Below are 144,179 nucleotides of genomic sequence, written 5' to 3' on the forward strand. Positions count from 1 at the left end.
CGGACGCTTAACCGACTGAGCCACCCAGGCGCCCCAAACATATTTTTTAAAAAGCAACTTAGTAGAAAACAAGGCCATCCTAGGAATGTTGTCAAAGTCTCTAGTCAGCTTTTGACTGATATATGAAGTTACAGATAATAAAGAAGACCTCCCCCACCAGGTGTAAGACTAAACCAGCAGCTTCTGGGCCCCGGTCTCCAGTGTTCAGAAAGACACATTGGCTTAAAGACAGAGACTGGAGACATTGTAGCCCCCGGGGCCTCTGTAAATGATGCCTCCCAGTCACCAGTGGACAGACACATGGTGTCGGGCATTTGTCCTTGGGCCCTCCCTTATCCTGAGATTCACAAGCAAGATCTCTGTGAGGGGAACAGCCCATACTTCTGTGGGAGGATGGATGTAATACTTTCCAGGGCACAGCCTGGATGAATGATGCCAAACTTTCCAAGTACAGACAAGTCAACCACAGTTGACCCAAGCAGTACTCAGGGCTCTGGCCATCCCCAATTGGTCCCCCATCAATGACCAGCAACAATTGAGGCCAGAGGTACAGGAATTCCTTGACATTTGGAGAACTGGCCTAAGAGTCAAGGTTGGTACTGGTGAGAGCAAGTGTTGCTCAAACACCTAGGCCAAATCCTGCATGAAGCCATGATCAGGAGTCCAGGTGCCTACAAGAGGAGTAAAGGGGTTCAGGTCCTTACTGAGCTCTTGGGAGCTTTCCACCACCAGGGTCACTGGTTCTGATAATAAGTCTTTCAGGAGCACCTTGGACATGTTCAACATGGCAGTCCCTGTAGACATCGGCCACATGGCCCAGATAGACAGGCAGCAGCTCGGCCTTGCTGCAGCCCTTGAGGGGGTACACAGCGCCCTGTGCCACTGAGCAACTTGCTGAGAAGGCCAGGCCCTATGGCGTGTGGGTGGGGACCACCACCATGGCGGGCGCCTGTGCGCAGCTCAGCCACGGAGGCCCAAAACACCTTGGTCCAGCGGGCAAGGCCACACTCCCGGGGAGCCACAACAGCCAGGCCCTTGGCACTGGCAGAGTGGGGCTCAGAATGCAGAGGAGCTGGCTGCTGTGGACAAAGCCCCCGCCCCCGCCCCCATCCCTCATTCAACCTGGTGCTGGCAGCCACCACGGCTCTCAGTGCCTGCAAATCTCCTGGACTTAACTCATGATTAGGTTTTAGGGGTGAGGCAGAGGGAGGAGTCAAGGATGATGGCCAGGTTTCTGATGTGGGTCAATGAGTCAGTCATGGTGATAGTAACAGGGCTAGAGTTATAGGAGGAGAGGCTGGTTGGAAGAAGATACTGAGTTGAGTTGTAGATGTGGTGAATTTGACGTACCATTTAGGATGCTCTTGGCTGCAAGTAACAACGAAACAAAACAAAACGAAACAAAATAAAAACCCATGCAAACAATAAGGGACTGTATTGTTTAACATAGTTGGAAGCCCCTTTCCCTGATAAGATTCAATCAGCTGGTCGTTAAGGACCCAGGCTCTACTCCTGTTGGATTTCACCTATCCCTCATGGTTGCAGTTGGTTTTCCTGACTCTGACTGACTCCAAGTCACAGCAGTATCGAGAAGGAGAAAAGAAGCCATCATTCATGTGTCTGTTTGAGAGAAAACTTTTCCTAGACATTCCCAGCAATCTGCCCTGTCTGGGTCACATGCCCACTCCTTAAGCAATCACGGGCTTCAGCCAATCGTCCAGAAAGGATTGGCAGCTGAGGAGTCATCCAACACCACGAGCAACAGCCCTACAAGGTGACCGTGGCATATGCAAATGGAGTTAGCTTAGAAACAGTTGGAAACAAGGAACAAAGGACAGATTTGGGGTGAAAGCACCATAGAGGTGCTATGAGGAAAGCTGTCCCCTGCGGAGACAGGGGCAGAGAGAAGAACAGGGGCCAAACACACAACTCCAAAGAACACCTCTATCTAAGGGGTATCCGAGGAAGAAAAACTGCATTGTAATGGTTGACAACTTGACTCTGGATTCAGACAGACCTAGGTGGGAATTCCATTCCTGCTGCTTATAAGCCATTGACCTACAAGGGGGTCAGTGAAGATCCCTGCATTACGCAGAGCCTTACCTTCCTTGTCTGAAAAAGGGAACCCATAAGTCCCACCTCCCAGGGCTGCTGTGAAGCGTCGATAAGAAAATGCACACAAAGCCTCCGCACGACCTCAGCCCATGGCAGCCGCTCCTAGCCATTGGTGAAAAAGAACAGCCTAGAGAGTATCTGAAAAGTGAAGGGGGAAGCTGGTGAATAACCAGGATGAGATGGAGTCATTGAAGGCACGGGGGGAGAGGATTTCAAGGAGGAAAGAGTGGGCAATTATGTCATCTGCTGAAGAGAGGTCAGGTCAGAAGTGGACTGAAAACTGCCCTTTGGATTTAGCAATTAGAAGGTCACTGGTACCCTTGACAAGAGCACTCTCAGTGGAGTGCTGGGGTTGGGAGCCAGGAAGCAGGGGGTCAGCAGTGAAGACCAGAATTCAAGTCGCCTGGCTACCAACCGACAGCAGCGTGCTTTGCACGATGCCAGGAGCTGCTTGGTGTTGAAAACTCCCGTTTTCAGTCATGCCTCAAAAATACTCATTCGGAGAGCAGTAAACAGTAGGATTCCACAATCTGTGAACGAAACGGCCCCTCTTCATCATTTTTAATTCTTTTTTGTGGATAAAGCGAAGGTGGTTGTTTCCTTTCATTAGAAATATGTTGCATCCTTTTCGAGGATTTGTGTTTACATTACCATTTTATTGCTATATGGTTCTTTTTTATATAACATATTTTGGAACCATAAAAACAAACAAACACAACAAACAAAACCCAAACAACATATGTGCTTTGCATTAAATTCAGAAAGTTCAAACCCCTCACTCTGTGCACGTTTTCGAGGCAAAGTGTGGGACTAGGAAAACCCTTCAAGAAACACGCAATGTGACAAATCCTCCTTTAAGAAATGATAGCAGTTGCTTTTGAGACCAATTTGGTCACACGGATCCTGTTTGTCAGGGCTGTCATTAAAAGCCTAATATTTTTCCCATTGCAGAATGTCTCCCAGTGACTCAAACGTGGGCAGAGGCTAAGCACGGTCAATTTCGTGACCTCCCTCGTGCTACCCACTCCCCCCCCCCCGACCCCGCCCTGGCTATCTCAACTCCCCAGTGGATGATCTCTTATCCCTAGCAACAACTGGAGCTGCTACTGTTTCTCGACTCTGGCGAGGAAAGTGGGCTTAGGGCCAAGTCTACTGGCCAGGGCTCCCCTTGGAAGATGCTAGAAGAGCACTCCACATTCTCTCACCATCAGTGACCCAAGTTCCTCACCTCTGCCGAACATCTGGATTGCAACACACAGAGTTCAAAGGGCCAGCATGTGTGTCTGCACCTGGCCTCGCTGTTGAAACAGAGCTGACCTCAAACCAAACACGCGGCCTCTCTGCTGTTATTTATGCGGAGGGTCGGATGCCAGATATAAATATTAACTTCGGCATCTTCTCCCCACAGGACTTTGTGATTAAAGGATGCACGTAAACAAACCATCTACCGGGCAGAAAAAGCAACTCTACTCTTCTCGGCGTATTGAACCCTTCTCAAAAGAAAGCTGATCCCCTTTCCTACCGTTGTGAATGTGTGTTGGTTTACTTTAATAATATCACGGCTCCTTCCCGCCATGGGGCTCCCCGTAGCCTCTTGCATTTGAAGCCATCAGGTGGTGGGCCTGCTGCAGACATGGTGCATCCCATCCCCAGGAGAGGCTTGCGAGCGAGCACCATATGTTATTAAGACCTCCCAGAACTGGTTGCCATCGTTGGGAGCACAGTCAAGGAAGAGAGAGGCAAGAAGTGGCCGTGTAGCAGACGTGGGTCCTCGGTGCCCGGCAGCTCTGAGCCATCCCCCCCCCTTTGAAGTCGGCTAAGGAAGATGGATGAGTATGTGGGGGGGCAGGTATGGCTGACAGCAGCCAGGGGTAGAACAGGTGTAGTAGTTTAAGGAAAATGTAGCTCATGAGATTCCCGGGCACAGGAATGGACCTAGTTTTTCTGTTTCTAGAAAGAGGCTGGAAGATACAGAGAGCATGATTTAATTTCCACCAACATGTATTAGCAAATTATGATACCCAGTGTAGTAATGCTGGGGGACAAGGGCACGCACAAAATACTACGGAGTTAAAAGGGGAAAACACCCTCTCCACTTGACAGGGAAACTAATAAAATTTTCACAGAGAAAGAAGCATTTGAATGAATGACTGAGTCATTCCTTCATTCAACAAATGCTTATTGAGCCCCATCATGTGCCAGCACCATCCTGGGGGCTATACAGGTGACAGGCAAGATCACTCCCATCCGCGAGCCCACTCTTTCGTGAAGCTAGACTGCATGCCTACTGAGTGCCCAGCCCTGGGAGACGCCCTCTGGGAGATTAACATTCTGTTGAAACAGATGAGTCACTTCAAAATTGTGCCATGGGTGTTATGCTCAGAGCAGGACAGAAAGCCACGGGATGACAAGAAGGGGACTGGGTTAATCCAATGGTTTGCAACCCGGGGCAGGGGCAATTCTGTCCCCCAGGGAAAATGTCACAGTGTCTGGACACATTTGTGGTTGTAAAAACTGGGGGAGGCAGGTGCCGCTGGCGTCTAGCAGGGAGAGGCCAGCCATGCTGCCAGACACCCTACGATGCCCAGGGCAACCTCTACAGCAGATGATGAACCAACCCGAAATGTCATCAGGGCCAAGGTTGAGGAACTCTGGCCTAGTACTAGACTCAGGGAATGCTTTGGGGAAGTGCAGTTTGGGTTGAGAACTAGTGGGTGCTAGAAGTTCAAAATGCTGGGCATAGGAGTCCAGCATGGAATCAGAGGACATCGTGAAGAGAAAGAGAAGTCCCCAGGAGCTCCAGCGGAGAATGCAGGGAAGGTGGAGGGGATACAAAACACAAAATCCAGTCTGTTTCCAGAGGGACTAGAAGGTCTTCTGTGCCATGTTATGAAGTGCAGACTTTATCTGGAGGGCATGATGGCTAATACAACCTGCCCCCCACCTCCTCCCCCACACATCTACTCCGTTGGAAAATTTTAAATCCCGTGACACGATTCCGTTGGTTTTTAGAAAATCCCTTCTAACAGCAATGCAGGTGATTGCGGGGGAGTGGGGGGGGGGGGAGATTGGAGGCACGTGAGAGACTTTTGCAATACAGAAGTGATGGCTGGAGGCCATGGCAGGGAACATGGGGGGAAGCTGCAACAGACTCCTGAGAATAGAGGAATTTTTATGCTTGATGATTGATTGGGTGTTGCAAAAGAAGGAATTCCTTAGGATGACTGAGGTTTCTAGCTGAGGGCCAGTGTGAGCGGTGAGGTGTGTGACAGAGGAGAAGTCATTTGTAGGGGACAGAGTTCAGTTTACAGATACGGTGTTGATGGTCCCGTGGGGACATCCAAGCGGACACATCCTGTTCACAGAGAGAAAAGCAGATCTGTGTTGGGGAAAGACGTGCCCTGGAGACATGGACGTGGGGATCACAAAGGCCCACCGGTGGTAACCAAAGTCTTGAACGTGGAGAAGGCACCTCCTGGTGCTGGTGAGAGACGAGAGGCCACCAGGGCAGAATGCCGGGCTTCATACAGAGTCGAAGGGCAGAAAGAGAAGGAACCACAGAAGGCGGACCAGAGACATGGAAAGAGTAGTGACACACACCAAGAGAGGGACTCACTTTAAGAATAAGAAAGTGGTCAAGCTGTCTAATGCAGCAGAAGTTAAGCAGGATGTGAAATTAGATGGAGCTATTCAACATGTCAATCAAGAGGTCATTGGTGACCTTTTCAAGAGCAGTTTCACTACAATGGTGGGTGAGGAATTTATTTAAAAACACTTGATTACTCAAATCAAGAGGAAGAAAATGGGAACCGAATGTCTTTATATCTGGGCAGAATTTGAATAGCGGTCATTCTGCCGGCTTGGCAAACAGAAAAGGAGTAAAACAGTTAGGCAGAAAACCGGATTAACAATAGGCTCAATCATAAAAACAGTTATTGTATACCAAAAAGACGTTTAGAGGCGAACAGCCTCAGAGTCGACTTGGCAGCTTAGTGATGTCTTTCTGCCCTGTCATTCTCATGCTAGTTACCACATGGTCACAAAATGGCAGCTGCAGGCTCCAAGCATTACATCCCCACGTGACAGTACCTAAAGCAAGAAGGAAGATGCCAGGGACCAAACTGAGGCTCACCTCACACTCCCCTCTCCTTTTGTTGGGAGACTTTCCCTTATATCTTATCACATGCCTCCTCTTAGACCAATTAAGATAGAGGTAAATGGGACTGCCAGAAGTAGCTCGCACGAATCATCGTTCTTCCCCTGGGGCTAGGCACATGGCTGCTTGAACAGAATTGGTGTTCTGTTCACAAGGAAGAAGGGGGACTGGCAGTTGGGGTGACAACCTGTCGTGTCGGCCATAGGAAACTATCCTTTCACAGGGTGAGGGGAGCCCATCAGAGACCTTACAGCATCGGACAAGCCCTTGGGATGCTTCGAAAAGAATGACTAGCTGTTACAGTTAATATTCAGAGCTGAGATGTTATTATAATATCCACTACATATAGGGGCGCCTGCGTGACTCCGTTGATTAAGGGTCTGACTCTTGATTTTGGCTCAGGTCATGATCTCACGATTCGTGAGTTCGAGCCCCACATTGGGCTCTGAGCTGACAGTGTGGAACATGCTTGGGATTCTTTCTCTCCCTCTTTCTCTGTTCCTCCCCCACTTGTGCTCTCTCTCTCTCAAAATAAATAAACTTATCCACCACATATTCACTATCAACCCTAGGCAGAAGGCTGATTGTTCCACAGGTCGTATACGCTCAGCAACATCAAGATGTAGGTAATAATTGGATGATGATGCTGGCAATGAAGTATGCTTATTGAGGGCTTACTATGTGCCAGGTACTTTATATTCATTACCTTAATCTTCAAAACACAAGTGAGATGGATAGATGCTATTCATATGTCCGTTTTCTTTTTAAATTATTTTTACATTTATTAATTTTTGAGAGACAGAGAGAGACAGAGCATGAGTAGGAGAGGGGCAGAAAGAGAGGTAGACACAGAACCCTCATCAGGCTCCAGGCTCTGAGCTGCCAGCAGTGAGCCCAATGTGAGGCTCGAACTCATGAACTGTGAGATCATGACCTGAGCCGAAGTCTGACGTTTAACCAACTGAGCCATTTTATAGAGGTGAAAACTGAGGCGTGTAGAGGTTCAATAACTTGCCTGGTGTCCTTCAGCTAGTAGCAGCCGACCCAGGACCACCCCATCCCAAAGTCAGTGCATGCGCTGATGACACTCTACTACCGCCTTTGATAAAAAGAAGCCACTGGGAAGTTATGTTACACCCGGGAGTGGAAGCAATTGTTTGTGAGGATGGAAAAATGTGCTGCGATGAGCTTTCTCTCCTTTACCAGTGTCCTGAGTTTCCAGCCTTTCATTTTCCCACACAACTTTGCAACAAAAGCACATCCAGCAGACAGCCCATTCCCTTCCAGCTTTGCCCCCTCGTTAACAAGCTCACTGATCTTACGCTGCTCCTCTGGAAACTGAAGACTGAGGTGGGTAGGCGTGCTCAAGGGCTAAGACTAGGTACACATCATGGTAACCAGAACTTCTTCCTGGTGGGCACAGTGTCGTGGATGAGATTTGGGGAGGAGGATTAAAATCTGAGGTCATTCTGGGGCGCCTGGGTGGCTCAGTCGGTTGAGCGGCCGACTTCGGCTCAGGTCACGATCTCGCGGTCCGTGAGTTCAAGCCCCGCGTCAGGCTCTGGGCTGATGGCTCAGAGCCTGGAGCCTGCTTCCGATTCTGTGTCTCCCTCTCTCTCTGCCCCTCCCCCATTCATGCTCTGTCTCTCTCTGTCTCAAAAAAAAAATAAATAAATGTTAAAAAAAATTAAATAAATAAATAAATAAATAAATAAAATCTGAGGTCATTCATATGGAATAAAAGGGGACCTCCAATCAAGAAAGGACAGAAACTCTTGTGTGTTCAACAGGGTTTCAGGAAGAATTTGGGTTCACGTCTTGAGATGAGCAACAAACGGGAGCTGATGTTGCTGACTATGTTCTCTGCTCCGTGCCCAGCCTTCCACGTGTATTATCTCAGGGAACCTCACCATGAGGTTAGAGAAGAAACTTTTATTGTCTCTATTTTATAGATGAGGGAAAGGAGGTTCGGAGCATTAAGCAATTTGCTTAGGGTTCTACAATGAGTGAGCGGCAAAGATGAGATTGAACCCACCCAGAGCTGTCCCTGCAGACTGATCACGTGTAACCACTACGCGTTACTCCCTGCAGACCCCCTAGGTACTGCTGTGAATACACAGCTCCACGGAGGAAGGGGTTCTTGGGACTCACCAGCTTTCTGTTTCCTTAAAATCCTATCTCTGTTCCAAATACATTCCAAAGGGCATAAATTTCAGGATGAGTTCCCATACAGAATTTAAATCATGGAAGCATGTTGGGAAGGCATTTTAACAGAACTACAAATAAAAGTAAAGAGGCCCTAAATACTATACAACCCCTTAGCTAGGCCTATAGTGCCCTAAGGGTGGGGTGAAGGGGCTTTGCGTTTTCTCACCCAGTCCTAAGACAAGCCGGCCTTTCTCAGGGTTAACATAGGCACCTGCTCTTGACTGGGATTTTACGGGGTTGTTTTGCTAACCAGGTTCCAGTTTCTTCCCCCACCGCTCCCAAGACCACTAAGATCGCTCCTTGGGATTTGGATCAGGGCTGTGTGTAGAGAGACCAGCTGGGAACAGGCAAGAAGACCCTACCCACCCACTGACAGGTGGAAACGCAGTTCCAGGCACCAATGTCAACCCCTCTCTCCTTCGAAAATGATGAACAGAATTTGGATTCCTCTTGCCAGTACATACACCAGAGGTATGATCCAGAAATGGCATTAACACAAGTCATAGTCAAAACTTAAAACTTAAAGCAGGGGAAATCTGAAACAATGTTATGCCCATCCAGTGCTCCCATAGGTGCCCTAAGATGTGCATTAGAACATGGCACGTCTTCTTCTGGGCAGTACAAGCTGGTGCCAGTGTACAAGATGTAGTGGGTCGAGGGTGGCCTGAATTTGAGCCCTCACTATGCAAAGCACAATAAAAAATGGCAGCACTGACCCAGGTCCTGTCTCAGCTTCCCAGAATGTTTTCCAGTGTTCAAAAGCAGAAAGCTCGTGGACACATTCTCACCCAGCTTAAAGGGAGAGAAGGAACCTGAGAACTCTTTTCTTGTTGAAATACTTAAATCCTGCAGCTCAGCCTGGAAAGACTCAATTAAGAGGAGTTGTTGGAAAACCTCAGAACCATGAAAGGCCCAAGGCCATGTTCAAAAAGCTTTCAGAAACTCTTAGCATGGAACAATTTTGTTTAGTTCACAAAATTGGCATTGACCCAACACCTCTCCTCTTAGCTTCATCTCTCAGCCTCCTTCCCAACTCCTCATGGCAGGGGAGGAAGGAAAATAGAAAGCTTCGGAGGGTAGCCTCTAGATTTAGGTTTAGAATTGGCCATAGCACTTTAGAGCTGTGTGACCCTGAGCAAGTTACTAAACTTCTCTGAACAATTTTCTCACAGGGTTATCATAGCAGATAAGTAGGTTAGCGATGCATACGGTACTTTGTATTATGCTTGCCCCTTGGAAACTGAAGAATACATAATAGTTATTATTAACCCAAGCAATGCTGGAAGAAAGAACTCAGGAGGGTTCAGCCCATCTGACACCTCTTTTTGTTTTCATGCCTCATCCCCACATGGGTTGGGGCCAGCATGGTAAAAGAAGTTCCAGTAGGTACAACTGGAAGTAGGCATGACCAACTTTATCTTTTTTTTTTTTTTTTTTTTTTTTTTTTTTTTTTTTTTTACGTATCGAGCATCTATAGATGAGGCACTGGCCTAAGAATGGTGGTGAAGATAAGGATTAAAAAAAAATCCTCTGCCCTTAAAGAATGTGCAGATTGGCAGGAAAAGAAGTGATAAAGGGGTATCTGCCATTTTCAGTTCAGGAAAAACTTTTGGAGGTGTCTGTCACTTATTTCCTCCCTGCTCCATTCATCACCTGGGGGGGCCAGCCCTTCCTTCATATCTTGTGACACCTGACCCATCCTGGGTACAGCTCATTGCACCAGAGCTAGTCACGTGACCACACCCCGGTGAATCAAATTGTTTTCCTAGGAATTTAAAATGGAGTGGATTCAAATTCAGACTCAGGATGAAGTTAATCACGGTGATGGGTACAAATAGCAAAAGTGACATAAACTCAGGGCTGCTGGAATTCTCAGCCTTGGGCACACCAGTGGATAAGCATAGAATTATCCACACCAGTGGATAAGCAGTGAATAAGCAGGAAAACTGATGTGAGGCCAGGTAGCTGTAGCCAGACATGAGAGAGAGAAAGAGATGGAAGGGGTAGCCTTTTATGTTCCTAATGGCTTTTCACTTCTGACGAGGCGCAGCTATACTTTCTTCAATGGGGCTTCGTGAGTCTTCTCTTCTGGTACACCCCTTTTTACTCGAGCAGTTGATGCCCCCCGGTTCCACAGAAAAGCTCAGTGTGTGGGACCCACTGCCTGGAGATAAGAAGCTGCCAAAGCCCGCTCAGATACGATTCTTTTAATCAAAATAACTGCCTCTTGAAAGCCTGATTAAATTAACCATTTGGTTTTAATCCAAACAACTGTTTGGCAATTGATCCCATTTGAACAGATCCAGGGAAACAGGAGTAGCATCTCCTTTTACTCAGAGCACCATGATGTTATGTGACGGTACACCACTATGAAGAGTTCCCTGAAAAATGCATACTTCTGGGGAAACAACATTCCAAATTTGTAGATGAAAAAGAAGTGCAATTAACGTTATTTTAGGCTCTTGTAGGCTTATCTTGTGATTTCTAAGGGGAGGCAACCACTTATTTTCAAGTCTTGGCCTTTTAGACGTGTACTTATTTCCACGGCAGACTTAAGGGACAACTTATGCCCACACCACCCGTTGTATAGAAGGCAGGGTCAGCTGGTCAACGATCCAAACACAGTGCCCATGCAAAAGTTTTTTTTTTTTTTTTTAATGTTTATTTATTTTTGAGAGAAACAGAGACAGAATGCAAGTGGGTTAGGGGCAGAGAAAGAGGGAGACACAGAATCCAAAGCAGGCTCCGGTCTCTGAGCTGTCAGCACAGAGCCCGACGCAGGGCTTGAACTCACAAGCTGTGAGATCATGACCTGAGCTGAAGTCGTATGCTCAACTGACTGAGCCACCCGGGTGCCCACAAAAGCACAAAGGCAATTCCTTGTATCCAAGCATCCTTTCTGAATATCCTGGGCTTGCCGGTACATTAGCAACATTATTTTGCCATCACTGAAGCCTCTAAGATTTAATTCAGGGAAGTCTATGAAAGGGGTACTGCATTTGAGGAATATGTATATTGCCTGTACATCAATTGGCATCTTGGGACCGCTCTGGGGCACCGAGGTCAAAGTTTAGTGATGCATGGAGTTGTCCTCCTAATGGTAAGTATTGATCAGTAGCCTCAGAAAAAAAAACAGCACGCACTCAGTCTTTCCCCAGCCAGACGCCAGGCTCCCGAAAAAGGAGTGTCTTTCCCAGAGAGCCTTGGAAAACGATGCACTGAACACTCGAGCCTGCAATACATTCACTAAGAGTGAATGACTGCTTCAGCAGGATAAGTGGAAAATGATAAATAACACTGTGCACCATCTGCATAGCTATGATACCTGGTAGGAAGGGGCTCAAAAGCAATACATGCCATATATGCATAAATATGTTCGTTTTCCATGGCTGCCATAACAAATTACCCCAAATTTTGTAACCAAAAATAATACAGATTTATTATCGCACACCTCTGTAGACCCGAAATTCCAGTTGGCTGGATTGGTTTCTCTGCTCTGGGTTTCACAAGGCCAACATCAAGCTGTCAGCAAGGCTGCATTCCTTGCTGGAGACTTCAGGATAAATCACTTCCAAGCTCATTCAAGTTGGGGTTGAATTCAGTTCCTTACAGATGTAAAGTTGAGGTCCCTGTTGCCTTGCCAGCTGTCAGCTGGGTGCTAGTCTTTGCCCCTAGAGGCTGCCCACATTGACTCTTGGGCTTTACACATTGCCCCTTCACCAGTGGTGGGATCCCTCTCTTACTTGGAATCTCTCCAGCTTCTGCCTCTGCCAAATTTCTCCCACCTCTGGCCAGAGAAAGTTCTCTGCCTTTAAGGGTTCGTGCGATTCGATTGGGCTCACTTGGATCACCCAGGATAATCTATATTAAAGTTTGTAATCTTAGGGTGCCTGGCTGGCTCAGCCGGTTAAGCGTGCAACTCTTGATTTCGGCCCATGTTGTGGGATTGAGCCCTCCTGGGATCAAGCCCTGCTGGGATCGAACCCTGTGTCAGGCTCTGTGCTAGGCACGGGACCTGCTTAAGATTCTCTCTTTCCCTCCCTTCTGCCCCTCCCCTGTTTTCACTCCCACATTCACTCTTGAAAGAAAGGAAGATAGGAAGGAAGGAAGGATGGAAGGAAGACAGAAAGTTACATGGGCAAAGTCCCTCTTGCCATGGGACATAATGTATTCACACATTCCAGAGATTAGGATGTGACCATTTTGGAGGGCCCATTATTTGATCTACCAAAAAATATACATATAATTTTATACCTTGAAAAGCAGGATTGCAGCCAGTGCCCTGGTGTGGTCTGCACTGTGGCACCGCAATCTGACTAACTGAGCAAAATGTAACTGATGGTGTATTAGTTACCTACTGTCGCATAGCAAATTACCCCAGAAGTTCGCAGTTTAAAACAAATCATCTTTATGCCACAACTTCAGTGTGTCAAAAATCAGGTGCGGCTCAGCTGAGTGCTTCTACCCCAAAGTCTCTCGTGAGGCTGCAGTCAAGCTGCTTGTGACGGCTACGGTTTTATCTGAAGGCTCAACTGGGGAAGGGTCAAGGATCCACTTCCAAGTATATTCACATGTTGGCAGGAATCAGAAGACTCAAGTCCGAATTCACCCAGGTATTACTGGCAGAACGCTGCTCCTCACCTCATGGGTCTCTCCATAGGCTGCCTGAGTGTCCCCCCAACATGACAGTTGGGGATCTGAAAGATAGCCTGGGCTGGAGGGCAACGGAGAGGGGGCATACCAAGAGAGAGCCTGCAATGGAAGCCAAATTTTTTTTTTTTTTACCATCTTAACCATTTCTACGTGTGTAGTTTGATAGTGTTGAATATATTCACATTGTGCATCAGATCTCCAGAACTTTTCCATCTTGCAAAACCAGCACTCTCTCTTCACTGAACGACTCCCCATTCCCCTCTACTCCTGCCAACCACTATTCTACTTTCTGTCTCTATGAATTTGACTTCTCTAGGTGCCTCACCTTGGTGGAACCATATGGTATTTGTCCTTTGGTGACTGGGTCATTTCACTAAGTATACTGCCTTCCAGTTCATCCATGTTGTAGTATGTAATAGGATGTCCTTCTTTTTTAAGACCGAATAATATCCCATCATACGCATTATACCACATTTTCTTTATCCATTCATTTGTCAGTAGGCATTTGAGTTGTTTTCACCCCTTTGCTATTGTGAAGAGTGCTGTTGTGAACATGGGTATGCAAATATCTCTTCAAGATGCTGCTTTCAGTTTTTTGGGTATAGACTCAACAGTTGGATTGCTGGATCAGATGGTACTTCTATTTTTTTTTTAAATTTTTTAAAATGTATATTTATTTTTGAGAGAGAGAGACAGAGTGAGGTGGGGAGGGGCAGTGAGAGAAGGAGACACAGAATCCGAAGCAGGCTCCAGGCTCTGAGCTGTCAACACAGAGCCTGACGTGGGGCTCAAACTCACGAACTTCGAGATCATGACTTGAGCCGCAGTTGGACGCTTAATCGACTAAGCCATCCAGGTGCCCTGGTAATTCTATTTTTAATTTGTGAGGACCCTCCATACCGTGTTCGGCTGCACGTGTTCAATTTCTCCACATCCTCACCATCACATGTTATTTTCCATTGTTTCGTTTTGTTTTGTTTCATGGTGGCCATCCTAATAGGTGTGAGGTGATATCTCACTGTGGTTTGGATTTGCATTTCCCTACTGATGAGTGACACTGAGTATCTTTCACACACTAGTGGCCATTTGTATACATTCTTTGGATGGAAGCCACAATCTTTTAAAAACCTAATATTGAAAGTATTATGCATCACTTCCATTGTATTCTGTTCATTAGAAGGGAGTCAATGAGCCCCGTCCACACTCAAGAGGAGCAGACTACTAGGAGGCAGGGATCACAAGGATAATCCTAGGGCCTGCCAACCTCAGATGGAGTGTCAAGAGTCTGTGCAGAAGGACGACTCAGGCCTTCAGTGTACCAAGGAGCTTTTCCTAAACTTCCCTTGTGTTAAGAATCACTTGAAGCATTTATTAAAATCAGATTCTTAGGATCTTCCCTAGAGGTGCTAACTCAGTGGATCTGAGGAAGGATCTTAGATCTTGGGAATCTGCTTTTTTAAACACTGCCCAGGTTTTTGTCTTTGTTTCTTTTTTCCCTTTTCCTTTCTTTTTTTTTTTTTTAAGACTATTTTTTTAAGTAATCTCTACACCCAACGTGGGGCTTGAACTCACAGCCCCGAGATCAAGAGCTGTGTGCTCTATTGACTGAGCCAGCCAGGCACCCTCGTTTCTCTTTTTAAAGATAGAATTCACATGCCATAAAATCCACCCTTTTAAAGTATACAATTCACGATTTTTAATATATTCGCACAGTTGTGCAACCATCACCACTTTCTGAGAACATTTCATCACCCCTTAAAGAAACTCCCATCCATCAGCACTCACTCTGCATTCCTCTCTCCCTCTGAACCCCTGACAACCACTGATCAACTTTCTGTCTCCATGGATTGGCCTATTCTGGACATTTCACATTAATGGAATTGTATACTACGTGGCCTCTTGTATCTGACTTCTTTCACTTAGGATAATGTTTTCAAGGCTCATCCACTGTGGCAGCAAATATCAGTATTTCACTTCTTTTTATGGCTGAGTATTATTGCATTGCATGGCTACATCTCATTTTATCCATTCATTTGTTGATGGACTGAGGAGATGCTTATCATAAAGGAAGCCTGAGAAAGGCTGCAAACTAAGTTTTACAGGGAGATCGAAAGTAGTTCAGATGCCTTAGGAGCTTGTAAAAATGCAGGTTTCTGGGCCCAACCCAAATCTCCTTATTACAATTAGGGACAGGCCCAGGAATCTGTATTTTTTCTTAAGTAAGCTTTAGGGCCAACGTGGGGCTTGAACTCACAACCCCAAGATCAGGAGTCACACGCTCCACCGTCTGAGCCAGCCGGGCACCCCAGTACCTGTATTTAAATAAGCATCCCAGAAAGATTCTTTTGCACAGTGAAACTCAGACTTAGAGGAGAAGTGAGGTGAGGTAGGTAGCAGGAAAAGAAGACAATTATTCTAAGAACTTTATTCCCAAGCAGCACCTTTTTAACCATTAAAAAAAAATTTTTTTTAACGTTTATTTATTTTTGAGACAGAGAGAGACAGAACATGAACAGGGGAGGAGCAGAGAGAGAGGGAGACACAGAATCTGAAACGGGCTCCAGGCTCTGAGCTGTCAGCACAGAGCCCGACACGGGGCTCGAACTCACGGACCGTGAGATCATGACCTGAGCCGAAGTCGGACGCTTAACCGACCAAGCCACCCAGGTGCCCCTAACCATTTTTTTAAAGGTAATGTGATAGGATGGCAATTCGACACTTAGCAATATGACTCTAACAAAAAGACCTGGGCAGAAGCCATATGAACACAGGATCTTGAGACATTTGTGGGAGGTAGTCAAAGATGACACTTCTTATTGTGGGTTTCCTATGTTTATCCCTCTGCAGACCCAGCCCTCTGGCCAGGCCCTGTGCCCAGACCAGCTTCTTCTGATAGTGGAATTTAACCAACTAGGTCTAATGTCATAGATTCATAAAGCGGAGAAGAACTAAAGAGCTTATCTTGTCCAATGGCTCACAAACACAGCTGATTTTCCAGTTTTAGGATTCTTTCAAAAATCCTGTTTTCCGAAAAACAAAAAAACAAAAAATCCTGTTTTCCAACACTGCCCACTGCCCCCCCACCCCATATACACACACTCCAGAAGCTTCAACTGGTAGCTCTGGGGCCTTGAAATCTGTGGTTTTGCAAAGCTCTCCAGGTGAATCTGATGGTCAGCCAGATTCCATAACCACTGGTCCAACACCCTCGTTTTTGACAGCAGGAAACTGACCCAACATCAGACAACTTCAGGAAAGAACATTACCTAGAACTGAGGTCTCCTAGATCCTCATCAGTATTCTTTGAAACCCATGCCGTCGAAATGTCTAATTACTGGAGCAAAAACCATGGAATTTGGTTTTTGACACTGGGGTACAAGCCTGTACACAAATATACTGTCAGGACTGAGGTCAGTCCTGGGTGCTGTGTTGGCTGGCCCGTGTTAAATGGTAAGAGAATAAAGGATGAACCAAATTGTCATTACCAAGTTAATACTGCTTGGAATCAGCCATTAGTATTTCAATTTGGGGGGTAGCTCCCGGTGGTTTGACCATCATTAAGATTTAGGAATTACAAAATTTGGACTTTAGCCGTATCATAAATATGGATAAAATGCTCGCTCACATTTATTTCCCGTAAACCTGGAAATAACAACTTTCCAGCTCAGTGGTTCTCCAATCTCACTGTGTATGAGAATCACCTGGGAGTGTTTAAAAATGTCCTATTGCCCAGCCCTGACTGTCCAGAGCTCAAGAAATAGAATCAAGGGCCAAGCCCGGTCATTCATTCATTCGTTCATTTACTTATTTATATCTTTTCAGGCTTATGTATCTCTGAAATGAAGCTCCTAACTAAAGCTCCCCCAAGTTATTCTGATGCATAGCCAGGGCTCACACCCACTCTTCTTGTAGCCACGTAAGTGTCTAATAAAATGAGAATAATTAGAAAACTTTTAAGTTTCCCGTTATATTCTGAGAAACATTTTCACCCTGAACGGGCTCGTGAAGGATCACGTTCCGGGATCCCTGGGAATTCTAATCAGTAACATTTGTGCCCTGCTTTATAATTTACTAAGCGCTTTCACACACATGTCGCCACCCGGTTATGATTATTTATTAAGTGTCTATCATGCCTTTTCTGCTAGAAGTTCAAGGTGGTGGATTCTCCTGCCCATTCTTAAAAGAATTCCATTGATGAGGCTTTTCTTTTTAGAATTTTAAATAAGGCAGAGGAAAAAAATGTCAGAAAACGGGGCAGAAATCTCCCTGGAAAATTGTGCTTTATGTAATGACACCAGGACTCCTTGCACATTATATTCGGAGATTGGGCTAAATTCAGCCTCAGAGGTTCACAGACCCTCGGGGTTGAAGTACTGATGAGAAAGGAAATGGGGAAAATGTGAGCTCTAAACCAGAACTTTTCAGATTCTAAACTGCATGTGAATCACCTGGGATCTTGTTAAAATGCAGATTCTGTTTCACCCGGTCTCCTATGGATTTGAGATTGCGCATTTTTAACAAGCTTCCAGGTGACACCCGTGCTGCTGGTCTGCAGATTACATGTTGAATGTAAAGAGTCTAGAATTAGGGACAGGCAGAGGGAAAGAGGTCGGGAGATTTGTCCCCCAGCCCTATTCCCCCAGGTTCTGCGACAAATTTAGATTTCACATTCATAAAATGGGGCCGGGGGATTGGTCTAGATCAGAGATAAATAAATACTTATCCCTTATGACCAGTCTCCCAGATGTCGTGGAAAGACAGAAGATCCTGGAGACAGAATGGGCATGATTTCTAGTCCTACAGCCCAGAAAATGCAGGTGGTATCTTCAAGAAGCACGTAGTTAATTTAAGTTGTCACATATTGCAAACCATGACCCCCATAACTCTTTCACACGGATGTGATTGTCAAAGCAATTGGGTTCAGAGTTCGTCCAGGTATGGTTAAGTTTTGATGGGGAAAGAAGTGGCCGTAGTGAGAAAGCCTGATGTACCAAAAGCCCCTTTGAAGAGAAAGACGCAAAAAGGGAGGGAAGGAGTCCAGCAGGAGATCGGCAGGGGAGCCACAGGGAACACACTTAACCCTCTCCCTAGTGTCCTGGCCCTTGTATTATCATCTGGAGCCTTGATCTTCCTAGGATTTCTACTTCAGCTCCTAAACCTGGACTCCTACCATGGACGGGACCTCTCTGGCCCATCCCAAGCAGAAGAACAAAGACCCCTACGGGAGAGCCTGCCCACATTCTCCATTAGAACCCTGGAGGTTCAGTTGGTTAAATGACTTTGGCCCAGGTCATGATCTCACGGTTCTTGAGTTCAAGCCCCGCGTTGGGCTCTGTGCTGACACCTTGGAGCCTGGAGCCTGTTTCGGATTCTGTGTCTCCCTCTCCTTCTGCCCTTGCCCTGCTCAGCTCTGTCTCTCTCTCTCTCTCTCTCTCTCTCTCTCAAAAATAAAATTAAACATTAAAAAAAATTAAAAGAGAACCCAGTATCCTTTCCAACCTTGATTAGTCCTGTCTAGTGCTGGGAGTGTGCTCCTGGGACTCCTGGATGCACCTCTCTGCCTCACTGCCTGGAGTTAGGCTATAGCATCTCCTAATCTCACAGGGAGATGATTTTTATACCAATTGAATAGAGACACTACTCAGTGGGCAGCCGTCCATGGGCAGAATTTATCAATGCTCTCCTCATGCAAATACCTTGGGGATTACATGGCTGGCACTGCTTTTAGACTTTCAAGGTTAAGGAAGATATTCCCAGCGGGAAGAATATATATGCTTCAGAGACAGACAATGTGCCAAAGCACTGCCCTAGCCACTTTAACTTTTATCTCATTTAAGCACTGCAATACTGCAAATTTAATGTTGTTGTTCCCACTTCACAGATGAGGAAACTGAGGTTCACAGAGGTCAACAAAACTCCCGCAGCTCACAGAGCTGAAAAGTAGATGACCTGCCATCTGATTCCTGGTTCATCAGACTGCAAGCCTGGGGCTCATAACCCCTCACCTCACTGCCTCCTAGACACTGGACTTGAAGGGAAAAATCTTTGGAAGCTGAGAATGAGTGAGAATGATGAGGTAGAGTCAATTTCCTTCTGTCTTCCTAATTTGGAACAAAACAGGTGCCCAGGGCATTGGAACACTTCTTACAGTTCATGGAAGAAAGGATGTGGCTCTTCTGTTTCCAGGTGCTGGCAACCTCATTTTAGAGGTCCTGAGTTACAAACAGATGACATAGAGAGGGTGCCTGGGACTTTGACTACCCCCTTGAGTCGGGTCTAGGTCCTTGTACATAAAAGGAGGGATGCCCTTAGCAACTATCTTGTGCATACCCCCAAACTCTGCGATCAGTTCAAACATGTTTTGAGTACTACAACCTGCCAGACAGTGAGACGGGCGCTGAGAGGTAGATGCGGGTGAGCAAGGCCGATGAGCCCCCCTCTGTGGGACTGGCCTTCTGGCTGGAGGAGGGGCGGGGCAGACGGTCACAAATAAGACACTTCATGTGCAAGGAAAATGACAAAAGGGGACGTCGCCCTGTCCTGGGGCCTGAGGGACCCCATCTCTCAGCAGCAGCCCCATTGGACTGAATTAAACTTAATCAACCCTCCCTTGCCTACGGGGAGCTTGAACCAAACTAGAAGGCAAGCCGCTTTTGTCACTTGCAGAACCACTGTCTACGAAGTTGTAATAAATTCCCTACCAACTTGGCTAGCCACTGATGTGCCAAGCGCTCTCTTGGGCCCGGCAGAGAAGGGCCAGGCACGCACACACGTGTGCACACAAGCACACACCCACGCTCATGCACACGCACACCGCCTGCTGCACTCATTACTTTCCCATTCCACGTCCTTCCTCCTCTCGGGTGAAGCCCGAGGATGGGATTTCTTTCACAGCTTGCCCTGGAGATGCCGTTAATGCAATGTATTTTAAAACCATTTCCTTTGTTCTTAGGGGAACACACTAAGATATTAACGGTGGTAGATTTGGGTGGGTGGAATTATGGGGGGGGATGCCTTTTCTTCTTCCTTTTTTTAAAGTTATTTTTATTTTGTAGTTTTTTCACAATGGGCATGAATCACCTGTGTAATAAGTTTTCTTAAAGAAAGAAAGAGGACATCTCTTACACTACAATTGCTTTCTAATTTGCCTAGAATTTGCCCTGGAAGATAATGAGGCACGTGGCATGTTTAAGGCTTGTTGGCACTGTGTGGTGTGATAGCAAGGACCCTGGACTAGGCACTACAACACGCAAGTTCAATTCCCAGCCTTCCAGAACTTTCTCACTTTGAGACACTGGGCAAGTCATTTAACTTCTCTGAGCCTTCATTTCCTCATTTGCGCCATGGAGCAGTAATAGCTCCCAGAAGATGAAATTGATCCAGTAATGTCAAGTGGGATCATTATTATTATTATTCATGTAACTGAAAATCAGCCAATTTCACACTCACGTAGGAAAGAAGAGAAAAGCCATGATTCTGGGAAGTGTAGCCTGGTCAGTCTCAGCTGGTATCAGGGTGGGGGGAGTGGGAGGATGGGAGGATGGGAGCCAGCACCGAATGGTCTCCTGTGAGTCTCACGGACCCGTATTCATGCCTTTGGATGGTCCTCTCCCCCAGGGAGTACAGCTGACCCGTGCAACCAGTAGGACATTGCAGAAGCGACAGCATGTGACTCTGAGGCTGGCTCATAAAAGGTATTATGATTCTGCCTTACTCCCTCTTGGACCACTCATTCGGAGGGAAACGGGAAACTAGCTATCGTGGCATGATGACACTCAAGTGGGGTCGTTGGGGCGAGGAACTGAGACCTCCTATAAACTGCCATGCGCCATCTTGCCAGCCACGTGAGCGGGCCATCTTGGAAACAGAGGCTCTCAGCCCCGCCGACATCTTGACTGTAACTTCTTGAGCAACCCCGGACCACAACCACCCAGCTAAGCCACTCCCTATTTCCTGACCCACTGAAACTGTGTGAGAGAATAAAAGTTGACTGTTACTTAATACTATCAAATTGTGGGGAGATCTGTGACGCAGCCACAGACGATCAAGCCTTCAGCGGGCAGCTACCTAGGAAGGCTAGGGACCTGCACGCATGGCTTCAGGAGGAGTAATTCATTCCGAGCCCATTTAACTTCCTTCCATGATGAAGTGACCCCGTGTGTGGATAGAGGGGGTGTGGGCAGTAAGTGTATCTCTCTGGTCTCAGGAGGGCTTTTAATTTGATACCACATGCCACTCTCATCAACACGCGGGGAGGCAGGGTCTTAGTGGTGGTTCATTGATTTGGCCTCAGGAGAATGGATGCAAGAACTAATTCAAGACTTGAGCGAGGGAAAGGAATATACTAATAGCAATACAAATATCAGTAATAATAGTAATACTCTTGACTACTACTCATTTTAACACTGCTGATACTTGTCATCAAAACACCTCCCCATTGGAGAGCCCAGGTTCTTCAGAATTCAGTAATTATACTTTCCTTTGATAAACAAAATCGTTTCAGCCCCCACTGCAGTGCTTTGACAAGTCTCCTTCAGAAACTCCACAGATTTCCAGAACGGTCTGCCTTGTCTGATCAGTGGGGGCTGCGGCCTTGGTCTGTACTGCTCCCCAGTCCTTCTCCATCACCCTCTGCTCTTGAGGCTCCATCCCTGGTCTCCCGCTCTGTACCTGCTGGACCAGCTCACTTCCTCCATGCCTCAAAGCCTTATGAACACAAGGTGGGGTCCTAAAAGTTTGTGGATAATGAGAGGGATATTACAGCCCGGCACAGGGGATTGATTAAAATGGAATCTACAGCAGCTTGGTCCATGAGCTTCTTGGTGATGGCCGTGACAGGGGTTCCCGTCACTCTGTGCACACTCTTGCTGACTGCTGCTTTCCTGAGCCACGTCCATTTTTCTCTGGACCCCCTCAATCTCCCTTCCTCCCATTCCCAGCCACCCCTCGCTTCCTTCTCACAGGCTTGCTGCCCCCACCTCCAAAAAAACCTGTCACCTGTTCTGCAGACAAGCTTCCTCTGTGTGATGTTTTCCCACCAGGGTGGTATAGACATGGTTAAACACCCGGGTTGTGACGCAGGACAAGATGGCCCCTGCTGGACTCCCAGTTCTGCATTTTCCCTTCAAATCCTTCCTATCCCTGTTTTACAGGTGACAAAACTGACTTCCAGGGGGATTAGGTTTTGTGCAAGGACCAGGGTGAATAAAAAAGATCTGGGACAATTCCCAGGCCTCTTCCAGGCAGAGGGAGAACTAGGTTGGAGATCGTTAGTTGAGGGCACCTGCAAAAGCTAAATTGAGGCTGCCTGAAGCTTAGGAGGAAGGAAATGTATGTAGAGTTAGTTCCTAGAGGGCTTATAAATAGGACCATTGCTCATGAGTCCTGAAAAGTCCCAGGGCCAGCCTTCCCGAGGAGAGGGAAGGGGGCGGGGTCACATGCCCTCCTGAGGTCATTTCTAGCTTAATGATTCAGGCGGCAAAATCCCAGTGTGGGTTTGGCTCTCCTGAATGTACTTTCATTTTGCATTATGATTTGCCACTCGAGCTGATGAGAACCAAATTGATGTCATTTCCCTCCCAATAAGCTCTTGACCAGAAAACATCTATTTCTCCATCTAACAGGGATTTTTTTTTCCCCACCCAGTTTCTACAAAATCATGTTGCCTTAATATTTGCCTTCTTTTTTAAAGATAGCATTTGTCAGGGCTTCTCATCTGGTTATAAAAGTCATGTGTGTTCACTGCAAAAGAATCTGTAAGGCATAGCACGCTAAACGAAAAAAATAAAAATTATACATACTGTCACACCCATAGACAAACATTAAAAACTGTAGTGTGTTTTATGTTTTCTTCCAGTCTTTTCCTCGTGGGTAGGATAATTTTTTTCACCCTAATTGGATCAAATGCCTTTAAAAAAATTTTTTTAAGTTTTTATTTATTTATTTTGAGAGAGACGGAGACAGCGCAAGCAGGGAAGGGGCACAGAGAAAGGGAGAGAGAGAATCCCAAGCAGGCTCCACACTGTCAGTGCACAGGCTGGCACGGGGCTCAAGCTCACAAAACCAGGAGATCATAACCTGAGCAGAAACAAGAGTCGGATGCTTACCCGACTGAGCCACACAGGCACCCTTGGATCAACTGCCTTTTTTCAAGACTTCTATTAAAAGTGGGGAAGGGGGGCACCTGGGTGGTTCAGCTGGGTAAGCGTGTGACTTCGGCTCAGGTCATGATCTCACGGTTTATGGGTTCAAGCCCCGCGTCGGGCTCTGTGCTGACAGCTCAGAGCCTGGAGCCTGCTTCAGATTCTGCGTCTCCCTCTCTCTCTGCCCCTCCCCTGCTCGCACTCTGTGTCTCTCTCACTCAAAAATAAAAATAAAACATTAAACAAATTAAAAATAAAAATAAATAAGCTTTAAAAAAAAGTAGGGGAGGGAAGGATTATACCTTCTGGCTTTAGGGGAAAATGAGTGTTAATAAATAGCTTACATTTATTAAGTACTGACAACGATCCAGGCACTTTATATGCATTGCCTTAATGCATGTAAGTACTTTATATGAATTGCCTAACTGAATCCTCACAACAATCCACTGAGGAAGATGCTAATACCGTGCCCACGTTACAGATGAGGAAACTAAGGCTCCAAGAACCTTAAGTAACGTGCCCAAGAATAGCTAGTTCATGGCACGGCTGGGATGGTAGATTTTTTTGCCTCTACAGCCTGGGAATATTAACCTTTATAGTACATAGAGAGTTTAATCTCTTTTTTAGCAATAACCGCCACAACCGGAAAGGCCATAATGGAAATACTGGCGTGCTTCTTGTTTAACTGGGAATATTTTAATGGAACCACAATACATTGATGGAACAAAGAGCATGCTCCCTGCTGACCTTTCATCACACTTTGCTCTTAAACCGTAGAGGGAGAAAGGAGATCCAAGGGAAAGGTCAGAAGTTTATTAGCTAGTGCTGCTACAAGCTTACACAGGCTTTCCTATAAGCTGTTGCTATTTTAGTATTTGATGGCTGTCTAACATGTCCCTGGGCACGGGGGCAGCTGACACATGCCAGGGCTCAGTGCACATGCTGTGAAGTGACTGCTCATTCTTGCTAATGGCCATCCATTGAGCACCGACTGGGTTTCTCTCAGGCACAGTGCTAGGCATGGACTCCAAATGGCGATCTGTAAAACCAGCCACCGTAGGTGCAGCCAAAGTGGTGAAGCGGTATTATAATTATCACCACCCTGCCACCTATCCCCCCGCCCCCCCCCCGTCAGGAAATGAAACACTGTTTCAAAATAATAGCTCAAAATGTTATATTGGTTAAATAGCATATCTGTTAGGGTGCTTTGATTGCAAGCAACAGAAACTGACTCTGGCTGGTCTAGGCAAAAAAGAGGATATCTTGGAAGCATAGCGGAGAGTGCACTAGAGCAAAGGGAAGGCTAAAGACTCAGGCGTGGAGCCATCAGGCACCCAGCATCTCCAGAAGGTTCTTGGCAGCAGAAAGTGCTCAAAAATCTCACCCAGCTGCCTTGGCTGGAAAGAGAACACTCCAACTGTTCTCTGTTTTGGGCCTGAATCCATGATTCAGATTTCAGAGCCGGAGCCCTCATTGGGCTCACTGGCAGTCACGTGCCAGGGAGGGATGGGCACCTGGCTAACCATTCCGTCAGACAAAAATGGAGAGCTATTAGCAGAAGACAGGCTAGAGGCTGGGCAGCTGACAAACAATGAATACCCTTGAATTTCTTGAGAATGAGGAGGGTCAGCTACAGAGGCTATGGTAACACCTATTTAAAAAACAAAAAAACAAAAGCCTTTTCTATCCATTTCTCTCACATGCTGAAGCTGCTCTAATCTCTCCAGTTACGCGCAGACCTCCCAGATATCCAGCCCCGTGTACCCTTGCCGGGCGAAATGCGATCTGAACACCAGCAGCAACTTCGTCACCCGGGAGCATGTTAGAAATGCAGAGTCTCAGATCTACTGAATCAGAATTTGCAAGATTTTAGATCAGAATTTTAGATCAGAATTTAGCAAGATCCCCAGGTGGTTCTGATGCAGGCTAAGATTGGGACGCACTGGTACATGCATTTTCCTCTCCCTCTCCCCCCCTTCTTTCTTTATTATAGATCAACCTAGTTTCTCACCAACCTAAAACAATACCACCTCTTCGGCAAGAGGGACGACGTGGGCTGTCAACTACAAGCTTGCCTCTGATAGAGTGACAGAGACGAAATGAGAACATATGCATGCTAATAATTTTTGTCCTGTCAACAAAAGGACCAAACAGACACAGTCTGTGACCTTGGAGTGCACGTGTTCTAAGAGGGAGGAGCCGGCCAGGCAGTCCAAACAGATACTGAGGGCTTCCAAAGGCCATGGCACGGTTCTCAGGGCTGAGCTGGCTTCGGCACAGCCTGATCTAGTGAGGATCCCGGGGACAAAGGGACAGAATGGGAACTTAAGTTTTACTGGGCTGGACAGATACATTGGAGGTCCGGCGGTACTTTGCGTGCCCTCCCAAATGCCACGCTGAGATACAGAACTGTGGCTGGCTTGTCTTCTACTCAAAGAGAGCGAACGGGGAGTGGGTCCCAAAGAATCACAGGGTGGGGCGTGCACGGGCCTCTAAAACGTTGTTCTGAATGTTGAGTTTTAAAAGCTCTGGAGTTCAGGTACTGCTTTGTGGCCTCTCATCATGCTGGTCTTCACACCATGCAAATAAAACAGGCACGAGATTTCCCCCAAAGTTAGCAATCTTCTGTGAGTCATTTCGCAGGAACTTGGTGGCAGCCACTTGGCTGAAAGCAGCTGTGAGAAGGAATGTCCAGGCGGAGTGGCCGCAGCCACGGGTGTGGTTGTGAGTGTGGCTGGGGCCTGGAGACGGGCTGTGGGTGTGATCACAAACAGGGGCGTGGCAGTGGGCGTGTCCGGGCCGGGGCATGCTGTGGGCGTGGCTATCGGGCTCAAGAGGTTAACCCCGGGAGACCCTGCTGGCTGGCCTCATCTCAGGAATCGCAGGGACTTGAAAAACTGGGCTCTTGGTCCCCCAGAGCAGGTAGAACTCTAGGCAGAATCAAAGTAGAACTGAGCTAAGGATGGACACAGGCCCTGAGGGGGGGGGGGGGGGGGGGGGGGGGCGGGCAGCAAAAATCAGAGAAGAGGTCCCAGTCACATACCTTGGTGCTTTCTGGGTCCTCTGGTGAGAGTGGGGTTTGGCATGCAAATGACCTGAAACCACCCGGACTCCTTTCTACAGGATATGTGCATTCAGGAAGCCCAAGCTGACAATGTCTGTGGCAGAGAGCCTGATGTTAAGGTTGCCCCTCCCGTGCATGGGGCAGCAGTATTCTGCACCAGGATCCTAAGCCCCCTCTCATCATCCAGATCCCTCAGGATGCATGAAGGGACCTACACTATCCCACCCTCTTTTTCATCTTCTGTCTTCTTCAGGTCTCCCAGCCCACGGGGAATCTTGTCCCTTTCACCAGGAAGAAATAGCACCCGTTTCCCCTCTCCCCCTATTGCCACTCCCTCCCCGCCATCCCCCCATCCTCCCCCCACCACTGTGGCGCACCGACCCTGTGAGCTGTCACCAGACCAGGGTTTCCCCTCCACCCCGCAAACAACAAAGCTAGTAATTCCGTTTAGGCTCAGCTAGAACACGCTATGGTGGCGTCCGGTGAGTTAATGGTTGCAAAAGCTTTAGAAAAAGACACTCTCCTGCTCCTAGAGAGTATGATTTACATTTCTTTGACATTCTCCACTTTCAAAAGCCACTTGCAAATGCCAGTACTTCCAAGTTTTATCTCTGATACTTGTACCTATAAGGAAAGGCACCTCTCATAAGAAAAAAAAAATCCCTTTAAACCATGGCACTTTACGAAGGAAGAACGGAAAATGCAAAAAGTAATAGTGATGAAATAAACAAGCAAATTGGTTTGTGGAGTAGCCCCAGCCACAAGTTCACATCTTTCTAAGAGCTCCTCAGACACCGATGGTTAAGGTTTACTGAATACTTACTTGCCGCCAGAAATTCTTCTAAGCACTTTACCTATGTTATCTCAGGTGATACTTGTAGTAAATCTAAGCCAGTGCTCCTCAAAGGGGAGTTATATTGCTTTCCCCCTCAACCCTTAGACATATTTGGCAATGTCTAGATACACTTTTGCCTGTCACAACTTTAGGGGAGGGTGTTGTTACTGGCATCTAGTGGGTCACACATCCCATGATGCTCAGGACAGCCCCACCACAAAGAATTAACTGGCCCAAAATGTCAATAGTGCTGAGGCTGAAAACCCCTGCTGTAAGAGATAGGGGAATCATCAGTCAACCCATTTTACAGATGAGGAAACAAGTACAGAGAGGTACTTCCAGATACTTAGGTTTATGATCAAACATAATTGGCAAAATGAATGCAAACAAGGGATTGAGAAAAAGTTTGCCAATATTTGAGATGAACTAAGAGAGGGAGGAAATGGGAAATCGTTCGCTTTGCACCTGTCCTGTGATTTTCTTTGTCAGGGTGATGTGAATCCATGGATCCCACTGAACTGATACGCTGAAATCGTTCACACGCAGGTTGAGCTGCCCAAGAAGACACTTTGGGTGAGGGAAGGGACTGCTTTCCAAACTCACTGCTCGCTTCCCTCATTACTATCAGACTGTTTTCCAGGTTCACAGCTGCACTTCTCATTCTCTTCTCAATCTGCAGCCTCTACTCTCACCTTGTTAGGTCCATTTGTGATTGCTCAGGGCAGAGGCGATGGAGAGAGGCATCTGCCCTCCTGACCCGGCACATTCTCACACTAGACAGCCTGCATCTACCTGGGGATTGTGGTGGACAGGGTAGGGGGCCAGCTGTCTCCAGGTCTCTCCTGGGTAAAACCTCAGAATCATCGCAAATGTTAGCTGATGGCCTATCAAGGAACAAGGCCAAATGGAACTAAAAAGAGGGTAAGAGCCTTCCATACGGAGTATGATGAAAAAATGCTCATGATATTTGCAGTGCAAAAGTCAGGTCGGGGGCACCTGGCTGGCTCAGTCAGTAGAGCACACTGCTCTTAATCTTGGGGTCATGAGTTTGAGCCTTACACTGGGCACAGAACCTACTTAAAAAAATTTTTTAAAAAAGCCAAGTACAAAATTGAATGTACATTGATGACGACTTGTTAAAACACTTTGTATTTTTGGATGTTCCATTTTCTAAATGAATATGTATAACATTTATCAGAAATAAATAATACTTTGACAAGAATTTTTTCAAAAATGTCCACAGAAAGGCATGAATAAAAATGTTCATGGCAGATTTTGTGTGTGATAACTAAAATGGAAACGAACCAAATGAAGTGTAGAAAGGCAAGATAAATTGAGGGTATTTTGCTACAACAGAATACGACATAGCAACGAAAAAGAACATCCACGGCTCCATGGATGAGTATCGGAGACGGGATGTTAAACAAAGGAAATCAGAACACATGAACACACGCTGTAGAATCTGATTTATAGGAAATTCAAAAATAGGCAAAATTCATCTGTGGTGATGACTATTGACAGGGAAGGGGCACAGGACAGTCTTGCAGGGACAGGTAGCTGGAAAGGAAGGTCTGTGTGCTCTCCCCTTTCTCACCCAGAACCACTGGGCTGGCTCTATATTTGCATAAGCCACTCAGCAAAACAAAAGCCCTGGAGGTGACAAGAATCTGCTCCCTTACAAGGCAGTGTAGCCACAATTTATTCAAGCCTGCTGATAAATTCAGTGTATTCAAGCTCAAGCCTAATGTTGCCTTGAGGTCTTACCCAACAACCCTAAACCCATATTACCCCCCTCCCCGCCCCCCACCACACACGCTGCCAGAGGAGTTCCTATCATTACAACTGTATTGGGGATCCTATTTCACCAACACTTTGCCTGTGTATTTTAGTTTCCCACTTGAAACTATATTTTCTTGCCGCTTCCCAGCTCCAGGGCTGAGCCAGGAGCTTTAGTGCCCTAGGGAAAAAGAAAGATCAAAGAATAAAGAGACCATTGATCAGCATTAGTCTCCAAACTGAGGTTCTTGACCTCTGCAGAGAGACAATGGCCGTGAAAGCAGGCTTTTTGGTGGGGAAAAGGGATTTCTCAACCACACAGTTCTGCTCTAATAAAGCCAGGCTGAAGGTTCTAGAGAGGACTGCCTAGCCAGAGTGCTTCCACACAACCCAGGGGCCTTGATCCCCACTGCTCTTGGAGCAGCCTGGTTAGGATCTTGGTGGTTGGGATTCCTGCCGCACCCCCCACCCCCCAACCGGCTTAATCCTGCAAAACAGCCCGCTAGGGTACCAGGTCTCCTCCAGGTCACCCGGTGGGCCATATACATATTCTTTTCTAGAGGTGATACCAGAGGAAAAAGGTAGACAGGTGCCACCCCAGATCACGGAGTTTTATCATTCCCAGATATGCCCCAGACCTATTCATGCCACTCTGGGAAGATGGCAGGCAGGAAAGGAAAAGCTGAAGGCCACCGATAAGGTCAGATGCCTCTAGGGAGAGGAGATTTAGAAACACCTAGAAAATAAGGGGGGGGGGGGGTGGTGTGAGAACATCAGGCTAAGTGCCTCACATCCCAGGGCAGGGTAGAAGGAAGTCTGCCACCCCTGGGGGACCTGCCTCTGGCTTAACGCCCTGTGTCCCTCAGCCCAGGAGCAATGGTGTGCAGGTGGTAGCAGGAGGGTGTAGAGGAGTCTGAGGAAGATACCCTGGGCCCCTGGAGCCTGTTCGGGGCATGCAGGGGGCCCAGAATTTCCATGGTAATGGCAAAGCTGGCCTGTAATCGGGAGCAGCAAGCTGCCACAGGCAAAGAATGCGAAGCCAGGAGCACATAACCTGGACGCTGGGTGCTGGCCAGGGTCTGTCCTGGCCCACAGAACGCCTTTGTGCTAACTAGCAAAAGCCTCCTTCTTCTGACAGACACAGCCTTACGGGCTCATAGCTTGGTTAGCAAAGCAGTGGCTACATTTCAAACCCTTGGTGGGTGCGCTTGTGTAGGAGGGAAAGCCACACCCATGAGAGATGGCTCTAGTTTCAGAACACTGCCACAAAAAGCTAGGCAGATAGCCCTTCAACCATCCCCCAGTCCAGGTATTCGCTCAGACCAATCATTCTAAAGGAAACCTTGTGAGGCTCTTGGTTCCCAGTCCACTTCCTACCTATCCCCCATATGCCCAGGTTCCGTCTTAAATGGCGAGGAGGAGGGTTTCCAATCATGGGGATGGAAAGACAAGGCTCAGAACCCTGGCCGCATTCTCTCCCCTGCTCAGCCGGGTGCTGACGGAACAATCTCACAAACTGTTTAAATTATCTGGCATAGGGGCGCCTGGGTGGCTCAGTAGGTTAAGTGTCCGACTTCAGCTCAGGTCACGATCTCCAGGTTCATGAGTTTGAGCCCTGCGTCAGGCTCTGTGCTGATGGCTCAGAGCCTGGAGCCTCTTTCAGATTCTGTGTCTCCCTCTCTCTCTCTCTGCCCTCCCCCACTCATGCTCTGTCTCTCAAAAATAAATAAACGTTAAAAAAATTTTTTTTAATTAAAAAAATCATATTTCGTCCCCTCACTATCTAGCTGGGTGGAGATAGGCAAGGAAAAAGACCTATTACAGAAAGATAAAGAAGTTACATTTTCTTTGTACCTCCAAGCATCCGACAAGCAAAACTGTAACCATGCTAAGCAATATTCTCGCCTTTGTTATCTTTCTGGGAGAGGCATTGGCGCCTCTCACAGATAGGGTGAATGGATGTTATAGTCTGCCCTAGAGCCATCTTGGATTTTGCTGATTCCCATGATCATTATTAATAGCACCCCCTTCACTCTCAGAAGTGTCTCAGTATGGACTATAAATTATATGGTCACTTACTAATAAAGGCACAACACATGTCAGGCCTGGCTGATCTATCCTTCCTTCACAAGAATGCCACATAAGAAGGACAGGCATGGTGACTGGGCTTGGAGAAAGGGAGATCCCTCCAGGCTGGAGAATCCAGGCAGGATGAATTTGACCTGAGCCTTGAGAGAGTGAATTTAGAGGGCAAAGGAGTAAGCCTTATACATAGACGGGTGAATGTATAAATTACCTACTGCTGCATCACGGATTACTATAAAACCTAGCAGCTTAAAACAAACAATGAATCTTAGCTTGCACAGTTCTGTGGATCAGGAATTTGAAAGTGACTTAGCTGGGTGGTTGTGGCTCAGGCTGTAGCCAAGATACAGGCTGGGGCTGTAGTCATGTGAAGGTTTGACTGGGGCTAGAAGATCAGCTTCCACGATGGTTCACTCATATGTCTGTGGGCTGGAGTTCCCCACCATGTGGCCCTCCCCCATAGCAAGAGTTCCAAGAGAGAGCAAAGCAGAAACTGCAATGACTTCCGTGACTTTGCTTCTACGCCACGCTCCATCCTTTCTGCAGTATCTCATTGATTACCTAAGCCAGCCCTGTACAAACGTGTGACCACCAAGAGGTGAGGATCACTGAGGGTTAGCTCAGACTATGGCTGCGATACAGACTATGCGCTAAGTCACAGAGGCAGAAATAGGGAGCATCTGCTCAGAACATTAGTGATGGGGCAGTTGTCCGGAAGTTACTGACTTCCCACTATATTCAACACCAAACAGCGCTCTCCAGCCAAAGTCCAGCAATCCAACCTTGGAGAGTATTGATCTACCAACATGTGTGAGGAAATGGGAATTTGGATTCCCCTTATCCATAGCTGAAATCTAGAGCAAAGCACTAAGAAACATTTTAGTTTTGTTAGAACGAGAACACACTCTATGTAAAGCACATTGTGGTCCTATACAGGAGTTGAAGATGACTGCTTTTTAAAAGTACACTCCTGGGGGGGGTGGGGGGTGGGAGGGGAAGCCACATTGGAAAACAATCTTTGAAAATTCATTTTTCTTTTTACTTATGGACATTTTTCCCATTAAAAAAAATGATGTAGTGCTTGTGTAATTTTTAAAAGATTAAAAAGCATGAAAAATATGCTCTGCACAGGGCTACAATCATTCTCCCCCGAAATATGTTACTCTCCTGAAATAAAGGAGAATGAGTTTCCAGGAGTCTGCACTGAGCAATGAAATGCAGCAAAGGGGGAATCCACCGTGGTTACTGGCTGCTGGCTCTGGCTAGGTCAGCATTTTAAGCAGGTTAAGGTAAGGCCTGGGCATTTGCGTTTTGGAGTTGCAATTGATTTTTGTTTTACTCTGTGATCCTAGAAATACTAGCCCTTTTCTAGATTTTTCTCCATTCTTAGCTAATGTGTGACATGTCTTATATCCTTGTTTTAAAATGCTTTACTACTTGAAATTGGCTTGGATGTCCTTTTACAGAATAGTTTCTCCATGCTCAATGTTTATTTATTTAACAATTATTTTTTGGCAATTCCCTAGGGATATCATGATGCCATGGCAGACACAGCCCAGCAGCCCACATGGACCTTCCAGCCTGGGGGGCAAGTAAGTGAAGGGAATACTGCCTTGTGATTTCATTTACAGAAGATGGGCCTGAAGGGAAAACCAGCTATCTGTAAATCTTACGGGGTGGGGGTGGGGGGTGTTAGAATTAACTGGAAGGAAGCCAGGATGGAGATATTAGATTAGCATATAAACACCATATAAGTCTAGCAAATAGCTACATAATCCCTGGCATCATTTACATCTTATGTGTCTCTATGGTTTCCCTCTGTTTTTCTTTCCTCAATTTCTACTGCAAACACATAATGAAACAATTTGAGTTATTAGAAATACATCATTCTGGAGGCTCCTGGGTGGCTCAGTTGGGTGAGCATCCGACTTCGGCTCAGGTCATGATCTTGAGGTTCATCAGTTCCAGCCCTGCCTTGGGATCTGTGATGACAGCTCGGAGCCTGGAGCCTGCATCTGATTCTGTCTCTCCCTCTCTCTGTCCCTCCCCCACTCCCACTCTGTCTCTCTTTCTCTCTCTCTCTCAAAAATAAAGAAACACTAAGAAAAAAATTTTGAGGGTCGCCTGGGTGGCTCAGTTGTTTGAGCGTCTGACTCAGTTTTGGCTCAGGTCATGACCTCATGGTTTCATGATTTCAAGCCACGTATCTGGCTCTGTGCTGACAGTGGGGAGCCTGCTTGGGATTCTCTCTCTCTCTCTGCCCCTCCCCTACTCATGCTATCTCTGTCTCTCTCAAAAAAATACATAAACGTGGGGCGCCTGGGTGGCTCAGTCGGTTAAGCGTCTGACTTCGGCTCAGGTCACGATCTCGCGGTCTGTGAGTTCGAGCCCCGCATCGGGCTCTGGGCTGGTGGCTCAGAGCCTGGAGCCTGCTTCCAATTCTGTGTCTCCCTCTCTCTCTGCCCCTCCCCCGTTCATGCTCTGTCTCTCTCTGTCTCAAAAATAAATAAAATGTTAAAAAAAAAAATACATAAACTTAAGAAAATGTTTTGAAAACAATTTTTTTAAATAATAAAAGAGTACATCATTCTGCATGTTGAAAAACAACCCACACATGTCCTGGGTGCTTACTGTGTGCCAGGCACAGAGCTGGTGGCCTCACTTACATTATCTCAAGTAAGTCACACAACAACCCTAGCTGTGGGGTAAGTTCTGTTTTTATTCCCATTTCACAGATGGGGAAACTGCCAGCTCTGCAAGGTCAGCACACACTTTCAAAGTCACCTTGTTACTAAATGGCAGAATAGGGATTCAAACCCTCGTGGGCCAGAAATTCTTATCCCCCACAGTGATGGTGCCAGTTCTAACTTTTGGCTTCAGTTGCTTCAGGAGTCTGTCTTGACATCACCCAGAAAAGAACTTTAGTCGTAGCTCCTATGAACTGAAACGGCAAACTGAAAAAGAGGAAAGAAAACAGCTTGAAACCTGTTTCAGACCCTGCATGAGGCAAGGAACAGAGTCAGCGGAAATGAGAAGCCAGCTGGATTCAGCGACTCCTCAAGTAAGGGGGGCCATGTGAACTAACTTAATTGGATGATTATTTCAATTATCTAATTAAGAAAGATTACAGCTGAACAAAGACAGAGAGGGCCTCCAAGGTGATAAAAAAAAAAAAAAAAGTTGATTAGCTGGGTTGGCCCTTGGCAACCCTGGGAGGTGGAAGGGACTCCCCGTTGGACGCCATGGCCCTTGGGACAATTAGCCACAGAGAACCCCTCCTTTCTTCCCCCATTCCTCCCCAGCTGAGAGCTGTCTTCCACTTTACTGCCTGAGACTCAAGTGGTCAAGTAGCCGGCATTCTCCTCCCTTCCTTCTTTCTTCTTCCTTTTCCCTGCCGATTTGTTTTGTACTGGTTTAGTAAACAAAAACAGTATAGATTATCCTGTATAGTTTAGGACAGAGGTTATAGTCTGGTTACTACTATCCATCCCCCAGTTCCGCTTCCCCATGTATGGCCCGCGCACTTAAAACAAATTAGGGGTGACTGGGTGGCTCAGTAGGTTGAGTGTCGAGCTCTTGCTTTCAGCTTAGGTCGTGATCTTACGATTTGTGGGTTTGGGCCCTGTGTAGGGCTCTGCACTGGGAGCACGGAGCCTGCTTGGGATTCTGTCTCTCCCTCTCTCTCTGCTCCTCCCCCACTCACATGCATGCGTGCACATGCACTCTCTCTCAAAATAAATAAATAAATTTTAAAAAAATTAAATTATTCATCAATATTTAAAAGTCGAGGATTTCACATAAAAGTCCAGATCTCTGGCTTTATTTGAACAAATCAGATCTGACAACACTGGGTCCACCTTCTCGGAGGCCAGGTTCGAAATATTTAACACCGTGTGTATGTGTTGGTGCTGTCTTATCAGAACAGACGCCAGGCATAAGCCACCCAGATGCCATAACCACGAACACTGGTGGGAAGGTGGGGGTCTGCCCTCTCAGACCAGCCATGTTCTCCAGCTCCCAGGGCCTCTTTCAGTCCTATCGTCTCCTTGACATTGAGGTGAAGGTCATCTGCCATTTATCGTACCTGCTTGACCCACTTATAGTAAAGAGGGAAGAGACTCTTCCCTTAGCTTGACCTTTGTCTCTCAGTTATATCATCAGCCTGGCCCAAGTTGGCTTGTTTTAGGGAGCCTGTGGCTTTTATTCTTTAATTTAACAAATATTGGTTGAAAGACTTCATTATGCAACACGATAGAGCAGAGAGAGCTATTAAGAACTAGGCCAGAGAGCCAACAGTTCTGGACTCAAATCCTGCCTCAATCATTTGCTAATTATGTAACCCTGCTTCATTTCCTGATTTTGAAAGGAAGAATTTAGAACTTGTCTAAATACCTGAATTTTCAAAACACCTGTTTCACTGCTACAGCTGTGAGCTTTACTGTGAGGACTCAATGGGAAGAAATAACAAAGGACCTAGCACGGTGCTAGGTAAGCACAAAATGGCAGCCAGTTTAGGGGAAGAGCACTAGCTGTCATGATGGTGCATCTATGATATAATAGGCACTGTGCTATGCACCCACGTGTGTTATTTGTTTCAGTCCTCATGAGCTCCCTTCTAAGGTGAATAACATTATCTCCATCTTATGGAAGAGGACTCTGTCCATCAGACATTGGATTCTCTCCTTCAGGACCCAAGCATGGTGGGGAAAGAGAAGATGTGCACACAAAATACATAAGGTGGTTAAAAGATAAAAGTATCCTACCAAACAGGGGGCAGGGGAGTATAAATTCACCTAGCAGATGAGAAGAAAGATTACTTATTGCTGGGAAATAAATTATACTAGAATAGTGCTTCTCAAATTTTAATGTGTATACAAATTACCTGGAGATCTTGTGAAGAGGGAATACAGATTCTGAGTCACAGTCTAGAGAAGGACCAAGATTTGGGGTTTCAAACAAGGCCCAAGATGATGCTTTCCTGTCGGTCCATGGACTACACTTTGAAAAACAAGTTAGTTGTGGCCAAGGTATTGGCGACCAGTCATATTTCCCCATTTCTCTAGCTACAGTGAGTGGCTAAGACACAGGCATGGGGACCAAACTTGGCCAATTATAGTATTTCCTAGGAATATACATGACTGTTGGGGGAGAGAAGTCCTGTGCTTCTCTTATGGTCATTAAGCCGGAATGAAGAAACCCTGGGTTGCCTCTGGCTGGGCTAACCCATACTGTATAGAGAAGTGTCTTTTTTTTTTTTTTTTTGAGAGAGTGAGAGAGAATGCACACATACACAAGCAGGGGAGAGAGAGAGAGAGAGAGAGAGAGAGAGAGAGAGAGAGAGAGGCAGACAGAGGATCCAAAGCGGGATCTGTGCTGACAGCAAAGAGCTCAATACAGGGCTTGCACTCATGAACTATGAGATCATGACCTGAGCCAAGGTTGGACACTTAACCAACTCAGGTGTCCTGAGAAAGTGTCTTTGTGGAGGGAGAGAATGATCCCATCAGAGTGAAGTCACAAAAGAGAAACCAACAGAGAGACGATGAGAAAAAGAATCCTGATGACATCATTTGACAACATGGCATCTCTAAAGCTAGTCTCTGGTTTTCCCAAGTAAAGGACCAATAATTCTCTCTCTCTCTCTCTCTCTCTCTCTCTCTCTCTCTCTCTCTCCCTTTCTCACCAGTGAACTGGATTTTCATCACTTCCAACTCGAAAAGTCCTGGGTAAATATTAGTGTTAAATTAAATATTAGTATTAATTACTGTAGCATATTAGTTACCTAGTATAGCTTAACGATTACCCCAAAATGTAATAGCTTAGGGTAATAATAAAAATGCAGCATCTCCCACAGTTTCTGTGCGACAGGAGTTGGAGAGAAACTTGACTATGTGGTTCTCACCTGCCATCCATCTCCCATGAGGTTGCAGTTAAGATTTCCTCCCGGGCTAATGTCATCTGAAGGCTTGACTGGGACTAGAAGTCAACTTCCAAGGTGGCTCAATCATATGGCTGGCAAGTTGGTACTGGTTGTTGGTGACAGGCCCCAGTTCTTCCCCAGCAGACCTCCCTTTCAGTGTCCTTGAAACCTGGTGGCTGGACATAGACAGAAACAGAGAGAACCAGGAAAAAATATATTCTTTTTATGACCCAACCTCAGGAATCACACAGTGTCACTTTTTCACATTCTATTCATCAGAAGTGAGTCCCCATATGGCTGGTTAATTATAGAACCAGGATCTGGATTCTTGTTCTGGCTTTGCCACCAATAGACTGTGTGGCCCTGGGCAGGTCACTCCATGTCTCTGAGTCTTGGTTTCCTTATCTGGCAAATGAGGCGGCTGGATATGACCCATTTAGTCTTAAAATCCTTCAGTGTCTATACCAAAGACACAGAAGGCCATGTATATCCTAGCAGGAGCCTAATTATCTTTGTCTTCTGTTGGGCTTCCTATCTTTTGAAAAACAACTCTTGGACATAAAAAACCAAGACGTCTTTCAACCATGAATGTAACTTGCCTCATATCGCAAGCCCTGAACCTCACGAACCAGGACTTGTTTCAACTAGTCACCTTATTACACAAACGTGACCATGTAAGAGCCAGAGGAACATGCGAGTTTTAGCCAGGGCCATTGGGGAATAATTACCACCACACTGTTGCTTAATGAAGTCAAGCTTCAGGTGGTGGAGATTACAGGCCAGAATAAAGGATGAGCAGGCACATGACAACCCGGTTTGTGAAGTATTGGGAAGGAAGGGAGACCCTACTACCGTTAATAATAACAGTGATAATGATAATGCCTTTAATTGAGTGATTATGGATGGCAGGAACTGTGCTAAACATGCCTTTTTATCTCTTTTTGCCCATAACAACTTCATGAAGAAGGAAATATTAGCACCATTTTATGGGTGAAGAAATACACATTAAGAAGAGTAGGATGAATTGTACAAATCCACACAGCTAATAAGGGGTGGAAATGGTATTAAACCTGGGCCCACTAGATTTATAAGACTGTGCCCTCTATCATTATCCTTAACTGCTTGTTTCTTGTGGGTGGCCAAATAGACTCTCAAAACCCAAAGAAAAGTCTTAAGAACAGGTCTGATTTTGTTGTTGTTGTTGCCATTTTCAATTTCTTTTTTATCATAAACTTTGGCTCTCTACATTTTAAAGGAAGATTAAAATCTAAGAGTTACTCATTAGTATAAAAAAACCGTGAGGTCCCCCACAGTGTGATTCTCTATCTGACCAAGGTAATTAAATAGACTCAGCCTTAAGTCCATCTACTTAAAATATTCAATCAAGGGAAGCCTAAGGTGGTGCCATGAACCAGGTAGGTGATGCCAAAGCAGCAGGTGACTCTAGAAAGGAAAGGAGAATTAATCAGAAGAGTCAAGGTCAGATGGGTAGCCAGGATATTATAAAGAAGGGAGGCATGGGGCCCCTGGGTGGCTCAGTCGGTTGGGTGGCCGACTCTTGATTTCGACTCAGGTCATGATCTCATGGTTCATGGCTTCCAGCCCCATGTCCGGCTTCGCTCTGTGCTGTCAGTGAGAAGCCTGCTTGGGATTCTCTCTCTCTCTCTCTCTCTCTCTCTCCCTCTCTGCTCCTCTCCCACTCATGCACATTCTCTCCCTTTCCCTCTCAAAATAAATAAGTAAACTTAAAAAAAAATAAAAAAGAAGGGAGGCACTTGAGGGGCCAATGTTGGCAAATATAAGGTCCTGGATCCAGACTCAGCTGAGGTGTCAAGAGCTGGGTGAGTAGCTGGGACCCTATTATACCCAAGTCAGCACAGAAACCCCCAGTAGAAGTTGGAATGAATAAGTGCCAGGGGACAGGGCAAGCAGAAATCAGGTTGAAGGCTAGAAATCAGGAAGGAATGTCACTATATACTAACTAATTTGGATGTAAATTTTAAAAAGTAAAAAAATTTTTAAAAATCAGGAGGGAAGCAAAATCAAGAGTAGGACAAAGCAGTCAGAAGAGACAGGCAAGGAAATGCCAGGCCCATGGACAGGAAAAACCAACTGATGAGGACCCTGAAGACACAGTTTCGTCATCGACAGAGAACTTGGCAAAAGGACAAAGAAAAACTTGCAATTCTGTTCACGGTGTGTTAGTTTGTTTGGACCAGCCCTCCTCTGGAAAACAAGAAAACTTGCTGAATAAATTGAGTATCTTACAAGCACTTAAGAGTTCATGATACAGTAAGAAACCAGCAGGCCAAAACTGAAGGGAAAACAGGACCCTAAAGAGATAAGGGGAGCACAGAAGTCACTTGTGAACCAAGAGCATTAGCTGATTCCAGCAATGTGAACTTTTGTTTTGATGGTCTTGGGGGGAAAAGGAGGCAGAAATCAAAAGGGCAGGCTAATTAGAGACCCTCTCTATAATAAAAGAGACCTGTCCCCCCTCTCCCCCCACCCCCCACCCCACCATGGCCCTATACACTCAGGGAAGAGGTGAACCAGAAGTAACCTATGCTTTGTGGATTTGCAGCCAGAAGCCAGTGTCTGGTGTTCTGGGAAACCTCAAGCCTCAAACCTGGTTTAAGGTGATCCCCAAACACCTGACAAATTCAGACACACATCCTCTCTGGAGGAAGGTACCTTTACCTAAGACTTCAAATTACTCCTACAATTATTCTTTAGGTACAATGAACAGCATATAATCAAAGATAACCAGGGATAAAAAGAATAAGTCTCTATGAAGAACAAGCAGAAATAGCAGCCAGCAGAAATAATCCTGCAATGAGGTTATAGAGTAGAGTTATCAGGAACATCTTATAAAGTAGGCATGCATAATATATTTACAGAAATAAAAGACAAGGTCAAAGATAGCTACATGGGACAGGAAAGTATCAAGTCACCCACTAGATTTGACAAGAACCAAATAGAACCTCCAGCAATTAAAAAAAAAAAGCAAACTAACATTAAAAAACTCTCTATTTTAGAGACAAAACTATATTCCATTAAGGATACTTCTTAGAAACAAGTCTGAGACATGGTAATAGAATGATTTGGGGTGGCAAGAAAGGAAGCACCCAATTAAATGTGGTTTATGTGATAAAGAATATTCACTATCTTATATAACAAGAAATCCAGTGTTTGGGCTGTACTAGGGTTATTTCTGTACAGAAACAGTGTCATCTAGGACCCTGCGTCTTTGCAGCCTTCCATGTCATAAACTTCAACGTGGTGGCCTTTGTCTTAGACATGTCTCCTCATGATGGCAAGATGGCTGCAACAGCTCCAACTATCATGTCTCTGTGTTACCACATTCTAAAGCAGAAATAAAAGAGATTTTCCCCTGTGCACCTCTCCTTTATCAAGGAGAAAAGACCCTCCCAGAAGCAACACCACCAGAGTCTCCTTGATGTCTAACTGGTCAGGCATAGATCACATGCTCTAGCTGCAAGCAAACTGGGAAAGTGAGTTGCATTTTCAGCCTTTGAAGCAGGAGGTAGATTCTGCAGCTTTGGAGAAGAGGAGGGAACTGCTGCAAGCTCGGCAGTTTTGACTCTATGTAGGACCACAAAGAAGGGAGATATGGTGATGGAGAGAAGAGGAGGATTCTAAAAGTGAAGCAGTCTGTCTTCAGGAGCACCGAATTCCCCTTTGTATACCATTTTCCTTCTTTTGGACTCTTTCCCATACATTATGCCCTTCTCTAATCCATTCTCCCAAGATACCGGAAGCCCTTTTCTTTCTTTCTTTTTATTCCTGATGAAAGAGGGTCTTAAAAGGAATTCATCCAGTAGTTTAAATTAGTTTTCTGTATTACCACTTCCGTAAGAAGCACCAAGAAAAGAGCTCAAAGGAATCAGTACCACAGTGGTATTCCAGACACCGTTGGAATGGTGAAGGGTAGAGAGCAAGATAAGAAGGATTTGGAGACAGTGAGGTGAGGGAGTCACCATCTAGTGACTTGGGAATCATGCTCATACGCAGCCTATGAGTCACTTGACTAGCCTAACAGAAAGCTGAGGTACCACTGTGGCCACGAAGCCAGGAGCTCCAGCCTTCAAGTCCAAAGCCTGCACTGTCAGTCCTGCTTAGAAGCTGGAGGCTTGAGGGGAGGTACTGCCTCCCTTGACCCCATTTTATTCATCGGGAAAACAACAAAAGTTGACCCAGCAACCTTTAAAGACCCTTTTGTTCTAATGCAGTACCCAAACCAAAATCAAAATCAAAATCAAAAAGTAATAACAGTTACAAAAGAGGATTCAAAAGAAACTTAAACACCTGCTGTTGGGCTTCCCTCCTTACAGATCTGCTTCTGAGCTTTGGCTTTATTCCCGCCCCCCTCCCGCCCCCCTACCCCAGGAGAGAGGAGGGAGGGGAAGGGTGGAATCTTAGAAGGACAGGGAGCCTCTACCCAGAAATCCAGACTTTCATCATTTCACTTCGGCAGAGGGAAGGGAGAGGGTCTCTCTTCCAAGAGGCATTTATACACAAAATCCTAAGAAGGAGCCCTGCCTCGTTCGGATGTCCCTATTTTACTGGCCACTGAAGGAAGGGGGAGGTGGCAGGTGATGGATATTTCTATGATTGGCACCTCCACCAAAACAACAGGAAATAGGATCTGCTATTCCTGTAATTTTCTTTGGAAAGACAAAAGAAACGAAGAAAAAGGGAGAAAAGATGTCTGCATGGTATAATTTGCCCCACGTATAAGACCCAGAGAAGTCAAGCACGTTGTCCAAAACACACAGCAAGTAACTGTTGCTGCTAGATGCATCCTCAGATCTTTTGTGCCTTCCGTGCGCAGTCTCCTTCCCCTGTGTCTCAGTTCATCTCCGTAATCACAAAACTGTCTTCTTTCTTTACTATATATGAAAATTCTCTGTCGTCATTATCTACTAAACTAGATCAAGAGGTAACTTTTATTCATTTGTAGGTCACCTCCTGTTACTGGAAAACTGCCCCAATTTAACCAGTGATGTGCTCAACAAGGCATGGGAGGGGGCACTCACAGACAGGGGGCCGGGCAGTCACTGGGCAGGTAGCAACAACAACCTCGATTCACGCCCTGCTATTGAGGAGAGATGACAGGACAGAGAGGGAAACGGGGAGGGGGTTTCCAACAGCCATCATGGTCTTGGGTTCTCATAAACTACTCCGTTGTCCGGGAAGTTGAGAAGCATGATAATGAATGGTGATTTTTTTTTTAATGTTTATTTATTTTTGAGAGAGAGAGAGAGAGAACGTGAGCCGGGGAGGGGGAGGGGAAGAGAGAGGGGGGACAGAGAATCTGAAGTGGGCTCCGCTCTGTCAGCACGAAGACTGAGGTGGGGCTCGAACTCATGAACCATGAGATCATCACCTGAGCTGAAGTCGGATGCTCAACCAACCGAGCCACCTAGGCACCCAGAAAGGTGGGTTTTCAACAAAGACATTCTCCAACCTGATGATTCACATGGGGGAGGAGGCACTTACATGTAATGGGCAGAAAATCTGCTAATTGTGCAGGAGATACAGAACTTTTTACCGTCACAGGAGACGTCAGAAGCAGAGGGCACATCCCAGCTGCTCCTTGTAAAAGCATCCAAACGCCTTCTGTTATTAACCGACATCTATTGAACCCACCTGTCTCCAGTCTCGAAAATCGCCCCTGCTTGTGCTCAGTGTTCCCAGTGCTAGTCAGGGCCTCTTGCCTTTATCCACCAGGTCAGCTTTAGAATTGGTCCCTTCTGGTGACAAGCGGGAAAATTCCAGCAAGGAGGAAAGAGTGGTAGGAGAAGAGGAACGGGTCCAGTGGAAAGAGAATAGTCCTACTGTTAGCCCAGAATGTCCTGTCGTTGGTCCAGATTTAGTGGAAAACAGGGGATTTGAAAGGTTTTATTAACCAGGTTGCTTCTGCATCTCTGAGTGAGCAGGGGACATTTTAGCATGTCTCAGCCAGGACTGGGAGACTTCAAGTAGCCTTAGAATTGGGGTATAAGCATGTGTGTGTGTGCGCGTGCACGTATGCACGGGTGTGATGGAGACCAGAAGGTGGACCAGACTTCACTTTTCAATAACAATCAGTTAATAATTCCCCAGTCACGCTGTCTGCCCTTGACCAGTGACACCTCAGGATACTGAGGATGGATCTCAAAGAGGAACATTTCCTGAGCTCTTATGTTATAGCAGACAATGTGATTTCACTGCCCGTGGTGACCCATACCTTGATCCTCAGCAGACTTGAGGGGACCCTAAAGCAGGGGGAAGGTCAGCCTGGCTCCTCAGGGCCTCATTACTTGGGGCTACCAGAACAGTCCAGTACCTTGCTTCACCCCAAAGAGCTCCTTCCTTGATATCAAAGTCAAATCCAAAATTCCAGATCTGGAACAGAAAATGAGCACAGCCCCCTGAGCCTGAAGGCACAAGACCAGCAGCCAGGAATCATAGGAGCCTTTCACTTGACTCAGCCCTCTTGTCATCTACCACAGGATGACCCTGTCCACACGCCTGCCCTTTCAGCAGCCAGCTTTTGCTTGCACACTTCCCTTAATGAGAAGCTCACTACCTCGCTTAGCCAATCAATTTTCACACATCTCCAACTATACCTTCCTAAAGGGTTTTCTGCGACAAACCAATCCCCACGGGCTCCCTAGAGTCAAGAAACGACTGGTAAATACATCTGGAAAGAGCTGTTTGTGATAATACCTGCTTAGTGATCTATACCACAGCAATATATTCAGGGCTCTAAAAAAATACAGCCGTTGAGAAACTTGTTTAATTTTGCTTCACTGAAAATCTCTCAAATTTATTTTACTACACAACACGTCCTTCAGGAATCTACAACCTTCCCACAAGAACCCTGTATCTCGGAAGTGCTGGGTCAGCAAGCTTCCCCTGGGGTTGGAATCTCTCTTTCCCAGGGTTCCATCAACTGGCTTCATTGCTAAGCTCTGGGGGTGTGGAGAACAAGCCTGGCCCCTCTACAGATTCGAATAACAAAGGTCTAACTCTTACCAAGCACTTGGGGGGGGGGGGGCAGACACTGTGCTGAGTGCTTTTCATAGGTTATGCCACAGCCCCTGTTTAACGGATGGAGAAACTGAGGCTTGGAAGGGTGAAGCGGGGTCACACAGCTAGAAGGTGGCAGGGCTGGAAAGCAAACCCAGCACCACACACGATAGTTAGAAAAACACCTGGGGGAACATTTGGCACGTGGTAAGCCTTCAGCGAATGTTATCTGCGTTACCTTGCTGTTACTATTATTGTCATTATCTGACTGAAGAGGAAGTACTCCTCACGATGCCTTGTGCCTTGCTGGAACCTTCTGTTCTCCGCATTAAACGTTTTTGACGTCCTGAATGTTTTCCCTTGTTCGTCTGACGGCTCTCTCCCACCACTTCTGCACCCAAAGTAGGAAGGACGGAGCACCGAGGCTGGGAAGCCTTTCCTAGCTGAAAGCAATCTTCCATTTGCTGTTGCCACAGAACCATTTTCTCTGTCTGTCAAATCCTCTGAAATATGGTGGAAATAAATCCTTCAGGAAGACCAGTGAAGGAGAGCAGAGGGAGCTGGGGAGAAGCCGTAGGGAAGATGATCATCTATCTCCTAGACCAGGGGTCAGCAAACTACAGACCACAGGCTGGATCCGGCCAGCCCCCTGCTTTTTGTACCTAAGGCTTTATTGAAACACGGCTATGCTCATTCATAGATGTATCAGCTACAGCTGCTTTCTGCACCACAAAAGAGTTGAGGAGTTAGGAGAGAGACCTAAAATATTTACTAGGAGGTTCTTTACATAAAAAGCTGGCCCACTCCTGCTTTATCTTGTGGGGAGGAGAAAGGTAGGCTGGAAAGGTTTTTGATGAGCCAGGTGTCTGCCTTTCCTTATGTTCCAGATGCTCTTGGAAAAGCCAGCTGGGAGCTGCTTGGGCCCAGAACACTACAGCTTAAAAGAACTTGCAAGTAAGAAAGGTACAGCTCTCCACCGAGGTTAGCCTTGAAACCTATTCATGAAGGATCAGGGACAAGATAGGTGGATGTGGAGTCCTCTGAAGGCCACCGTATCACTCCAAGGCTAGGGATGTTGGCTGTCCATGGATCAGGGTATTGGCCTATCTGAAGACAGATGCGTCGGCCAAGTGGGGTTTGGTCAGCTCTGTTCACTTAGAGGAGCGAGGTTAATGCTGGCAGGACTCCATTCAGGCATTGCTCCAGGTTAGGGGAGGCCCCCAACGGGTGGAGTATCTCAAGTGGCAAAGCCGCTTATGACACGTTGTGGGCGATCTTAGCCTAATGCTCTCGAACACTCGATTCACCCAAATAACACCCTTGTTTCAACTCCATGATCTCGAAGCAAACTTCGGGCTGTGACTTGGCCGCTTCCCATGTAGCTCTGCCAACAGAGGGGGATATGCTGCACCCTAATTCCCCACATGGGTTTCAGAGTGACTGAGAACCTCCTGAGATTGTGTGCATGGTGTTGTTTATGTTTGGGAGTGCCCACGGTCCCAAGGACAGGAGCCTTCATGGTCGCTATCATCAAAAAGGTCTCCACGAACCTCAGAGACCTGGCATTTATTCGCACGAATGTTTCGATTAGGGTTTCCTTCTACTTCTCCGACTGAGGGCAAGAACTCTTTTGGTTCCATATGCCACTTTCTCCAGCTCTCAGCCCTGTGCCTGGCTCGTGGGACATGCTCACTAAGTGTTGGTCACAGCAGGAAATGAAGTAAGGGAAGAGGAGAGGCCAGGAGGAGGGGGAGGAAGGTTAGGGTTTGACATGCCAGCCTGAGCGTCCCGGTCCCCGTGATAGTTAGGATTTTCATTGTAAATTAATAAACTGACCTTCTGGTTTATGTAAGAGTCTCATGAGTGTGGTTAATAGATTCTCCCTTGGGGCATAGATTGCTCTTGGTGTGCTGCCTACAAAGCTCTGTGACCAGAACCTGGACCTGGATGAATCCACAAGTCACCCTGTGGGGCTCCTTGGAGACAGATTGCTGGCTTGTTTGCCCCACGGAAAAGGAGGGCTTTAGCGTCCCCTAATCGTGTTACTACTGCAACAATGGCATTTGCTCTCTTCTGGCAGTGCTGAGGACATTTGAAGCCCGTTCCAGGGCCTGGGCCAGGGTTGGCACCCAGTAGTTTTCTTTTAGTGTTTACTGAACAAATGGGTGCTGCATTATCTTGAATAACTGAAAATAAATGTACATTTGTTTTTGTTATTAAATCTAAAAATACGACTGAATAACCCACAAGGTACTTGTTATAGTCTGTGACTACAGACTTTCTAAAGCAATAAGGCTAACAAGAAATTAAAAAACAATCATTGCTAATTTAAAAAAAATTTTTTGTTTGTTTGCTTAAGAGAGCAGGGGAGGGGCAGAAAGAGAGGGAGAGAGAAAATCCCAAGCAGGCTCCGCACTGTCAGCACAGAGCCTGATGTGGGGCTTGAACTCATGAACCATGAGATCATGACCTGAGCCAAAATCAAGAGTCCAACGCTTAACCGACTGAGCCACCCAGGTGCCCCAATTGTTGCTACTTTGGAAGCACAGGACCCATTAATATATATAGGAGCCCAATATGGCCCCAACCCATTTTGAGGGAGGGGGTCCCAGGCCTTGCTTGACACAATCTTGGTGGCAGCAAGTTACAGCTTGGTCAGTAGCAGCCTCCAGCCTTAAAAAAGAATAATTTCAACCTAAGATTTAGTTGAGAATTTCTAGGGGGCTAGTGACATATCAGAATACTCTCTGAGAACTGAAAGAGCGTCATGCCTGCCTTTGCTGAGTTAAGTAGAACTATATTTTATTCTCACACTCTCTTTTCAAGGCACACGCACACGCACACGCACACACTTATACACACACACTTTCACTACACATACACACATGCAAACCTTTATTTCTTCTGGGAAAAAATAGTGCTACACGTATGGTAATATATTGGTTATCTACTGCTGCATTAAAAAATTACCCCAAAATGTCAGCAACTTAAAGCGACAAACATTATCGCACGAAGGCTCTACAGGTCAGGAATCCAGGCGCCAGTCGGCTGAATGGTTCTGGTTCAAGGTCTCAAGAGGACTCATAAGGGTGCAAACTGTCACGTGGAGCTGCAGTCTTCTCAAGGCTCTGTTTCCAGCTTGCTCATACGATTGGTGGCCGGCCTCAGCGCCTCGTTGGCTGTTAGCCAGAGGCTCTAGTTCATGGACCACTCCATAAGTAAGGCTGCTCACAGCAAGGTTGCTCGCTTCCTCCAGAGCAAGGGAGGTAGGGAAACAGCAAAAGAGTGAAAGAGACGCAGCTTTTTATAGCCTAATTTTGGTAGGGGCACACCCCCACTTCTCCAGAGACCATTGGTCAAAGAGAACAACTGTAACAGAGTATAGGACAGACATACACAAGGGTGTGACTATCAGGAGGTGAGGATGGTTGGGGGGCCATCTTGAAACAGACAACATAGAAAATTTAAAAATACAACTACAAATTCTTTTGCACCCCCTCCTTCAAAACGTAGAAACTAATGTTCCTCCCTCTGAGTAAGAGCTGGACCTAACGACTTTCTTGTAACAGACAGAATGCAGTGGATTGAGAGCACGTGATTTCACACAGCCAGGGTCATAAAAAGGATTGTTGCATCCACCTTTCTCTCTTGGATCACTCTTTCTGGGGAAAGACAGCCTATATGCTGAGAACGCTCAAGCAGCTATATGGAGAGGCCCACACAAGAAGAACAGAGTCCTCTTTCCAACAGCCAGCATCAACTGGCCAACCATGTGAATAAGCCATCTTGAAAGTGGATCCTCCAGCCCCTGTCGAGTCTTCAGATGATTATGGCACTGGCCAACAAATTGACTACAACCTCAAGAGAGACCCTGGGCCAGAATCACCCAGTGAAGCTACTTACAAATTCTGTATCTACAGGGGCTCCTGGGTGGCTCAGTCGGTTAAGCAGCCGACTTCGGCTCGGGTCATGATCTCGCGGTCCGTGAGTTCGAGCCCCGTGTCGGGCTCTGTGCTGACAGCTCAGAGCCTGGAGCCTGTTTCAGACTCTGTGTCTCCCTCTCTCTGACCCTCCCCTGTTCATGCTCTGTCTCTCCCTGTCTCAAAAATAAATAAAACGTTAAAAAAAATTAATAAAGAAAATTTAAAAAAAAAAATTCTGGATCTACAGATAATGTGGGATATAATGAATGTTTATTATTGTTTTAAGTCATTAAGTTCCGGGGTAATTTGTTATGCATTAGTAACTAATACAACATGCTTACTGAATTTCAGGGTTCTTAGTTGCAAACAACAGAATCCACCTAGTTTAAACAAAAGAGGGATGTATTCAAGGAACTAAGCAGTTCACTGAATTTCTGGGAGGACTAAAGAATGAAACTTGATTTAACAAAGCCATGACACTTTCTGTGGAGACCCTTCTGCTACCCACTCTAGCAACAAGTGCTGCCACCAGAATTGCTGCCATCTTGCTGCTGTAAGCTGGATATCTTGACCAACCCCACATGAAGAATGGATTTTACATGTGCTTACTTGCAAACCAAAGCCTGTGTAAGGATTAAGTCAAATGTCTATATCTCACTGTGATGTTTAATTTTATGTGTCAACTCGGTTGGGCCACAGTGCCCAAATATTTGGCCAACCATTATTTTGGATTTCTCCATGAGGGTATTTTCAGATGAGATAAACATTTATTTGTTTTTTTTTTTTAAGTAAGTATGGGGATATTGTATTGTATTGTATTGTATTGTATTGTATTGTATTGTATTTTTTTTCCCCTAAGAATTTATTTAAATTCAGGTTAGTTAACATATAGTGTAGTGTTGGTTTCAGGGTAGAATTTAGTAATTCATCACTTACATATAATAGCCAGTGCTCAGATGAGATAAACATTTAAATGAGCGGCATCTGATGAAATCAGATTGTCTCCCATAATGTGGAGGTGGGCCTCATCTAATCTGTTGAAGGCCTGAATACAACAAAAGTCTGACATCCCCCAAGCAAGAAAGAACTCTGCCAACAGATGGCCTTTGGACTTGCATTGCAATATTGGCTCTTCCTGGGTATCCATAATCAGGTAAGCCAATTCCTGAAACTTCTTCCTTCTCTTCCTTCCTTCTTCTCTCTCTCTTTCTTTCTCTCTCAAAACAAAACAAAGCAAACAAACAAACAAAAACCCAGAACCTATTTGTTCTATTTCTCCTGAAAATTCTATTACTACATCTAGTTACAAGGGAGGTTCAGAAAAATGAGTTTCTGGCTTAGACATTTTCAGACCCATAAGATGAGAAATTCTACAAGTAGACAAAAGGTGTTCTAGTTGCTGGGTGGCCAAAGAGTCTAACCAATATTTGCTATATTTATTATTTAAATAACCAAACATAAGCCATCTCTTCTATCAAGTTAAACTTTTCCTCCATAACCATCTCTCTCCTCAATCCACAGAGAAGCACACAAAAAATAGTTTGATGTATGTATCTCAAGCTTTTTTTTCCCAAGCTGTAGACTTTATTTTATTTATTTGTTTGTTTACTTATTTACTTATTTATTTTAAGTAGGCTCCAGACTCCATGTGGGGCTCAAACTCACAACCCGAGATCAAGAATTGCATGCTCTACCAACTGAGCCAGCCAGGTGCCCCCAACCTGTAGACTTTAAATTAATGTATTTCAGGCATGCACCTGGTAAGATTCCAGGGAATTCTACTTATATTTAAGTCTTTGCTCTACAGACACTTCAGTCTTTCTTCTGTATATAACTTCTTCCTTTAATTATGTACATTTGTAAATAATGAATGACATTTCCCTCAAGAGACTTTCTAATTTTATCTGTTGATCCAAATTAAAGTCTGACCATAATTCCTTCTCTAGGGAATGATATTGTAAGCCTGTAAGTAAAGTTATAAGCATCATAGACCCAAGGGAGGAAGGTGGTAGTTCTTTCTTGGCAAGAAAAATCCCATGAAATCTCATTAATTCAGATTCCTTAAGGTTGGAATTTGTGATTATTCAACCTTCCCTGGTTTGGAGTTTGCCTTTTCATTTTCTCTGAGCAAAGTGATTAAATAAAAAAGTCAAATTGCAAGGGGAATGTTTCAGTAGCTACAGCTTTAGATGGCTTTAGCACACAATTTATTTGGGTCCAAATGGAATCTGCTATGTGGAAGTAATTATTTTTTTCCTAAGTTGAAAAGCAATGATGAGGACTGATTCTATCATAGAATCTTCAAGAGTTTTCTGACAAGATTGTGGTAAAATTTTGTTCCTTGCTTTAAACAGCAAAGCTGGAATCTATGTGGGGCTTTGGACTCTTCTAAGAAACAGCATTCACCTAGGATTATGATTCAGGAACAATCCATGATCTAATGGAACTGTCCAAGAGAAAGGAGATGCCAAAATGATTGCCAAAGTTGTTCTCTAAAAAGAAATTTACTAAAGAGAGAGCAAGCAAAATTAAAGCACAATAAGATTATAATTATGAGTTCTTTGAGTATTTTATTTTATTTTTTAAAGATTTTATTTTAAAATCACCTCTACATCCAATGTGGGGCTCAAACTCAGAACCCTGAGTCACACACTCCACTGACTGAGCCAGTCAGGTGCCCCATAAGTTCTATGGATATTAAAAAAATTTTTGTTATATTTATTTATTTTTGAGAGAGACAGAAAGACAGAATGTGAGCAGGGGAGGGGCAGAGAAAGAAGGAGACACAGAATCTGAAGCAGGCTCCAGGCTCTGAGCTGTCTGCACACAGCCCTACACGGGGCTCGAACTGACAAACTGCGAGATCATGACCTAAGCCGATGTCGGACGCTTAACTGACTGAGCCACCCAGGCGCCCCAGTTCTATAAATATTTTAAAATTAAAAAGCAGCTATAATAATGCCTGTCAAGATTCTGAACTTTGAAATAGATATAATTCCTTAGGTATGAAAGAGAAACACTTAAGACTCATGCATTTCTTTTTAAGTTAACTCTTTGCCCAACATGGGGGTCAAACTCACAACCCTGAGATCAAGAGTCATAGGCCCTGCTGACTGAGCCAGTCAGATGCCCTGAGGAATCATGCATTTCCAGTAGAAAGAGCCCCTGTCCTGTAATCACGGCCTATTGCTCAGTGAATGGGTTCCCATGTAAAGAAATGGATCCCTTCAGCTCTTAGGAGAACTGGGCAGGGTCTGGGGCCAAAAAAGTGCCCAGGAAAATCTTTTGGCTTCATATGGCCTTATGTCTTTATTCTATGAGCCATACAGACATTATCGTCTTTTGGCTGCCCCTACGGACAAGAAAAATGTTGGAGGCTCTGTAGGAAAGAGAGCACGGTGGCCCCTTCTTTCCAAAGTAGCCCCCAAGAATAGCCTCTCTTGGTAGCTACGTGGAGTAACAGCCCGACAACACCTCATTTTACATGCTATGGGCATGGTGTTGGGGGCCCGATTCATTACGGTTCCACAGGCTTCTCAGTCCACACCCTTCTAGATCTGCAGGTTTTTTTTTTTTTTTTTAATATTAGAAGTGATTCATTCTTGCTTTTCAATGCAAACATTCTAGAAGTTAATAATTAAAAAGTGAAACCCCCCCACCGCTCATCTAGAGTGTTAACTATGTGAAGAGTTGAGGGTGTATCTTTCTGATCCATTTCTCCATGCATGGGCAATCAGTAACTTGTATCTTTTCTAGATCAATCAGCCTGTGAGCTACTTACCTCTTTAGCCATCTGCTTATCTATCCAAAATTTACTCACATCTGCCAGGGGTGAAGGGGGCTCATATGCCAGGCAGTGATTAGTCTGAACATTCAGTGGTACAACGTGAGATTCTTTCTGGTATGAGACACATAAAACATAAAATGAAGGAATCTTATTAAAGAAAAAAAAAAAAAAAAACCATCTGTAGGCTCCCCTGGCATACAAGTTTAGAAACCCGGTCTCACTTCACTTACAGCATGATTCAGAGGCTTTAAGAGATCCTTAGGACCCTATTTCTCTCTCTCTCTCTCTCTCTCCCCTCTTCTCCATCCTTCCCCCACATTGACTTCATTCTCAGACTCCAAGGATGGGCAAGATGGCTGGCTACCAGCAGTCTGAGGGGTCCCATGCCCTTCCAAGTTCAAGTCAGGTAGAAATGGGACCCAACACAAGTGCCATCACCTCTCCCTGACTCTGACCACCTTCTTAAAAAGAGTCTGGATATCCTTATTGCTTGTTACTCTTATACTCCATAACCCTGTTCTTTGTTTTTTTTTAAATATTTATTACCAATTGAAATTAGGCTGAGGATTTGCTATAGTTGATTCTCTGCCTGCCCCTACTAGAAAATAAGCTTCCCCACAGCAGCATTCTCACCTATCTTGATTCCTACTTTATGTCCCAACTCCTCTCAATAAATGTCCCAACTCCTCTCAATAAATATTTGTTGAATGGATGAAAGAGTTAGTCACTGTAGCCAGAGAAATATCATGCACTGATTGGCCAGGTTCGAGTCACATGACCGCACCCCCCCATATACCTGGAATGACAGCTGGGGAGAAGATAGTACCTCAGAGGAATATCAGTGGACTGTTAGCAGCAGAAAGGTGACTGGAATGGATGTGTTGAGTGGCAAAACCACAGAGGTCCACCAAGTCAGTGAAGCATTATACGTGGATTTCCCAAAAGTGAGACAAAATACCGTAGTCTTATATTTGAATGTGGGGTTTGCCGCTTATTAGATGAATGACCTTTTTTCAAGTCACTTTGCTTCTCTTAGCCTCGGCTTCCCTCATTAGTAAGATAAGAAATAGACCTAACTCTTCATGTGACAATTAGCAATAACCTATGTAAGGGGCACCCTGGGTGGCTCAGTCAGTTAAGGGTCTGACTCTTGGTTTTCAGCTCAGGTCATGATCTCACGGTTTGTGGGCTCAAGCCCCACATTGGGCTCTGTGCTGACAGTGTGGAGCCTGCCTGGGATTCTCTCTCTCCCACTCTGCCCCTCCGCCATTCACACCCTGCCTCTCTAGCTCTCAAAAATAAACACTAAAAGAATTGAAAAAAAAACGAAAGAAAAAGAAAGAAAGAAAGAAAGAAGAAAGAAAGAAAGAAGAAAGAAAGAAAGAAAGAAAACATGTAAAATGGCCAATAAACAGATTTACTGTCGTTTTTACTATTTTTTGTGGCTCTGGTTATCCACGTCTAGTGATCTCAGTCTTTTGATAGTTTAGACAAAATCCAATGAAAACACATTCAAAAGCCCCAAGTGTGAGGGAATAAGGAGTTGGTTAAATGGCCACTCTACTTTTTTTTTAATATGAAATTTATTGTCAAATTGGTTTCCATACAACACACAGTGCTCATCCCAACAGGTGCCCTCCTCAATGCCCATCACCCACCCTCCCCTCCCTCCCACCCCCCATCAACCCTCAGTTTATTCTCAGTTTTTAAGAGTCTCTTATGCTTTGGCTCCCTCCCTCCTTTACCTTTTTTTTCCCCTCCCCTCCCCCATGGTCTTCTGCTAAGTTTCTCAGGATCCACAGAAGAGTGAAAACATATGGTATCTGTCTTTCTCTGTATGACTTATTTCACTTAGCATCACACTCTCCAGTTCCATCCACGTTGCTACAAAAGGCCATATTTCATTCTTTCTCATTGCCATGTAGTATTCCATTGTATATGTAAACCACCACTTCTTTATCCATTCATCAGTGGATGGACATTTAGGCTCTTTCCATAATTTGGCTATTGTTGAAAGTGCTGCTATAAACATTGGGGTACAAGTGCCCCTATGCATCTGCACTCCTGTATCCCTTGGGTCAATTCCTAGCAGTGCTATTGCTGGGTCATAGGTAGGTCTATTTTTAATTTTTTGAGGAACCTCCACACTGTTTTCCACTCTACTTTTTAAAAGCAAATTCTCAGAAATTTTAACCCTAGGGTGGTATCATTCAGATACTGAAGGCTGTTGGCAAACAGTGATTTGGCTGAGCGGCTTTATAAAAATATTTATCTACTGGCCAGGCTGGGCATTAACCAATCAGAATGACCAAACGGCTGACATGGAATGGACGCTGGCCTTACGCAACATGTCTAACTGTCCCAGGTTGCACTAGTTGGAGGCAGGTCTAGTCAGGAGTCACTTTTGGTCAAACCATCATTGGCATCTGGTTACACAGCTTCACATCAGGTCAGTGGATGTTCTTCATCACCATTTCTGACTGGGGTATAACTTGGCATTTGTGATGTCATGGATGAGAGAAGCCCATCCCACTTCCCCAGGCTTTCCCATGGAAAACCAGACCCTGGTCTTTACGGCGTGCCTGCTTAGCTAACCTGACCAGACAGTCAGGGGAGTCTATGCACACGCTGGTGGCTTGGGGGAGCTGAGAACTGCCCAGCAGCTGGAGCCAACACTCAGTCCTTAAATGATGTGGGCGATGGCCACAGTCCTGGTGGGTTATTAGAAACCAAGCAAATTTTACTGAAATCAGATTTGTAAGTGCAGCATGCAAATAGTGAAAAGTCAGATCACTGTTAATACCACTAATGACAGCTCTGACTTTTCCTTTAGACCATTCTCTTGGCATTATTATAAAACCACTGAACTGGAAGAATCAAGTTTCTGATTTCCCAGGCAGACCTATTCCCGGACCTTCACACAGAAAGCAAACTCGCATTGCCAGCCCAGAAACTTCACATCATCTCCTCATTAGTAACCACCTTTAAGCATTATATTAATCTTGCAGCCTTAAGACTGTTCTCAGTTAATTGAACTCTTTGCTGCTTAAAGTTTAGCTTCTTTGCTTTTTATTACCACTTTTCAACTACTTGAAATTTAAGTCATTCTTAAAAAAAATTGTAGTAAAACACACACAGCATGAAAGTTACCACTTAAACCATTTCTAAGCTTACAGTTCAGTGGCATTAAGTACATTCACACTGTTGTGCAACCATCACCACTGTCCATCTCCGGTGCTTTTTCACCTTCGCACACTGAAACCCTGTCCCCATAAACAGTAACTCCTGTTGCCTCCTCCCCCCAGGTCCTAGAAACATCGTTCTACTTTCACTCTTTGAATCTGACTATTGGAGGGACCTCATGTAAATGGAATCACACCACATTTGCCCTTTTTTGAATGGCTTATTTTTTTTTTTAAGTTTATTTATTTATTTTGAATGGGGGGCAGAGAGAGAGGGGGAGAGAGAGAATCCCAAACAGGATCCACACTATCAGTGCAGAGCCCAATGAGGGGCTCGAACTCACGAACAGCGAGATCATGACCTGAGACAAAATCAAGAGTCGGAGGAGACTTAACCAACTGAGCCAGCCAGGTGCTCCCTGGCTTGTGTTTCACTTAGCATGATGTCCTCAAGTTTCATCCACATCGCAGCATGTGCCAGAATTTCCTTCGTTTTTAAAGCTGAGTTGGTATTCCATTGCATGGTTACATACATGCCATATTTTGTTATCCAGTCATCTGTTGATGGACATTTGGGTGGCTTCTACCCTTTGGCTAGTGTGCTGCTAGAACATGAGTTAAGTCAGCTTTAAAGGTTGTTATTTTTGGGGTGCCTGGCTGGCTCAGTTAGTGGCACGTGAAACTCTTGATCTCAGATTTGTGGGTTCAAGCCCCATGTTGGATATAAAGATTACTTAAAAATAAAAACTTTTAAAAACAACTAAAATAAAATATTGGTATTTTTCCCCCACAGGAATTTGTTAACTGGATTCACACCTTGAATATCGGTTCTCACTTCTGTGTTGAACGTTCCCTACAATGCCCTCCCAATAGGATTTACTATACATGAGTTTTAAGATGCTATGGAAAGTTAACCATACAGTTTATTTTTTTATTTTTATTTTTATTTTTTTTAATTTTTTTTAATGTTTTTATTTATTTTTGAGACAGAGAGAGACAGAGCATGAGCAGGGGAGGGGCAGAGAGAGAGGGAGACACAGAATCTGAAGCAGGCTGCAGGCTCCGAGCTATCAGCACAGAGCCCGATGAGGGGCTTGAACTCACAGACCATGAGATCACAACCTGAGCCGAAGTCGGAAGCTCAACCGACTGAGCCACCTGGGCACCCCTATTTTTATTTTTTAATGTTTATTTATTTCTGAGACAGAGAGAGACAGAGTGCAAGCAGGGGAGGAGCAGAGAGACAGGGGGACACAGAATCCGAAGCAGGCTCCAGCTCTGAGCTGTCAGCACAGAGCCCGACGAGGGGCATGAACTCACAGACCGTGAGATCATGACCTGAGCCAAAGCCAGACGCTCAACCGACTGAGCCACCCAGGCGCCCCTTAACGTACAATTTAAATCCAACAAGATCCCAGGTGGCCTCTCTCAAAGCCTTTCAGGTGCCTCCCCGTCCCAGCAAATGTTTGCTTGCAGCCGTTGTCCATAGAGGCACCAGAAAGACAATCCTTACTTTTTCCTGAAACTGGAGCGATTTTCATTTTGTCAGTAGTTGGTCAATAAAAGCTACAAGGGAAGATTTTAGAAATGGGTACCCAGGGGATGATTTTCTTCTTTCTTTAAATATATATTTTTAAAGTTTATTTATTTATCTTGAGAGAGGAAGAGAGGGTACAAGCAGGGGAGGGGTAGAGAAAGAGGGAGAGAGAGAATCCCAAGCAGGCCTCTGCTGTCAACATGGGGCTCCAACCCATGAACCATGAGATCATGACCTGAGCCAAAATCAAGAGTCAGACACTTAACTCACTGAGCCAACCGGCTGCCCCTGATTTTCTTTTCTATAATTTTAATTTAATTTAATTTAATTTAATTTAATTTAATTAATTATTTTTTTTTTTATTTAAGTCATCTCTATACCCAATGTGGAGCTCAAACTCATGACCCTGCTCTCAAGAGGCATATGTCCTTCAGACTGAGCCAGCCAAGTGTACCCTCAGTTGATGACTTTCATTTTTTCATACTCTGGTATGTTCCATATTGTCTACAATGGTCTTGTTTTACTTTCCTAATGAAAAAAGAAAATACTGGTTTTCTTTTTATTGGTTTTCAAAAACAAACTTATGCATGAATAAATCCCCTTCTGAAATAGGGGCTAGCAGGGACACTTGGGTGGCTCAGTCTGTTAAGTGTCCGACTTCAGCTCAGGCCATGATCTTGTGGTTCACCAGTTCAAGCCCCGTGTCTGGCTCTGTGCTGACAGCTCAGAGCCTGGAGCCTGCTTCCTATTCTGTGTCTCTCTCTCTCTCTGCCCCACCCGCCCCCCCCCACACTCTGTCTTTCTGTCTTTCAAAAATAAATAAACATTAAAAAAAAATCAAAAAATAAATAAAAAGTTGAAAAACAAAATAAAATAGGGGCCAGCAAACATTTTCTATAAAGGGCCATACAGTAAATATTTTGTGTTTTGTGGCCCATTTTAGGTTTCGTGGTCTCTGTCACAGGACTCAGTTCTGCCTTTGTAGTGTGAAATCTGCCACAGACAAGATATAAACCGTGGGTGGGGCTAAGGTAACAATAAAACTTTATTTACCAACATTAAACTTTGAATTTCATGCAGTGGGCACTTTTTTAATTATGAAAAACCATTTATAGCTTATAAGCTGTACAAAAACACTTGTACCACTGGTCACAGTTGGAGAATCCCTGCTCCAGAATGAAAATAGCATAGATAAGATAAAAAGTGGCGTTTAAATTTCATACCAGTTCCAGTCTTTTCCAGGCCTTCTCATATTGCTGTTGAGTTTTTTGTTTGTTTGTTTGTTTGTTTTTTACATTGTATTATGGAACATTTCAGACACATAAACAAGCTAAGAGAATAACATAATAACCCCCATGTATCCACCACCCAGCTTTGACAATGACAAACTTATGTCCAACCATGGATTATCTACACTGCCACCCACCCACTCCCTCATCTCCCTCATTACCTGAGGCAAATCCCAGACATGACAAATCCATAAATATTGTAGCGTGCATTTCTAAAGATAATACTACATTTAGAAATATCCTTGTTACACCTAAAAACAAATAACAATAATTCTAACTTTAAACATGCTAAAGCACAATTTCAAAAACGTCTTACATAACAAAACACCACCAGTGACATTTAGAAGTTCAAAAAAAACTTTTTAAGTCTAATTTTAAAAAATGGGGCATCTGGATGGCTCATTCCCAAGGGCATGCAACTCTTGATCATGGGGTCTTGAGTTCAAGCCCCACGTTGGGTGTAGAGCCTATTTAAAAACAAATAAGTAAGGGGCACCTGGATGGCTCAGTGGGTTAAGCAGCCGGTTCTTGGTTCCAGCTCGGGTCATGATCTCACGCTCCCTGAGTTCCAGCCCTGCATCGGGCTCCCTGCTGACCGTGTGAGTCTGCCTGGGATTCTCTCTCTCCCTCTCTCTCTCTGCCCCTCCTCTGCTCATGATCTCTCTCTCTCTCTCTCAAAATAAATAAACTTTAAAAAAATCAACAATCAAAAATAAAGAAACATAAATTAATTAATTAAATAAACAAAAAGTCTATTTAGAAGCTCATTAGAGTGTAGCGGTTTAAGGTCTGAAATCTACAACTGGACACCACTTAGTAGTGATATGGCATGGGAAAGGTGCTCAACCTCTCCACGCCTCAGTCTCCTTATCTGTAAAAAAGAGAATGCTGACAGCACGTGCCTCATAATATTGCTCTGAGAACGAGACGAGCTGACGCGCCTGACGTGCCTACGGCAGTGCCTGGCGCACAGTGAGTGTTGGCCGGGTGTTGGCAAGTGCCATTCACTTCCTTCTGCTGTTTCTACTTCGTTCTCATTAAGGTTGTTGGAAAGCACAGAAGCACCCTGGACTCGTTCAAGCGGGCAAAGGGGGGTGTGTTTGGGAGTTAGTGTGAGTCTCCAGGGATCTTACAGAAACTAAAAACAGGAAACAAAGCACTACCAGCCCTTTAGGGATGAACTGGAAAGTCAAAACTGGGACTACTTGGGGGCTGTACCGCATTTCTCGGTTTCCTTCTCTCGCCTCAGTCCCTCCACTTGCCACTCTTGCTGGGCAGCTGTCCTCCATTTGCCTTGTGCTTGGCCCAACATGGCCCTGCAGTGCGGAGTACCCTTCATATCTGCCTAGCTGCAGCTTCTACTACGGACTGCCAATCGTCTCTATTATCTCTTGGCATTCTGAGTCCTGGGAAAGAACCGATGGGCTGCCATTTGATCCGAGGCCCTTGGCTTACAGTCAGGTGTAAGAGGCCACAGTCATAAGAGCACAAGTGACCATTTTTGGAGACTCTGGTAAGCAACTTAATCACTGAGGATAGGCCAGCTTATGCTGTGATAACAGGTGATCTCAGTGACTTGAAGGAGAGCAGGTTATTTCTTATCCGCAAAGAGGTCCATCGAGGGTGGGCTCGGGGTCTTGCTCCCTCTGGAGCCCAGGCTGCTGAAGCAGCTCCTCGCTGGAACCATGGCAGAGGGGAAACAAGTCCTTGGAGAGAAATCACGCTGGCTCATGAAACTTCTGCTTTAAACATGTTGTTGGCCAGAGGAAGCCCCATGGCTGTGCTTAACTTCAAGTGGGCAGGAAAGGACGATCTTACCATGTGGCGGAAGAAAGCAAGAGCCGAAGTGTGTGTGGACGCCTCCTGCATACCGCAGAGGGGAGGACACCCACCTCTCACCTGTGTCCTCTTCTTACCGTCCAGTCGTGTGTATAAAGGCACTCAGGGAGAGCTACACCTAGTTTACTGCAAAAGGATGCCAACACTTTCCTTCCTGGGCTGAAATACTCATTCTAAGGTCAGCAAAGTCTCTGTGAAAGCAAAAACAACCCTAACTCCATTAACTTTTTCGCCCTGGACCCATTTTTCATTTCTTAAATCACTGAGATTATTTCATTTGAGACCTCTCCAAGTGCCTCCCATTTTTCTTGAGAGAAACAGGTTGAAATTAGTCAGAACAGCTAGAACAGCCCTTGACCACTGCAGGGTGACTAATTGCGCACCTTTCTGAATTAGGCTGGTGTTTTCTTTGACAACTGTTGTACCGCTGACTTAAATTCTGTCAGAGCCCTCCGTGACCTTGGCTCTGCTCCCCCAGTGGAGGTGTTCACTCAGATTTTCCACATCTTCTGAATACTTTCCACTAAAACTCATCCTGTTTTTAACGTACCACCTCTCAAATATATCTCTTCCAAGTTGTTAGTGTTCAATAGTAAGGCGGCAACTTGTCTACTGCCTCCAAAAGCCTAAAGCCAGCCCTGTGCACCATGTTTTCTTATTAGAAAGTCGGAGTAGCAGGGCCAAAATTTACACCTCAACTCAGATGTACAAAAATGCGATTTAGGGGCGCCTGGGTGGCTCAATCGGTTATGCGTCTGACTTCCGCTCAGGTCATGATCCCGCTGCCCGTGAGTTCGAGCCCCGCACTGGGCTCTGTGCTGACATCTCAGAGCCCGGAGCCTGCTCTGGATTCTGTGTTTTCCCCTCTCTCTGCCCCTCCCCCGCTCACGTTCTCTCTCTCTCTCTCTCTCTCTCTCAAAAAAAAATAAACATTAAAAAAAAATGTTTTCAAATGTGATTAAAAAAACCTTCCATTACCTGACCTCATTTAACCCTGGAGTCCCCATTTCTATAGACGGTGGACAAAAATGTAAACTTGATAAGAGAAGGTCACCCCCCTACTTCTGGCTTAAAATGGTCTCTTTCGGGGTTCAAATTCCCTACACAGACTGCCTTTCTCATCTTAAGAGGATTCCATACTTCTTACTCTTTCTCAGGACGGCACCTCTAAACAACCACATGTCCTGCCACAGTAGAGTGAACACACACATCGCGGCATAATCATACAATGAAATAGCAGCCAGCAGTGGAGAAAAATTGAACTCCTACCTACAACAGCATGGATGAATCTCCAATGGATGAATATTGAATAAAGAAAGCCAGACAACAAACAGCACACATTGTATGATTCTACTTACGTGAAATTCAAAAGCTACTCTTTGGTAATCAGGTGAAAAAGTGATTCTCTTTGTCAGTGATGAGGAGGGAGCACAAGATACTTTTCTAGGGTGCTGGCATGGTCTGTATCCTAATTTGGGTGGTGGGTACATAGGTGTGTACGGGGGTAAACATTCATCGAGCTCTATGCTTAGATCTGTATATCTATGCGATATCTCAATAAAACGACACCAACCAGGACGGCATCTGGATATGTGGAAAAGCTTAACTCCTTCTGGGTAGTGGAGAAGGAAGTGCTCATCTGTGGAAATTCACTGGCCTTCTGCAGGGGGAGGGGTGGGGGTGGGGTGCTATGTAAATGAGTCCTTGGCAAGTATCTGCTGAGGAGTATTTGGTTCCACTTCTTGTAGAAGACTCACTGCTGAAGTCTGTGCCTTGGCGTCCTGTTGTGAGCCCCTCATCAACCCCAGACCTCTGGCTCAGTATTCTCTGAGCACTTCAGCCCCTCCTCCCCTCCAGGTGGGAAAGCCCCAGGCCCTAAGGAACTCTTCTCAGGCTCAAGGCCCTGCTGCCTCTCTCAGCCCTTTCTACACCACGGACCTGGAGCCCACGCCAATCAGAGCCTTCTAGAGGAGGGACTTTTTTTGCAGCGCCAGAAAGGGCTTTTTGCTTACCCTTCCTTTATGATAGCAACTGCCTAGGACATTTCTTGTCTGGGCCCAGCTCCCTCCTGCTTCCTGGGACAATAGTGAGACGCACCACAGGTAAACAAATGGTACTGACAGTCACAAGAGGTACATTGGAAGACGTTTGGAAATGTAGTATATCCATTACTTCTGATTTCTTTTACACAGAATCTCATTTCTCTTCATCATGTGACTTGGATGATTCAAATCAGTGTAGCTAGAATAGAATCACAGTATTTTAGCAATGAAGCGGTTCTTAATTATCATTCCAGATTCTAAGTGGGACAGTTTCTCATTGTGTGGTCTTAAGCACTGCATACATTTAGCATCCCCGCTCCACACCCCCCACAACATACACATAAATGCTACTCATCAATCACATGGTCACCAAAAATACCACCCCTCCCACCTCCCCCCCCACCCCACCCTCCCCGCTGCCCCCGGAAGGAAAGGGTCTTGGTCTAAATTGTTTATTTTAGAGATAAGGAAACTAAAGTCCAAAGGAAAAAAGATGACTCGGCCAAGTCAATGACAAAGCAGGGATTAGCCCCTGATCTGATTTTCAGTGTCGTGAGATTTTTTAGGACACCCCTCTGACTTTCAGTTCAGGTTTGCGGAACTAAAACAAGGCACTGCCAGGGAACTTCTGTTTCTTACTGAATTTCTGCTTTCCTTTCTTGCAGTGGAACTGCCCATCACTTCCTCTTTCCCTCCCTTGACACTGGAGGTCCAGAGCCCTCCGTTTTCTCAACAAGAGCAGCGATGGCAACACGTGTGAGAACTTGCTGGCAGCCGTACCTAGAGCGGACCTGCCCTTCTATCCACACTTTCCACCCTGATCACTTCATACAGGTAGGCAAACACACAGTCTCGCCGTTCCTTCGCTGCCCTCTGCTTCCCACCAAAAATTGACAAAAGAAGGCAAGAACACACCTACGTCTGACTTATTCTACCTTAGATGCAGAAAACACTCATTCCTAATGCCTGTGTTACTCAGATACCAAGAGCATGATGCTGGCAGGTGCACAGCAAAATGAGAAGGAAGTTTAGCAGAGCTATTGAGAATACAGGAGTTAGAGCCATTCATTCACTCACTCATTCATTCATTCATTCATTTCTCATTTCAGGGTTTATTGAGCACTTGCAAGGAAGAGCCCCATTCTGGGCATCCGATAACAACCTGGCAAACAAAGCCCTCTGTCCCCTTATGGATTCTACACTCTGGAGTCTTAGTTCAGAACCTGGCTGTGCTGCTTACGAGCTGTGTGACCTTGGATGAGTTGCTTTATCTCTCTGAACTTCTACCTCTACATCAATAAAATGAAAACATGGAAAAGAGGATTGCGATGATTAAGAGTAAAACATGTGGGAGGGGACTCGCCCAGTTCCTGACACAATGCTATGTGCTATGCAAGAGATAGCTACTATTATTCCTAAAAATGTAACCTTCCCTGGGAGAAGCCTCTGCATCCTTATACCTACAATCTGAACATGAAGTTTTGGCTGAGAATTCTCCAATTTTCTCCAAATTATGTATAACCAACGTACTTTCTCCAAACTTGTTTAGTTGTAGAACAGAAACCAAAATATGTATACACTACACATGCATGTTTATATTTAAATTTGTATTTAAATTTAAATCTGTATTTAGATTTACATTTATAGTGTGTGTGTTTTATCTGGCCTTGTATCCCAATGTCTGTATTATAAGGTGAGGACAGCAATGATTTCTATTTGCAGCACACTTTCAAAAGAGCCTCGGGTAAAGAAAAACATGACATGAACCATGAGTTTTTAAATATTCTATTCTCTTCCCTGGGCCTCCGCTCTTGACAGACACTTTACCTTATTTAGCCTCTGCCGCCTGGTCTTCAAACCTCTAAATAGATCGGTTATTTCAGGCTAGCCAAACCCTCGAAATTATTTGCCAGCAGCCCTTTAGAAACATATCCCCCTACTGGGAGCAAAAGCAGCCAGAGGACTGTGTGTTTGCTCTCAGCCCCCTCCCCTCTAAGCCTTGGTTTAGGAAGGAACTACAGGCACAGGAAGGAGCCCGGCTTCGAGGTCATTGCCAAGTTTGCCACATCCCCGGTAAGCTACAAAGCCTGAAGAGCCTCCGTTTCCCCGTTTCCCCATTGGTGAAGTCTGGGGCTTACACTTAACTTTGGAGAGTTATTGGGATAATTGACTGATGATTAAAATAGTCACTCATTAATGACAGTTAACAATAGATAAGGCCACGGGTCGTGAGATTACACCCCAGGGATTAGCTTTAAAAGCAAACTCCCGGGGCGCCTGGGTGGCTCAGTCGGTTGGACGTCCGACTTCGGCTCAGGTCATGATCTCGCGGTCTGTGAGTTCGAGCCCCGCGTCGGGCTCTGTGCTGACAGCTCAGAGCCTGGAACCTGTTTCGGATTCTGTGTCTCCCTCTCTCTCTGACCTTCCCCCGTTCATGCTCTGTCTGTCTCTGTCTCAAAAATGAGTAAATGTTAAAAAAAAAAATTTAAAAAAAAAAATAAAATAAAAAAAAAAAATAAAAGCAAACTCCCTGGGAGAGGTGGTGGGTTTTACAGTCACATGATGGTGTAAGTACAGGGCATACCTGGACAATTTCTGTAAGTCTTTTACAAGGAGGGAAGGAACAGGGAGGCCTCTCCAAGCCCTCAGGTGCAGACCGAGAGGAGCGCAACACCGAACTGGCTAGCGCCCCAAGCAACTGACCAGAGCACTTCCATCATGGTTGGCTTTGTCTCCCTCTGGCACTGGTAGGACTCCTTAAAGCCCATCACAAACCAACAGAAGAAGGTATGGCTCTAAAAAGATGCCTCTCTCAGCAAAGCTGAACATTTTAGCTGAACATGTCCACTTGCTGATTTCAATCTGCAGACCTTTCACATTGTTCTCCAGTTGGCCCAGAAACTAGCTGCCCACACTTACGGCTCTAGATCTCTGTACAATTTGAAAAGACTTCCTTACACGATTTTCTCTTTCAACAGTGTTCACTGAGAGTGAACTATGTCCTCAGTGCTATCTAGGATTTGTGACCGTGTCAAGGGAGGCTCTCTGGGGAGATGGCATTTGAGCAGGGACCTCGATGAAAAGAGGAAGTGAGCCATGAAGAGCTCTGGCAGGAACATCCAGGCAGAGGGAAAGGCAGTGGAAAGGCCCAGAGGCAGCAGGAGGTTATGATTCCCACTCTATGCATGAGGACACTGAGGCTTCAGAAGATTAACCTGCCCAAGGCCCCCTGACAGGTAAAAAGAAGACCTTGATCTTGAACCCAGCTACTCATCAGTTATTTCAGACCTCTTAGTACTCAAGTAACTGGATTACATTAACCCAATTATAAAGTTACTTGTTCCAGGTTTCTCCCGAACCAGGGGCCATCCATCATTGTGGGGGTAGTCATTATTATCAATGGCAAATATTTACTGAATGCTTACTAAGTGTCAGATGCTATGCTAAGAGTTTTACAAGTGCTATCTCATGTTAGCCTATCAAGAAATCCATGAGATGGGGCACCTGGCTGGCTCAGTCCGTAGAGCATGTGACTCTTGATCGCAGAGTTGTGAGTTCAAGCCTCACGTTGGGCTTAGAGATTACTTAAAAATAAAAAGGAAATTAAGAATTTCTTTTTAATGTTTATTTATTTTTGAGGCATGAAGAGAGACAAAGCATGAGTGGGGAAGGGGCAGAGAGAGAGACACACACACACACAGAATCTGAAGCCAGATCCAGGCTCTGTGCTGGTAGCAGAGAGCCGGATGCGAGCCTTGAACTCACCCACAGTGAAGTCACGACCTGAGCTGAAGTTGGACACTTAATCGACTGAGCCACCCAGGCACCCCCAAAAATAAAAAGGAGAATTTAAAAAAAGCAATAAAAAAGAAATCTATGAACAAATACCAGTGATATCCTCATTTTAAAGATGAGGAAACAGGCCTGAGTCTTTCCACTGAAACCGGGCTCCAAGAAACTTTTGCGAGGCCCAGCACTGGGGCAAAGTTGGTAGTAAGGGAGATAGGAAAGGAACACTGGGAGACACAGAGACAGTGTCACCAAGGCCAACTCATGGGGCTGGGAAGGGAAATGGAAACTGGGGTCAAGGCTTTAGAAAGGAACCAGAGACCCCAGCATCAAGCAAGCTGTGGGGGTGGAAAAACAGAAGCCGGGAGAGAAGCCTTGAGGGACTGGACAGAGGCATTCAAAGGGGGTGCAGCCTCACCGGGGCCCCCGAGAGCCATCAGCTCTGCTTTTGCAGTGTGTTTCCCCTCTGTGTTTGCCTCCCCTCTCGGAGGAAGGTCATCCTGCTTCTTTGCAAGAAGGTTTTCAGAGACGCAGAAGGAAAGCTATCTTTATTCAGGAGGGCTCCAAGAAGCAAAGACGATGCGGCACATTTTTAAAGTTTTTTTGTGAAATCATTGCGCGCTGAGAGTTCTACCCAGCAGTGAAAGCCAAGGGCTCTGGAGTGAGACAGACCTGGGTTTGAATTCCAATTCCACTTGGGAGCTGTGGGGCCCTGAGTAAGTCATTATTCCCCTAAAACTTCTGTTTATTCCTCTTAAAGCTTCCATTCATTCTTCCGTAAGATGGGGGTTAAAAACATCTACATTATAGTATGATTAAGATTAAATTCAGTAAGTTATTGTATATCAAGTTCTTAGTCCAGAGCAAGTACTCAACAAATGAAAGAGATGATGATGATTTCTATCATTTTAAAAGCACCTTTGGTAGTTTGGCAGGTTTTTCAAACCTAAACATAGTCTGGGCCACCTGGGTGGCTCAGTTGGTTGAGCATCTGAATTCAGTTCAGGTCATGATCTCATGGTTCGTGAGTTAAAGCCCCACATCGGGCTCACTGCTGACAGTGCACAGCCCACTTCAGATCCTCTGTCCCCTCTCTCTCTGTCCCCCTCCCCCCTACTTGTGCTCTCTCAAAAATAGACATTTAAAAAAAAACACTAAACATAGTCTTACTATGTAATCCAACTGTTGTACTTCTTGATATCTGCTCATACAAAATTAAAACGGTGTCCATAAACAAACCTGCCCATAGATGTTTATAGCAGCTTTCATAATGCACTGCATAACTGACAAAACTTGGAGCCAAATAAGATGTCCCTTAGTAGGTGAATGGATGAATAAACTGTGGTACATCCCAATAATGGAATATTATGCAGCACCGAAAAGAAAGGAGCTAGCAAGCAATGAAAAGACACGGAGGAATCTTAAATGCACATTACTAAGTGAAAGAAGCCAATCTGAAAAGGCTACATACTAGATGATTCCAATTATATGGTATTCTGGAAAAACCAATCTATGGAGACAGTGAAAAGATCAATGGTTCCCCGGGGGTAGGGGTGGACAGACCAACAGGCAGAGAGAATTTTCAGGGCAGTGAAAATATATGTATGACACTATAGTGATAGATACATGTCCTTATACTTTTGTCTAAAACCTCAGAATATAGAACATCAAGAGTGAACCCTAATGTAAATTACGGCCTTTGATTGATTATGACGTGTCCATGTAGGTTCACTGATTTTAACAAATGTCACCACTCTGGTGGGGGGATGTTGATAAGTGGGGAGGTTATGCGTGCGTTGGGGCAGTGGGTATACGAGAATGGTATAATTTTCCTCTCAGTTACCTGTCCTCAAAAATAAAGTATACTTTTTTTTTCTTTTTTTTTTAACGTTTATTTATTTTTGAGAAGAGAGAGACAGAGCATGAGCGGGAAAGGGGCAGAGAGAGGGAGACACAGAATCTGAAACAGGCTCCAGGCTCTGAGCTGTCAGCACAGAGCCCAACGCGGGGCTCAAATTCACGGACCGTGAGATCATGACCTGAGCCGAGGTCGGATGCTCAACCGACTGAGCCACCCAGGCGCCCCTAAAGTATACTTTTTAAAGACTCCAAAAAAATAAAGAATTTAAAATAAAATAACAAAAGCCATGGTTCCTTTAAAAAAAAAAAAGTATCTTTTGATGTAATCTTCTCCATCAATCCACTTCTGACCATCCTAACCACATTATTAAAAATATATCTCCCTTTTCAGAATTCTCATTGCACTGCAATTTGTCTAGCAATTACCATTTTGGTTACACTGAAATTATTAGGGGATTTATCTTATTTCTTTTACTATAATACACTGGAAGGTTCTGGCAGGAATAACAGCATACTACTCAGGTTTCTATATTGCATAGGGATGGTGCTTAAAAAAACATAGCTGTGAAATTTAATCACTGGAGTCTAGATTTCTAGTGCTGATAAGGTATTAATTAGCCATACATGACTATTTAAATTTAAAATTAAATCAGTGTAAAATTAAATTTAAAAATCAGTTCCTCAGGTGCACTAGCCACACTCCAAGCTCTCAACAGTCACGTGCAGCTACTGGCCGCCATATTAGATAGCTCGGGTACAGGATATGTCCATCACTACAGAAAGTTCTATTGAACAGTGCTCTATTCTAGAGCATCCTTGTTCACCTTTTGCATATAGTCCTTGAATTAAAATTGTGTTTACAATGCTTATACTTTATTTTCAAATTAAATAAAAACATTTTCTACAATCCTGGTTGAATTACCCCGACTGTGCTCTCAAAATACGAATGACCCCTAAGACAACCTGGCTCTTTAGAAAAGTGGCTGATTCCAAGTCTAGGGCAAGAAATTTTTAAGATAAGCCTGGCCATCGAGTCATATCAGAAAATAAGGCAGATATCAAAGACTTGTGGGGTCCTGTCAAAAGGATTCGGGAGACAACTTAGAGAAGATCCCAGTGGCCAGAGGATGTGAGAATTAATAAGAATTAACCACAAAAGACTGAATCACCCTGCATATGTAAAAATTCATAAGTTCATAAAGAACAAAACAAAAACCCTTTCAGTCCTTCTGGAAGATGAGAGGGAAACAATTTCTTATTTTTGAAACCTGGTAAATAAAGGGGAAGAGTCAAGTCTTTCTGTCTTTCCTGTAGGAATTGTTCCTCAGGGCAACCACAAACAGATGTTTATGGAAGCAATTCCGCGGAAAAAAAAAGAACAAATGAAAGAATTAGAAGATCCCATTTTGCAAACTCCTGCTGCAATAATGGCTGGGGCAAACAATCATCAGCGTCTGCTAAGAGCACAGAGGGACCTTGAGGCACAATGGGCCTCCTGCTGTAGGAACACACACTTATATGAAGTCACATCTAACGTGAATGAGACCTGTAGGCCACCAAGAGGCAGGATCTAGCAGCCAATCTTAAGGAAACGCAGGCAGTGAGGAATGTGTTCAACGACACCAGGGAATCCAGACCTTGGAAAACTTTATGGTATAAAGGGGGAAAAACAGAAGAGGTGGGAAGCTGGAGATTAAAATAAATTGTAGAGACACCTGACATAGCAACCAAACGCAACAAGCAGACCTTGTTTGGATCCTGATGTAAACAAATCAATTGTAAGAAAGTGAGAGACAGAGAGAGAGAGAGACAGAGAGAGAGACAGAGAGAGAGACAGAGAGACAGAGAGAGAGAGAGCCCTCATGCATCTGCAAGAACTGGAGAAAATTCAAGAATGAGGAACTATTTGGTTATATTAGGGAATTATTACTGATTTCTAAAGTGTGATTATGCATTTTGGTTATGTCTTTTGTAAAAGAGTTCTTATCTTTTAGAGACACACACTGAAATATACAGATAAAAATGATACAATTCTGGGATTTACTCAAAATAATCCAGGGGGAAGACAGGAAACGGATGGGGGGATACAGACAAGATTGGCCAGGACTCGGTGGTTCCTGAATATGTGTTACATTTTTCCCAATGAAAAGTTCATCTCTCTAACTCAGTCTCTGTTTTCCCCGGCTCCATCCTGTAATCGTTTAAAATAAATTTTCCAGGATGGCATTCTTCTGGTCTAATTTTGACAAGTAGAGGGGCTTAGGCATAAAGGTTCTGAGGAAAAAGCAGTCTCTGAACTTATCAGAGGGCTGTTGCATTAGAAAGCTCTGCAGCCAAGTTCCCCCCAGATAGTAACCGGGTTAAAAGCCTCACTATCTGCTGGGGTGTTCTCTCTCCCTGCATATTCTAATTCACCAACCAGATTGTCATTCAAGTCACATGCAAATTACATTGTTCCAGAAATTTGCAGGTCAGCCTAGAGGGGCTTTCAAGTGCAGGCGGAGGTGTCTCCACCTCCTCTCCTCCCCCTCCGGTGTTACCCCCTTCTATTCTTTCCACTTTAACAAAATGTACAGAAGTACAGAAACTCCTCTTTCAGTGTATAACTGAGGCTACCCTCTGGGAGAGCTTCTTCTGCCCCCGCCCCGGCCTTCCCCCTTCCAAGGATGAGTCAAGATCAAGAGCTCAAAGTTCAAACTCCCAGCTGGAAGGAAGGAAGCTTCTTTCACAAATCAAACTCCTGGGCACAGGTGAGCACTCTTTTCTAGGAATCTTTCAAAGAGGTTACAAGGCCTCAGTGGCATAGGACTAGTTTCTATGTTCACATTTCTTCCAGGACGCCTGGCCTTTCTTCTGATTCCTATTCCTTAAGTTACGATCACATTTCACACCAACTCCTGTGATTAATCCCAGTGAGGCCACCGGGGTTTCGGATGTTCCGGCACTCTTCAATTACACGTTTGCAGGCTCTCTCAAGGATGGTGTGGCAGACAGCTAGTTATCCCCCTGTCGATCTATCCTGTCCTTTCAGGGTAAAGACTGCCCAGGTAAAGACGACATTTCCCAGCCTCCCTTGCAATTTGGTAGGGTCATTAGACTTAAGTTCTAACCAGTGGGCTAGAAAGACCAATTATGGTACCAATTTGGAATTCTGTCTTGAGAAAAAAGTCGATGAGTGCTCCTGGTCCTTCCCCCCTTCTACTGGCTGGAGAAGATGAGAAATGGACTCACAAGAAGAAAGCATGAGTTGAGAATGGAGTGGTCCCACAGCCCTGAATTGCCACCTCTGCACTGTGACACTGTGACATGAGGGATATGACTTGTATCTTGTGGAAGCCCGGAGAACTCTTGGTTTGGCAGTTTACCCTGTATCTTAACGAATACAGACGGCTACCTACGACCTCTGGGAACCAATTCTACTTGGACAACTCTAAACACGACTTTATTTCCAAGAACCTGAAGCAGCTCCTTCCCATCACTTTCTTGTCCCAATTTCCTGTCCCTGAAGCCATGCGGTGCAATGCAGTCACTTTGATGATGTGTCTGTCCATGGCTATAAACTCAAGATTCACTTTGGGAGGCTGAAATTTTTCCATAGAGCACTCCACACGAACCTCTCCTCTTGAAAGTCAAATGACAAGGAAGGTTTGGAAACATCAAGGAGCATTGGGCCTCTACTCCTACTTTCCGAGGTCCCTAGAGCTCATATCTTTATGGTTCTTCCTTGGAAAGAGCATTTCCTTCCCACCAAGAGCCAACAGCTCGGCCAACACTGGCAGACATACTCCATTACAAGTAATAATGGGACTCAAGCACTTTAGAAGCTTTTACTAATTGAGCTGCTGAATATCCCTGTGAAGTAGGTAACTATTATCATCCCCAATTACTGTCAAGAAGCTGAGCTGCAGAGATATTAAGTGGCTTGCCAGAATCGTGCAGCAGAGTTGCAAGCAGAGTAAGTTCTCTGGTAGAGGCTGAATTTCAGCCCTAGTCAAAGGAACCAGAATTGTCCTGGAAATCAGGAGACCTGTGTTCCGGTAGTGATTTGGTCATCAACACTGAGCAGAAGTCATTTCCTCTTTCTGTGCTCAAGTGTGTGCACGCTCGTGTGTGGGTGTGTGTGTGTGTGTGCGTGCACGCATTCGTGTGTGGGTGTGCGTGTGTGTGTGTGTAGTCTGAATAATCTGCCCACCCTCCGGGCTTTTTCCCACTGAAGGCGGAAGCGGAATTTCAAAGGAACAGACATCCCACTGCTGATTCTCCCAGGAAGAAGTTAATCCTGAGACAGGAAATGAAGATTTAAAGGAGAAAACTTTCTCTTTAATGGGGAAGACTCCAAGGTGAAGAAAGGCCTGTGTTGGGTTAAAGTACGGTTCCCAGGATGTTCAGGGGAGTTAGGGGCTGGTCCAGGACACAGGGTGAAGTGAGGAGCAGTAGGGAGTTCAGGGCCCCTTTCCAGTCCAAGGTGGGGCTACTGAAGAAGGTGATGAAGGGAACACAGCCCAACCTGGCAGTGATCAGTTGAGGCCAAGTTTATGATGTGATGGGGCAAGGCCAGCAGCCCAGGAAGGAAAAATGTGAAAGACTGTGCTCAGAGGTGCAACGTGGTACTTTGGGAAATGTTCCTAATCCACAGGGACACTGAGAAGAGCAAATTTCTCAGCATGAATGTTGTGTGCGCTGTGCCGTAACAATTTAGAAACAAACAGGAGGGGGGCGCCTGGCTTGCTCAGATTCGTTAGAGCATACAGCTCTTGATTTTGGGATTGTAAGCTTGAGCCCCACGCTGGGCACAGAGTTTATTTGAAAAAAAAAAGCAAAAGAACAAAAACAAAATACTTTGGGAACAAACAGAAGTCACAGGCTGCATGGCATGGGACACTCAGAGATCTGTAAGCCTCCTTTTCACTGAGATACATGAGCCAGAGCCCTGTGCGGCTGGAAATCCGGCCCAAGGCCTCGGGAGGAAGTCTCACTCAGGATTTTCACCCCCACCGCAGTCCACACTGGTCCCAGCTTGTAGGTAATGGCTGAGGTTGTGCTTAGGGCACAGGGTCTTCATTCATTGGAGGTCTGGTGAAGTCCCAGACTAAGAAAATGGGAAGGGGTGTCTGTGGTCTCTCTGTTCTATTCCCAGCTTTTGTTTTGTTTTGTTTTGTTTTTTAACGTTTATTTATTTTTGAGACAGGGAGAGACAGAGCATGAACTGGGGAGGGTCAGAGAGAGGGAGACACAGAATCTGAAACAGGCTCCAGGCTCTGAGCTGTCAGCACAGAGCCCGACGCGGGGCTTGAACTCACGGACCGCGAGATCATGACCTGAGCCGAAGTCGGCCGCTTAACCGACTGAGCCACCCAGGCGCCCCCCAGCTTTTGTTTTAAAGGAATTAAACTCAAGTAAAGTTTGGCTGACTCACTGCACGCTCAATGCATCGTGACAAAGGTCAACACTACCCCAATCCATATCTGTCCCCCTGGAAAGTTCTATCACTCTAGAAAATTTCCTCAAACTCCTTTCCAGTCAATCTCCTCACCCTTCAACAAGCAAGTGATCTTTTGATTTCTATCATCTTTGTGTAGTTTGGTCTGTTCGAAAACTTGTTAGAAATGGAACCATACCGGGGCACCTGGGTGGCTCAGTTGGTTGAACACCTGACTTCAGCTCAAGTCATGATCTCACGGTTCATGGGTTTGAGCCCCACATCGGGCTCTATGCTAACAGCTCAGAGGCTGGAACCTGCTTCAGATTCTGTGTCTCCCTCTCTCTCTGCCCCTTCCCCACTCCCACTCTCTTTCTCTCTGTCTCTCTCAAAAATAAATACATTAAAAAAATTAAAAAAAAAAAACCTGGAACCATATTGTTTGTACTCTCTACCCATTTTTAACATGCAAATGCTGTTTTCAATTATGTGCCAGGAGTAAACATGGCATGCCAAGAAGATACCAAGACCCAGAGGCTATGCATCTCCCCTAGCACACCTGACAAGGCAGACGCAAGCTGGCAGAGATTAAATTTCTCAACCTTTATCTTTTGCTGAGTGTCCAGGCTGATCTCTTGCTTCCCTCAGTCCAAAGTCCTGAAACCTCAGGGCTTGCTTTGACCTCAACTCCCCACCACCTGGCCCCAGCACAGACCAGTCTCTGTACCCTGAGGGTCCCGGCATCCTGGGCTATATTGGGCTAGAGTAACAATCCTGATGCAGGCATAGAGCTTTGTTAAAGCTTTAGAGCTAATAATATTTGCTACCATTTATCGAAAGCTCTCCAAGACACCATGCTTTATGTTTGCATGTATCATCTCAGATAATTTTCACAGCCCCTCCCCCACTCCTGAATTATTTCAATTTTACACATGAGGAAACTGAGGCTCACAGAAATTAGAATGGGGTTTCTAAGACTTTCATGTGCAAATGATTCACCTGGGGAGGTCTTGTTTAAATGCAGATCCTTATTTAGTAAGTCTGGGGCTGGCCTGAGGGTCGGTATCTTGTAATAAGCTGCCAATCAACACTGACGGTGTTGGCTCCTGGATCATACTTGGAGTAGCAATGGGTGACATAACCCCTCTGAGGTCACATCCAGGCTATGAACTCTGAATAGCTGCTTCCAAAGCTGGTGCTCTTAACCGTTCTGCTTATGTGGTGCGAAGAAGAAGAAGGAGAAGGAGGAGAAGGAAGAGAAGGAAGAGAAGGACGGGAGTGGGAGGAGGAGCTAAAGAACACTGGGGTGGTGGTGTGGGCAGATTGAACAAGTGAATCTGGAGGTTGGGACCCAGGGAGAGGAAGCAAGATGGTGGGCTGCTGGGGCCAGATTAGAGAAGAGGAATGGCCACCAGCCCCTGGAGGTGAGATTGATATAAAGTCTGGCCATTTAAATGTGTTTGCTATGTTTTGCTATAGGCCTTTTGATATAGCCCTGACCCTTCAGCAGCGTCTGTCACTCACATAACCTTGAGCTTGAATTGGTGCAAGTTTGGCCAGATGAGAATCGGGGTAGGATAGAACATATGTGGTAGGCAAAGATGGAGAAGGGAATCTAAATGGAAAGTCAGAGCCAAAGGAGGTTAGGGGAGGGGAGGCCCCCTTTGCCCCTGCCCCAATTTCCCATGAGAGAAAATCTGGGTCTCTTACTGTGCTTGAGTTGGGCACTCAAGCTCATCTTGTTCATAATTTTAAGAGCAGTTACAAGATTTCACATCTGTTACTTCATTTATTACACATAACAGTCTTGGGGGGCCAGAGGCTACGAATCATCACTCCTTTTTCAAAGACTCAGAAATCAAGGTGTGGTGGGGGTGGCCACTGGAATTTTCTCAGTCACCCAGTTGCAGGGTGTCAGAGAGGGGCCAGAAATGTGCTTCTCAACCCCCTCTGGGAATCAGAATCAGCTGGGAGTGTTTAAAAAGAACCTGTTAGGGCACCTGGGTGGCTCAGTCGGTTTAGCGTCTGACTTGGACTCAGGTCATGGTCTCACAGTTCGTGGGTTCGAGCCCCACGTTGGGCTCTGTGCTGACAGCTCAGAGTCTGGAGTCTGCTTTGGATTCTGTGTCTCCCTCTCTCTCTCTGCCCCGCCCCTGCTCATGCTATGTCTCTCAAAAAAAAAAATTTTTTTTTTAATTAAAAAAAAAATAAAGGGGATCTGTTGCCTGGATCTCCACCAGCAACCTGATTCTGTTCACTTAGAGTTGGGCCCGAGCGTCAGGACATATAAGCGCCCCCTTATCCGAGGAGGATACATGTCAACACCCCAGGGGATGTCTGAAACCACAGATAGTACCGAGCCCTGTATCTACTGTTTGTTCCTGTACGTACATACCTATGATAGAGTTCGGTTCATAAATTAGGCACAGTGAGAGAATAACAATGACTACTAATAAAATAGAACAATTCTAGCAATATAATGTGATAAGTTATGTGGATATGGTCTCTCTCTCTCTCAAAATACCTTTTTGTACAGTAGTCATCCTTCATTTCCTGGTGACAGGGAGATGACAAAATGCCTGTGTAGGAGATGCCGTGAGGTGAATGATGTAGGCGCTGTGACGTAGCATCAGGCTAGTAATGACCTTCTGACACTTGGTGAGAAGGAGAATCATCTGCTTCCAGACCACATTTGGCCCTGGGGTAACTGAAACCACCGAAAGCGAAACCACGGGCAAGGGGGAACTACCGTATTTTTCAAAAGCTTCTCATTGATTCTAATGTTCAGTCAGAGTGAGAGCCCCTACGCTGGCTGATACACATGAAGTGCTCACCTCAGTCAGCCCAAGGTCAGCCACAGCTAATGTCAGTGTCTGGGAACACTTTCACCATACAAACTCAAACCCCATGATGCCATGCTGTCAACCATGGTTCTCAGACTCTACTAATCCTAAGGATCACCTGGCTTGTTAAGACAACTCCCTGGTCTTCACACGCACAGTTTCTGACCTAGTAGGTCTGGGCTGGGAACTTAGAACGTGACTTTCTCACAGGTAGGCTTTCCGGGTGCTGTTGGCCCAGGGATCACACTTTGAGAACCAGGTCTACAAACCAAGTAAGGGAAGGGGACTCAAGAAGGCGAATTCTTTTCCATCTTTCTGGGTGAAATGGCCAGGCTGGGGCTCTTCCAGTGGCCTGCCATGACAGGTGGAAGGATCTGCTGTCCAGGCCACCTTTCACCAGGTGCATTATCTAGTTAGGTGTGACTAAAAATGGCTCACTGGTGACTGACCTTCCAGGATGGGGGCCTACATTTGATGGCTAAGACTGAGAGAAAACACCCATAGCCTAGGCAATGCCGTCTGGCTCACATGATTAGGGACTACTTGAAAAAGAGAGGGCCTAGGAGGGGGGAGGAAATGAAAATCTGTAAAAGAAAATCTCTGGTGTCAAAGGTTCTGAACACTTGAATGCTCATCCAGGCTCTCACAGATACAGAGAGACATAATGATATACTATCTATCCTTTCAGCCCAAGGGAAGTGTTCTAGAACCTTCTCGGGATTTTCTGTTCTGATGGAAAAAACAAGACGCCGCCCCATTTGAAGCCATGAGTTGCATTACGTGCAACCTCCCACCACCTCCACCCTGACCACAGCCTGATCAGTCCTATTAGCCCCAAACTGCCACCTGTAGGCCTAAGGGAGTCCAGCAGCCAATGAGGAGGCCCAGTGCAAGAACTCTGACCAATAGGGAAGCTCTGTGGTGGGCAGTGGCTAGCTGTCCAAGTTAGAGCTACTCTCTGGGGGACACACAGGATGATGGTAAAGCAGCAGCAGTGGTTAGGAGGTGAGACAAAAACAGAGGGAGGGCTGAGAAACCGGGTTACCAGGAGGACAGAGTCTTCAGAATAAGCAGCTCTTGTGAGGTGCTGACAGGGTGGCCAGGTCATTAGTACTGCTGATGTTCTCAGCCATGTTCCCTACTGGTTTCTTGCCCACGAAGTTTGTTGGCTAAGTAGAGCTAATGGCCTCCTCCCCCTTCCGCCACCCCACAGACCAGCGATGGAAGTCTGGGTTTAATTCAAAGACCCTCATGGGCCACAGTCCCCAAAGGTCATGCATCCATGGGTGTGTTTTCTCCTTGACTTCTTCCATGTGGTTAAGCAAAAAGACCGAGGACAACTGCAGCCATTTCTGCCTCCACACGTTTGTTCTCCTCTGTGGAACTGCCTTCATCCTACCTTCAGACAGATATTCTCACCCCCCACTGTCTCTCCAGTCATTGAGGTGTAAGACTGGAAAATCAAATATGAACTACTTTGGTGCTATGTCATAGGTGTCCTATGAATTCAGGTAAAAAGTTTCTACAGCATAACTCACCAGAGCTTTCTGCACTGAGATGCAGGTGGAGTCCCAGTTAAATATGGATATTTGATCCACAACCCTTTTGGTTGCCAGTGAAAAAGAATTCCAATTCAAATTGGCCAAAAAACAAAGGGCAGGCATGGGGTAAGACACAAATGGGAGGGGAGAAAGGAAGGGGGAGGGTACCTTTACTTTAGAACATCCCACTGTCACTGCATTCAGGAACTCCAACACTCTCATTAAGACTCAATATTTCTCGGGCACCTGGGTGGCTCAGTCGGTTAAGTGTATGATCTCACGGTTTGTGGGTTCGAGCCCTGCATCCAGCTCTGTGCTTAACACTTGCTCAGAGCCTGGAGCCTGCTTTGGATTCTGTGTCTCCTCTCTCTGCCCCTCCTCTGCTCATGCTCTGTCTCACTCTGTCTCTCAAAAATAAATAAAAGTAAAAAAAAAATTAACAAAAAAAAGACTCAATATTTCTCCATTCCTCACCTCTAGTTCTCTTCATTCTTGAGTGGTAAGCACCACCATTAGTAACTCAAGGCTTACATTCTACCAGTAGAAATAAATGGACACCTTCTTTTCTCTTAGATCAGGCAGGAGTCCTGGCAAGCCTCCATTGGTCACAAGTCTATCACAGCACCTGCTTATGGACTGGTCACGCCTAGGTTTTGTGCCCACCTCTGGACAGAGAGTAGGCAAGGGCTGGTCTCCAAAGGAGGGTTGGGATCCTATTATCAGAAGAATGGAGAATGAATGCTGGGAAGGCAAAACCTATAAATGCCTTCTTCAGTATTTTCCTTGGTTTCATTCTCTCTGTCTTTATCTTTGCCAAGGAAAGGTGGCCCAAAGCAGGATTTGGATAGGTTGATGTCTTGGCCAAAAAGCATCTCCATAACACCACCCAACATCACCAGTTCCTGTGAGGCTGGCCATGTGTTTTCTGGCATGGATTCTCTTTTGTCCTTGCTTCTTTCTATAATCTAGAACACAAGTATGAGGATCTAACATTCCCTTGCCAGTTCTATCTCTAATTTGTAAAAGGGCACTCCGTCTCCCTGACTTCTCTCCAAAGAGACTGAAGACTGCCCCCCATACATGGTCTCAGGGCACAAAGCACCTGTACCAACAAGGCCCCTGGACGCTTCCCAGTAACATTGTTTCCTTGAGCCCCACCCCAAGGCTTCTAAAGCTACAAGGGAAATCCAAGATTTCCCTACGTTCCAAATAATGTCTGTCTTTCCGTTTTCTGCTGTAACAAAGCTTAAAACAAAGGCAAAGATATAGGGACTCCTTTTTGATAAATTCTTCAAGATAATGTCTTCTATCTATCCTGAAGGAATTAATCATGCATACAAAGCTTCCTAAATTACAAGCATATTAATCCCTCTAACATTTATAAAGGAAAAGAGTTGGAGACCATTTAAATATCCAACCATACAAGAATCAGTAAACAGCTAATGTACATTCACCGCCATTATGCAGCTATCACATGGGAATACGATGCAACCAATAAAAATAATGTAGAAGAATATCCAATGATGTGAGAGAATAGGATATGCTGCTAAGTGAAAACAGAAGAAAATGCTACCTTCCATTTTTAAAAACTGTGAGCACACTGTTATTGGCTGAACTGTGTCGCCCTCAAAAATCATAAGTTAAAGCCCCAATGCCAATGTGATTGTATCTGGAGATCCAGCCTACAGGGAGGTAATTAAGGTTCAACGAGGTCATAAGAATGGGGCCCTGATACAACAGGATTGGTTCCTTAAAAGAAGAAACACCAGAGAGCCCACCGTCTCTCTCTCTCTGCCTTGGGAGGACATGGTGAGAAGGTGACTGTCTACAAGCCAGGAGGAGAGTCCTCACCAGAACGTGGCCACCCAGATCTGGGACTTCCAGCCTCCAGAAATGTTGTTTACGCCACCCAGGCTATGATATTTTGTTCTGGCAGCCTGAGCTAAGATACTCATGTGTACAGATGGCATGAAGCCATGTTAACTGGGATTATCTCTGTGAGTAGGATTACTGGGGACTTTCAGCTTCAGCATTTTATTTTTGTAGGCTTATTATAGGGAACAAATATGATTTTTATAAATGCACAAAATCAATGCTATCTTTCTATATGTCAGTAATGGTTACTTATGGGTATGACAGAATTAATACATGTTCAGTGAAGAAACTGGTGGTTTTATGTTCTTTTTGCTGATCTGTACTTTCTAAAATATCTACGATAAGTAGATATTAATTTCATTTTTTAAAAAGTTATTTTCACACAGATTTTCCCCTTACACAGTAAATCATCTCTAAGGGATGCCTGAGGCCCATTTGTGTGAGTGTGTGTGTGTGTGTGTGTGTGTGTATGTGTGTGACAGAGAGAGAGAGAAGGAGAAGAGGAGAGAGAAAGGGAGAGTGAGACCTTGAAAACCCATATCTTAGAATTCTTACACTCAACAAGCTTCAACTGACAGCCACTGCAGGTCAGGTGCTGATCTGTATTTTTTTTCTTTACTACTGTAATGTTTTTTTTTTGTTTTTTTTTTGTTTTTTATCATGGTGTAACAGTATTACCACACACTTAGCAGTTTAAAACAACACACATTTATTCTCTACCATTCCATGTGTATCAGGAACCTTGGCACGGCTTGGCTGGGTCCTCTGTTTAGGCTCTCATGAGAGTACAGTCAAGGTGTCAGCTGGGGCTGCATGCTCATTAGAGGCTCGACTAGGGAAGGACCTGCTTTCAGCCTTCTTCAGGCTGTTGGCAGAAATCAGTTTCTCATAGTTTAGAGCTAAGATTTCAGATTCTTGCTGGCTGAATCTTGCTGGTCAGAGGCCACCGTCAGCTGCAAGAGACACCACAAGGTTTGTCCTTTCTACAGATGTTCCCCAGCATGCATGCTTGCTTCCTCCAAGCTTGCAAGGAACGTAGAGACTACAGCAGCACCTGACGTCCGCTAATCACATACACGTAATCATGTGTACTAGTGTGTAGAAGCAAGTCACATGTGGGGCGCCCGGATGGTTCAGGAGGTTGAGCAACCGACTTTGGCTCAGGTCGTGATCTCACAGTTTGTGAGTTCGACCCCACATCAGGGTCACTGATGTCAGTGCAGAGCATGCTTCAAATCCTCTGTCTCCCTTTCTCTCTGTCCCTACCCTGCTCTCTCTCTCAAAAATAAATAAACATTAAAAAAAAAAAAAAAGAAGTGAGTCACAAGTTCTGCCCAGTCTCACGGGGATGGGACCCACAAGGGCATAACCACAGGCAGATCACAGGGCCACCTTAAGCATCTGCCACAAATGCTATATTTAATTTTATCGAATTTGATGCATTTGAAAAAATGAAACAATGTAAGATTTTTTTCATATTCTGTCTGAGACCATTATTTTTACAGGGCTTTAATTCTCTCCTTATCATATTTTTTGAGATTCTCACTCATCTTCTCTTTAAGTCACTATGTAAAATTTTTAATGAAGTATAAGAATATCTCCAGGAAAGAGAACAAATCATAGATGTATACAGTTTGAAGACTTTCTTTCATAGGGACACCTGGCTGGCTCAGTCAATAGAGTGTGGGACTCTTGATCTCAGGGTTGTGGGTTTGAGCTCCACGTTGGGTATGGAGATTCCTTAAAAATAAAAATCTTTATTAAAAAAAAAAGATTGTTCATGAAATGATTGCCCCCACATAACTGGCACAATGGATCAAGAATCACCACGTTCCTGGCTTTAGAAGCGCCCTCGTGCTTCCCGGCAGGGCTACCCTCTCCTCCTCTGCTAACTTGTTCATGCCTGTCGACCCCACATATTGAGTTGTCCCAGAATAGGGATTTTTAGGCTTAGGAGCAAGACCGGCTCAGCCAACCAGGACCAAAAAGAACCTTTGCTACAGACCCAGTGCTGATAGAAATGATGCTTTGGCTCAAGCAGGATTGAGCCGCCGGCATTTACAGGCTGATGACTTCCTCCCCACCCAAGAAATTGGAAGGAAAAAAACAAAAAACAAACTGTGTTGGAGGGAATCAAAGGCCAAGAGAGGAAGAGCTACTGTGGGGTGTTCTTCGTCCCTGGAGATGTCTCTACTTCCAGACTCACGTGAATTACTCCCCAGGGAAGCAAAGAAAATTTGCAGATGTGAGTGGGGGAACTAAGACTTCTCTGAGGCAGCACTGTCCAAGAGAAATATAATGCAAGCCATAGTATGCAGTTTTAAATTTTCTGGTGGCTGTGTAAAACAAAAGAAGAGGAAATAAGCTTTAATCGTTTTAATGATTAAATATTAAATAATAATTTAATTTTAATAATATTTTTTATTAAAAATATCCAAAATAATATCATTTTAACCTAAATCAGTATAAAATTATACATGAGATATTTTATATACAATGAGATGTTTTACTTTTGTATTTTCATACTAAGTCAAGGAAATCCAGTGCCTTAGGTCTAGAGTTTCACAGGCCAATTCAGACTAGCCACGTTTCAGTGGCTCAGTAGCTTATGTGCCTGATGACTATAGTATCGATGGCCCATAGAGTTCTAAGGAAATGAGAAAATAAAAAATGCTGATTTTTCAAATGCTTCAAAGGTAGATTCCAATGATAATCAAGACCCATGAATTCATTCATCAAACATTTTTGCATACAGGGGCTAGAAAGAACTCAAAGCTTCTGCCCTTAAGGACCTTAAAATGGAGCAAGGGAGACAGACGTGACTAGACCATTATACCATCAGGGGGTGAATGTAGTGCCAGAGAAAAGCAGGAGGGAGCAAAGAGATGACCATCTACATGGCAAGGTGACTGGAAAAACAGGCACCCTAATATTACCACCCATTACAATCAGTTAAGATGCCTCAAACTCTCATCATTCAGTGGGCTCTGTGTCATGAAAACAGCCAGGTTCAAATACAAGCACCTATTCGGGCAGAGGAACATGGAAACTCACGCAAGCCCATTTACATGCATTATTGTTTGAAACCAGATTTATTTGTGTTATTTAGCAGAAAACAAAGCCGGAGGATGGGAGAAAGATCTAAGACTAAAGGCTCAACTGTGGAACACTCAGATCCTAGAAGGCTCCTAAAACACGAGTAAAAGGGGAAAATGCATTGAAAGCACAGATTTAAATGTCAGGAGGAAGCAGGAAAGGTACATGACTTTACACACGGAGAAAGTAGTCCAGACCAATGTCTTTCTTTTTCCTAACATGTCCTATCCGCCTAAGTATGCATCCCTAAATAACAGACGACTGTACTTTTGAGAATCTCATTATTTAAAAAAAATTTTTTTTTAATGTTTATTTTTGAGACAGAGAGAGAGAGCACAAGCTGGGGAGGGGCAGAGAGAGACAGAGGGAGACACAGAAACTGAAGCAGGCTCCAGGCTCTGAGCTGTCAGCACAGAGCCCGATACGGGGCTCGAACTCACGAACCATGAGATCATGCCCTGAGCCGAAGTCAGACTTTTAACTGACTGAGCCACCCAGCCGCCCCTGAAAATCTCATTATTAAACGACAACTGACATACAAAAAATGGCACATATTTAAAGTGCAGTTTTTGAGGTGGATATCATTGTTGTCTCAGTTTGTCAGATGAGGACAGTGAGGCTCACAGAGGGGAGGCTGGCCTTTCCAGGGTCCTACACCTGTGAGGGCAGGTTTGTCTCCAGGGCTCCAGCCCAGGCCCTGTCCTCCCTCTCTGTCTCCACTCCAACTCCCCTGTAGGAAACCAGAGGCGACACTATGATGGCCCTGGTGAGGCTGGGATGGGAGACTTCCAGGCTGGCAGGAAGACTCGGGGTGACTGGGGGTGCCCAGAAGTCTGGGAGACTTTATTTGGGCTTTGTGTTCAGCCTTCCTCTTCGCGCTCATTTTCCTTTGGCCCCTCCCCCAGCCCTCCCCATGCAGGGAATGGAGTGTAGACCCCAGGAACGGAGGGGAAGCACCCATGGCTGAGAAGCCCAGGTAACAACCACTCAGGTCCTCATTCTCCCAAGTAAAGTGCCAATGAAAGTCAGTTACAGTTTCACTAACAAATGAGTGTGAAAACATGTTGGGAATTTTCTGGTTATCCTCAAAGTATGCTGGAAGAGAGAAGCAGCGGGGTGTGGTGTTTAACCGTCAGCCTGTGGGTTCGAATCCCATGTGTCCCTCTTCTTCTGATGACCCTGGGGAGGCTCATTACCTCCCTGATCTGCCTGAGTTTCTCTCTCTACTGTGGGATCCCAGCATTACCTACTCATGGAGTGGCTGGGAGAACCCACTGAGAAGAAGCCTGTAGAGCATTTAACTCAGTGCCTGGCCCACGGGAAGGTTTTCAGAAGGACCAGCTGCTATCACTAATGAAAAATAACACTACATGAGACAGAAAGCAAGAGGAGAGACCTCGGTCTCCATCAAACCTTCAAGCATGTGCCCCACTGCCTCTGTTCTGGAGTATTCCAGCAGGCGTGGAAGGAATTCTTGTGGCAGTGGTGTCCTGTCAGGATGCAGGTGACTCCTCAGGAACCTAAGGTGGAATCCTCAGAACCACGGGCCATGAGTATGGACACCGGGGAGGGGCCGAGAGGGGCAGGCACATTCTCTCCCCAGTTCCCTGAGACCAGATGCTGCCACTCTGACTTTCTCCTTCCTTCCCACTTTGGCTCTGCTTCCCTCCCTTGCCCTTCCATCCTCCTCCCTCCCAGTCCTTTCTCCCTCTCCCTACAGCATGGCTGCTGTAACAGCTCACCACAGATTTGGTGGCATAAAACAATGGAAATTGATTCTCTCCCAGTTCTGGAGCTAGATCTGAAATCGAGGTGTCCACAGAGTTGGTTCTTTCTGGAGGTTCTGAAGGAGAATTGGTGTCTTATCTTTCTCCTTGTATAGGCCACCAGCAGTCTTTGGCATTCCCGATGCCTTGGGCTGTGGACACATCACTAGGACCTCCACCACACTCTTCACATGCACCCCCACCCCCCGTCTCTGTATCAGAGTCCCTCTCCTTTCATCTCTGAGGACACCATTCATTGGATCTAAATCCTCAAACCCAGGGTCATCTCATCTTAAAATTCTTTTTTTAATGTTTATTTTTGAGAGAGCGAGGGAGGCTCAGACAGAGAGAGAGGGAGACAGAGGATCCAAAGTGGGCTCTTTGCTGACAGCAGAGAGCCCCACATGGGGCTCGAACCCGTGAACTGGGAGACCATGACCTGAGCTGAAATCAGACGGTTAAAGTACTGAGCCACCCAGATGTCCCAGTTATCTCGTCTTTAAATCTTTAACTTAATAACATCTGCAAAGACCCTTTTTCCAAATAAAATCCTATTCTGAGGTTCTGGGTGACTGTATATCTTTTGGGGCCACTATTTAGCTCACTAAATGCTTTTTCTATTTTCTCTCCAACCCCCAATTTTGTATATCCACCCCCTTTTCCTCTCCCCACTCCTCTGCCCACCCCCCTTGTTCCTCTCCCTCTCCCTCTTCTTCCCCTTCTCTCCCCTCTTCCCCCCTCTCTTTTCTCTCTCCACTGCCTTTTTAAAATAAAGCTTCTCTGGGGTGTTTGGGTAGCTCAGTTGGTTGGGCATCCGACCTCGGCTCAGGTCATGAACTCGCAGATCTAGGGTTGGAGCCCCGTGTCAGGCTCTGTGCTGACAGCTCAGAGCCTGGAGTCTGCTTCGGATCCTGCGTCTCCTTCTCTATCTGTTACCCGCCTCCCCACCACCCCACCACTCACCCCCACCCACTTGCACTCTCTCTCTGTTTCTCCCTCAAAAATTAAAATAAAGATAAAAAAATTTTTTTTTAAATAAGATTTCTCTTTGGTGCTTCCTCATCATTTAGCTTGTACTGGCCAGAACTTCACATAAATTGTCAGATCGGATGCCCAGCAATAGCTAGTCTAGAATTTTTAATTTAACATTCTTGGGAGGACAGTTTTGACTGGGTGAGCCTGATCAGGTGTCCAATCAGCTGTGGGCTTAGAGGCAGGGTTAGTTACCAGGTGCAGGCAGGTCAGTCTGGGCCCCCAAGGAGGACCTGCCTGTCAATGGGTCCACTGTATGTGTAATCAGAACTCGCTGCCCAGTCGCTGTGGGTCATGGGGCATCAGCAGAGCTTTCAGATACCTTTTTCTGCCAAGATTTAATAAATCTGCTCCATCTGGGCCTGTATTCAATGCCATGAGGCATAGTTTTTGTAACTTGCTTGATTGTGAGAATCATATGAGAAAGGAGGGTGTTTTGTTAAAAACAGAGATTACCAGGCCTGCCTTCTCTGGACCGCATTCTAATAAACACTCAAGGAGATTCTTACCAACAGAAAATTATGGAAAACAGAACCATAGCGCAAAGTGTCTTTCTTTCTTCTTCTTTTTTTTTTTTTAACGTTGATTCATTTTTGATAGACAGAATATGAGCAGGGGAGGGGCAGAGAAAGAGGAAGACACAGAATCTAAAGCAGGCTCCAGGCTCTGAGCTGTCAGCACAAAGCCCAAGGTGGGGCTCGAACCCAAAACCGTGAGATCATGACCTGAGTCAAAGTCAGATGCTTAACTACTGAGCCACCCAAGCTCCCTGAGCACAATGTCTTTCTTTAAAAAAATTTTTTTCAATGTTTATTTATTTTTGAGAAATAGAGAGAGACAGAGCACGAGCAGGGGAGGGGCAGAGAGAGAGGGAGACACAGAATCCAAAGCAAGCTCCAGGCTCTGAGCCGTCAGCACAGAGCCTGACGCGGGGCTCGAACTCATGAACGGTGACATCATGACCTGAGCCGAAGTCAGACACTTAACCAACTGAGCCACCCAAGTGCCCCACAATGTCTTTCTAATGTCAAAGAGTTTGTCTCACTGTTCCCAACAAATCTATCCCCCGATAACAGATTGCTGTGAGGTTCAACCAACCTGAAGAGAAAACGTGATAACAACGTGCAATGCCAGAACTGGAAGCAAGGCATGGCGTGGTGAGGAATCTGGGCTTGGGGCTGCTGCACAGACCAAAAGTTGCTGGCCAGTGGCCCGCGGCTACGTGATTTCTCTAAACCTCACATCCACTTGTAAGATGGGGGACGACGATATTCTCGTTGGTCTTTTTGTGAAGATGAAGGACTGTAATGAACATGAGGCGTGTGTTTTGAGCATGTCCTCTACGGAACACGTCACATGGGCCATGTCGTAAAGTAGCCGGCACTGCACATGGCCGTGGCGGGGGGGGGCGGGCTGCCACCTTCTCTGCTGGGTCCGGAGCTGCTGCAGCCGCCCTGGCCAGGTAGAGAGCACCCTCTCTTGAACAGAATTGTTCTCTCTGCGAAAGAGAGAGATGGGGTGGCAGGGAATGAACACTGGGTTAGAAGCGACCCACTGTGTCTGCCACATCTTCTTAGGGGCATTTCCAGCCGTGTTTGGTTTTGTTTAATTTTTGTCATAGAAATTCTCAAATCTACAACAAAAGAAGAGAGGATCATACAACGAACCCCGTGTCCCCATTGGCCAGCTGCAACGACCATCTTCTGCCATTCTGATTTCACACCTCTCCCTTCCTGACTACCTCCCCACTGCCCCCACTAGAATACTGTAAAGGAATCGCTTCACTTTTTTTTCTAATTAAAAAAATGTTTTTAACTTTTTTTATTATTTTTGAGAGACAGGGAGAGACAGAGCATGAGCGGGGGAGGGGCAGAGAGCGAGAAAGGGAGACACAGAATCTGAAGCAGGCTCCAGGTTCTGAGCTGTCAGCACAGAGCCTGACGCAGGGCTCAAACTCACAGACTGTGAGATTGTGACCTGAGCCGAAGACAGGCGCTTAACCGACTGAGCCACCCAGGTGTCCCTTAATTTTTTAAAATATTTTTTGAGAGAGACAGACAGAGCACGAGTGGGGGAGGGGCAGAGAGACAGGGAGACACAGAATCTGAAGGAGGCTCCAGGCTCCTCCTGGCTGTCAGCACAGAGCCTGACGTGGGTCTTGAACCATGGAAGATCATGACCTGATCATGTAAGATTGTAAGATCATGACCTGAGCCAAAGTCAGACACTCAGTTGACCAAGCCACCCAGGCACCGCTCTTCGCTTTTTTTTTTTTTTTTAATAGACTTTGTTTTTTTAGAGCAGTTTTAGTTTCACACCAAAATGGAGGAGAAGGTACAGAGATTTCCCATATAACCCCTGTCCCCATACACACAGCCTCCCCAACTACCAACATACGCCCCCACCCCCCCAAACAGAGGCACATTTGTTACAATCCATGAGCCTACACTGACACATGGTTATTACCCAGAACCCAGAGTCCACACTCAGTCTTGATTGCACCTTCTATGCGTTTGGACAAATATATAAGGACATGTAATTGTTTCTCTTTTAAATACCCCAGTATTTCTGACAGATACAGGCCCTCATTACATTATGAGCACCTCACGTGATGCAGTAGAAAGCATGGGCACCACCTATAAAGGAATGTTGCCACAGATACTGAGCCTGACACAAGATCTGGACTTTACGGGAACTACAGGGAATTGGGGTGTGTTCACTGTCACCCCCAGATTACAATCAGTTACGTCCATTAACGTGCCATGTTCTACAGGGCAAATAACCCACGTTTTCTTTTTTTCTGTATTTCTGTATTTTTTATGTTACACAAGTTTTTCAGGGCACCTGGATGGCTCAGTTGGTTGAGCGTCTGGCTCTTGATATCGGCCCAGGTCATGACCCCAGGGTCATGAGATCAAGCCCTGCATTGGGTTCCAAACCGAGCACGGAGCCTATTTGAAATTCTCTCTCTCTCTCACTCTGCCCATCTCTCCTGCTTGCATGCTCTCTTTCTCTGTCTTAAAAAAATATATATTTTTTTTTACAGTAAGCTCTAACCCCAATGTGGGGCTTGAACTCACAACCCTGAGATCAAGAGTCACATGCTCAGGGCACCTGGGTGGCTCAATAGGTTGAGAATCCCACTTTAGCTCAGGTCATGATCTCACAACTCATGGGTTCAAGCCCCGCGTCGGGTTCTGTGCTGACAGCTCAGAGCCCCGAGCCTGCTTAGGATTCTGTGTCTCCTTCTCTGTCTGTCCTCCCTGCTCATGCTCTGTCTCTCTCTCTGTCTCTCAAAAATAAATACAAACATTAAAAAAAAAACTTTTTAAGAGTCACATGCTCTACTGACTGAGCCAGCCAGGTGCCCCCAACCCCCACTCTGGGGTTTCTTTTTTAACCTAATGAATAGCCTTTAAAAAGAGAGAGGAAATTGTTAAAGACTATCGCAGACTCAAGCAGATGCAGTGTGGGGACTGACAGAAGAATTTAGCCCCTGATTTGAACGAACCAACCATGAAGCTATGTTTTTGAGATGATTGGGGGAAATTGAACAGGCACTTTGTACTAGATGATGAGAATGGATTACCATTAGTTTGGGGGGATGTTATAAGAGCATGTGGTCAGTATTATTGTTGAAGTCCTAACTGGCATTTCCTTTGACATAAACACACGGGGAAGAACTTTGGAGTGACTGGTTCAAGACCTTGAGCCCAGTCTGAGCTCCGCCAGTAAATTGCTGGTTGTTGGGCCTCAGTGTTCTCATCTGCAAAATGTGTAGGTTGGAAAGGATTTCATCACCTTCTACCATCCCAACCTCGACAATTTCAACTCCAATGTCATCTCCACCCTCTTTGTGCTGATACCATCATCAGGTCGGAGAGGTCAGCTAGGATGAGCTCATGGTTTACACAAACCATGCTTCTATTTATGTGTCACGGTAACTTCATTTTTTTTAGAGACAATGTTATTGATTCCCATTTAGCTTGTGGGCCACTCTGAGATTCTTATCTTCCTTCATCCTAAGAGCCTGCCTCTGCTCAACCTGGATCCCGGGAATGACATTCCTCTCTATTAAATGCCTCTCTGATTCACACCTCTCCACTTTTCCACATTGTCAAGGTTATTTTAGCTAATATGCTGCATTTATTATTTATTATTCAAATAGCTGTGATTGCTCTAACTCAAGATGGGTAGATCCCAGCCTGGCTCTGGTGGCCATGGACTCACAACAACAAAAGTGCCTTCTAGGGGCGCCTGGGTTGTTCAGTCAGTTAAGCATCTGACTCTTGATTTCAGCTCAGGTCATTATCTCACGGTTTCACAGTTTGAGCCCCGTGTCAGCCTACGTTGGCAGTGCGGAGCCTGCTTGGGATATTCTTTCCTTCTCTCTCTCTCTCTGCCCCTCCCTCACTAGCACACGCACTCTCTCTCTCTAAAATAGATAAATAAAATAATAACAATAAAAGTGCCCTCCCATTCCATAGAGCTGCTCAATCTTTTAAAGCACATTTTCATGGAAGATGGTCTCCTTTTATATTCAGTCACTCTGGAGTGACATAGGCATTCTTATTCCCATTTCACAGGCTGAGTAATTAAGGTTCTGGGGAAGTGAAGTGAAAACTCAAGAGACGGGAGCTTGGATTCCAAGTCGTTAATCACCTTCGTGACCTTGGGCAGGGCTGAGGCCCCATGAGGCTACGGTGGAATTGGCTACACATGGGGATATGCCCAGGCTAACCCAGGCTGATACCTGTCGCGCCTGTGTGGTTATCACCTGTGACCCCTTTCACTCTAAAATGTCTTCCAGCTTGGTAGATAAATTATGCAGTTCCCTACCTGAAGCCCTGGAAGAGGAGGAACATGGACCAAACCAGTGGTTTTCAATCCTGGTGGCTCAACAGAGTCACTGGGAGAGAATGAACTTGGGATACTCAGACCTCACCCTAAACCAATTAAATCAGAACATTTGCTGGGATGGGCCCTGAAATTGTATTTGGTTCGAGCTCCCCGGGGGATTCTAAGGTGCAGCTGGAGTTGCAACCACGGCAGGTGGTCTTGCCCACAGGCAGCAGCACCAGGGAGTCCCCGACAAGGATGAGGCTCCGGTCCCATCACAGATCCCCCGACGGCACCGCAGCCCACATTTGCGCACATCCCCTGGGCACTCACGCCATGCTCCAGCCTGAGCAACACTGCTGTATGGGCACTCAGAGCTAAACGACTTGGCCCGTACCGCTTGGCTCCTGGAGCCTCACCGGAACAACGGCTCCCAGTTCTGTGTTACCTCAGCAGGTGGCTCATGGCCTGGGTAACGGAGAGGGCTGAGGTCTGGACAGACCATGATGTAGGCTGGAAGCGGAGCCCAGATGTCATGAAGGGATAACATGGCCAACTCACTCTCCAGAATGCGTGTAACAGCAAGAACAACACTCTGGTCAACTGACTTGACCATCTCCAGCAGCTTAGGACACAAAAAAGGACACACCCGTTCTTAACACTCACATTACTGATTCCAAGCCTCCTCCTGTCTGATCAGCAGCATACCTATTACCTAACTTTCTCTTTTGCCCTATCTGTGCCTCCTGTTTTCTAGAACCCCAGGCCCTCACCACTCCAGAGGGATCAGCATATTGCATCTCTGGCTGCTGCCCACACCAGCCATCCTGAATCTTGAGAGGGAATATCACAGTGTCTGTATAGTCACTGCTGGCCAGAGAGCCCCAAGCATGAGGCTCAACCTCATGCTTGGTTGAACCTTAAACCCAGAAAGTGGCTGACACTCCCTCTTGCCCCGAGGTGATTTCCTCTTGGGGGGGTCCTTGGGATCTTTCCTGGGTAGTCGACCTCAGGTGTCATCTCTGCGATCAACATAGCGCTTGCTACTGCTAAGCCTCAAACGTGTCCTCGTGTTCTCCCAAGAGGCTCCATGGCCGTCATGCAAATGTGCCCGCCCACTCCCTGGAGCTGTGTATACAGAGAAGTACAGAGGCGGACAGGCATATTAGCAGCCCTGCAACGGCCTCGGGCAGGGGCATGGGGCCCACACCTTACATTCCTCAGAGGGGCCCTACTGTCTCCTTTGAGACACCCACACTTCTGTCTGCTCTAAAACTATGGAGGCCTTATTCCAGGCCAGGCACCGTGCTGGTCAACAGCAAGCTTGATCTCTCTGACCAAAGCCCTCCACTGGCTGCCCATTTTACTCAGAGTAAAACCCAAGGCCTGGGCTCCCCAAGCAATCTCCCTGCTCCTTTTCTCTCCGCCTGCTTTTCCGGCTGCTCAGGCCCCGCACTCCCCTCCAGACACATGCACTTCTCAGGTTCTTTTTTTTTTTTTTTTTTAATTTTCTTTTTAATGTGTATTTATTTTTGAGAGAGCAACAGAGAGACAGAGTGTGAGTGGGGGAGAGGCAGAGAGAGAGGGAGACACAGAATCCGAGGCAGGCTCCAGACTCTGAGCTGTCAGCACAGAACCTGATGTGGGGCTAGAACTCACGAACCGTGAGCATGACCTGAGCCGAAGTCGGATGCTTAACCGACTGAGCCACCCAGGCGCCCCATTTCTCTGCTTCTTCAACACACCAGGCATACTCCTGTCTCGGGGTCTTTTCCCTGGCTGTCCCCGCCTGCACCTGTTCTTTTCTCAGATCCCACAAAGCTGTCACCTCTTTAAAGCCTTGTTTCAAGTATCGTTTCAGTAAGACCTACCCTAACAATAGTCTATTTAAAATTGCAACCAGGACCCACACTGCCAGTCCCCTCTCCACCCTCCCGATCCTCCTTGTCCAGATTTAATTTTTGTAATTGTACTTAACTTTCAATCACACTACATAATTTTCTTCTTCTACACATTCTTTATTGTCTGTCTCCCTCTGGTAGAATGTAAGTTTCATAGGATTAAGACTATTTCCCCCTCTATTTGCTCACTGGTATGTCCCTCAGTAAGTATTCATGGAATGGATGAAATTTCAAAGCCCCTAGATGTAGGTAGAATTGTAGTGCCCATTTTACAGACAGGAAAACTGAAACTCAGAGAAGTCACGTGACTCGCGGAGGTCATGGAGGACCCAGATACTAGCACCAGGTCACACACACTTCAGAGCCAGTCATTGGGCTAGTTTTAAGGATCTCAGGGCAAGCAACACGTGGATACTTTAGGTAGAGTCCAGGGAGGAGAAAGTAAATTGAAATTTGCTTTGCGTTTAGGGGTGGAGGTGGAAGATGCTAGAAGAGTGACGATAAGAAGGATGAAGGAGGGTTGCCGTGACCTGGAGTCTTCGAAGTAGTAACCTGCGGTTGGAGGGAGAGTGTGTCGCTTGAGGTCGGCAACCAGGAACAATACCAACACCTGCGGTAACAAACCACCTTCCCACCTGGGGGTTTACAACAATGAGCCTTTGTTACTGCTCCCCAGTCTGTTTGTCAAACTAGGCATGCCCAGTGATCTGGGCCAAGATCTGCTGATCCCCACTGAGCTCACTCCGGTGCTACCGTCTGTGGGGCTGCCTGGGGCTGAGTCTCTCCCGGGCTTATGTGTCTGGCGGCCGGCAGGCTGTGGGACGGGGCGGTGGGGTTCTCTGGAGCTGTGTCTCCCATCCTCCAGCAGGCCAGCTCGGGCTTGTTCACACGGCCGTTCGAAAAGAGGAACAGAAGCATTCGAGGCCACCCGGACTAAAGCAGAACCAGCCCCATTCCATCCACTGCAGGCTATTAATCAGGCGGTGGCACAGGCTCAACAGGTGGGGAAATAGGTTCCCCCATAGGATGTACTGCAAGGAAAGGGACGTTGTGACCATTTCTGAAAACCAATCACCTACAGGTTGGCTTAGCGTAACTGAAATGCACTCTATAAAGCAACAAGGACAAGCAATAGATAAATAATGAGGATGAGGGAGAGGGGGTGGACGGAAGGAAGAGATGTGGTGCCAGAAAACTAGTTTATTCATTCTTTTGACAAATATTCAGGGAACATCTGCTGCAGGCCCAGCATTGTGCTGGCCCTGTGAGTGCAGCAGGAGACAGACCTGGGATCAGGCCCTCTCGGGACTGCATGTTGGAGTGGGACACAGATAAAGACACCCACCCTGCAATTCACCATGAGCGAGGCTGTGTCAGGAGAACTGTGGGCAAGTGTCAAAACTCCCAGGGGTGGGGCGCCTGGGTGGCGTAGTTGGTTAAGCGTCCGACTTCAGCCAGGTCACGATCTCGCGGTCCGTGAGTTCGAGCCCCGCGTCAGGCTCTGGGCTGATGGCTCGGAGCCTGGAGCCTGTTTCCGATTCTGTGTCTCCCTCTCTCTCTGCCCCTCCCCCGTTCATGCTCTGTCTCTCTCTGTCCCAAAAATAAATAAAAAACGTTGAAAAAAAAAAATTAAAAAAAAAAAAAAAAAAACTCCCAGGGGAGGCACCTGGCCATTGTGGGAGAAGGGACCAGGGATGGCCTCCAGGAAGAAACCCTAAAGCAAGTTTCGTGACACTAACCATGCCAGAGAGGGTTGGGGAAGAGAGAAGGGCATTCGAGGCAGGGGAACAGAATGTGTAGAATCCCAGACACGAGAGATGGGTGTGCCTTGTTGACTGAGCATGGCTGGAGTCAAGGAATACCGGAGCTGAGAGAGGCAGATGGGGACATATGCGAGAGAGGATGAGGGGTCGAGACTGCATGCGTAAAGATTTGTAACTGAGAGGTTACAAGATCAGGCTGGCATGTAGGAAAGACCACTTACCTGTTAGTATAGAAGGTGGACTTTTGGTTTTGGCTAAGAGGGTGGGTGGAGAAGCAAGGCAAGGTGAGATTCGGGAAGTCTAGTTAGACCCTTTGAGTAATTCAGGCATGAAATGGCAGATGGAGAGATTAGAGAGAGAGGTTTCAAAGAAAAAAGCTCCTGGATGGATAAGTGCCACAAGGAGACAGAAAATTCTAGAATGTTGTCTGGGGTTTCTGGCTTCAGCCAGAGAGATAGATGGTGGTACTATTTAACAAGACAGAAAAACTTGGCTAAAGGAAGTCCCCTTTAATTGAGCACAAAATTTGATTCAAAGCTTCCCAGCAGCAAAGGCAAAGAGAAACCAAGATAAATAACCTCATTTCGATGTTTCCTAACAGGAAGCACTGCCGTGCACTGTGGAAACCAAACTTCCTCAAAAGGTATACAAGGGGAATCTACCAAAGGGATCTCCATGGAAAGTACCATGAGCCAAATACAGACAAGATCCTTACAAAAGGTGCAGGAATATTCTTTGCAGGCCTGTTCTGTGTATATAGAGAACCTGATATGAGCTGAGAGCCAGTGACCATGTAGAGTCACTTGTGGGAAGACACTGTAATGGCCTCTGAGTATCCCACTTGCCAAAGATTTTTGAGCTCCTGGCATTTAGAAAAGTGAGAGATTGGATACAAACAGAAGGAACTTACAAATACATTTTATTTCATAAGCTGAAAATAAGAGTCCATGACCTTAGTGTATAAATTAATGCCCCAGGATACTTTTTTTTTTTTTTTTTTTTTTGAGAAAAAGAGAGAGAGAGGGAGAGAGAGAATCCCAAGCAGGCTCCATGCTCAGCATGGAGACTGATGCAGGTCTCGATCTCATGACATTGGGATCATGACCTGAGCCGAAATCAAGAGTCAGACCCTCAACAGACTGAGCTGCCCAGGCGCCCCTTAAAGGGAATAATGGGGAAGTCCCAATTCCTGCAAATGCCATTAACACTGCAATCAAATAACTTAGAGCTCTGTTTTTAAATGTCGAAGCAATTAGGACAAAACTACTGTATTTTTTCCCCGGATACTAAAGTAACTCAGCCTTACTATAGAAAATTAGGGAAGTTCAGAGAAGCCAAAAAAAAAAAAAAAAAAAATTAAAATCACTTCTAGTCGCAGCAAAGATGACAAACCACCGTTGATATCGTGGTGTGCTGGTCTTCACAGGTGTTTTTCTGGAGCTAACTATAAGGAAATATTTTTCTCCTTAAAAGGTTGGGATAAGGTGAAGCTGCATCAACTCTCTTACATCCTGCTTCTTCCACTCACGTTTTCCAGTGACAAACAGAAGCCTTTGTTTTAAGGAAACCTAGTGTTTCAATGACCTCACTTAATGTGTCCAAATTTCTATGTGTTCTGTCTCTTGTGTGGACATTCGTGTACTTGTTCTGCTATGTGCTCACTAGCTTCCTGAAAATGAGAAGAAAGGTTAGTGAACTTGACTTTTTCTTGCCAAGTACTTAATTGTGTCATTTATAATAGAGATCTTGGGGCCTGGTATTTGAGCAGAAAGAGAAAGAAATATGCTAATGCGTTGTGCTTCACAGAGAGCACAAGAATAATTAGCCAGCCCAAGGCCACTCCTGAACAGGTTGTGGCCTTGCCGCCTCCTTTCCTGGGGAACATTCTCCTCTGATAACTGTTCCATGGGGATGCAACCTCCATTCTGCCTTTCTCTTCTATCATGGTACATGGCAAAATGGCCACAATGCTTTACTGCTGCTCCCATCAAGAGATGAAGTCTATCTCCTTACCTCTTGACTCAGGGCTTGCGATCTGCTTGGTCAATGGAAGGGACAGATGTGACAGTGTGTCGTTTCTGAGCCGACAACTTACGAGACCTTGCAACAAGGTGCTTCCTTCTTCCAACATGCGAACAGGCCTGGGCAACATGCTGGATGATGAAAACCTCACGGAGAGAGGCCCCAGGCATCCCAGCCACGACCATTATAAACCAGCATCCCCAGCTGACCATGGCCCCGATGTAACCACCCACGTCCAGCCCCGCCCAGAAGAATAAGAATTCGTGACTTATAAAATTGAGAGCTAAATAAGTAGTTGTTTTGAGGTTGGTAAGCTTTGGGGTAGTTTGTTACACAGAAAAAGCTGACTGATGACAGTCACTGAGCATATTTGAAATAGATTTAAGCATATCATGGTGCATAAGAGTCTGAGAGTTCAAATGTTATGCTGATGAGACTGGAGAAGTCCCACAATGGCAGGTGCCACATCTGTATGTTTTGTTTTCTAAAATATTTATTTATTTATTTATTTATTTATTTATTTAGAGAAAGAGAGAGAATAGCAGGTGGGGGGGGGGTGCAGGGAGAGAGGGCGAGAGAGAATCCCAAGCAATCTCTGAGCTATAAGCACAGAGCCCAATACGGGGCTCAAACCCACGAACCAAACGATGAGATGATGACCTGAGCCAAAACCAAGAGTCGGACACTTCACCGAGGCCCCCCAGGCACCCCGCCACATCTGTTTTGATTGCTGTGGTAGCTTCATGTCTAGCACAGTGCTGGGCACACAGTAGGTGGTGCCTCCATGATAATAACGGCATTTATTGAATGCTTACTACGTACCCATCACCATGCAACATGCTTTCATGTTGGTTATATTATTTTGTGATACAAAGAAAATGTCCTTCCCAGAGGCGCCTGGGTGCCTCAGTCAGTTAAGCGGCCAACTTCGGCTCAGGTCATGATCTCATAGCTCAAAGGCTCATGAGTTCGAGGCCTGCGTCAGGCTCTGTGCAGACAGCTCAGAGCCTGGAGCCTACTTCTGATTCTGTGTCTCCCTCTCTCTCTGCCCCTCCCCTGCTCATGCTCTGTCTGTCTGTCTCTCTCTCTCTCAAAAATAAACATTAAAAAAAAGAAAAAGAAAAAAAGAAAATGTCCTTCCCAATGTAAAAAAAAAAAAAGACATCTACATCCTAATCTCCAGAACCTGTGGATATGACACCATATGTGCAGAAGAGACTTGTAAGATGTGACTGAGTTAAGAATCTTGAAAGGGAGGGATTATCCTGTATTATCTGGCTGAGTCCAGTGTCATCTCAAGGGCCCTGACATAGGGAGGCAAGAGGGTCAAGGTCAGAGAAATGAGATGTGACTATGGAGTCAGAGTGAAGTGAAATATTCTGGGAACGGAGGAGGGGCCACCAGCCCAGGATCACAAGCAACCTCTAGAAGGTAGAAGAGGCCAGGAGATGGATTCTCCCCTAGAGCTGCCAGAAGGGACACAGCCGTGCAGGTATCCTGGTCTCAGGCTTCATCCCTCTAGACCTCTGAGGCAATAAATGCGTGTACTTGGTTTAAGTCACTCAATGTGTGCGTGTTTGTTACAGCAGCACTTGGAAACTCATACAGATTCCATCCTCACCGTCCCTTATAAAGTAAGCTCTACTGTCAACATTGCTGCTTGACATAAGAAGGAACTGAGGCTCAGTCTAAGTCATTTGCCTGGCTGTGAAGTTGCAGAACTGGATCATACCTGGTCTTCCAAAATTTACCTGTAGAGCCTCCCAGTGAGTCAGAGAAAGAGCACTGACTATGGAATCTGGGTGGGAAAAGCACCTCTATAAAAATAAGGATGAGGAACTGGACCAGATGACTTCAAACCACCCCTTCCTATTCTGATTTTCTAGGATTCTAAAACATTGAATTGGCACTTTTCAGTGTCAGATTCACAACTCACAAGAGGACCAGGCAGGACTCAGGGGCTCAATCATCTCTGGAGAAAGAGTTGGAAGAAAGCTCTGGAAATACAGTATGGACCATATCAAACTAGGACTTCGGACAAATATAGGATTGTCGCAGTGCTGGTAGATCATGCCACAGCCCCTGAAATCCACGGAGTGAGCCCTGTGGCTGCCTCCCCACCACCTATCCACCCAGCTCCACTGTGTGACAGCTCAGGGCTTGCATCGAATTGACCCAGCCCCAGGCCCAGGATGGGCCGTGACTGGCCCAACCCTTCAGTGTAATCTCATCTCCTCTGCCACAGTGATTGATCCAAGTACTGATTAGAGCATTAACTGGGACTTTGGTTCAGTGAATGGAGAAAGAGAGGCTATGTGTTTTGCATTTGTTCTCGAGAGCACCGTGTACAGGTATGAGATCTGGGGTTGTTGTACCCACTTTGCTACAGTGAGGAAGCCAGTTTGAGCGCAAGACCAGCCGCAGAGAAGGGCAGAGCTGAGACAATTACACAGAAACTGAGCCAGGACCGTGCTCAGACTCTACCTGAAGTCTAACCTATCTCCGGACTTTGAAGTTACACAACCTGATAAACTCCCTTGATGGTTCTAACATAGTTTTGGTGTTTTGGTTTTTATTTCTGTGTGTTTTAAAGCAAACCTATCCTAACAGACACCAATCAGTCACTTCTAAGATACCTATGTAAAAAAGCAGCCACGGCCATCTTTCCTACAATTTAGCTTCCTGGGAGAATCATTTGGCTCTTGGTACCTCTTTCCTCATACCTCGCACCTTCCCTATCATCAACCCCAGCTCCGTGTGTCCTTAAAACCTGGCCTGAGCCTGGTCAGCTCGTGTTGAAGACAATTTTCCTACTTTATACAGCACGTATGTCTTTGCTCTCTGTTCCACCACTGATGTCTCTTTTCGTCTTGTAGTTCTTCATCATGAATCCCAGCTGGCCTAACATGCTGGTCTTAGCTCAGCTTGAAGCCTCTACCTACAACCCACATATTGGTGGTCAAATTTTACTCTGAGCCCAACCCACCCCTCAAAGGGGGAATGGGAAGGCCGGACATTCCCCCTCTTTGAAAGTGGATGAAATGGCCCCCCCCAGAGAGGACACTGCTAAACAGTCCAAACTTGGGTGAAGTGTCAAGCAGGCTAGAGACGGGAAGTGAGGGTTCATCACAAGCAGAGACTAGGCTGGCAGATTTGGGATGCTTATGGGGAACAGTCTCATCTGGGGATGGAACCAGGGATGGAAGAATAAAGAGATCTGGATTCTACTCCCAGCTCTCCCACTGGCTGGTGAGATCTCAGTCAGTTTGCTTCCCTTCAACCGAGCCTCATTTTCCTCATCTATAAAATGGGTTTAAACTAGATTAGGGAGGGACGTCTGGGTGGCTCAGTCGGTTGGGCGTCCGACTTCAGCTCAGGTCACGATCTCGCGGTCCGTGAGTTTGAGCCCCGCGTTGGGCTCTGGGCTGATGGCTCAGAGCCTGGAGCCTGCTTCCGATTCTGTGTCTCCCTGTCTCTCTGCCCCTCCCCCGTTCATGTTCTGTCTCTCTCTCTCCATCTCAAAAATAAATAAACGTTAAAAAAAAAAAATTTAAACTAGATTAGGGATTTTAAAACCTGGAACTCATGTTCAGGGGGCCAAAGTTTTCTTTAGAGGATTTCTGTTGTTTTCATTATATTATCAAAGGAATATGTAACATCAATTTTAAGAACTACAGGCCTAGATGACTTTAATCGGCCACTGGCCATCTGTGGTTCTAGATGAGGGACTATAGTGGAATCCCTCTAAGGATCACAGCTATACGCAAGCGCATACAGTGCAAGTCACGGAAGTCAAAATCGCCCTAAGGTGTTAAGGCCACAGAGAGCTGAGGGTGATTATAAGGAAGGTGAATTTTTTCAATTGTATAAAAAGTTCGCAGTTCTGGGGCGCCTGGGTGGCTCAGTCGGTTAAGCGTCCGACTTCAGCTCAGGTCACAATCTCACGGTCCGTGAGTTCGAGCCCCGCGTCAGGCTCTGGGCTGATGGCTCAGAGCCTGGAGCCTGCTTCCGATTCTGTGTCGCCCTCTCTCTCTGCCCCTCCCCCGTTCATGCTCTGTCTCTCTCTGTCCCAAAAATAAATAAACGTTAAAAAAAAAAATTTAAAAAAAAAGTTCGCGGTTGTATTTCCTTTCAGATTGCATATACCACCGTGTACAGGAATTCTTAGGCACGCTGACATTGAGACCCACTGAGCTACACTTGAAGTAGAAACAAAGAGCAATTCTCCATGCAGGTGTTTAAGTGCTCAAACTCCTCTTCTTTAAAAGAATTATTACCTAGACCCCACCCTCCCCCCGCTGCCCCAAAGCAAAATTTACCCTGTAAAATAAGGTTTGCACCATTTCTTGGGTATGGAAAGTGCTGGGGGAGTGGAGGACAAGCCCCAACACTGATGTGGGGAAGTGGAGAAAGGCTCCAGAGCAGGTGATACACGTGCGTGGAAGGGCGCCCTGGGCAGAGGGGAGTGTGAGCAGAGGCATGCAGGCATGGATGTTTGGGTGCTAGGGGAACACGGGGAAACTTCTGGTGTGTAAATAAGCAAAATGCTGGGAGATTTGAGTGGGGAGAGGGGTGGGGCTGAATGTTCCAGGTTTTGTGAGCTTTGTTAAGGGCTTAAGAGCCCCTGCAGGGAGGCAGGGCAAAGGGTATATACACACAGGTGGGATGTCAAACAAAACTCCTCTGGGCAAACACAGCTCTGGGCTTCCTGCAAGGACTTCAGCCTTGCTGGGTCTCAGATGGCTTGGGGACCACCTGCCTGCAGAGTCTTTGCTGGCTCAGACTGGAGGATGGGCTGGGAGAAAAAAAGGTCCTCTTCTCAGAGAAGTTAAACTCACTCATCCAGGGCTGGCTGACTAGGTTACCAGGGTAGCCCTGCGAAGATCAGTGGAAACTGTCTTTTTACTCATATGACAGTTCTCTATTTGCTGTACCACAAATAACCCCAAAACTTAGAGGATTCAAACAATACACACTTACTATCTCAGTCTCTGCGGGTCAGGAGCTTGAGAGCTGCTTAGCTAAGAGCTTCTGGTTCGGGGTCTCTCATGAGGTTGTGCCCAAGATGTCAGCTGGGGTTGCTGTCATCTGAAGGCTTGACCGGGGCCTCCTGATGGCTCACTCACGGGGTTGTCGGCAGCAGGCCTCAGGTTCTCTTCACGTGGGCCTCTCTGTATGGCTGCTTGAGTGTTCTTATGACCTGGGAGCTGGCTTCCTTCAAAGAAGTGAGCCCAGAGAGCAAAGAGGAGGCCACTTGCCGTTAGGCCCTAATCTTGGATGTCACATATTGTCACATCCTGCACATTTATTCATTAGAAATAAGTCTCTAAGTCCGGCCCACACTTAAGGGGTGGGAATCAGACTCCACCTTTCCAAGGGAGGAATATTAAAGAATATTAGACATATTTTAAAATCACCACATCCCATTAGAGATTTTAAGAATGTTCCTCATTGTTCCAGGTAGAAACAGTATCTCTAGAATAATGGTTCTCAGATTTTGATGGACATACAGACCATCTGGGGGTGCTTGTTAAGAGAGAAGGCTCCTGTATCCAGCTCTGGAGTGAGGCCCAGAAGATGGCAATTTAGGATAAGTCTCACAGGGCATTCTAACGCAGGATATCGAGGTCCAGGAATCTGTATGTGACAAGCTCCCACAGTTACTCTGTTGCTGGTGAGCCATAAAATTCCTACCATTGGAATGGCAAGATCACAAATTCCAGTACAGTTGGGAATAACCACGTGGATAAGTCTGGTCAAGGGCTAAAGCAGGAACGGAAGGGCACTTGGGCACAGCTCCCCAGACATACGCCCGTGACAGGCAGAGCTCAGCAGTCACAGCTCATTCCTCACTTTCTTGGATGCAGTCCCAGGGAGCTTCTCAACCCAGCCCTGCAGACAGCCTCCTCCCATCATTCAGAGACTAGAAGCCTATTTGCCACACTTGATCTACAGCCACAGGTCCGGGAATCTGCTTAGTTCAGACGCATAACACTGATTTGGAAAATCTTGGCAAGAAAGAGATTTCTCTAGCATGCATGGAGAAAGAGCTGAGCATAGCTATTATCTATTCCATAACTGGATGGGGATGATGGGATGGGCGGGGGGATAGGACCTCGGGGGCGGGAGGGGCACTTGACCAGCACTGAGCCCTGGGAATGCGTGGTCTGAATCAAAGGTTGGAACAGTTCAGTGAGGGGCTCGGCACAGAGGCACATGCTTCCGCCTTGATGAGGAGCTGGGGGTTTATGAGGTGGCCCCGGGGGTGGCCCTTTTGTTGAGCTCTGTCTGGTTCTTCACTGGCACTTTCAGGAAACTTGCCAGGAGCCCCTCTGCGTTTCCAGTCATTGTCTGGGCCCCTCTTGCCCTCTTTATGTGGGATGGTTTATGTCTGCCCCTCAGCCCCGGGAGGAAGCCGACACAAGAGCGGCTAAGCAGCTGTCGGGGCCTTTCTGTTTTGAGCTGGGACACTATTGTCTCTCTCTTTATTTCCCATAAGGAGCCGTGACCCAGGTGGCTACGGAAGGGCTGCTCGGTGGCTCAGGGCAAAAGGCAAATGCAGCCATCACACAGCATGAGGGGCAGGTGAGGGCACTGCAGCCCCATCATTAGCAACTGCAACAAAGCCCAGGCCTCCCTCCCAGAGCCTCCTGTAAGTTCACCACCGCTCTGGGTCTGACCTCCCCAAGGTGGGTGTGGCCTCCCCTGCGGGGACTCTCGCCCTCAGATGCATTTCCCCACAGCTTTCCTTGGGCTGGGTTTTTACCCCAGCTTCAGATCAGAGAAACTGTTAGAGGCCTGGCTTCACATGGCATTGGCTTGAACCCCTGGAAAACTTCCCCCCAAACCTTCCTCCCCTCTTCTGCTCCAACTGAACTGTTTCTAAGGCAGTTGTAACTATATAATACCCATTCTGGCCGCCCCTCCCCCCACACACTTAGTCATGTTCCTTGTTTAAAAAAAAAAATAGAAAATGCACCTTACACCCAAAGATAGAGATTTTTATTCTGAAATATTCCTTCCAGACTTTCTTTCTCTCTGCATGTGTACATGTGTGTATGAAACCATTGACATTTTGGGTTTGTTTGTTTCTTAAGGTTTGTTTGTTTTTTTTTTTTTAAAGATTTGTTTATTTTTGAGAGAGAGCACAAGCTAGGAAGGGGCAGCGAGAGAGGGGGACAGAGGATCCCAAGCAGGCTCTGCTCTGACAGCAGTGAGCCTGGTGCAGGGCTCGAATTCATGAACCGTGAGATCATGCATGACCTGAGCCGAAGTCGGACTCTCAACTGACTGATCCACCCAGGCGCCCCAAACTATTGACATTTTGGTGGGATAATTCTTTGTAGTGAGGTCTGTCCTGTGCATCACAGGATGTTGAGCAGCATCCCGAACCTCCTCCGCCACATTTGTGATAGCCAAACCTGTCTCCCGACATCGCCAAACGTCCCTTGAGGGGCAAAATCACCCTCAGTTTAAAAGCACTGTTTACAGACACACACACACACACACACACACACACACACAAACACACACACACTGCAGTCAGTCATATTGCAAACACTGCCTCTTCTCTCCTCCTTCTCCTTTCTTTTTTAATTGACTCAGCCACGAACCCCTTCCGTATCAACTATTAGAAATCAACAGCGTTATTTGCAGTGATGGTAGAGATGCCCATCAGCTGGTTCACATGTGACATAATTTGTAACATCGACCCCCGTCATCGGCCCTTGTATACAAAATTGAAATGAGTCAGTACACCCTGAGTTAAGCGTTTTAATTTTTTTAATTTTTAAAAATTTTATTTTATTTTTAACTAAACTCTACACCCAATGGCTTGAACTCACAACCTGAGATCAAGAGTCACATGCTTTACTGACTGAGCCAGCCAGGTACCCTATAAGCTGCTTTACAAAAAAATTTTTTTTTTTTAGTTTATTTATTTTTGAGAGAGAAAGAGTGTGTGAGTGAGAGAGGGGCAGAGAGAGAGAGGGAGAGACAGAATCCCAAGCAGGCTCCACCCTGACAGCACAGAGCCTCATGTGGGGCTTGAACCCACAAACCTGAGATCACGAGCTGAGCCCAAATCAAGAATCATATGCTTAACCTAATGAGGCACCCAGGCGCCCCCTATAAGCTGCTTTTTATTTTTTTTAATTTTATTTTTTTTTATTTATTTTTTTTAACGTTTTATTTATTTTTGAGACAGAGAGAGACAGAGCATGAACGGGGGAGGGGCAGAGAGAGAGGGAGACACAGAATCGGAAGCAGGCTCCAGGCTCTGAGCCATCAGCCCAGAGCCCAATACGGGGCTCGAACTCACGGACTGCGAGATCGTGACCTGAGCTGAAGTCGGACGCCCAACCGACTGAGCCACCCAGGCGCCCCTATAAGCTGCTTTTTAAATTTTAAGATGTCATGAACATCTTTGCACATCACAGCTGTGGGATGTTGACCAAGTAATTCTACCTCTCTGAACCTCCATTTCCTCATGTGTAGGAGGGGGATGTGCTGTGGGAATGAATCACCAGAATGGGTACCTGTGCACCACCCCCCCCCCCCCCCCCCCCCCCCCCATCGAACGCTCTCAACCCAGGGCCGCAACTGCAGTTAAAGTCCTTGTTATGTTTGCTATGTCCTGGCTTTTCAATGGCTTTTAGTGCCCACCCTTTATTTGGAGACGCCGTACATTTTTTAGTTTGCCCCTACTGATGGACTTTTAGGTGGTTTCCTAATTTCCAGCATCATAAATGACCCTGCCATTAATATAATCATAGACAGTTTCCCCTGACGCCTTGGGAAACCAGTGAAAGAGAATGTAGTCACCCACCTGTCCTCACTGGAACCTGTGAAGCAAAGGACAAATTGTTTTCTTCATGGCCTGGTTCTAGAAACTTTCCTAAATGTGAGGCCCCACCCACCCTGCCCCTTCAGGGCCTGCCAGGCAATTAGCCCGTCTGCTCTCCAGTCGGGGTGCTAACTCCAGGCTCCCCTAGGCCAAACCCGGGATTTTTTTTTCCTTGCTTTTAAGTCAAGCTTAATCCTCTTCTTCCTGCCTTGAGATCACCCAGGCTTGTATTTAAACACCTGTGAGATTTCTATTCTTTTCTATTTGTTTTTAAGCTATGGATGTGCAATATTTTGATGGATGCAGTGTGTGCGTGAAAACATTTGCACAGTTTAAAGAGCAATAGTAAAATAAAGACTCCTATATCCAGCACCCAGGTCAAGCAACAGTACATTTGCTACCCATTAGCACCCACACATGCCTGTCTCTCCCACAGGGAGCTTTCCTGAGGGGCGTGGAACAGAAGGGGATGGTCCACTGGGTACCTTGGAGTCGGGGAACCAGATTCCACCCCAAATTCCATTCTGCCCCTGCTTGTCCTTTGAGGTTCTGACGCCTTGGGCACATTACGTAACTCTGAGAGCTTGGATTTCTTGTCATTGAAGTGGAAGATTGTTATGCAGATTAAATGAGATGCTTCTTTTGATAAACCCCAAGTCTGGTGTCTGGCACCAAGTAGGTGCCAAAGCACAGAAGCTGTTGTTTTTGTTATGGTGAGAGTTTCTGAACAGGGGATTCAGAACCGTGCCCCCCTCCCCCACCACCTCTCTCTGCCAGCCCTGAGCCCTGTGATTCCAGGCAGGGCACGTCCTGGGGCTCAGCTTCCTCAGGTGGGAAGTAAAGAGGACAGACTCACTGGAAACTCTAACTTCCTTTTTTTCCAGCTCCAGCCCTTTGTTATCAAGCCAAGGAGAACAGGCTACGTTGAAGCAAGAACTTAATACCAAGGACTCAGTGAACAGTGCCCTTAGCTGGACCCTAGAAAAAGATAAAGCGGCCCAAGGTGAGTCACATGGCCAGGAGGTAATAATCTGGTTAATAATGACAATATTGTAAGCATTTATTCTGGGGACCCTGTGGTAAGAGCTGCACGCAGGGCCATTTATGTCCTTACTGTGTGTGATAGATTCTATTCTTTGATGCCTATTTTACAGACGTGGAAACTGAAGTTCAGAAAGGTCTTGCGGATGGTCCACAGTCCTACAGCCCACGACTTTTTGATTGGCAACCAGCACCTCTCATAATGTGCGCCGAAATCACATGGGGGTCTCGTTGAAAGGCAGACTGTGATTCTGCAGGTCTGGGGTGGGGCTCAAGGCTCTGCATTGCTAACACATTCCCAGCGGTGCTCATGCTTTCGGTCTTCTCAGTAACTCACATGCCCCCCGCCCCAGAGCCAGGCTGAGGAAGGAGTGGGGCCTTCAGATTCCCTGGTTTCGACGAGCATAAACTTCATTTTCTGGAATCTGCCTCCACTTGGTGACCTGCAAAGACCAGGTGAAGAATGGAAGAGAGTCTGGGGGTACACACGCGGATCGTGCAAAGTAAAAGCAGAGCAAAACCGTGGAGAGCTGAAGGGCAGGGCCTCGTCCTCAATCTCTCCTGCCTGGCAACTGCCAGTCCCCAGCATCCAGGCACAGAGCGTGTCCTCAGGGCTGGCCTGCGACAGGCTACCGTAGAAGACTGCTCAGAATGAGCTTGGCTTCCGGTTCCAGACTGCTCCAGGGCCCGCCTGCCCCGGCCCGATGATCTGGGCACCACCTTTCTATCGAGGTGAGACTGGGATACAATGATGTTTTTGAATTTTAAATATTTATTGTTTTAAACATTTATTGTTTAAAATATTACTTGAAAATGTTTCGGGGCACCTGGGTGGCTCAGTGGGTCAAGCGTCCGACTTCAGCTCAGTTCATGAGTTCGAGCCCAGTGGCGGGCTCTGTGCTGACAGCTCAGAGCCTGGAGCCTGCTTTGGATTCTGTGTCTCCCTCTCTTTCTGCCCCTCACCGACTAGTGCTCTCTCTCTCTCTCTCACTCTCTCACTCTTGGGCTTCATCTCCCATTTGGGGTTTGCTTCTCTACCCCTTCCCAGAGTATAAGAACCTTGAGGGCAGGGATTCTGCCTTGCTTCTCTGAGTCTACCTTAGAGCACCAGCATGGCCCTGCTAAATGCTCAAGAAACGACTCTGGTTAACGTGACCATTACCCATGTGGGAATCCTCAAGCGAGTGACTACACATGTGGTCTTACAGTGGCATGTCTGTCTCCTCCCCTCCCAACCCCCTTCCTCTTTGCTTGCACCCCTGTCCTCTATAGCCTCTGGGACTTCTGGGGGTTATTGGGTTTCTCAGTGTGGGAGGTCAGATGGCGAGCATGCCTCTCCTTTAGTAGGATGGAATTCTCTTTCTGCCATGGCTGAGGTTGTACAGTCTCTGCTATCATAATCTTGGCTCTCATTCACACATTAGCTATGAACTTGTCCACTCTCTTGCTCCTCTGACCTCAACCTTTCCTGAGGTCAGCTGGCTTTCAGAGGCAGAGGACTCTCAGGTGTAGCGGAGGTCTGCCAGTGGCCGGAAAACAACACTGGGGACAGAGTTCCCAAAAGGAAGGGTCTAGAGGCGTGGTAAGGTCTTGCTGTGGATCCAGTGATAACATCTGTTTGTCCCCAGGTCTCTCTTCACTCTGAATCCCTGGAGACCTCCTCTTCTCCATTTCAGTCACAAATTCCTTCCAGTCCCACGGAGACGGACGACACGTTGGCAATCTCCCTGCAATAGAAAATGGTAGCACGTCTTTGCAAAATTTCAGCTCACAGCAGCATTCGGTCCTGATTATTGCTCTACATGGTGGTGATGGTGCAGGGAGGAAGAGTCATTTATTTACACCCAAAGAGTGGCTATTTTTATTACATCCCGGGACAAGAAAAATTAGGGCTCGGCACACTGCTCGGGACTGCTTCTGACAGACGAAAAGGGAAACGTTTCCTGTTGACGAGAAGAAGTTTCGAGTTTCTCCCGCTGGCAATGTTTATTTTTTTCCAGACTTTTGTTGAAACCTCTGCTTTGTACTGCTCCCTGCAGAGGACAAGGATTCGCGACAGGAACTCACCGTTGATTTTTGACCACACACCTGCGTGAAGGTGCTGGGCCTCTGCTCTCCACAGATTCCCATCTTGGGATAACATTTATTTTGGCAACCACCGCACTTCATCCCGTAGGTTATACCTGGCAAGTCTGGGGGCGGGGAGAGGAATTTACATAAAGACTATTACAAGAAAGGCGATCTTACAACCATGTGGACTGTCCAGAGGAACAGCAAAACACGATTTCTCCCCAGCACATCATCCTCTGGCGCAGAAACACGGGCATTTGGAACCTCCCATCGCTCCAGTCTCCCTGGATCCCTTCCTCCCACTGCCCTCGGCTCCCAGCCCTGCCAGTTCCCCCAAGTATTCTCCCCCTTTCTGCTCTCCCCCAACCAGGGTCCCGGCCTCACGCTGAAATAGTGGCAGCAATTCTGTCCTCCTGGAGTCCTGGGAGGGAAAACAGCTCCACGGAGAGGCAGGCCTTTCTTTGACAAAACTGTGGTGTGTTAGCAGACAGGGACACCGCAGTCTCCTTTCCCGGGAATTGCATCGCTGCAGAGAGGAACTGGGGAGGCAGAACACCTCACCTGCCCCTGATGCTGCTTTGGCGATATCCATTGAGATGTGGAGCTCAAGCGTCGGACACCGTGGCAGGGAACGGGAGGCATCTTGTCCAGGGAACAGCAGGGAGGAAGGGCCGTGCCTCAGAGCAGCCCCGATGGGAGGGGGGTTATGGTATTCAGGAGAACGCTTGTCTGATGAGTGTTCAGATGAGCAAGGTTACGGCAGGAAATACTCTCAGATCTGCCACGTGCTCCAAGGTGACTGGGTATGGGACAGCCGCAGAGGCCACAGAGGCTCTGGTGTATAATCGCTGCTGACCAGTTGGGTGTTGGGTTAAATTATGTAGTTTTAATTCCACGAGACTTTAAAAAAAAAATTTTTTTTAACGTTTATTTATTTTTGGGACAGAGAGAGACAGAGCATGAACGGGGGAGGGGCAGAGAGAGAGAGAGACACAGAACTGGAAGCAGGCTCCAGGCTCCGAGCCATCAGCCCAGAGCCCGACGCGGGGCTCGAACTCACGGACCGCGAGATCGTGACCTGAGCTGAAGTCGGACGCTTAACCGACTGAGCCACCCAGGCGCCCCTCCACGAGACTTTTAAGCCTTCGGTCCATATTCACTGCTTTTGGTGTAAAACCTTCAAGCTCAAAAAAGGCCTTCAGTGAATGCAGCCCTTGCCTAAGTGCTGACACAGGCACCTTCATGTGCATGTATCCTGGGGGGGGGGGGGGGGGCGCTCTTCAAAGGGCCCTGCGACTTGGTTTAGTGCCCAGTGTCGCTTTTCGAAATTCGTAACGATATCTGATCAAGCAACTTATATTTTCATTCTGTACTGGGTCCCGCAAATGACGTAGCAGATCCTGAAAACCAAGGACAGCCACTGGACCTCCCTGACCTCACTTTTCGGTTATGCTTTCTTTTCCTTTCAGTGAAAACAAAATTCTGGAAAGAGCGGGACCCAACCGAAATGAGTAACTGAACCAACAGGTACCTGCGCGGTGGGCCCGGAGGGGAGAATCACCCCTGCCTGCACCCCCTGGCACTGTGGTAGGACCCAGCTGCGTACCCTCAGCTATCTGACCTAGGATTCAGGGAACCTGCAAGCCCCCCAGCCGGGGTCAATATTCGTCCCTCTGCCAGAAACACATGACTAAAACTTCTCCACCCCTTAATATTAGGGAACCCGTTCCATTCTGTTCATTCAGCCTGAATTTAATGGCTATTCACTGTGCCCACAGGGTACTGTGTTAGGGCCAGGGCGGGGAGGGCCAGTGGGATGGTATATATATATATATATATATATATATATATATATATATATATATATATATATACTCCCACTGCTATAAAGGATGTTATTGGGACAGGAGGAGAGATGTATGAACTGAGGAGAGTACTATTATGTCAGTGTTAGGTTTCTTGGGTGTGATCACGGAATTTCTGACTACAAAGCAGAGTGCCCCTTTTACTGGTAGACACATGCTAAGGGTTTACAGGTGAAATATCATGAAGTCTGCAACTTATTTTCAAACGGTTCCAAAAAATACATGCGCGCACACACACACACACAAACACACAGACATAAAATGTATCCGTTTTGTAAGAGAAAGACATGTTCAACTTATAAATGTTTCCCACTGTAGACTCTAAATACATGTTTGTCCTGAATATATTATAAAATATAATAAAATAGAATTATAATAAAAGTATAACATAATTAGATACATTATATAATTACAGTCTTTATAAAAATACAAACATATATATTGAGAAAGATTGAGAGAGAGGAAGAGGGCGAAGAGGAGTGAAAACAATTGTGAGAAAGTGTTACTGATTGGTGAAACTGATTGAAAATGTTCAATTTTCTTTGGTTTGATATTTTCCTAAAAGAAACGTTGGAAGGGGAAGTGCACTATCTATCCTGGTAAGGTTATCATCATGGGGAGGCAGGATGTGGTCTATCTGTCTTACTTTGGGTTTACTCCAGCAGCGGATCCTGAGATAAAATTTGGAGTGTAAGTCAGGCCAGTGGGGAAAGGCCAATGGGGAAGTGAGATAAGGGGAGGCAGCCAGTAAAGAGAATGTTACCAAGCCAAACATTACTGGGGAGCAGTGGGGCCGTGCGGAACATCCCAGAAGAGAACTGGGGCATTTCCACATCAGGGCAGTCACAGGCTGGAGGCTGCAGCAGCCTGAGAAATGCTCCCCAGACATTGGCAATCAGGCTGGGCATGGCCACAAGGCCTGGCTTCTCCTCCTCTTTCATCCATCTGTGCAGTCATCCAACCTCAGGGCCAAGCCCTGTTGTAGGCGCTGGGGAAATCATCTTCATTAAGACAGTTATAATCCCCACTCCCACAGGGGGATAAAAAAGTGGGGAAGAGGGGCGCCTGGGTGTCTCAGTCGGTTAAACGTCCGACTTCGGCTCAGGTCACGATCTCGCGGTCCGTGAGTTCGAGCCCCGCGTCGGGCTCTGGGCTGATGGCTCAGAGCCTGAAGCCTGCTACCGATTCTGTGTCTCCCTCTCTCTCTGCCCTTCTCCCGTTCATGCTCTGTCTCTCTCTGTCTCAAAAATAAATAAAACGTTAAAAAAAAAATTTTTTTTTTTAAAAAGTGGGGAAGAAAAATAAAAGCTGGGTATACAGAAATCTACAACAGTGGCAGGAACTACAATTCATCCATTCATCTAGTCCTCAAATGGTCACTAAACACCTACTCTGTGTTGGTCATAATTCTTAACGGGGGGATGTGCAGATGGAGTAAAAAGTGTGAGTCCTTAAGCAACTCACAGTTTGCTTGTTTGTTTGTTTGTTTGTTTTTAGGATTTTTCTTTTTTTTTTTTTTTAAGGAAAAAAAAGTCTCATCAAAGTCCTTACTGCTCCAGATGGGTGATGAGGCATGGATATCCCGCTGCAGGGACAATTAATGAATGGGCCCATCATTTACATTTGGTTAGAGAAGCCCCTCTCCTCCCTGTCCCCTTATCCTCATGGCACCCAGCGTGCTAACTCTGCCTGTGAAATGACCTTGAGGGACATCCTTCAGTAAACTGCTCCTGAAGAAGATGCAGCAGAAAAGGGTATTCTGGCTCCGCTTCTGAGACCCTGGCTTTTCTGGGTGGCTTGGCACCTGCAAGAGCTCTTGGCCCCAGGTGGAGAAGGGGTACCCACGTCCACCTGCAGAAATCACACCCCTCCATTTCTGCCCAGCTACCCCTGGCACTCCCAAACATTGCCCCCTTAACATGTAAAAAATGGAGATGTCAATAAAATGTGGCTCAATCCCCTCCTAAACAGCAGATGAATTATTTGTACAAGAGTTGTCATTTAACTGGTGTTGGCAGAATGTTGTGTGATTTCAGCATCGAACACTGCTCTTCAGTCATAGCATCTGTCCGTCAGGTAACAAGGACAGAGACGCCTTTGTGGCACCCATTACAGACATCAGGCCCTGGGCTTTGGGCTATTATTAAACAAACAAAAAACAAAAACAAAACAAAAAAGTCAGGCAGAAGGTACAGCTTTGAGGATTGCAAACGTACTAGTCTGGGTTGGTTTTTTCCCAACATGGTGTGGAGTGAATCCTTTACTCTTGGTCAAGCCTTCTCTGCTTTCCTGTAATTTGGATCAGGGGTGGGTGGATCTAACAGTTTTTAAAAAGAAGCTTGAGGAAAGCCATCCATCTGAGTCAGGCCGGTGGTTTCGGATGGTGCCAGGCTGGTGGCAGGAGAAGCAGCCGTGGGAGGTCAGATCAGCACCCTCCTTCACTGGGCCAGCTCTAGGCAGTCCACACGCAATAGTGTTCTGGGCTCTCCACCGTCTCCTTGGAGGTTTTTTGCCTTCCATTTGCAAACAATTTTCCTTGAGTCCTACGGGCTCTGCATCTAGATGTCCAGGCTGTGCGCCTCCTCTCAGCCCCCACCCCCCACCAACAAAGCTGGACCAGGACCATCACCTCAAGCTGGGTGTCAACAGCAGCCCCCAGCTGGCCTTCCCCTCCCTCTAACTTCTGCACACATAGCAGTCTTGGGAGCCTCCTGAAATGCACATCTGCCTCTGGGGCTCCCCTGCCCAGGACCTGCAGCATTTCCTGTGCTCCTTGGGATGAAGCCTTCTACCCCCACCCCGTGCTCTAGCTCCTAGCCTCATATCTTCCTTTCTCCACCTCTGCACTCAGGCAAACCCAGCTCCCTGCTCTGCCCTGAACACACCGAGACGTCCACCAATGCCATTCCCTCTACTGGGAAAAGACTTCTTCTGTCCGGTCCCTCTTAACACTTTGAACCCCTGTTTTCCATTGAACCAATTTTTCCTACTGTTTCAAGACCTGGCTCAGATGCCACCTCTTCCAGGTAGCCTTCCCTGAGCCCTCAACACTTGGGTGAAGGGTTCCTCCCACCGTCAGCGACCTGGTCCCTGCCTTGTTCCCGTGTTCCCCCTCTACTTGACGAGCTCTTTGTCTTATCTTTAACTGGCAATGTTTCACAGGGCTCCTGATGGAACACAGGCTCAATAAACGCATGCAGGATGAGCGGGTGAATAAACGAACATCAGACATTCAGTCCACCCCTGAAATGAGGGTTCTCCATCAGTGCTGTGTGGAGTGTCCTCGACCCACTGGTTACCAGTTTGCAACAAATTAAGTATAGAAATTGAGAGTCAGTATTCAGAAACCTTTATAACAACTTAACTGAGCACTTTCATGCCTGCCCAATCTAACAGTAAAAATGTCGGCTTGTACTTTGTATGCCTTTGTTATATCTGCTTCTATAGACATTTTTTTTCTTCTATTTTAGGAAAGTATTTGTCTGCAAGGGATTAGACATCTAAAACAAAAGAATTCTTTATCCAGATAATTTGAGAAGTGCTGTTCTATACCCTTCCTGGGGTGACAACATAGAAGTGTGGGGAGCAGAGAAAGATAATGTAGGCACACGTGTGTGTGTGTGTGTGTGTGTGTGTATGTGTGTGTGTGTGTGTTGCTTCTGGGGTGGGGGAACAACAGGAAAGGGAAGGATTAGAAGCTAAAACATGGTTGAACGTGAGACTGCAGGGAATGCTTTCCCATATGATGCCACCCAAGAAACTTTCTCAGAATCCAGCATTCCAGACAATAAACAGTTCATAGAACAATCTTCTGAACACTGAGCCCCAAAAGGGAGAATCAATCACGACTATTAAGATCATCTCATTCGCCTAACTGACCCAGACAGCCCCATGTCATGGGGTCCACACCATCAAAATGTGTCCCTCTCACTCACACCGGAGACATGATTTTTAAATGTTTCCTCACTTTCCCCAAATCTGGCTTCCATTAGAGAACTATTTCCCAAATTAACCTCTGCACCCTCTCAAGTAAAGAATGCAGGAGATTTCCACCAACTATTTTCTCCTGTTTGGAACATGCCATATGCGTTTAGAAGGAGGCAGAGATTTCCAGGAGAAAAGCGGTAGCGAAGGCATCATTCCAGTAACTGCTCTTTGGAAATCTGCACAAAGTTTTTGTAATGAGAGGCACCTCTCTGCTCCCCAAGTGGTCCCTCACGGTGCCATCCTGAGGCTAGCCTGTAATTGATGCTAAGGAATTTCACATTAAATCACCCTCGAAGTGCTGAGCAAGTAGAAAAATGATGTCCGTGGAGCCAAGAGGCTATGTGGTTGGGGACCCAGGTAACGGTTGAACTTTATCTGTGTTCGTGAGGAGAGATCGAATGAGTCACTGGTGGCCCCAGGAACACTGAGTTATCATTCTCCACACTTGTTAAGAAAAAGGTCAGAACACAGGGTAGTGATCATGCATTCGAGGCTCACATTCAGTCTCCCCAGAAACACTTTTCTTAGCCATGCCTCCAGAATCAGACACATTGGGTTAAACACATGTTAGTGGAAAAGTTCAGGGCCCAAAGTGTAATTTCAGAAACTCTGAACCAAGTTCCCAGCTCGGGCATTTAGATAAACGGGCACAGACAACGAGCTTGGAATCAGAAGCAATCCTATTCTGGATGGGCTTCTGTTCCCAGCCCTATATCCACACCCTTCTGTCCTAATCTGCGTGTGGCCATGAGACTTCATTTGAGCAAAGGGACGAGAGCAAGTGTGACCAAGTCAAGATCTGAAAAGTGCTTGTGTCCTGGCATTTGCCCCCTTCTGCTGCTCTTTGGGACTCCAAGGCTAGCCCCATGTGAACGGGCTGAGGCTAGCCCACAGGAGGATGTGAGACAATGTGGAGCAGAGATGAACCATCCTGGATGAGGCCCTTCAAGACCAGCTAGCCTGTGCACTGCCAGATATGTGAGGCCACACTAGCCCCAGCAGAGCCTGGGGAGCACAGGTAGTCCAGCCCAGACCAGAGGAACCACACAACTCACTCACAGAATCCTCCAAAATGACAACTGTTTGTTGTGTTAAGCCAGTAAGGTACTTTGTTCCATAGCAAAAGCCAACTGATAACACGTTCATTCATTCATTCATCCGTTCATTTATCCATTTGTTCAGTTAAGAAATATTTGTTGAGTGCCTCCTGTTGAGTCACTGTGCTAGGCACAAAGGCAAGTGGGCTTTGGCCAGGAGCTTTTTTGAAGCCAAGGATGTAGCTTATTTTTCTCTGTATCTTGGGCCTAATATAGTCTGGGATATAGGACATAGTCGAAACTGTGGTCTTACTATGATAAATCCTTGGGGGAGAATTATAGACCCCACACCTTAAAAGCACATATTACTTAACTCAGCAGTTCCGCGTCTGAGAATTTAAGGAACTATTTTTCGATGTGTGCAAAAATTTAATTACAAAAATGTGCTATCATAGCCTTGTTTACACTAGCTTCATTTGTTTTGACTGCAAACACATCGGTTGCAACTGCGGTTTCATCTCTGGCCATCTGATTGAAAAGAATATCACCAATCATAGGTATATGGATAATCTGTATTCATGGTGAGGGAGCTTAATGGCTTTTTTGTATCTTTAGACACAAAGTATTTAAATATTTGTCATAAACATTAGGTTTTTTTTTATACCTTTGACATTCCTTTTTTTTTTAAGTTTATTTTTATTTATTTTTTAAGAGAGATATAGAAAGCAAGTCGGGGAGGGTCAGAGAGAGGGAGACAGAAGCCCAAGCAGGCTCCGCATGGTCAGCGCAGAGGGCTTAAACTCACGAACTGTGAGATCATGACCTGAACTGATCTGAGCCGAAGTCAAGATTCAGACGCTTAATTGACTGAGCCATCCAGTTGCCCCTCTACTTTTAAAATTTCTAAAACCCTTTCAGCCAATTAAGCCTGTTTCTGGGCTGCTAATAAGACAAAGCAAAAAAACAAGTTCTGTGTCCATCAGTAAGGCGTTAAATGGCCACACAAGCACACAATGGACGTTTACATTGTATGTAATATGGTAGAGATAGGGTCGATAACAGTGCTTCTGTTTACATCAAAAGATGGTCAGGGTTCTCCAGAGGAACAGAAACAGGGGGAAGGAGGGGTGGGGGGGGGAAGGGAGAAAAGTTTTTAAGGAATTGGCTCAAACGATTTGCGGCGGCTGTCAAGTCTGAAATTTGTACAGCAGGCTGAAAACTGAGGCGAGTGTTACAGTCTCAAGGCAGAATTCCTTTTTCTCCAGGAAATCCCACTTTTTTGCTCTTAAGACTTTCCACTGATTGGATAAGGCCCACCCAAACTATCAAGGGCAATCTCCTTTACTTAAAGTCAACTCCTTGTAGATACCGATCACAGACACAACATACCTCGACAGCAGCATCTACACTAGTGTTTGACCAAACACCTGGGTTCCACGGCCTCACCAAGTTGACACATAAAATGGAACCATTATTGTCATGATGTAAGTTGAAAAAAAAGGCTTTTAAAATAGAATACTTAAGGCTTATTTTTAAAGATAAAAATAATAACCTATATGTACAGAAATCAGGAAAGGTCTACACACAGATGTTAACAATGGTTGTCTCTGGGAGGGTTGAGTAATTGTTGGGTCTCTCTCTTTTTACCTTGCCTGATATTTTGTTTGTTTGTTGTTTCTTTCTTTCTTTCCTTTTTTTTTTTTTTTTTTTGCCTGGAAAGAGAAGGCTTTGCTATCGACTGAGAACAAATATAGAAAAGAAACACCAAATTAAAGAAAAGAATGTTGCCGATGCCTTTTAGCCAAAGCGCCACCAGGAATACACCTGTCATTGAAGAAGTGGGCTTACTGTTGCCGTGAGGAAAAATGCACACCATGTGTGCTACAAAGAACCCAGTGCAGGATCAGGGCTTCGGATGGGTAATTTGGGTGAAGGTGAAGGAAGCCGGCTCCCTCAGAGGGCAGGGGTGACTCTGTGATTGGGCATGACAGTAAATTCTACCTCTGTGGACAGCACATGACAGCTGTAATGGATAAAGAAGCAGCGGTCACTCCTGTTCGCTGAGAGAGGGGAGGTCTGGTATTTTGTGGGTTGCACAGTGACCGTGTTTTTCGGTTCACTTTATTACGGTCACAGTGTGACCTTGGCTGATGTTGGTGTTCTGTGAGACCGTGTCTGCCCAATAGGAGAACAACATAGCCTAGCTGTGAATGGCAGACCAGTGCCCGGATGTCAGAAATTGCTTTTTTCTTTTCTCAACCCAGCTAGGAAAAAGAGTAGGAGCTTTATTTGCTCTTTTAAAAAAAGAACAGTTTTATTTTTAGCAACAGATTCTTTCTCTGTTGGTTTAGCCATGTTTTCCTGAAAGTTTTTATTTAGCAAAGTGAACCAACCAAGACTAATTTTTTGATCACTGGTGCACATGTCATAAACTTTGAGGGCTCTATACGAGGCATGCAATGACAAACACTTAAATTGTTTCCAGCATGCAGGGGATGGTAGCTTATGTTGTTTCCTTCTCAGTCTGATCCCAAACAGAGCAGCCCTCTGTGATCGGAAATATGGAGACATTTAAAAGTAGAAAAGTAAGAAACAAACTAAAACTTCACATGAAAAAAAAAATGGAGAGAGGAATTGCTGAAAGATGCATAAAAAACTGCAAAATCATTCCAGATAAAATTTCCCCTTGGCACACATAAAATCTCCTCTTTGCATAAACATAGTGACTAAAACTTTTCATTATCAGTGGATTCAATATCTCAACCACACTGGCAGCTTAATCAATTTACTTTTGGCCACACTGCTTCTGACCAAATTGTCTGCTCTGATGTGTAACAGTAAAATACCCAAGATAAACGAAACATCCAATAGGAAGGTTAGGAAAGAAAGTGACATAAATCACAGCTCATCAGTACAATGACTGTCATGCGTGCCTTGAAAGCAGTGCATACACATTTATTTTGAAAGGAGGAAATGAATCCTTGTAAACAGTAAGGAAAGAGTTACAGGTGCAAGTAAGTCTGATTTAGTTGCCCAAGTAGCCAACTCTAGGACTTTGACCAATAGGGACAGACACTCCTTTCTCTTAAAAATTGCTCACATTTCTACTGTTTATTCAGTTCATCAGACCTAATATTTCCTATTAGGCTGGCTATCTCAGAGCATAAATATCAGGTGGAAAAAAGCAAATCCACTTAGTTCCAAAAGGGTAAGGGTGGTTCCAGTGGTATTCCACCCAGTCAAGTCTCCACAAAGAAGAGGACAAAGCATCAACTCACGTCAACTCAGGAATGAAGTGCTTTCTTTCTCCCCGAGAGAGATTTTACTCTTTATGTAAGCCATGATGCCCTCCTCCCCCTGGACTGTGGTTTAAAGAAAATGTCTCTGAACAGCTTTACTGAGATATTGTAACTGACATACAATAAACCGCGCATTTGATGAGTTTTGATATATTCGTATAACTGTGTAACTATTGTTACTGTCAAGGTAAGGAACATATAGGGCGCCTGGGTGGCTCAGTCGGTTAAGCGGCCGACTTCGGCTCAGGTCACGATCTCGCGGTCCGTGAGTTTGAGCCCCATGTCGGGCTCTGTGCTGACAGCTCAGAGCCTGGAGCCTGTTTCAGATTCTGTGTCTCCCTCTCTCTGACCCTCCCCCATTCATGCTCTGTCTCTCTCTGTCTCAAAAATAAATAAATGTTAAAAAAAAAAATTAAAAAAAAGATAAGGAACATATATATCCGTTCTCTCCCAAAGTTTTGTTCTGCCCTTTTATTCTCTCCTTCCCGCCCCCCCCCCCCACTTCAGGAAACCACTGAACTGCTTCCTGTCACTACAGATTAGTTTGCTTTTTCTAGACTTCTATATTGTTGTCAATGTCAGCAATTCTTTCCTTTTGATTACTGAGTACTATTCCATTGTAGGGAGGTACCACATTTCGTTTACACACGCACTGGCTGAAGGACACACGGATTATTTCCAGTTTGGGGCTATTAGACGTAAAGCTGCTATGAACATTCATGCACAGGTCTTTGTATGGACATAGGCTTTCCTTTCTCATGGGTGAATACCTAGGAGTGGACTGGCCAGATCATATTTAAGTGTGTTCTAACCTTTTAAGAAACCTCCAAAGTGCAGGATGTGAGGTGTTGACCTTGTGTTAAACCAAGGGAGAAGTCCACAGGAGGGCTGCCCCTTACATGTAAAGGTATGCTGTGCGCGTGTTGAAGAGGAGCCCTGGGTGGAAATAGGGGATTGGTTATGATTATGTGGGGACCAGCAAGGTCCACAGGGAAGTGGGGGGCACCAGTCTGATCGGAGAGCTGGGGGCCCTACACCTATTCCATGCTGCCTGTAGCCCAGCCTGCGGATGGGGGTGCACGTAGTGGGGGAGAATTCCAGCGAGCTGCTCTGACAGCGCTGTTTTGCTGGTGTCAGTCAGTACTTGTTGAATTAGTAAATAAGTGTCAAGGGAGGCTGAAAGGGAAGAGGCAGAGGGCTCAGGTTCTGAAGACAGAGAAAAGAGCCCGTGAAAGAGAAGAGAGGAAACGTGTTGGCAGGGCTGACACAGGCTGTCATTTTACAAAAGGCCTAGAATTGGTATTGCAGTGCCTTTTCGACGCTGGAGAAATGACATCTCTAAGGCTTGCCGTCTCAACCCCGCAAAACAAATTGCTTTTTTTAAATCTCAGGGTAAAAGAGGTAGTTGAGGTCTCTTGGGCCTGTGGCCAGTGGGTTTTCTGATGGGAATCCGTGATTGGATGTAACAGAGAATAAGCCAAATAAAGAGGCTACCTGATAGGCTATCTTCTCATGGCCTGCCATTTTCCCGGCCCAACTTCCAGACCAGCCGTACCTGTCGACACTCTCTCTGCCTCTCCCATGAACTGGGATCACTGGCTTGGGGATCTCTGCTGCCTTCCTAGTTGCTCAGTCCGATAGCCTTTCTCAGATCTTGTTCTCCAAGTCTCATGGCAGCATTTGGTCCTGCCACCTGTCCCTTCCCGGCTTTCTGTCTTTCCAAGGCCTGCAGGTCACTGCCCTCCTACCTGGCTCTACCCTCACAAGCCACCTGCCCTGGGAAGCCAGACTCTGAGGTGGAGAGGATTAGGGAAGACTCTCAACACCAACACTCATGAAAGGGAGGGGAGCAAAGTGGGATTAGGCCAAGGGAGAAGTTGAGCTGTGACTAGGTCTTGGCAAAGTCCTCAGCCAGCCTCACGGGGAGCTGGGGAGCTGGCACGGACCTTCAGAACCTCGAGCTGGAGCAGAAGAGCCAGATCCTTGCAGTCTGTGGAGATCAACCACCAGATGGGGGGGCGGCCCCTGGAAGCAGGCGAGGGCTTGGGTGAAGCAGTGTTCAGCCAGAGGCCATTCTGACAGCAATCCCAGCATCTGGGACAACCAACCCTTCCCTAAGGGGGGGCAGTGGGTGGTACAGGACAGCATCCACTGTCCCTGCCTGCTCTCCAACTGCTGCTTCCTGGTCATGGTTGACCCCTTAACCCTGGCCTCCACCTCTGGTCTTGTGCTCTTCTCTGTTTACAATCTCCTTTTTTTGCAAATCAACCACTAAGAAGAACCAAGAACAGTAGCTAACATTTATTGGGTGCTTGCTATGATAGAAGGCAGGTGCTGTTGTCCTGCCCATACATAATATCTCATTTAAGTTCTCAGAAACCCAATGGTTTCAGTGGCATTTAAACCTCATTTTATGGCCAAGGAGCATGCCAGAAGTCTTCCTAAGAGAATCGTTTCTGCCATGACACCTCCTAGCTCAAACACCTCTGATGGCTCCCAGTTACAGTCAGAGTAAAAGCCCAGTGTCCTAAGCCAGCATCCAGCCCTCCACTACCTACCCTGAGCCCGCTTTTCCACTCTTGCCAAACTGCTCCCTTTGGTAGCACCTTAACCCAGTCTGCTCCAGCCTGCTTCTAGACCGTTAGGCTTAGCTGCCTATGCCTATCTGCTCATTATTCGCTCATTTCCTTATTCACCTGCTCTTTACTATAGACCTCATAAATGTGAGGTTGTGTGCTTGGTGCTCTGGACACAGTGCAGACCACACACGGCCTGTCTGCCCCTTTGGAGCCTTATACTCTAACAAGAAACTTGGACAGGATTCAAATATTTGCCAGAACTTTGAGCAGTGCCAAGACAGAGCCTCAAGGTGTGTTTAGAGCTTAAGAAACATCCAACAGAGCAGTATTAAGTACCCTCCAGGAGCTGGCCACTCTTGGAAGGTCATGGATATGCCTGCTTATATCAACCACCCTGTCTTCATATCCTACTTTCTTTCTCTCTCTCTCTCTCTTTTGAAAGTTCATTTTTATTTATTTTGAGAAAGAGGGAGAGCACACACATAGGCACATGCAAGGGAGGGGCAGAGAGAGGGAGAGAAGGAATTCTGAGCAGGCTCCATGCTGTCAGTGCAGAACCCGACACAGGGGCTCAAACTCACGAACTGGGAGATCGTGACCCAAGCCGAGATCAAGAGTCAGATGCTTAACCAACTGAGCCACCCAGGTGCCCCCTATATCCCACTTTCTTCATGGGTCTCTATCCAAGCATTCCTGCCTTTTAGGTCCTCCATATCCTCCTCCAAGCAACTAAACCACTCCATCACGTGTAGGCTTGCTTTCTTATTGTTAAGCACCGACTCTCTCAGATCAATTTTCAGACTCCTGTTCATAGTAGTTATTTACCTGGGGCCTCACTCTGTGTCAGGTCCTCCACATGCATTAGCCCTGCTCAGTAATTACAGCAACCCCACAATAACCTGCTTCTTCTCATCATTCCCCCCCCCCCCCCAAACCACTGTCTTAGTTCCCTCAGAAGCTGATCCGGGAGCAGCAACTCGGGTACAAATAGTTTATTTGGGAATCGAAAGAAAGATGGGCAGGGTGGTGAGGAAGGTGGTCAGTAAAAGGCGTGGTGGTATTAAGCAAGGTAACCTCAGGGGAAGCTGGGAGCTTGACCCTGTTGGGGACATTCTGGGGAGTGGTGTGGAATACCTATACGCAGAGTCATCATACTCACAGGGGCAGGGAGTCAGGGCACAGACTCACCAGCTCCCATCAGACGCTGGGTGGTTGAAAGCTGTGTGTGAAGGTGGGATCGGCATTAATTCCTGGGCACTTCTGGCCCCTGCAGGGCAGATACAGTGGCAGTGAGCAGCTAGAGAAAGCCCTCAGATGAGGAAGTGCAAGCATGGGGGTGCACAGAAGTGGTCAGAGTTCGGGGCCTATTGCCCCACATTACAGATAAGGAAACTGAGGCTTGGGGAAGCTGGCCCAAGGGCACCTGGCTAGGAAGTGTCAACGCCAAGATTCGCCGGAGTCTTTCTGGCCCTAAAGCAACACCACCTGCCACTTGAGAGGCATTATCTTGTCTTATCCTTCAGTACCCCTTCCAGCCCTTTGCATGAGACTACAAACCCAGTGGAGATTCCACAGCCGCTTCCTGATGGACGAGCCTTAGTGACCAGGAGCTTATTAGAACCACAGAACAACGAGCTCTTAAATGTGCCTCCTTCCTTCATAATCGCAGGTTTTATCTCCCGGCTGCTCTTTTTTATCCTATCGTCTCTTAGGCTTCGTCATTTGAAAATGGGGAAACTGAGGACCCAAGCGTGGGCAGGTCCCTCTCACGAAGCTGGGGCCAGAGCGGGAGTTGCTACTCTTGGCCTCCAACAAAATCTAAAGGCCCGGCCGATCCTTGTTTTCCTTCCATGAAATTTCCCCTAACTCAATTAAAGAAAAAAAAAATCAATCAATTTACATGGTAACAGAAAAGGACAGGGTCATGTATAAAATATTCCCCCATCTGCACTGGAGGGCACGGCTTACACGCTTCAAGAGCACAGCCAAAGGCTCTGGGGATTTGTTTTTCTTTCCCTGACCCGAGGACTCTGATCTCTCACTTAACCTCTGACCTCTTCAATTCAGATAACCAGGGAACTGGCAGCTGGGACTGGGGGCGCTGGGAATGCCACCCTGCCCCGCTGGCTCCTCCGTCTGGCCATGGTGCCAGAACAAAGGGAGGCAGAGCCCGCCCCCCCTCCCCCCAGCACTTCAGAGCCCCGCCCCCAGGACTGCAACCAGCTCTGTGGAGACCCCTGCTTGTAACCACTTCCCCACCAGGCCCCCCACCTGGCAGCACAGGGGGCCGCCTCATTACAGCTAATGCCATTTAGAGCCTGCTTTGTGCAGCAGAAAAATAATAAACAACACGAAGCCCTTGCTTTGACTCCATTTTAAAAACTCAAGCTAAAACGGGCTTCACTGAAGATGATGACCTCCCCTCCCCATAGGCCTTTTTTTTCTTTCTCAGCCTTCATTTCAAACAAGGCCAGAGCCTGGATTTTTAACAGCAGCTACTTAGAGGTGGGGATGAGCCACTTGTTTGAAATTGAATCAGCTGTTTTTATTAAACCATATATTTTCATTCTTGCCAGCAAAGCCGGGAGAGGACTTTCGAGCCCCTCTGGTATACTCTGCGGCTCATTTTCATTGGAAGGACGGCGGCAAACCTGGCCCCGCAGCCCCCAATCACCGCACTCCAATCCCACAGCGCCGGGGCCGGCCCCAACCCTGTTGTAACCCCAGAGACGATGCATCGGAAAGACCACTACCCCCAAAACTCTTTTTTAAATGAGAGGCCCTTTGGCCCCTTGCCCCCACTACCCAGCCCCTACATCTCAGCTCCCCCATGTTTCCAGCTCAGTGGCTCCTACCAGAAGTGACTTGCTGGTGACTTGGCTCAGCAGTGACCACCACGGTTGTGCCCGAGAGCTACATGACTACTTAATCTCTGCTTTGGCAAGAGGGTATACGCTGCCTGCTAGACAATTAGATGTGGTAGCAACAGACATTTCTTTGGAGTCTCCAGTTCTCAGATGTACACGGTGGGCCATTCATTCATTCATCTTCTTAGAACAGTGCCTGGCACACAAGGACAGCATGTCTGTGTCATTCATATTCACAGGCAACATTTACCAGGGGCTTCCTATTATGTGCCGGGGCCTAGAGATAAAATGAGACCCAGCCCCTACTTTCATGGAGATCATACTATCAGAATATGGTTTTCTACCAAGCCAACACACTGGAATCACCAAGGGAGCTTTTAAGAAAAGCTGATGCTGGGCCCCACCCCCAGAGGTTCCAATGTAATTGGTCTGCAACATTTCCAATGCACCATCGGGCCTCAGAACCACTGTTCTCTAGGGAAGGGCAGACAACAAACAGCTACGCCCCAGGGTGAAGAGGGGAGGAGCAGGGGTTGGGGGGGTGGCTCTACACAGAGGAGCAGGTTCTGACCCTGAATGGAGTGGGGAAGGCTCTCTAGGGGAACTGAGACCTAAAAACCTAAGTCAGCATGGGCCAGGCCAAGATACTGGCAAAAGAGAATGGGGGAGAAGAGTCTAGAAGATGTGAGCAGCACAGGTAATGGCCCAGGTGGAAGGTGAGCATCAAAAGTAGGAGACTCTCCAGTAATTACATGTGGCTGGAGTTTACAGGGAGAGAAGTGATAGGGGATGGGGGGGGGGGGGACTATGCCAGAAGGGTAAGTGCACAGGGACTGGTAGGGCCTGTCACCTGCATAAGGGGTTTGAACTTGCTCAAGATCAGTGGGGAGGACTGGAGGGAAATTATTAGCTTTGCATTTTAGAAAGCTCCATGTCTATGGAATGGACTGGCAGGCAGCCAGACTGGAACCCAGGTGAGAAATGACAGTGGCGGAACAAGGGATGTACTGGTTTGACTTCGGTAAGGCTCTCCCAGGCGCAGACCATGAGAGACAGTGTAGGACGGTGTCAGAGTTGTCCTACTTAAGGAATGAAGAAGCTGGGGTATTTGCCTGCCAACTTTTGCCTGGCATGGGTACGAGGCTGCTCCTTTCGGGGTTTAACTCGGCACCATTCTGGCTTGCCCCGTTCCTGCCCTCAAGAATGGTCTGGCCAAAGAAAGCTCCCTGGCTAAGAGTCCCAGGCACTAGATATAGGAAGCCATCCGTGTGGGTGAGAACAGGGAGTGCCAAGGGGGACACGCGCAGAGCTTCCACAGCGGACTTCACCCAGGGAGTCAGGGAACGAAAGACTGAGGCCAGTTACTCCTGGAGAGGCTGGTGAGTGTGGTGTGACTGATGGGTGGGGATGGCAGTGAGGAGGGGCGGGGGAGGGGGCCAACCTCACAGATGCTGGTTGAGTGCTTGAGCAATTAGAAGGGAAGCTTCAATAAAACCCAGGGTAAGATGAGCACAACCGTGGGCAGGTGCCAACCAACACTCCCCTGAGTGTCAGCGCAGGGCGAGGGCAGGACAGTGGAATTCTGGTTGTTTGAGCTCCCTGGACTCTTGGTTTCCAGGATGGAGGAACGTGCATTATTTGTAGCAGACGCACAAAGAACCTTAACGGGCTACTCTGAACCAGCTCTCATTCTGGGTCACTCCCCCAACCCCAACTTTGTGCCTCCTTCCTTCTCCTCTCCCCATGATGTCCTCCCTGACATCATCTTTGGTCTGCTTCTCTTCCCTATCCAATTTCTCATGCCCCATCTAATCAGCTGCTCTGTTGCTTGTGAACTAATTCAGGGCAAGGAAAAGAAGTCCACTCAAACCAACTCAAGTGCAGGAAACCAACTTATTGGAAGGAACAAGGTCAGGGGAAGGAACTGAGGGCAGGAAATGTGGCCAGGTTCCCTGCTGGTTCAGAAGCTAGGACCATGAAGACCCCAGCAGTAGAGAGAAGGCCTATCTCATTTTTCTCTGAGGCCCCATGTTCTCTCATCTTTCCCTCTTCCTGTCCATCTGTTCCACTTCTCTCTTATTCCTTTCATCTCTGTGTCTAGTATTTCTGTTTACGTCTGGCATTATGTGGCTTTAGTTTAAGCCAATATAAATGGATTTCAGTCTTTATGTCAATTTTTAATTCTCAGGAGAGAATAATCTGATTGGAAAATAATAAAAATAAAACAACTCAAACTGGCTTTTGGACAAAAGAAAATTTATTGGCTCAGGTAACTTAAAAGTAGTGTATACTTCAGGCATAGTTGGATCCAGGGGCTCAAGCTCTTTCTTTGGAAACGCTTGACTTTTAGCTCCATTTTGCTTTGTGTGGGTGTCATTCTCAGGCAAGCTCCCTCTAAGTTCAGATCCTCCAGTTTGGGAGCCCCAGGATAAAGAGGACTTCTTTCTGCCAGAAGTTCCAATCAAATTCCTAGGACTGACTCTCCCCGAGCCACCCAGGATCACAATCTCATTGCTAAACCAGTCACTCTGTCCAGCAGTTGATTGGCCAGACCTAGTAACATGCGCACTCTGGGACCAAATGGATGAAGAGTGGGAGAAAGATGTTTCCCCAGAGGTAAAGGAGGGGCTGGTATCAGAGGAAGGAAATGTGGATATGAATAGGCAAAAGTAAACAACCAACATGGCCATGGGGGTGATGCCAGGCCTCTGCCTACTCCCGAGAGCTCTGAACAAGGCGGTTTCCTTATGATGATGCAGGAAGCAAAGCAGTCACTGAACCCTCCTGTCAATTTTATCTGAGCAATCTCTCTGAAATCGCTGCCTCTGAGTCATGGCCTCTCCTTGCTCCCAGGCACCAGCCAGTGCTGACCACCACCCCGTGTGCACTGACATGGCCATTACCATTGTTAAAATATTGCACTATTGCTGTATCTGCTGGTAAGTATCCATTAGCCTGAGTGCTCCCAACCCAGGCTACCCAGGCCCCGCAGATTGCCATTGTGTAGCCAATAAAGAGTTAATGCTGAACACAGCAGGAGGGGGAGGGGAGGCACCAAGACCTTGCTGCAGGCCCTTCTGATTGGCTGATCTCATGACCTACCAGCCTTTCCATTGCTCTGGGGCCAGCAGTTAAATATTTCAGATATCATCCTGATTCCAGCAATAGTTTCCTATCTGTTCTCCTTCACTCCACTCTGTCCCTCACACCCCACAGTGCGTCCTTCGCAAAGCTACCCAAGGGTCAGCTTCCCAAACCCTGCCCTGAGCTTCTCACTGGCCACCTTCTCATTTCCCCATGCTTTAAGTCCTAACTCCATACAGGTGGCAGCCTGCCCCGCGTGATCTGCCTCACCTTCCATCCCTCACCTTCCATCCACTTCCACTCAAACCGCTTCCCCTATGTGTATGCTTCTCCATGCCCCTCTGCCCTCACTGGATGGCAGCTTTCCTCCATCTGATATACTTTACCCAAGTGTTTACAGTGATCCCACGTGTCCCACATGGGCTTGGAGTAGGAGACAGAGCGGGAAGCAGAGAGAGGCAGGACAGACAGAGGCTCTGAAATGCAGACAGAGAAGCTCAGCCATGGGGACTGCTTAATCCCAACTTGAAGAGCTCCCTGGAGGAAGACTCCTGGATGTTGAGCAGGAAGCATGAGAATGAACTCAAGGAGGTGCCCTGATGCACCGTGATTCTAGGGAAATCAGCCTCAAGCCCACCTCCCATTGCCCGAGTACCTTCCACCTGCCAGCTTGGGGAGCACTGACCCCTTCCATGCCTGACCTCACCTGGTCCTTACCTCCACCCTGTTTTGGTAAGAGCGCCTGCTCCATGCCCATCATGGGGAATGATCCAGCTTCCCTACCAACCCGCAGGGGCAGTAGGTGGGTCCCCTCAGGGAGCCATTGGCACAGGCAGGCTGCAGCTTATATACAGGTAAATACGGTAATCTTTCCTTCCACCTCCCTGCCACAGCAGCAGGGATATGAATTGATTGTCAGAAGCTGTTTAAGGGCCTGTGATTGAGGAGATGATCTGAGATAAGCTGCTCCAGTGAAATAAAGGCCAACAGCTGCCTGCTTCCACGTCAGCCAGCCGCTGTGCTTTTCTCAAAGGCAGCTCTGTGCTTCGGCACCCACCCCCACTCCACCCCACCTCCAGGAGGCAGGGAGCACTTTCCTCACACTTTGGGAGGAAGGAGACCATATCTGGTGACAGATGAGATATTGAGGACTAAACCGGAGGGTGTAGGAGAGCGCAATAGTTGGGGCTGGGTACATCAGTTTCCTTTTCTTCGAGGATGGGGTCTCAACTATGGATTCGAATTTCATGGGAATCTTAGCATTGGACAGAAGGAGGGGTTGGGGAGACTCGGCTCTGCTCAAAGCCAAAGCACGTGAATTTCCTAACTTCATGTGGAGCCTTTCACACAGAATCACTTCTTGCGTCTGAAATGCCCATCCGTCCATCTGTCCGTCCATCCATCCATCCATTTACTTATTCACTCATTCTACAAATACACAATGCGTAAGAGCTTGGGCTTTGGCAGCTGACAGATGCATTCGGTGGGTTTGGTCACTTACTAGCTATGACCTCAGGCAATTCACCCAACCTCTGGGAGTCGCTGGATATCAATGCCAACCTCAGAAGACTAGTTGAGAATTAGTGAGATAATGCCCACTTGGGATGGAGCCTGGTGCCTGCATGTACAAGTGAGCATCTGCTGTAGGGTGCCAGCGAATGAAATAAGTGTACAAGAATTTCAAAACAAAATCAGAGCTCTTTGAGGAGTTCATAGGACACACATGGCTATGCCGTAGAGGGCATTCATGTTACAAGAGCTACAGAAGAAATGACATGGCAAGAGATGTCCTCCCATTGAAAGAAGGAGGAACAAGGAGATTAGGAGTGACATTTGAGCTGAACTTTAAGGGACAGGTAAGGAGAAGAGGTCTTTCTGGGAGGAGAGGACAGTGCAAACACAGCCATACTCTTAGCATCTCACTCTGCAAAATATGGCTCACAGACAAGCAGCACCTGCGAGCTCGTTTGGAATGCAGACTCCCAGGCCCACCTAGACCCCCTGGATCAGAATCAGAGGTGGAACAACCAGGAGATTCAGGTGCAGATGGGTTTGAGGAGCTCAGGGCTGGTGATCTCTGAGCTCTGTGAAATGCCCTTTTGGCAAAGAAAGGAAGGAGGGACGATCTCCCTGCATGTTTGGGCTGATGGCAAGGGCATCGTGCCAGGCCTTTGACTGGACATGCTCCCAGAATCAGGGACCCCCAGGAGTGTGGGGAGCAGAGCCCCAGAGGCACTTGGAGGGTAGGTGCTTCAGGACAGAATGTTCTCTGAAGCTGCATCTGAGCCTGCAGGCTCAGGAGACTGGGGTGTAGTCTTGGCCATTCACCTGCTCACCCTTTTATTCCACAAGCTTGTTTGAGGCACTTTTATGGGCCAGATGCCATGCCAAGTTCTGCCCTAGCAGTGCTGTTAGCCCTGAGGCACGTCACCTTCCCTCGCCCTCAGTTTCCCCATTTGTCAAGTCCAGGTCGTTGCGTCTTATTACCTAAAGCCGCATCCACTGCAAACATTTCTGTTACCTGCTCCCTCACTTTCCCAGTACTTCCCTCTTTTTCTCTGCCCCTCCCCCACGACTCTCCATTCGCCTTCCTTCCCTATGGCAGGGGAATTCCCCAGCCCTCTCCTTACGCTGGGTTCCCAGGAGAAGACCACAAAATGAAGATTCATGTGAAAGTGACTTATGAGGAGGTGGGGAGGGGGGAGGCGTGGGAAACAGTACGGGGGACAAAGAGGCGCCATCCTGCAGGAAGCATCTCAGAGCTGCCCTCATTTGCACTGCCAGGGCGAGGGAGCCAGCCGCGCCAGGACATCCCAAGCACTTCCAGTTCTCTGAGGGCACATGCTATGCTGCATTCCAGCAGTGTGAGGACAGCCCGGGAGTCTCATGAGGGCCCTTGGGGCAGGCTGGGGGCAGTGAGACCCCGGGAGCTGGTGTACAGGAGAACCGCAAAGAAATCCCAGTGTATAGAAATAAACTTAAAAAAAATTTAGGGGTGCATGGGTGGTTCAGTCAGTTAAGCATCTAACTCTTGGTTTCAGCTCAGGTCATGATCTCAGGTGCATGATCTTGCGCCCTGCACTGGGCTCTGTGCTGACAGCTTGAGATTCTCTCTCCCCCTCTCCCTCTCTCTCTCTCTGTGCTTCCTCTGCTCTCTCTCTCTGTCTCTCACAAGAAATAAATAAGCTTCAAACAAAATCTGGGTATATGGATACAGCGCCGAATGCAACCACTATGCTCTCTAAATAATTACAGGCCAGACTGAACTGAGGTTCTTAGGGCACAATAACAATAATGACGTTGGACTAAAGCTTCTCCTTTATCGAGCACTTACTTTGTGTCAAGCCCTGCCCGAACGCAGTGACTACACAGTACCTCACTTAACCTAGGGGACAACTTCCTGAGGGCTTTTCAACTTTTCCTAACTCCCACCCCACCCCCAGCCCATACAACGCCACGATTTCTTTGATCTTTCCAGTTATAAACAAAACAATTACCATGTATGACGACTGTAGAAGCTTACTATGAAACCAGAATGGAGGAAAGTCTTCAGGCAAGCCAGAGCACTTGAGAAATCTTCACCCCACCCACCCTACAGACCTCCACTCATTGCCAGGGTTTTGATAATTATCTGGAAGGCAGAATGATTTGACTTCCCAAAAACTTGCACTCAGATTTTCCATCGGTCCTTTAATGGGCCTGGAAAATTCTGTGCAGCGTTGGAGATACACAAAATCACATAGACTAAATTTTATGGCGATTTAAGTCATTTTTCAAGGGTATTTTGGACTCTACATGATTTCCAGCTGACTTTAGAATCCAACCCTGTGTTAAAATGTAAGTCTGTGGCACAGTAAGTATTTCGTCACACAGATAAGAGAACACACGCACAGAGAGGGGACACAACTTGTTCAGGGTCACACAGCTAATCAGGGAGGTGGTGGGATTGTGAACTGTGGCCAAGTAGGTACCAAGGCTGTGTTCCTCAGTGCAGGGCCGTGCTGTGCCTGATGCAGAAGAAAGAGGGGCCCTCGGTGGTACTTTCTGGAAACCGTGAGGGGGCTGACCACTCTGGACAGCGCTCTGAGCAGCCCTTGGCTCTTCCCTTCCTTGGCTCCAGAGACAGGAGATAATCCCTCATCCATCTTTTACCCAGCCTCCTGTGGTCCCTATTGGCAGCAGCTGCCTGACACTGTCTCTGAAAGATGTTTAAGACTCTGCCAACCCAGTGTTTAATGCATGCAAAGCCTTTTCCAAAGAAGTCACTTAAAAAGATTACAGAGGACAGGATTGCCCCTCCCGCCTCCAGCTTAGGGAGACTTTGCAGCTGGCCTGGAGCTAAGCTAAGGAAGCAGAGTCTTTAGCAGCCTGAAAATAAAGTGAGCCTTCATTTGAGAAATCACTCAGAATACCAGCTGCAAGGGCTCAGTTCATTGATGTATTCACCGACTATTTGCCGCCCATCCATCGAGTGCGTGCCCTGCGCGGCACCCTGGGGATAGTCTAGGGACACGGCCCCCGTCCTCCTGGAGCTTACACTCTAGGGCAAAGTGCCCACTCTGTCAGGAATCCCTTCTTTCTCATAAGCTTCTGCTTGTGGTGAGGGTCCTCTGCCCATCTCCTCCCCAGAGAACAGTTCAGATGCCTCTTCGCTGCCCCAGCACTTTGGCGAAGCATACGAGGTTTGGTCAGCCCTAGGGAAGGCACCCCCTTCCTATCTGGATGGAAGAAGGGGGGAGAAGAGGAGAAGGAATGCACTATGCATGCGGGGAAGAAGGAAGAAAGGAAAGCAGCTGAGTGTGAGATGAAGGGAAAGGAAAAGAGAAACGCTCAGGATGACGGCACTTGCGAATGTGGGGCTCAAAAGGACTGGCTGCCCTCTCCCTTCCACCCAAGCACTCCAGGTACTGAAAGCACCAAGAAACGAAGAGAGGGTTGACGGACAGGAGGAGACTGAGAAGAAACATACTCTAACCTTGCAGCTACATTCCCCAGGGTCCTGAGTCTACTCAGAATTTTTTTTTTAATGTGATACAATTAGCGGTCCTTTGCATGCAAACCAGTGCCCTGAGCCAGGGGTTAGTAGCCTCCAGCCCGTGGGACAAATCCCACCCACTGCCTGATTTTGTAAATAAAGTTTTACCGAAACACGGCCATGCTCATCTGTGTATCATCGATAGCAGCTTTCATGCTGCAGTGGCCGAGTTGATTAGTCGTGACAGAGACTGTGTGGTCTGCAAAGCCTAAAATATTTACTAGCTGGCTGTTTACAGAAAAAGTTTGTTAACCCTTGGGTGTTATTTCTAGGATCTCCAGCTTCAGAGTTCTAAAATTGCTTATCAATTCTTCAGCACTTCCTTTAAATTCACTCATCAAATATTTATTAAAGCCTACAGTGTGAGAATATTCTCTTTTGGTTGCAAGTGATGGAAAATTCAGCTCAGGTGGGCTTAAGCCAAAAAGGGGGGAGGGGAGGGGAGAGAAGATTATTGTCTCCTGTAGCTGGAAAGTCCAAGGATTGTAGCATGAGCAAATCTGAGCCCAGAAACTCAAACAGCAGCAGCATGCCATGGTGGTGAGAAGCGATTCGCTTCTGAACAGTAGAGCACTGCAAAGGTGACAGGATGTCACTTCCATAATTAAGTTACAAGAGACTGTACCCTCTGCCTTGCTAGCAGACTCTATTGCCTTTTCTGATGCAAGCAGCCATATTGGAGAGAATATTTCCTTCTTCGTGTGGCAAGAAACTGAGGGCAGCCTCTGGCCAACAGCAAGGAACTGAGACCCTCCATCACACAGCTCTCAAGGGAACTGAACTCTGCCAACAACCACGTGAGCTTGGAAGCCTGTCCCAGTTGAACCTTCGGTTGACCCCAGCTTTGGTTGCTACCTTGATTGCAGCCTGGTGAAAGAGCTTGGGGCCAAGGACCCAGGGAACTGTCCCCTGATTCCTGACCCATTGAAACTCTAAGATAACAACTGTATGTTGTTTTAGGCCAAGTCCGTGGTACTTTGTTATGCAGCAACAGATAACTAATGCATTCCCTAGTCTCTGAGGCAAGCTGGGAAGGTACTTTTTAGCTTGGCACGTTGCCATTACCACCTGGATTGGGGCTATCTAGAAAAGAAGAGGGGAATGCATAATTTTGGGAAAGTAGCAGTTGTCTCCTAGAAGCCATGGAAGCATTCCTGGGAGGAGAAACGCAAGTCTTGGATTAGGACCGTGGCAGGTAGTGGCTGGCTTCCTGGTCCCTTACTTCTTGAAGAACTGGCTTCCTTTCGCTCACTAACAATTGCTTATTGCCAGTTTGCGAGGTCCTCTTAGCCCCTCTCATACATGACCTGGTTCCCACACAGAGTTCCTGAACAGGAGCTCAAATCGGAAACACAGGCGTAGCAGGAAAGCAGAGAGGACGCAAAGGCAATGGCTACTTCAAAATCACACATTTCCTCTTTTTCCACCCTATTGATCTCATTTATTGTAGGATCTGGTGGCAAAGTGAAATCTCTTTCCTGGACAGTACTGCATGACTGTGATTCCAGATGCAGAAATGAGACTTACCCTTTGAGGCATCTGCAGAAATGAAAAGAAACCCAGGTCCCTTTAAACAGTACGGATTCGGGGGTCTAGACATGAACTTTACGGTTAAAAATCCAGCAAGCCCAACCCCTTCGAGTCTTCTCTTGGGGAGTTTGGAAAATGCATAATTTTAAGTGAGGCTGAATTTATGAGCATTGTAGTTATAGCAACAGACACTTCAGCTTCTGGGAGGCAGGTCCATGAGACTGTTACGTAACAGTCAACTTCATGGTAAAAAATGCAGGAACACTGAGACCGGTAAAAAATATATAATAGGACCCAGAGAAAAGGGCAGTGGTGGGCAAGAGGGAGAAAAATGAAGTCTGGAAAGGCTTTTTCAAAGAAGAACATGATGAATCTTTTTGTGAAGGAGCGAGAGCTTCATTTCGCAGGCTCACTGCTGCCAGCTCAGGCATGTAGGAAGAAACTCATCAGACAAAAGAGCAGACAAAAATATGGATGCAGCACTCAGGGGCCTGCCAAGCTGAGGATTAGGAAACAACAGAAAACACATGGATGGTGGAAGGAAGAGCCGCCTTGGATCTTTGGACCATAGAAGGCCAAAATGAAGGCACTGGCCATTCTCGGGGTGCTCTCGAGCCTGTCACTGCTGTGTTTGCCTGTGATTTCCCTGATTCTGTGGGGGTTCCTACTGTCCTGGTGACCCTTTTCCTTGCTTGAGAGGAAGGAAAGTGAAGGATTCGTCTCCCCCCAACATCAGAAATCATGTTCTCTGCCATATGAGCCTTGTCTCCACACTGGCACGAAATTAGAATTTCACAGTGTTGTTAGCATGGACAGAACAGTCTTTGGAATCAGGCAAGACGGTCTTGCCCTGGCCCCTGCTTTAAAGGGCCCCTCTGGTCTCTTGCCTCCCTACACAGAGTCCACGGGAACAAGGGGATATGCCCATCTGGGTCCCATGCCTGGGATTCCGTAATTTCCGGCTCAGTGGTCCTGACCCTGTTTCCAGGATGTTTCCAGGGCACCTCTTCCCTTCTTTCTTATCTGGGAGACCAAACCTTCCATCCAACATGTATGCTCCAAGCCTGAGTTCATTATGGGGCAGCTGGGAGTATCCACAAGCAAGCGAGTGCATGAGCGAGGCTCTTCACCATGTAGAACAGGGCCAGGGGAGAAACAATGTGAGCAGGCAGGGTGCTAGGGATCGGCTCTTCCCAAATTCCACATTCTGGCATGGAACGCCAAGGATGCTGAGAAATCTAAAGTCAGTCCTGGTGCCACAGGGGATCAGGAAGGTATTATCTGTCAGGGGACTGGAGGCTAGTATGTATTTTACGGAATATCTTGCTACCGAAATTTACAATTTTGGAAGGCTCAGACTCAGACACAGTGTACGGGGGCCCTCATTTGTGCTCTTGCTCCAGGATCCCCAATATTAGGGGCCCAGCCTGAATAGAGGGCTTGCGGCTCGGATCTCTTCTGCCCTGCTCAGCTGCCGCCATCCTGGCAGGGGAAGGAAGGGCACTTGTGAGTGTCAATCCCTTTCCCCCTGTGAGGCCAGACACTGAAGGGTATTTCTGCAAACTGTAAACAACAGAAAAAGCCCACTGGCCCCTTGGCTGGAGTGCCCCAGGGTAACTTCTTCACAGCCCTGCCCCACTGCACAAGACACACACTGGTTGCAGAGTTATGATCTTGCTTCTGACACGTGCCCTCTCCTCCACTGACATCAGCCAGGGGCCCAGGCTTTTTCAAAGGAGCTCCCCACACCACCCCCGCCCTTGGCCTTCCAGAGCTGGCCCATGCAGCGGATGCAAAAAAGCAGTCTCTTGTCTCAGCCTAGACCCTAGCAAGAAAAATCAATAGCAATTTGGCCCCTGGCCAGCCTCCCATTACTCTGGAGAGGCCAGTCTTATTTGCCATCCACCAGATAAAGGCAGAAGGCCGGAGCCTTCAGACAGGAGGCAGCCCAGATCCTCCTTCTAGGCGATCACGGCATGGCCTGATTTACAGCCTTGCGAGCGGCTCTGGCCTCAGGTGCCCCAGCCAGGCTGTGTCTCCAGCCCTGGGGATAACCTAGAAGCGTGTGTTTAGCTGTTAGGGGTGTAGCCATGGCCCTGGCCTGAGCCCCAGCCCTGCCTGACTGTGCTTGGTAAATTGATGGTATAGGCCTCTGGAAGTCTATTTGCTCATGAGCTTTGAGAGCCTCTGGGAGATGACCCACCTGAAGGGACAACAGAGCTGGGAGCCTTAAGTCTGGCCCCAGGACAAAGCTCTGATTGTTAAGAAGTACACAGAGACCATGAGGTCTTGTAGGTTTTATATTCCAGCCTGCCATCCCATGGGCTTGTGTCAGTCCTGGGATAGGAGGGAGGAGGGGGTAAAGGCTGTAGAGGTAAGGCCTTTCGAGGGGAAGGTATTTTTAAGCCTCCTTTCTCATACCTACTTCCCTCAGAAGACACAAAGAAGAATGTTTAGTTAGTGCTCATGCTGTGTCAGGCACTCAACTCAGTCCTGTGTCCTCATTTTGCTTATACTACTCCAAGCTTACGAAATAGTACTTCTCTCATCAACAACATTTTATGGAGGAGGAAACCAAGCCATAAAGAGTGTCACTCAGATAGGAGAAAGGTCAAAGTGGGGTTTGAACCCGGGCAGTCCGGCTATAGCCTCTGGTTTTAGCCACTGAGCCACTAGACCTCATTGGTCTGCTCCAGGATCTGACTGGATCGGGTTAACAGTACAGTGGGTTTACAAGAGATCATTAAAAGATCAGGACATGATTGTAATTCCTATCTTTCTTTCTGTTCATGTAGAGAGGATGCAAAAAAATATCAGACTTGGGTACCAGTAGGTAGTGGGGGGAGGAAAAAGGGGCAGAATCTACCAGTTCTGGGTTGAAACCTAAACATTTAAAACTTAAAGAGTGTTCCCCCCAAATTCATGTCCACCTAGATATTTGGAAATCGGGTCTTTGCAATTGTAATTGGTTAGCATGAGGTCACACTGGATCGGGGTTGGCCCTAAATACAGTAACTGGTGTCCTTCTAAGAGAGGAGAGAACACACAGAGGTACACACGGGGGAGGAGACCACAGGAAGACAGTGGCAGGGATGGGAGTGAAGCAGCTATAAGCCAAGGAAATACCCCCAAGGACTATCAGAAACTCCGGAAGTTAGGGGGAGACAAGGAGGCAAGGAAGGATCTTCCCCTAGAGCCTTCAGAGAAGCGTGGCCTTGCTAACACCTACTTTGACTTCATCCTCCTATGAAGTCTCCAGAACTCTTGATAGAGCAGATTTCTGTTGTTTCAAACCACTCAGTTTGTTGTCGTGTTTTGGGGTAGCCCTAGAGAACACATACACTGTTTAGAAGAAAGAAGGTGTTCCATGTGGCCCAGCCGAGCTGCTAGAGTTGTCTGCGTTATAGTTGGGAGCGCATGCTCCCGCTACTGACAAGCGTGTCTTTGCTTCCAATTGGCCATTCTTCCTTGTGCCTATCTCTCTCTCATATTGGTGAACAGCCATCAGTTTCTGGCTGCCTAGTGTCCATTCTTCATTCTAGCCACACCAAGCTTTCTTTGAGGGAAATTGTCTTCTCCTTGATGCAGGGAAATTCCTGGAAACCAACTCGCACTACAAAACTCAAAGGGACAGTCATTCCCTCTCCCTCCCCTAATGTGGCCAGAGCACAGGCCCACTGTGTAAGCTCAGTCGATTGGATTTTCCTTCCTGAATCATTGCATAATGAAGGATTGAGAGGGAGGCCATCTGAGGCAGAGTGGCATGCTAACAGCTCCTGCTTGGAGATTGCCGCTGTCGTTCATGCTGCCAGCTTCTTAAGGGGCCCCACTTCCCGTCCATATCTGAGTTCTTTGGCACAGAACCCATTTTCCATTCTAACAACATCCAGATTTGCGTTTGGAGAATTACCTTCCATCATTCTCCTATATGTGAGTTAGAGTTGACTTCTACTGCTTACAACCACAAATACCACCTGATACACTCAAGAGGCTGAGGGAGGGGAGGCAGAATGTAGGTATGTGGGGGACCCCTGGACAAAACCAAAAACTGTTCCTAATACTATATAAATTTTTGTCAAATTCCTATACCACTGAGGAGAGTATAAATTGGTATAATCACTTTGGAAGCCTTGCCAAACCTAGTTGGATACAAACACTCACACTTAGTGGATACTAAGTTTGGGAGTGTCCACTAAAGCTGAATATATGCATAGCCCATGGCCCAGAAATTCCACTCCTTCTCCCCCTCTCTTTCTCTCTCACGCACACAAACATACAACAAAAAATGCACACGTTGCATATATATTCACCAAAAGATACGGTTATCATGGCAGCACCATTCATAGTAGTCCAAAACTGGAATCTACCCAAATATCCATCTATAGTGGAATGGAAACTAAATTGTGCTCTATTCCCACAGTGGCATACTATATAGAAATGAGAATGATAAACTACAGCTACACTCATTAATATAAATATATCTCACAAACATAACTGATGAGCGAAAGAAATTCAACTTGCAAAAGTCTAGGCTCTATGGTTCCTATTTACATCAAGTCCACAAATGGGCAACATGAATGCACAGTGTTAGAAGTCAGGAGAGTGGTTACACTTGGCATAGGAGAACCTTACCAACCGGAAGAGGACAAAAGAAAGAGTCCATGGCACCAGAAAGGTTCTAGTTCTTGATCTCAGTGCTGGTTACATGATGGGTTCATTTTATGAAAAACTTTCTGGAGCCGCACACTGACAGTTTGTGTGCTTTTCCATACACATGCTGCCACTTCCATTTGGTCCCTCGAGGACTGTGGAAAACTTAGCGGCTTCATCTCCTTTGAGAGCACCAGCAAACCATACACAGGGAGCGAGAGCACCCTCCACTCCCCAGGAGGAAGCAGGAATGGTGCCTCGTATTCCCAGGATGCCCAGGAAAAGGGGACCAGAGAGGAAAGGACAGAAAATGGCTTATGCTACGAAGTACTGACATATTCACGAGCACATGCACAGGGTGATTTATATAAAGGCTTATTAGAAGGGGATTCTGTAAGAAGTCAGGGTCCTCACTTATAAGTAGGGGCCGGAGCTACCAAAACCCTGACACCCATCACTGGTGCTGATCTGGTAGCTCAAGGCAGACATGAGTATCAGAGATCTTTGGCAATGCCATTCCTCATAAGTTAAAGATGATGTTAATAAAGAAGGATTTAGTCCAAATAAAACCCAACCCCTATAGGCAAGGAAGTATCTAATGTCTTTACACATAATAATGCATTTGATTTTCTCAGCATCCCTGTAAGACAGCTAGACAAGTTGGAGACAAGGTCCCATCATCATGAAGTGGCAGGGCACCATTTTAATTTTAAGAACATATATATTAAAATTATACCAACTTGAGTTCAAATTCCAACTCTATTATTTACTCTATTACTTACTAGTTACATGGTCCTTTATTTTCTTGGGCCTCAATTTCCTCATCTTTAACATGGGAACCATAACATCACTTTCTCCATTAGATGCTTGTGAATATTAAGCAGGATCATTCACATAAAGTTCTTAGTGGCGTGCCTGACACATAGAAAAGACTCCATAAAGGATAGCTGTTGCTCGTATGTTTTCTTATTACTGATCATCTTATTTCTTCTAAAGAGAAACTATAGAACATTAAGAATGGTATTATCTTTAATAAACTTTAAGATAGAGTCTGCTGAGTACAATTCTCTGTGGTGACGTCTTTGAACAAACTTTTATTCTCATGTAACTCTTCAGAGTTAATAAAGACAACATTTCGCACATGCCTGGGACACAGTATTTTGAAATACTGGCCACCTAGCTCTACTGGCTCACATCTGCTGGATCCAAATTGCTTCTTTCTGTCAGGAACTCATCTGGGCATTAATCCTTAGAGGAAGGAGGGAGGGGAAGGGCATGACCCTTTTTCCCATAGGTGTCATCTGTGATAAGAGGAGAATGAAGACCCCCTAATTGATTTCTACTTTGGAGACTCCAGGATGCAATGGAAAAGTGATTAAGGACACTGTGGAGGAAATGTATGGGGTTCAATTGTCACTTCTCCTAAAAATATATAAAATCTAGCAAGTTTTGCATCTGTTTTGTAATAAAATCTCCAAGAGAATAGAACATATCAAAAAAGGGCAACGGGGTGTTTCAACCAACAGTGTGACCTGTTCTAATTCGGAGCTTCTTTTTCTCTTTGCTAACATCCCTAACTCTGATGACCCACTTCCAAAGAATAACCGGAAGGTGTAATTATGCAGATATAATACACTTCTTATATTTCTAAGATGCAGCATTTCTCACTTTGTGCTCTGCAGACATAACTCTGCAAAATGCTTTCTGAAAACAGGGTTCGAGGATGAAATAAGTGTGAGGACGTTGAATACTATTACCGAGAACATTTTGTGGTTGTCTCTCCAGCATCTGTTCTCCACTCTTCCGTTGTTGATCGGGGACCTAGGAAAGAGCCTGACTGTAGCAGTGTTCCTCCTTCCGCAATGGAGTTTGTGGTCTAGGCCTCAGCCAATCAGCAAGTCATAGTTCTCCGGTAATAGTGATTGGGTCAGAAGTGGGCACATGACACAGAACCAATGAGATACAATAAAGCTTTTGCTAGGCCTGCTGGGAAAAGGGCAAACACTCTTTGCCGTTGGCTTATGTGGTGAAGTAGGATACTGGAACTGCGGTAGCCCTCTTCGAGTTACGAGGGGGTAGCCTGCCTGAGTGTGGAACCAGCAAGGGCACAGCAAAGTGGAAAAAATGAAGGGAAAGCATGTAATCGCTATAAAAGTGCACCACTCAGATCTCCTGCTCTTAGGAGAAGAATGGACTAATGGCTCAGCTATTGCTTTCTGAATCTACCATCATCTTGTGACAAGACCCTTCTTCCCATGGCTGCTCCCAGCTAATGGCTAGCATAGCAGGGATACTAGTGCAGGCTTATTTCTGTGGGACATGGACCCACCGCCACATCACCCTGCAAGGGAGGCTGGAGAATATGGTGTTTATCCTGGGCAGCCATGGATGCAGCTTGAATCGTTGAGCTTTGTAACTAAAGAAGGGGCAAAAGGAGGCTGTGGACAAATAGCAGTCTCTGCCATTGTTATCTGGTGCTTCGAACTTTCAGAGCACTCCTCTGGAAAGAAGCACAGAAGACTCCCTCCCTCTTCTTCCCACTCTGCCTACATTTAATTACTCCTGGGCAGTCTTTCTTTTCAGTGTCCCTTTTACCCATCCCCCCATGCTACCACTCAAGTTCAAACGTTCTTTTTCCCCTGTTATAAAAATTTCTTCTTGCCTCTTCCTTTCTGTATCAAATTCATCCTTGTTAGGCCATCAGATGAAGCTTCTTAAACACTACTTTGTACACTTTTCTTCCCATTTAAGCCATTGTCTATGGGGAAGAAACAACCTCTTTGGTCTTGCTTGTCCCACGGGCTCTCCTTGATCTGGCATTTTCCAAACCACTGAAACTCATTCTCACCATGACCTGAAAACCCAAGGCTACTTCTCTTCACCAACATACTGCCTCTCACCGGCTTCTCTTTTCATGTCTACTCCCTGTTGTTTGCCCCACATCCTTTCTCCTTCTTGACCTTCTCCTGGACTGTTGTCTTTTGAAGACAAAGAATCTGACTATGTTGAGTTATGGGTGGTGGGGAGTGGATTACAAAGACACATATAGCACATTGGGAGACTGGGATCTTAAGAGAACCTAGGAAAGGTGAACCCTTGAGTCTCATAGACCCTGGAATGGCCTTTGAGATTTGGCAAAGCAAGATGATTTATTGGTTAAACTGTGGACTTTGAAGTCCAACAGGCTAGGTTTGAGATCTGGTTCTTCTACTTAGTAGTTGCATGAGCTTGAGCAAATGAATTAAGCTTTATTTCCACATTTGGGAGATAGGATAAAGATAAAACAGACTCTGAGGATTGTTGGGAGGCTAAATACATTGTTATATATAAGCCACTTAACCCAGTGCCTAGAAAATGGAAGGTGCTCAGTAAATGCAGGTAGGTCTTGTGCCTGAAGTCCATCAGGGAGCCAAATCACCTAGGCCCACCCACAGTGAGAGTTGATGGATTCTCACTCATTTCCACCATTTCCACTACTCAGTGATTCCCATCTCCATTTCTCTGGGTGTTCTCTAGTTTCTCCACTCACTACCTACTGATTCCTTCCTTATATTTCGGCCTCACATCCTTTGGATTGGCCACTGCTCATGGTAGCACCTCTTGCGCAGCACTTCCTGCTCCTGAGCAGCTCCAATGGGCCGTCCCCAGTCAAGAGTACACTTCAGCCCAATGGCACACAGGAAAGGAGGTCTGTGGTACATGCACTGTCACACCCCTTAGCAGGGTGGGAAGAGGGGCCTGTGGGCATGAACTGAGCTGCTGGGTATGTGGTGTCACAAATACCTGCTCTGTAGTTCTACTTCTGAAAGCACAGATGGAAGGAAATGACCCTCATCTAGGTTCAACCCCACCCAGACTCTGGGCATTTTCATATAGTCTTCAATCATTCAGGGCTGCATTGGAACTCTTCCATTCTCCATTTTAAAAAATGGGGGCCATTCCTCTATTTAAAAAAAAATCCTAAAAGTTGTACTTGGTAACTGCATTGGTATAAAGATGAATATAATCTGGGATGGATTCATTGTTATATATTTACTATTGTTATTCTTTTCTGTTTTTTTTTAAGTTCATTTATTTTGAGAGTGAGAGAGAGCATGAGCAGGAGAGGGTCAGAGAGAGAGAGAGAGAGAGAGAGAGAGAGAGACTCCCAAGCAGGCTCCACGCTCAGGAGGCAGCTTGACGTTGGCATGAGGCTCGATCTCACAAACTGACATGACATGAACTGAAATCAAGAGTAGAATGCTTACCTGAGTCACCCAGGCACCCCTCTCTTCTGTTTTTAAAAGACAGTAAAGTCACAACATGGGTCCCTAACAGTATCTGGGCCCTGTGTACTGCATCTATTGGGCCTAATGGAGAGGTTGGCCCTGTACCTATTACATAAATGTTTATTGAACATCTACTATGAACCAAGAACTTCTCTAACTTTTTATTTTTTTAAAGCAGGCTCCACACCCGAAATGGAGTCCAATGCAGGGCTTGAATTCGCTACCCTGAGATCGAGACCTGAGCTGAGATTACGAGTCTGGTGCTCAACTGACTGAGCCACCCAGGCACTCCCAAGCACTTCTCTAAGTACAGATTATGCAATGGTGAGAAAACAAGAGTCCTGTCCTCACTGGGCTAATTTTCTAGCATAAGCTCTAGATCATTCCTCAAAACTTCCAAAGAAGGAATAGAGTTTTCTGAGGACTTTTCCCTCTAGTAATTACAGAGACCTGGGATTAAAAGGATCCTTTCTCTGTTCCTTTCACACTTAGTCTTAGGAGGAAAAGACAGAGCCACTGGACACAAAGATAAGGACACAAAGAGCCACTAAGCAAAGATCAGGCACAGTTCATTTCAGTTTCTGAGAACAAGAGGAGGTACTACACATTTCCATCCTGTGGGGCTCCCTCCCCGGATGGGATCCCCTGGAAGGCAGTGCCGGGTGGTCGGTAGGCAGCAGCCTCTGGAGTGTTAAGATTTCAGCCTGGGCCCTTCCTGGCCGTGAAGGCTTCGGGCAAGTTACTCTCACTCCACCTCAACTTCTGTAAAGTGTTCCCAGAGTACAGGATTTTTATGAGGAGGAAAGGGGAAAACTCATTGGTAGCATAGTGAGATCTCAAGAAATACTAGCTATGAAGTCATATTACTGACTGCCAGAGACTCAGAGGCTATCTGCACATGACGGCAAAGAGTGATCTGGTCCATTAGCAACATCAGCCAATGACAGCTCATTTATTCTGCATCTGCAACCCCAAGAGTAGGCTCAGGGTAGAACCAGTGCACCAAGACAAGGATGGCATTAACAGTGGCCTGCCTTTGCTGAGGATACCATGGGGATGGGTTCTTGGGCTGATTACTGGACTCAGAATTTCCTTTAATTCTCTCAAGCCAATGGCGAGGTAGGTATTATCGTTCCCATTTCACAGTAGACTTGAGGGTAGAGGGGAAGAAGCAGCTGTGAGGACTGTCCTTGCTTTGGCTCTTCCCCTTTTAGCCGGAGTTGGAGGTGGAAGTGAACATCAGTGAGAGACACCCCGGACTTCAGGGAAAACCCAGCTTGGTGTTGGTATAAATTAATTCACACATTTCCCAACTCTGTGGGTAGGTACTTTTTGGATACATCACCAATCCAAGGAAAGTAGTTTCTGGCTGCTGCTAAAATAGAATCTAGGACTTCCTGGGCACATCACATTTCTCAGACTCCGCAAGAGCAGTTGAAGAGCTGTGAATAGAGCTTAACCCTTTCCCCTCTTTGAGCTGAAGAGGCCAGTGAATGTTTGCTTCTACCAAACCTTTGGAGTGGTTTTTGTCACAGCTGCTGAGGACAATAGCAACAGCCATGGAGAGATTTCTAGAGGATGTTCGCACCTCCACCCCTCGAAACGGTAAACATCAAGCTCCTGCAAACCACATGGTGTATCATTTAGAAGCCCTTGCATTGAATCTCTGATTCCAGTCCCCACCCCCCTCACAGCTCAGCCCCCATGTCTCCCTGCCTGGCCCTTTGCTCTCTACTGATATTTAACTGTTTCGAATTCCTCAGTAGACCATTCTGGTTTTCTTTTCTATGTGGCTTTTCAAGACATACCTCTCCTTGTGACACTCCTCTCCAGCTAGCAATCTTGCTTTTCAACTTCCTGCTTAGGTGGCCTTTCTAGCAGATACTCTTCTCTTCCAGAAATCTCCTGTTGTATACTAAACCACTCCCAAGCTTAGCAGTTCAAAGCAATAATTTATTATTATTGTTCGTGGTTATGCAAGGTGCTGTGAGTTTCCTGAGCTCAGCTGAGTGGTCTTGCTTGCGGTCTTTTTATGCATTTGCAGCCAGATGACCAGGGCTGGAGCTGTCTGAAGCCCAACTGGGCTAGACAGCCAAGATAGCTCCTTCATGGACCTGTCCATTGCTTGGCTGAGATGGCCGCTTAGGCAGGTATCTCTCTGTCTTCTTGTGAGGGTTTCACAAGGCTAGTTGGGCTTCCTCAAACCATGGTGGTCCCAGCATACTCAGACTTTTTACATGACAGCTAGTCTCTCCCAGGTCGTGTATTCCACAAGACCAAAGCAAAAGCTAGGTTTGTTATGTCCCAGCCTCTGAAGTCACAGAGGACCACTTCCACTGATTTCTATTGCTTACACCAGCCAGCCCAGATTCAGTACAGGGAGGGCCTATGCAAGGGTCTGAATGCCGAGAAGTAATGGTCACTGGGAGGCCATCTTGAAAATTGGCTACCACACCTTTCCTGTCTCTCCCCTTCTCTGTGCTCCCATGGGATTCATGTACACCCCTAGCTCAACATCTCTCTTAGGGCACTATGCATGCTTTCCTTTTTTTTTTTTTTTTTTTTTTTTTTTTGTCTCCCTGATTCACTGTGAGTGCCTTTGTTTGGCTGGTGAGTTTTGAGCCTTTCGTGCCGGGTCTAGTGCTTGGCCTGCACAGAACACAACTTCACTTCATGGACTTGAAC

At 46.4% G+C, this 144,179-nt stretch overlaps 1 long non-coding RNA gene and 1 pseudogene across 6 annotated transcripts; one reads left to right on the forward strand and one right to left on the reverse strand.

The window, feature by feature from the left end:
• Positions 1–344: 344 nt before the first annotated feature.
• Positions 345–1,537, reverse strand: LOC122213121 (annotated as a pseudogene).
• A 24,490-nt stretch (positions 1,538–26,027) lies between these two features.
• Positions 26,028–63,158, forward strand: LOC122214576. 6 transcript variants are annotated; one of them, XR_006199973.1, is made up of 8 exons: positions 26,028–26,196; positions 27,663–27,746; positions 27,853–28,094; positions 32,561–32,626; positions 44,880–44,955; positions 60,707–60,939; positions 62,257–62,425; positions 62,701–63,158. It is a non-coding gene; the product is annotated as an uncharacterized LOC122214576 (long non-coding RNA). The 6 variants fall into 6 exon arrangements; XR_006199969.1 differs by lacking the exons at positions 27,663–27,746; positions 27,853–28,094; XR_006199972.1 differs by lacking the exons at positions 27,663–27,746; positions 27,853–28,094 and having other exon boundaries at positions 60,707–60,891.
• Positions 63,159–144,179: the final 81,021 nt, after the last annotated feature.

Source organism: Panthera leo, chromosome A2 (assembly GCF_018350215.1).
Source record: "Panthera leo isolate Ple1 chromosome A2, P.leo_Ple1_pat1.1, whole genome shotgun sequence".
In the NCBI taxonomy this organism is placed as follows: Eukaryota; Metazoa; Chordata; class Mammalia; order Carnivora; family Felidae; genus Panthera; species Panthera leo.